Here is a 128451-nt window from a genome sequence, read left to right on the forward strand (position 1 = left end):
CTAGCATGTCCTACCTAAGGAAATGCAGGGAATACTTACTCCAAGTGATTAAACAGTGCTGCTCAAAGCCAAATGCATGGGCTAGATTTGATAAGCTCATGCAGAACAAAGGGGAACATCCTGCCACATACATTGATTGTCTGTCAGAAATGGCAGAATCAATATTAGATGTAGAGACAAATAGTGAAGAATCTTCAAGTCATGTAAGAAGGCAATTTTTGAGGGGTGGCACATCTCATTTAAAGAACTTCTTTAAGCACTATTTCCCTAAGTATGACAGGGTCAGTCTCATTGAACTTTGTGAAACAGCAAGTTACTTGCATGATAATCAGTCAGAACAAAACAAACAGATGCAAGACTTAAGAGACAAATTAGAAATAACAGAGAAAAATCTAAAAGAAAAGGAGATAGAAGAAATCAAGAAACTAAACACAATTAGGACTTATACAAAACCAGTTACCAGTTACACAAAATCTAGATACACAAAACCAAAACCAGTGCAGAGAGAAACTAGGGAATGCTTTTTCTGCCACAAGAGAGGTCACCTTATAAAAAACAGTTTTTTTAAGACGAAACATGAAATTAACAACAAGAACCCACAAAATTCACAAACTAGATACAAAAAGTCCACTTGCTGTTCTCATTGCACACTAAAGTTCATTAAGCAAGCAAATGATTTGCAAGAGATGCAAAAAGCCATTAACTCTGGAGCTAAACCTAAGTACTCAGACATGGTTAGGAAAGAATTATGAAGCCAGTCTTATAAGGTATATAGTGTGACACATGGAGAAAGAAGAGACAAGGAAAATGAGGCTGCTATTAATATTGGGAAAAAGAAGAGAAACAGTGAAAATTGAGTGTAAGAATGTGAATCTGTGAGTGATAGCTTTTGCAATAAATCAAGAGAAAGGCAGAGACTAGTAACAGAGACAGATATAGAAATTAAGAAAATTTCTAAAATAGCAACTGAGATGAGACTTTGAAAAAAGCTGTATAGTACCATCCAAGAAAAAAGTGCAAAGGAAATCAAATCTTTATTACAGATTTCTTATTATTACAGATTTCTATTATTACAAACCTTCAGTGTAGAGTAGACAATGGGAATGAATTTTGTACAAGTAAAAGAAAAGGACAAAGTCACAAAAAACTCAAGCAGGAGTTAGTGAGAGACACAGAGAAACATAATTTCAATTACCTAAAGGTTACTGTTGCTAAAGATGTAAATGCTTTGAAACCATTCAGAGTTGCATTACATCCTAGCAAACTCAGTTAATTCATCCAATAGCTAAATGGCAAAGGTACCCTTAGAAAAAAACATCTAATTTGAATCCAGAAGCTGAAACTTTCCATGAAATGAGTGATTTAGATAAGACAAAATTAACTGAAAATGGAGCTGAAATTACATTTGAAAACAATAATTCTATTCAAAGTAATGGAGGTGACATGACAGTTGAATTTGAAAAGAGGGATGGAATGGAAGTCTTAATAACTGACAGAACAACATCCAAGGATTCAAATGGCAGACTTGAAGCCAGCATTCTAAGTGGCAGAGGGGAATCTAGCCAAATAAACTTATGTGAGATAAACAACAGCTATGATTTAGAGTCATGTCCCAATGTAGTAGAGGATATTGTACATTCAAGCTCAAATGAAGACTTCATAGGGAATGAATTAAATCAAAAAGAATTAACTGAGCCACATATGCAGCTGGCAGAGGGTAGCAAAGAAATGAACAGTGATTTGGTGGCGATAAATACTTTAGCTACTCACAGGCCAGAACCATATGTATGGATTAAGGTGGGAAAGAAAAAATTACAAGGTTCTCTTAGATACTAGTGCTTTAAAATCTGTCCTAAAGACATGTCCAGGGGATACTGACATAGGTGGTAAGGTTTCTGTAGCTAGAGCAACGGGACAAATACAACAGGTCCCTGAGCTCAAAAGCACTATGGTCAAATTGGGTTCTCTCTCCATCGATCATATCTTCTTGCTAATTCCCTCATATCCAGATAACCTTTTAGGATGAGATTTTTTGTGTAAGATCCAAGCGACTTTACAATGTGAAAAGTCTGGGAAAATGTATTTGCATTTACCCAAGAATTCACTGAAACACTACCCATTATTATACTTGGAACAACTAGAAGAAGAACCTGAAAAAATTCAAGTTGTAACATCTATGTATGACATACCAACAGATATACCACAGGGGGTGTTTACAAAACATCAAAATGATGTGGGTAGGATCAAGTCGATTACTCCTGTCAGGATTGAGGTCAGGGAAGGCATACCACCCAAGATACTACAATACAAGTTGAGTAAAGAAGCAAGAAAAGGGATAACAGCCATCATAAATAGCTTGCTTGAGGAAGGCATATTGAGACCTATGGTATCTGAATATAATTAAAAAGAATAAGCTCCTGCCTGGAGATTTGTGATGGATTTGAGGGCTGTAAATAATTTTATAAGGAAAAGACACACTGTCACACCATCACCAAATGATATCATAACCCAAATACCTGTAGAAGCTAGGTGGTACACAGTGTTGGATTTGAGCAATGCTTACTATACCATACTGTTGCATCCTAATTCTCAAAATATTTTGCTTTCCAATGCGGACATACTCAGCTGTGCTATACTAGATTAATGCAAGGATGTTGTGAGTCCGCTTCAATATATTATCAACTTTTGCTGAACATGAATCTAATAACCATGGAAAAATATTCTAATTCATCTAATTAAATAAAATTTTTTTTAAAAGTGGAGCAAAGACTAAACCCCAGCTAGAGAGAAAAGTTCAATTTAAACATTGAATCTTTTACTAGGCTCTTTCCTAATAACTATTTCTGAGTTATAATACAAATATGATTACTTCCATTTAACAGGTGACAAAAACTGAGGCTCAGAGAATCAACTGCCTTGCTTAATTAGTGACATCCTTACTTAAAAGTGGCTGACACAGCCATTGTGTCAGAATTGGTATTCGAGCTCAAGGCTTTCCGTGACACCAGGATACTCCTTGCATTATATAGAAAGGCCTCAGTGACAGCTTGCCATGTTGTAGTAACTGTCTTCAGCGCTTGCAGAGATGCTAGAGAGCCTCAAAGTTCCTGTCTTCTCCTACCCTCCACTTTCATCCTCACGGCCAAGGTTCTTCCTCAGAAAGCATCCAGGGGAGAACTAATAAAGTGGAGCGCCTTGACTCTTCCACCCTATGAGAAACATTGGGAAGACATGGATTGGTTAGCATTGAGAAGAGTAGGAGCGGGACTTCCGGTTAAGATGGCGGCTTAGAGAAAGCTAAAGCTCAGATCTCCGGAAAACCCTTCCCAACCGATCTCAAACGATAAGCTCCTAAGGCGCCGAAATTCAAAACGATCAACAGCACAGACCCTGGGAACCCTCCTCCTGGACCTGGACCCGGATCAAAAGGTACGGCTCCCCTTAAAAGCCAGGACCCGAGATCCCTCGGACCTCAGGGGTAGGAGCGCAGAGTCCAAGGCTCCCGGAAGCCGCAGCCCGGCCGGGCTCAGAGAGCAGAACCCTCAGGGCCTTCTACAGTCCCGGTGAAAGTTACTGCCTGGGGCTTCTGCTGCAGAGAGCTGGTCGAAACAACAGCAACCCTCAGGGCGGGCAAGACAGCCTCACGGGCTGGATCCTGCTATCCAAGTCTCAGTGAAAGTCCTCGCCCTCAGAGCTTGGGCTAGCTGCAGCCCATCCCCCCGCAGGCCAACGAAACAGCCTCACGGCCAGCGATTCTGAAGGCAACTTCCGGAAAGCGAGCCGGGGGGAGAGTGTGGCCTCGTGGTCCGACCCTTCCATTCCAGTTCCAGTGAGGCATATTCAGTTTAACCCAGGGAAAGCTCATAGAACCATCTGCCCAGGACTAAAGCCTCTGAACACCAGACAGAGACAAGAAAAACTAATCCTCCACATTCAGAAATGGCAAACTCCACAGAACCACAGAAGCCCCAAAATACCAAGAAAAATAAGAAGAAAGGGGCGACTTTGGACACATTCTATGGAGCCAAAATACAAAATACAGAGCAGACAGAAGATAATATAAAAGAAAATGCTCCAAAACCTTCCAAAGGAAATGGAAACTCTCCACAAACCTATGAAGAATTTGAATCAGAAATCACCAAAAAGATGGAAGCCTTCTGGGAGGAAAAGTTGGAAATAATGCAAAAGAAATTCACGCATCTACAAAACCAGTTTGACCAAACTGTAAAAGAAAACCAGGCTTTAAAGGCCAGAATCAGGCAGCTGGAAGACAACGATCGTGTAAAAGAGCAAGAATTAATAAAGCAAAGCCAAAATACCAAGAAATTAGAAGAGAACATAAAATATCTCACCGACAAGGTGATAGATCTGGAAAATAGGGGGAGAAGGGATAATTTAAGAATAATTGGACTCCCAGAAAAGCCAGAAATAAACACCAAACTGGACATGGTGATACAAGATATAATCAAAGAAAATTGCCCAGAGATTCTAGAACAAGGGGGCAATACAGCCACTGACAGAGCTCACAGAACACCTTCTACACTAAACCCCCAAAAGACAACTCCCAGAAATGTAATTGCCAAATTCCAAAGCTATCAAACAAAAGAAAAAATCCTACAGGAAGCCAGAAAAAGACAATTTAGATATAACGGAATGCCAATCAGGGTCACCCAAGACCTTGCAAGTTCTACTCTGAATGATCGTAAGGCATGGAACATGATCTTCAGAAAGGCAAGAGAGCTGGGTCTCCAACCAAGAATCAGCTACCCAGCAAAACTGACTATATACTTCCAAGGGAAAGTATGGGCATTCAACAAAATAGAAGACTTCCAACTTTTTGCAAAGAAAAGACCAGAGCTCTGTGGAAAGTTTGATACCGAAAATCAAAGAGCAAGGAATACCTGAAAAGGTAAATATTAAGGAAAGGGGAAAATGTTATCTTCTTCTTTTACTCAAACTCTCTTCTATAAGGACTACATTTATATCAACCTATGTATACTAATATGTGGGGAAAATGTAATGTATAAATAGGGGGTAAAGAAAGACCAAATAGAATAATCATTCTCACACAAAGATTCACATGGGAAGGGGAGGGGAAGAAAACTCCTATAAGAAGGAGAGGAAGAGAGGGGGGGGGGGTTACTTAAACCTCAATCTCAGGGAAATCAGCTCTGAGAGGGAAAAACATCCAGATCCATTGGGATCTTGAATTCTATCTTACCCAACAAGGGTAAGGAGAAGGGAAAACCAAGGGGGGGAGGGGGAGAGGGAGAACAAAAAGGGAGGGAAAGAGAGGGGGTAGGGGGAGGGAACAAAAAGGGAGGGACTAAAAAGGGAAACATCAAGGGAGGGGACAAGGGGGACTGTTTCAAAGTAAATCACTGGACTAAAAGGTAGAGCCGAAGAAGAAAAGGTTAGAATTAGGGAAGGCAATCAAAATGCCAGGGAGTCCACAAATGACAATCATAACTTTGAACGTGAATGGGATGAACTCACCCATAAAACGTAGACGAATAGCAGAATGGATTAGAATCCAAAACCCTACCATATGTTGTCTTCAAGAAACACACATGAGGCGGGTTGACACCCACAAGGTCAGAATTAAAGGATGGAGTAAGACCTTCTGGGCTTCAACCGATAGAAAGAAGGCAGGAGTGGTAATCATGATATCTGATAAAGCCAATGCAAAAATAGACCTGATCAAAAGGGATAGGGAAGGTAATTATATTTTGTTAAAAGGGACTATAGACAATGAGGAAATATCATTAATCAATATGTATGCACCAAATAATATAGCACCCAAATTTCTAATGGAGAAACTAGGAGAATTGAAGGAAGAAATAGACAATAAAACCATACTAGTGGGAGACTTAAACCAACCATTATCAAATTTAGATAAATCAAATCAAAAAATAAATAAGAAAGAGGTAAAAGAAGTGAATGAAATCTTAGAAAAATTAGAATTAATAGACATATGGAGAAAAATAAATAGGGATAAAAAGGAATACACCTTCTTCTCAGCACCACATGGCACATTCACAAAAATTGACCATACATTAGGTCACAGAAACATAGCACACAAATGCAGAAAAGCAGAAATAATGAATGCAGCCTTCTCAGATCACAAGGCAATAAAAATAATGATTAGTAATGGTACATGGAAAACCAAATCTAAAACCAATTGGAAATTAAACAATATGATACTCCAAAACCGTTTAGTTAAAGAAGAAATCATAGAAACAATTAATAATTTCATCGAGGAAAATGACAATGGCGAAACATCCTTTCAAACCTTTTGGGATGCAGCCAAAGCAGTAATCAGAGGTAAATTCATATCCCTGAATGCTTATATTAACAAACAAGGGAGAGCAGAGATCAATCAATTGGAAATGCAAATGAAAAAACTGGAAAGCGATCAAATTAAAAACCCCCAGCAGAAAACCAAATTAGAAATCCTAAAAATTAAGGGAGAAATTAATAAAATCGAAAGTGATAGAACTATTGATTTAATAAATGAGACAAGAAGCTGGTACTTTGAAAAAACAAACAAAATAGACAAGGTACTGGTCAATCTAGTTAAAAAAAGGAAGGAAGAAAAGCAAATTCACAGCATTAAAGATGAAAAGGGGGACAGCACCTCCAATGAGGAGGAAATTAAGGCAATCATTAGAAATTACTTTGCCCAATTATATGGCAATAAATACACCAATTTAGGAGAAATGGATGAATATATACAAAAATACAAACTGCCTAGACTAACAGAAGAGGAAATAGAATTCCTAAATAATCCCATATCAGAAATTGAAATCCAACAAGCCATCAAAGAACTTCCTAAGAAAAAGTCCCCAGGGCCTGATGGATTCACCTGTGAATTCTATCAAACATTCAAAGAACAGTTAATCCCAATACTATACAAACTATTTGACATAATAAGCAAAGAGGGAGTTCTACCAAACTCCTTTTACGACACAAACATGGTACTGATTCCAAAACCAGGCAGGTCAAAAACAGAGAAAGAAAACTATAGGCCAATCTCCCTAATGAATATAGATGCAAAAATCTTAAATAGGATACTAGCAAAAAGACTCCAGCAAGTGATCAGAAGGATCATTCACCATGATCAAGTAGGATTCATACCAGGGATGCAGGGCTGGTTCAACATTAGGAAAACCATCCACATAATTGACCACATCAACAAGCAAACTAGCAAGAATCACATGATTATTTCAATAGATGCAGAAAAAGCCTTTGATAAAATACAACACCCATTCCTATTAAAAACACTAGAAAGCATAGGAATAGAAAGGTCATTCCTAAAAATAATAAACAGTATATATCTAAAACCAACAGCTAATATCATCTGCAATGGGGATAAACTAGATGCATTCCCAATAAGATCAGGAGTGAAACAAGGATGCCCATTATCACCTCTACTATTTTGACATTGTACTAGAAACACTAGCAGTAGCAATTAGAGAAGATAAAGGAATTGAAGGCATCAAAATAGGCAAGGAGGAGACCAAGTTATCACTCTTTGCGGATGACATGATGGTCTACTTAAAGAATCCTAGAGATTCAACCAAAAAGCTAATTGAAATAATCAACAACTTTAGCAAAGTTGCAGGATACAAAATAAACCCACATAAATCATCAGCTTTTCTATATATCTCCAACACAGCTCAGCAGCAAGAACTAGAAAGAGAAATCCCATTCAAAATCACCTTAGACAAAATAAAATACCTAGGAATCTACCTCCCAAGACAAACACAGGAACTATATGAACACAACTACAAAACACTCGCCACACAACTAAAACTAGACTTGAACAAATGGAAAAACATTAACTGCTCATGGATAGGACGAGCCAATATAATAAAAATGACCATCCTACCCAAACTTATTTATCTATTTAGTGCCATACCCATTGAACTACCAAAATACTTCTTCACTGATTTAGAAAAAACCATAACAAAGTTCATTTGGAAGAACAAAAGATCAAGGATATCCAGAGAAATAATGAAAAAAAAAACACATATGATGGGGGCCTTGCAGTCCCTGACCTAAAACTATATTACAAAGCAGCAGTCATCAAAACAATTTGGTACTGGCTAAGAAACAGAAAGGAAGATCAGTGGAATAGACTGGGGGAAAGCGACCTCAGCAAGACAGTATACAATAAACCCAAAGATCCCAGCTTTTGGGACAAAAATCCACTATTCGATAAAAACTGCTGGGAAAATTGGAAGACAGTGTGGGAGAGACTAGGAATAGATCAACACCTCACACCCTACACCAAGATAAATTCAAAATGGGTGAGTGACTTAAACATAAAGAAGGAAACCATAAGTAAATTGGGTAAACACAGAATAGTATACATGTCAGACCTTTGGGGGGGGAAAGGCTTTAAAACCAAGCAAGATATAGAAAGAATCACAAAATGTAAAATAAATAATTTTGACTACATCAAACTAAAAAGCTTTTGTACAAACAAAACCAATATAACTAAAATCAGAAGGGAAACAACAAATTGGGAAAAAATCTTCATAGAAACCTCTGACAAAGGTTTAATTACTCATATTTATAATGAGCTAAATCAATTGTACAAAAAATCAAGCCATTCTCCAATTGATAAATGGGCAAGGGAAATGGATAGGCAGTTCTCAGATAAAGAAATCAAAACTATTAACAAGCACATGAAGAAGTGTTCTACATCTCTTATAATCAGAGAGATGCAAATCAAAACAACTCTGAGGTATCACCTCACACCTAGCAGATTGGCTAACATAACAGCAAAGGAAAGTAATGAATGCTGGAGGGGATGTGGCAAAATAGGGACATTAATTCATTGCTGGTGGAGCTGTGAACTGATCCAACCATTCTGGAGGGCAATTTGGAACTATGCCCAAAGGGTGCTAAAAGAATATCTACCCTTTGACCCAGCCATAGCACTGCTGGGTCTGTACCCCAAAGAGATAATGGACACAAAGACTTGTACAAAAATATTCATAGCTGCACTCTTTGTGGTGGCCCAAAACTGGAAAATGAGGGGATGCCCATCAATTGGGGAATGGCTGAACAAACTGTGGTATATGTTGGTGATGGAATACTATTGTGCTCAAAGGAATAATAAAGTGGAGAAGTTCCATGGAGACTGGAACAACCTCCAGGAAGTGATGCAGAGCGAGAGGAGCAGAACCAGGAGAACATTGTACACAGAGACTAATACACTGTGGTATAATCGAACGTAATGGACTTCTCCATTAGTGGCGCTGTAATGTCCCTGAACAACTTACAGGGATCCAGGAGAAAAAAACACCATTCATAAGCAAAGGATAAACTATGGGAGTGGAAACACCGAGAAAAAGCAACTGCCTGAATACAGAGGTTGAGGGGACATGACAGAGGATAGACTCTAAATGAACACTCTAATGCAAATACTATCAACAAAGCAATGGGTTCAAATCAAGAAAACATCTAATGCCCAGTGGACTTACGCGTCGGCTATGGGTGGTGGGGGGGGGGAGGAAAAGAAAATGATCTATGTCTTTAACGAATAATGCTTGGAAATGATCAAATAAAATATACTTAAAAAAAAAAAAAGAAGAAGAGTAGGAGCGGGACATAGGTTCAAGAATCTGGAGGGGATGAATTGTTGGGCCCCGAGTTGGTCATATTCTCTTCCTCCCATCCCCTCCTGCCTTTGCCAGGAATTTGTTCCATCCATCAAGGTCTCTTTTGACCTACGTCTTCCCTAGCCATTTGCTCCTCTCCTCACCAAGTTATCTACTCCACATCGGGCACAATGTATATAGCTCAGAGCTTGAGGGTTTAAACAACATCGTCCTTTTTCTAAAATCATATTGCTTAGCTCCAGGTATTAGCAGTTCTCAAGGCAATTAAAATGTAGTTCAGGAAAATGAACAAATACAAAATCCTGATATGGGGGTTAAAAGCAATCAGAAGGAGGTTCCCAGGGGTCTCATGAGCTCCTTGCTAAAATCCTATAAACTACATTTATACCCTTCTTGCCCAGAGTCCACAGCTGGGTCCCAGATCAATACAGCTTGAGGCAACATTACACCGAACTGTCCCAGACAAGCAGGGCAGCTTCCTTGTTTACAAGTCCACCTGGGGCTGTGGGTGTCTGGGGGCACCAGGGACCCTTCCCGAGGTCCATATTCTGGTCCATAATACCACTCTACTTCCACACATGCTTAATTCTCTTCTATTTTAAAATCCTTCCCCTGACTCTTACCGACGTCGCTCCTTGACTCATCTGCTCTCTCTGTAGTCTACTTCGGTGAATTCACTCCCTCCCGCAATTTCAAGTGGTCCAGAAAATATCCAGAGGAACACCAATAAAATGGGGCACCTTGAATCCTCCGCATATGAGAAACAACAGAAGGAAATGGATATATTTAGCGTTGGGGGGAAAACCTGTGAGCGGGAGCGGGATATAGGCTCAGGTATCTCAAGGGTCAGGAGGAGCAATAAGTGATGTGATGGGCCCAGAGTCCATCGTCTTCCTGAGATCAAATCTGGCTTACTGGCCTTTGACCTGGGGTAAATCATTTAACCCTGTTTGCCTTGGTTTCCTCATCTATTAAATGAGCTGGAGAAGGAAATGGCAGACCACTTCAGTATCTTTGCCAAGAAAACTCCAAATGGGTCACAAAGTCAGACACGGCCAAAACAACTGAGCAATGATGGCGACAGCGCCCAGACCCCTGCTGGGATTGCTTGCCTCTTGCACCTCTAGTCTTGTGTCTCTCACCCGGGGTACAGTAGGAGTTCTCAAGTCCCCTGTCACAGTTCATGGTTTTGATGGTTTTGCAACATTAGACACACAACCCATTTCCAAACATCAAGTGTGCTTGGGATTGAACATTTTACAGAGATAATAAAAGTTAATGAGTACCCATGATCTATGATCTGACAAGACATCTGTTCTTTTCTTTCATAAATGATAAAATGCCCACCCTGACTTGTTGTGACACAGTGGGAGAGAACAGATATAATCCAATTAATCACTCTAAACTATAAGCTATATTCAGTTATAGTTTCTCTACAGGCTCATCTTACATGGATGTTAATACGCTGCAGGTGCTCTTCCAAAATTGTCATTTTCCTGTAATTAGGACATCCTGCCTCAACCACACGGTCACTTCCAAATCTTACCAAATTAATAAAATCATTAATAAGCCACATGAACACTTAGATTCCATCCTGCGGGGAATGCTCGCATTCACCGCCACCTATCTCAGTACCTAGATCAGGACTTCCTAATCTGAGGGCAGGGGATAGATTTCAGGGATGTCGACTTGGATGGGAAAAGATGATTTTCACTAACCTCTAACTCCAATGACGAATTTGAAAAAGAAAACAGAATTATGCCAAGAAGGGGTCCTTTGATTCAACCAGACTTCCAAAGTGCAGCCATAAAACCTAGGCTAGACTAGCTTTTCCTGGTTCCCCTCCAGGACCCCTCGGAGGGCCCCCCATCCCATCAGAGCTCCTGGCCTGCCTCACACAAGTCTCTGATCTCCGCCTTCTCTCCGTCAAGGGTTTGGGAGGGGGGGAATAGCCTCACTTGGGAGTTCACTCCATCAATAAAAATGCCCAGTCCGGCCTCTATCTTCTACTTTATATTTATTTATTTTTTCTTCAGGGAGGGACATCTGTGGGGAAAGTAGGATGGAAAAGGCCCCTGTGTGCAAGCAGACATCTCATGGGACAAGACAGCCGGGGGGGAGGGCAGGGCTAGTCTGGAGTGGCTGAGGTGCGGACGGCCAGCGGAGCGACCCCCACAAGGGGCAAGGGCTCCAGAAGAAGGTGTGAAGTGGCGAGATATGGGAAAAGCACTGCTCATGATGACTGAGGAGGGAACAGAGGGGTGTAAAGTGACTGGAGGGGGCTGGAGGAGGGAGCACAGGGAGAGGAGGAATGACAACAGATTGAGATCACAGAAAGGAATTTTGGAGTTTGTGAACATGGAAGAGAGGGATGGGAATGACTAAGTGAAGTGAGGATGCCAAGTGTCAGGGCGCAAGCCAAAGCCCCCTTGGACGAGGAGAGGAGTGAAGCAGGAGACAAACACTGTAAGCCAGAAACTGAGCTCCCAGAGGAAAGAAGAGGAGCTTCAGCGCACAAGCGGCAGGCAGGAATAGAATCAAAGGAGAGGTTCCTGAGGGTAGGCGGTGGAAGGCAAGCCTAGAGCAGTGAGCGAGTATGGGAAGAAGGCCAGGGCCTGTGTCAGGAGCTAAACATCAAAGTTAAGGATGTCAGATGACAGAAGACTGGGAGAGGTGACAGGACACAAAGCTGAGAGTGGAGAACATAGACAGGTAGGACAAAGTACAAATGAAAGTGTGAGACTTCACCCGAGGGGCCACTAGGTGGTGCAGTGCAGACTCCTCTTCCTGAGTAAATCTGATCTCAAGACACTAGCTGTGTGACCCTGGACAAGTCACTGTATTGATTGCCTCCATTTCCTCATCTGTAAAATGGCTATAGGAGGAAATAGCAAAGCATCCCAATATCTTTGCCAAAGAGTCGGGCACAACTGAAAAACAACTCAAAAAGACATCATCAGAACTTTATTTCCAGATTTTAAAGGTGCATAACTTAAAACCACACTTCTATATTTGAAGAGAACTGTGGTTCCATGGTGGGGAATGAGTATTCTATACACTAGAGAAGTATAATCTAGCTTCATCTCCACTTCCTGTCCACATCCTTCCATAAATCTTTTCTTTGAGGAAATACACAATAAACTGAATTCCTTCCTCTATCTCCTTTAATATCTCGTAAGTAATAGTGTAACACGGGCTTTCTCTTATCCCTTTCCCCAATTATTTTTATCCCAGTATTTTATCATTTTCCAGTCACATTTAAATAATACTGCAAAGGCAGCATCAACAAATATTTCATTTCTCCACAGGTGGCAAAATTTGCATATGAAACATTCCTCTAACATTTGAAGGTTATTTTAAATGTAAGCCATAGGACCTTATAAAGGATAACAAAGCCCTGAAATACAATTGTTACTAACTTCAGGAAGTAAAAAGATCTTAAGGACACTATACTATGTCTTTTATTAAGCCCTCCACAAGAAAGGTTCTGTAACAAGACTCTTTAAATTTTTTTTCTTGAAATGTATTAAATCTATTCATATGTGTTTTCTAAAAGCAACTAGCTAGATGTATTTTAAAATGTAAAGGTTTATCTTTTAATTTTGCAGCAAGTGGCAAAATAAACATACTGAGCATGTTAATTTAAAATGATACTTTATGCAAAAATAAAACACATTTTAAATGATATCTGCCAGGCTATTTCATTCCATAGGCATGTCCTCAGAATTCATAAATAAAACAAAACTGACTTTTGTTAAAAGAATAAAATATTATAGTTAAATTTTACCTCAAATACAATGGACAAATAATAACCAGGTACAAGGAAAGATTTAAGAACACATGTGTATATAAGTGCAAAAGAATGTATAAATGATATATGCAAGTGGCAAATTTGCCAATTAAGATGCAAATAATTAGTCCAATATAATGTAAACTTTAATATGTAAATCAGATGCCATTTCACCACCTATTTATCATTGACACTGGTCTTAACTTTACATTATATATTAAAATATTAAAAAGCTTAAAAAACATCATTGCAATATAGATACAATGTGAGAAAATACATATTTGTGGCTTTATACACAATCAAATTGAACTAATTTTATATATTTTTCCCTCAAAAAAATAAATGGCACTTTTACATGCAACAAAATATACAAAAGCATATGATACAAGAGCAAAAATGGAAAAAACAAACACACAAACAAAAGAAAACACACAACCCTTTAAAACTTAACAGTTAGATGGCAGAAGTGGAATGCAGAACAGGACTTAGACTTAACATATTTGGTGCAGATTAAGGCAACAAGAATAAGGAAAGGAGCTATTTTAAATACAAAACTATATGCATGTACGTTTGTATACATGTATATAGCATACCAATACAAAACTATATACATGTATGTGTAAATACATGTAAATATATATATTTACAAATGAAATCTATTGCAATTTAAATTTTCTGTAATTATATCATAAACTTCAACATACAATGAAAGAAAGGGGGAAAAAAGGATCCTTTAGGCATTCTAAACATCAGCTCTGCCTCCAGGCTGAATTTAGGTTGCTTCTCTGTGATAGTTTCCTAAATGACTTCTGCCACTCGGAATCGTGCATCAGTAGTCAGATGAGTTTTCTAGACTTCATTATGCCATCGTGTAACCGTAGCTTCCACAGTGTAATGCCACAAGCAGCCTGTCCTTAAGGATTTCCTTACTTGGATATTCAGGTAACTTGAGCATGTTGATGCTTAAAAAGAAAAGAAAAAAAAACACACCCACACCTCTATTAAATATGAAATTTCAGATTGCTTTTTTTTCTGGCACTGAAAACAGTACTAGATAATTAACATGAAACTGTCCTTTCAAATTTGCATTCAAATTGGAAAACCCTGAAGATGTGGTATTTATGAAGGAAACAAAGCATCACTGCTGCATTGCAGCACACTTTAGAATTCAGATGGATTTCAGGAGAATAAGTTCTTTTTGGTTTAAAATAAAAAGCAACAGAACTTAGTTTAAAGAATCTCTGCAAATTAACTGTCACATGGCCCTTAGTCAGGGAATCATTCATCCAACATTACTCCCACCACAATGACATTGAGATGCCCACATGTCAGAGATCAGAACTAAACTTGTGAATTCACTGTTAAAGGAAATTCCTTTTACCAATGTAAAGCAGCACCTTCTTTAAAACTTAAGGGTCTAAAGAGTTGCCTGGGGCTCTGAGAAGCAACATTTGGAGACAGGTCTCTCTCACTTGAAGGCTGGATCTCTATTCTATATTGCCCACTGCCTCTCAATGCTTTGAAAAAGCCTGAATAAAAAGTACATAATTCAGTGACTATATTTTCTTTTCAATGTATTATCACAAATCATACCTCTGATATTTTAAAGAATTAATTAAAAGAACTATGTAATGAAAGTTGTCCCTTTTAACAAACAAGACTATTAATTTCACTGGTAGAGGAAGAACTGTAGATGATGTGAAAAATTCCCTCACTGATGCAGAATTGCACATATCTGAAACTTATAGTAATTACCCAGGGCACTTTAGTGGTTCAGTGATTGGCCCAGGGTCACACAGTCAGCATCAGAGGTAGGTGCTACACCCAGGTCTTCCAATCTCCAAGGATGGCTCTCAGTCCAATATATCTCACAATGAAGTATTTACATAATGGTAATTATTCACATTTAAGGTGCTTTAAGTTTGCAAAGCACTCAGGCTGTAAAACATACCATGTGCTTGAGGTTGGGAGCAGATTTGGAGTGTAGGGTACAGCAGCTATTGTAAAATTTTGTAATCCACTTCCACCCATGATATTTGCAAAGCCTCCATGTGGGACCCTAGAACTAAAAAATAACATTATTAAGCAGAAATAGTATTAGAAACTTCAAATCTGCATTATACAATATTTTTCATTATCACCCTCTATCTTTGCTTCAGGAAAAAGTGAGGAAGGCCTCCCACATGTTGGGTGGACCAGACTCCTTGTGGTAGAATGATACAGAAAGGAATCACTAGCTAGGCAAGTTTGGCTAGGTTGTGATTTGCATCAACAAAGAACATTCAAATCAAATCAATGTTATAAAGATCCTAAATCCTTTCTCTTTTTTAAACCTTTACCTTTTGTCCTAGTATCAACTCTAGGATAGAAGGGCAAGGGCCAGGCAAACAGAATTAAGTGACTTGCCCAAGGTCACACAGTGAGGAAGTATCTTAAGGACAGATTTGAACCCATATCCTCCCTATTCCAGGCCTGATGCTCTATCCACTGTGCTACCTAGCTGACCCCCATCCCCAAATCCTTTTGAGTATATTCCAGGATATAGAGACCCCAAGACCTGAAGTTACTATATATTTAATCCACTGTTCTTACCTGGCCAGAGGGGTGTTTCTTCTTATAGGAGTTATTAGGTAAACTGAAGGTCTTATTGAATACTTCCTTCTAAGTGTTTCCTATTGTGGTTTTCTACTCTAAGAGTCAAGTAATCAGTACAATCTCTACCAAATAAAATGCTTTGCCTGTGGAAGAGGTATGGATGAATGTTTATCATATATACAATATAAACTCTGGAAGTTCAAACAATGGATTTGACTCCAACTAACCATTATCAGTTTTTTGTTTTTTTGAACTCACTAATATTTCCATTTTAAAAGTCCATATTCAACTGTGTAAAAATGTCCAAGGATATTATCAAAATTTACATGAATTAGCCTCCAAAAACAGGGAAGTTTGAAAGGCCAGAATCATTTTTTGAATGTTAGTAGTGTTGCCTCAAAAAACAAGTATGTGTAGAAGGGGAATAGCAAAGAGCATTTGGGACTATAAATAAAATGATCAACTAAGAGGAGTAACATAATGACTAAAGGAAAATTAAAAATTCACCATACAAATCGGAAAGATCAAAATTTCTCATAGTACTTAACTTTGATGAATATAATACTCCTGTTTTTACTCTATTATCCTACTTTAACTAAAAATAACAAAATATCACATTTTAAAAGCAACAATATCCCAATTCTTTAATCATGATTAATGAGGAATGTTTGTTTTATTGACTCCATTTAAATAATATTATGGTATGCAGTTGGAAATATTTAATTTTTAAAAGTTGTACTAGAGGCACACACTATCTAGAGTACAAAGATATTGACATTCAAATGCAAGAGATTTCTTTTGTATTTGCAAAAGGTAGCAAAGTTATGGGATCAACAGTGTGTCCAATCCAATGGAGAGCTAAGATAGAGTGAAGAGGTAAGTCACAGAAACTAAAAGTTGACAAACATTGATAGGGTATGTAAGAGAGCATGAAAATGTACAGAAGACCAAAAGAACAAAGGCAAGTGTCCAGTGGAGCAGGGAAGCCTATGAGTCTAACTGTAATAACTGCAACTGGCTGGTAGTGACATAAAGAAAAATCACTGAATGCTAGTTGCAAAGGGACAGTCTGGAAGTAGCAATGGGGATCAATGGATTCTCACATTGTTACTTTCCTATTTGTTTAGATATTATCAATTTTAATTTTTGTAATTTTGTTTGACACTCACCCTATCTATTGTATTCTAATAGACTTCTAAAAGAGACTATTCACGCTATATAGGTTTGTATTTGAAACACATTTTCAACTTGACAAAACCTATCAGAGACTATACTCTGCTAGTGCAGCCTTCACATCAGAATCCCCACCATAATAAACATGAGACATTACATTAGAGTAAGTTTTTGTGGAGCACAAAATATATATATAGTGTCTAAATGTATTAGACAAGCAGACAGTAGTTTCTTCTAAAATTCTTCATTAAAGGTTCTAGAAAGAACAGATGATGAAACAAACTTCCTAATGACAGAGAGATGAAGCACTACTAGGATAGAATGTCCTATGTATTGTAAGATGTCAATGTGCCTGATTTTTGTTCTTTGTCACAATGAAGGGTTCAATCTGTAAAGATATTGAGGACCATCCCTCTTCATTCCTTGAAATGACTGGGATATAAAGGCAACTATTTCATTGTTTTTTTAAATTAACAAAAATACTCTTTTCATTAAAAATTCTGAAAGGTGCACTATTTGGTCTGTATCCCAAAGAGATAAAAGGAAAAACAGAAAAGTTCCTATACATTCAAAAATATTCATAGTGGTTCTTTTCATGGTGGTAAAGAATTAGAAATTGAAGGGATCCCCATCAATTGGGAAATAGCAGAACAAGTTTCAATATATGATTGTGATGAAATACTATTGTGCTATAGAAATGATGAGGAGAATGGCTTCAGAGAAACTTGGAAGGCTTGTATGAACTGAGGAGTAAAGTAAGCAGAGCCAGGAGATAACTGTACACAGTAACAGCAATACTGTACATTGATCAACTGTGAATGACTTAGCCAATCTCAGTAACAGGATGATAGAAGACAATTCTAAAAGATTTATGATGGAAAATTTCTATCCAAATCCAGAGAAAGAATTGATGGAGTCTGAATGCAGATCCAGGCATACTTTTTTAAAACTTTATTTTTCTTGGAGTTTTTTAGGTTCTTTTTTGCAACATGGTTAATATGGAAATATGTTTTACATGAATTTACAAGTATAATGTATATCAAAGTGTTTCCCTTCTCAAGAAGTAGTGAGAAAAAAAGAGAAAACTAATCAGATGGAATGTTCAAATTGCCATAAAGAAAATTAGGTTAATAATATTAAAGATATATTTTTAAAATACTAATTTAAATTGTTAGAAAACAATAGTTATTAATTTTTAATATTTAACAACAATAAAATCAACCAACATTTATTAAGAACCTACATAGGATACAGGGAGAATAAATAGTCTAAGTCAGCTATAGTATTGACTATTTGAAAATACATAATATGAAATAAGGCTAGAAAAATATAGTGTTGGTCAAGCAAGGGAGTTTGAACTTGAATCCATTAAACAAAACCTAATATTTAGCTAGTCCCAAATACATAGATTTTTTTTAATTAGATGGCATCTAAAATAACTTTTGTTTATAATCCTTAATATGATTACAGGAAAGTTTGACAATCAATTAATAAACATTGATTAAACATCTACTCTGAGCACTAGATTGGTTGCTGGGAATATAAAGACAAAAATAAAACAGTAGTCATCAAAATACATAAAGAACTTCCACTGCAAATTGGATATATTTTCTGTTAACCCAAACCAACAACATAGCAATACTAAAAATATAAGTGAAACTTTAATTTTAAGATTATAAGTTTTCCCAATATAAAATATGCTTGCTGATAACCTTGTTCTGCACTGTTTATCTCTGTATATTACATTAAAATGATGGAGAACAGTCAAGTATATCAGAAATTTAGAGTACTGAATAACAACTAACATTTATGTGGAGCCTTCTATGTGCCAGGCATTGTGTCCTAAGTACTTAACAAATACTATATCATTTGATCTTCACAACAATCCTGAAAAGTAGGGGCTATTACTGTCCCAATTTGACAGATGAGGAAATTGAGGCACACAACTCCAGGTCACATAGCTAGTAAGTGACTTATCTGAACCAGTTCCTCCTAACTCTGAGCCTGAGCTCTATCCTTGGGGCATCATTGTTGCCCTACACAAACCAATTCTTCCTGAGTCATTCTTCCCTGAGTCATTCCAACTTCAATCAATATAAAATTCTTTCCAAATCAAATACATAATTATAAAAATATTTATTACCTGCCAGTAACAAACTGCAACAAAAGCACTCTTTCCTCTTGAGTTATGCTTTCCACAACTTCCCAGAACCACTAAGGGAAGAAAAGATATTTCATACATATTTCAAGTAATAGAAAGTATACATGAAAAAGCATTTTTATGTTATTCTAAGTTCTAATGCAGTATTTACATAAGAATTTGGGAAATATTTTATTATAATTAATCAGTGTAGGCTTTGATCTAATAGTACTGAAAATTTTATAAAATTAAAATACAAAATTCAGTTTCATTACAGTCACTTAAAGAGGTTTTACCTGAACAACTGGGTCATCTCTTTCATAACCACTTGTGTATTCCGTATTTTTTATCCAATCACTCACATCAATTTCTGGCATACCAGAAAGCAGTAACTCCTGGTGGGAGGGGAAAAAAATCTGATTAATCTTGAGGGGAGAAAAAGAATATTAATATTAAAATGAGAAATAAACTTTAAGAAACACATCCTATGTAAAATTGATTTTCTTTCCTTAATTGCTTATAGAAGATTAACAAACAATGCAACTCTTGAATTCGGACAAATTTATGCATGTCAAATATTTAGCAGGCTGCTTTATATTGTAACTACATTTCATGAAAATATAGAAACCATATGTATGTTCATGACATTTTGAGTAATATTTGGATACTGGACTATAATTTTGTTTCCTTCATATTTTCATTATAGATTACTTGGTAAAAAACTTAAGAAACCCCTGAAAGTAACAGAAAACTGTTCTAAAAACGAAGATGACAGAAAAACCTAAATAAGCTTTTGGTTGAGCCAATCTAAGGGGTCATCAGATCCCAACCCAGGGGATTGTGGGGGGTATCTAGTGAATATAAAGAAAAACTGAATTTCTCTGAATGCTTGGTAGTTCTTTTTTATTTACCAACATCTAAAGAAGCAAGAATCAAAGGATTATAGCTCTAAGATCAGAGATTTAGATAAAGAGATTTCAGAGGTCATCTTAAATACGATCATCTATCTCATTTTATAGATGAGGAGACCTGAGCTACAGGGGAATTAAAGTAACCTGACCAAGGTCACATAATCTATTTCATAATTTAAGTAGGGATTTCAAGCCAAATTCCAAGTCCAATTTGAGTATTCTTTCCAAAAACACTGAAAAATGTGCCTATATCTGTGTAATCAACATATGACCAGTTCAACACTGTTCCTCATATATGTATTTACAAGTCAGTTTGGACTTTTACAGAAAAATTAAATTTGTGATATTTGAAAATTTCACTAGGGATGTATTTTTTATTGACTCTTCTTAACTATTTCATTCCTCTGACTTGTTTTTACTTTTAATGCAAACTAAGTAGCAGGTTCTCCAGCCTAAATCAGTATTATCAAGTTCAGTGTTTTTACAGATTTGATTGCCCTAGAGTAATAGTATCTATTTCATAAAACATAGAGTCCTCTCACATATTCCAGAAGAGAGACCAAAACTGATTTCTCTTCTTTAGTGAAAATATATGAACAGCTTTAAGAAACTCAGGCCTTTTCCCTTAATATATCCAAATTCCAAAACTGAATTATCAAATGGAATCTTGGTTTTTATTTAAAACAGATTGTTGAAGGCAGCTGGATGCCTCAGTAGATTGAAAGTCAAGCCCAGAGACAGGAGGTTCTGGGTTCAAATCTGGCCTCAGATACTGCCTAGCTGTGTGACCCTGGGCAAGTCTCTTAACCCCCATTGCCTAGCCCTTACCGCTCTTCTACCTTAGAACCAATACACAACATTGATTCTAAGACAGAAGGTTATGGGTTGGGTTTTTTTTTTTTCCATAAAATAAAATAAAATAAAACTTATTGCCTATCTCATTTATTTATTTTGCTGGCTGTTGAACAAGTTCATCTGCTTCAATAGCTTGATGAGTCACATAGGATTTAAGAAGCTGAGGGAAAGAACTGATGCTATGGTGATTTTTTTGGTGTGATAAGAAAGCTACTGAATTTGAAGCTGTCACCAGAGACCAACAAGGGCATTATTAACTGTGTTGAAATTTCTCTTTTGGTTGCTGATGCTATATGTGGTTATGATGCCAGATGTGATTTAGAGCTGCTTTGACCTGTGGAAGTAGACTTCCCCACTTCTTATTTTAGAAATAGTAAGAAACCACTTGAAAATTACCTTAGTCTGAAAACAATAACCTAAACTAAAAGAGAAGAAAAATCTCATCTTTCTTTGACCATCAATTCCAAAATAATGTCCTGCTGATCAGTGCAGGAAGGAGTCCTCTCTTGAATTAATTTCAGAGGTGACTGGACAAGGGCAAGAGGCCTTACCTAAGAACAGCAACCTCTTTCTCCAGGCACTAAAGATTATGGTAATAACCCACCTTAAAGACAAATCTATTTCAGTGGTGTCAAACTCACCTATGACCCAGAAACAGAGGGATCTCTCTGGCCCCAAAATGACTTTTTTTTAAGTGTAATCCTATCTATGTTTTGTTTTGTTTTATATTTTATAAAATATTTCCTAATTATATTTCAACTTGGTACTGGTTGCACTCCTAAATGATGAGAGCAGCATCAAGGCAATGTGTTTTGACACCTTTGGTCTACTGGATTACTACAGTGAATGGAAGTTTGAGCAGTACCCACACCAAATGGAAAAGAGACTCCTTGAACAATGTTCAAAGAGGAATGAAATGGTTTTAGGAAATTGAATCCCAAAGATAAGCAGAAAGTTAAGTGACCATTTTTGTTTAATGAAGCAAACTGCTACTGAATTGTTACCTAAATTATAGACCCTTTACCTTGACTATTAAATGTATTTGTTAAACAATACTATTAAATTGGGACATTAAAATCACTTGAATTAGAGAGATGTCTGAAAGTATGAGGAAACTATAAGTTTGAACATTTTAAAAGTGAAAAAAAAAAAGCTTAGATTGAGAACAACCTAAATTAATGAAAATAATTTCTGGAAGGAATGAATGTACCTACATTACAGAGGATATGTTTCTTCAGACAGTATCTCATATTCTATAATATTACTATAAAATTAAGTTAATTCATTCTAAAAAAAATGATCTCTTAAAAACTTATTCTAAAAGCCTGACTGTATAAAAGAATGGTTTGTTTTATATATACACAATAGAATATATAAATTAATAAGGTGAAAAGAGAAAGTATACCTGTGGAAAGTTAACATTTGGGGAAATGGTACAATGGAGAATAACTGGGCATGGTACCTAAATTCACAAAGTTTATGATCTATATGCCTTAAAGGGAAAAAAAAATATTGAGGCAGAATCACATGGGACGAAGGAACCTCAGAGGCCAAAGATGTCTCAGCTGACAAGTGGGGCAGCCCATTACATTTTTGGACAGCTCTAAGGGCTATGAAGACTTTCTTTCCATCAAGGTCTAGTTCTGCCAAATTAAGCCAAGCAGAACCCAACTTCTCTAGATTAAATGTCTCCAGTTTCTTCAAATAATCTTCATACTATTAAGAGCTTTCATCACCCTAGCTCTGTGTTGGTGAATCTATGGAACTCATGCTGTAGCATGCTGGAGAGGGCTGCTCCCCTCCCCCTCTCCACATGTGCCTAAGGATATGCCTCACTTCCCCTACCCCTCTACCCAGCAGCCCAATGGAAGCACTTTCTCCTTCCTGTCTGGGATAAAGGGGCAGCTCACATGCAGCATGAGGGTTGCAGTTTGGGCACTCAAGTCTAAAAGTTCGCCATCACTGCTAGCTGTTCTCTAGATACCTCTTTAAAAAGCTTATTAACACTTTCCCTAAAATGTGGGACCCAAAATTAAACATAAAACTCTAGACAAGGCAGAGTGCAAGGTAACCTTCATCTCCCTAAGCTTGTATACACCATTTTATTTGATGCAACCTAATATTGAATTACCTTTCTTAGCTGCTCTGCCATTCTGTGGATTAATATTAACCTGCAAGTCACTAAAACACCTAGGCAAATCCTAAATTATCGTGTAACCAAAGTGCCTCTATCTTGTTATAAAGTTGAGTTTTTTTAATTTGGGGTGATTTTATGTTTATGTTTATTTAATTTCACCATTTCAATTTTATAATCTACCAATTATTAAAAGAAGGGATCATTACCAATTTCTAAACACATGACATATCCCAACCTCCTTGAACAATTAGGAGGGAGAAACTAAAACAACAACAAAAACCTCTTATAATTGCTTAATTCATTAATTAACTAAATGTTCATACTCCAATTTAACTTCTGCCATGCAAATAAAACATGTTAAAAATGCTGCTCCAAAAGTCAAAATCTAATTTCTGAATAATGACATTAAACCAGAAGTTAAGTCTTGTCAATAATTAAAAGCCTAAGTACTTCCACTTACCAGTTCATATTCATCAAAAAGTTGTATAAGGGAAGGTGGAATGAACATGTGGAAGCCCTGTAAGAAAGCATTGATCTGAGGCTGAATGGCTCTTGTCATTCGGAGCTCAGTAACAAGCTGGACATATTCTGCCTGTAATTTAAAATGTAACAAAGAAATTAAAGCCTTAATGTGGTTTAAAAAAAAAAGAATTAACAATATAGAACATATTTTCTTATTTCAAAAGGTAAAATTGGCCAACATTTGGTACAAATTCATATGAATTTATTACAGTTGTTATTATTCAACCACAATTTACAAAGTAAAGGACATAACAAAAGACCTTAGCTAAGCATAAGCTAATCTTCCTGTTACTCAAAAGAAGTCTTTTTAAAAAAATAATTCACTATAAAATGGAAACACATGGAAAAACAATATTTTGTGGTGATGCAACTGGTAACAATCAGTTGAATTCTGGCATCAGTAAGAAAAAAAATATATGAGAACTGCTCAAAAAATGTCATTTTATCTTATCAACTTTGTATTTTCTAAGCAAAAATTTGATTTACTAAATTTTGAATGTTTACAGTAATTATCTTTTGACTGAGAGAATGCATATTCCCTGGGCCCTGCCAAAAAGAAGGCACCTACTTATCCAAACTACATTTATTACTTTTTTGAAGGCATAGAACATTTAATGTAGAGAAATATTTCACATCCTAAGTCAGCAAGTTATATGTAGCTGCTTACTGGCTATGGCTTTTCTGAAACACTTTGAATTAAGGGTGTCTGAAAGTCATCAATACACTCCCAATATCATAAATGGGCTACGTATTCCCCCTGGTGCAGAAATGGAACCAGTCTGTCCCTTCACAGGAAAATATATCAGATGTCAGCTACACCTGTGCTACTCCCTCAATAACAAACTACATCTAAACATCAAAGTTTATTCAATCCAGTCTCTATCAGGGAGAATCATTTGCTACAAGTTATTTACTGATGCTTTCTGGGTAAAGAAGAAAAACTAAAATGAAAATAATCCCACTGAGACTGTCCTGAAAGTTTTATTCTTCAACCTGACTTGCCATAAAAAGAATTTCTCTCCATATAGTTCTATTTATATCTAAGATAAGTTGCAGCATTAGCACATCATGTCGTGATTGCTATCAATTCAAATTAATACCTTTGGGTTTTTTCACACATTCTGAAGTATTAAGTGTTTTTTAAAATTCTCCCCCCGCCAAGAACTCTGTGTGCTTAATTTCTGCCTATTTCTTAATATTCAATATTTATAATGCCTCACTCATTGAATCCACATATCTAATCAATCGCGAAACTTTTTCCTTTCTAGTTCCACAAAATCCCATACCTTTCCATTCACACAACACCCTAGTCCAAGTCCTGGATTTCCTATCTTACCTCTCACCTGGAACACTGTAATGGTTTCCTAATTGTATTCCCTGCTTCAAGTCTGTCCCTTCGCTAATCCGTTCTCCACACAGCTGCTAAAGTAATTTTCCTCGGGCTGCAGGTCTGATCACATAACTCCTCTTCCCACTCCAAATAAATTCTAGTGACTTCTGATTATCTCTATAATCAAATATAAACTATTTGGCATTTAAAGCTCTTCACAACCTGACCTATTCTATCTTTCTAGGCTTCTTACATATTCTCCTCTGTGGAATCCAGCAACACTGACACTCACAGGGTCACATATAACACATTCGATCTTTGTGCCTTTCAATTTGCTGTCTGTCGTCCCAATCCTGAATTATTATCCCTTCATCACGATATCTTGAATTTTCTGTTGTCTTTCGACTCTCCTTAAGTGTAAAATTGTATATGAAGTTTTTCCAGATCTCCCAACTACAAGCACTCCCTTCCATAACCATCCTGCATTCATTTTCATTCATTTTATTCACAATTATATATATTCAACCATAATCATATTTACTCAATTCATATTACATGAATAGTTCTGTGCATACATTTTTGTGTCTTCCATAAGAATGTAAGGTTCTTGAGGGGAAAGCTTGTATGTACAAACATTTCTCAAATATTTATTAAATGATTGTCAAAAAAAACTCTGCATGTAGGCATGGGCCTCCTACTGGGAAATGTGAGATTAGTGAATCCCTGCAGCTCCAGAGTTGGAAACTGTAGTAGGGCTAAAGCCAATTAAATGCCCACTGCTACGAGGATGCCTAAGGAAGGGCAACATGATACAGATTAGAAAAAATAGAATTAAAACTTCTGTGCTATTCAGTAATAGGGCTGAATCTGCTACTGCACTTCCAGCATAGGCTATATGGGAAAACCTAGTATAAAAAATAAAACAAAAAACCCTTAAGTGTCAAATAATAAAAAATACTAATATGTTTGGGATTTAGTATACTTTCAAAAAATGCACTCATGTGTTTGCTGCTAAAGTTATCTTCAAAAATGATAATAATATTTGGGGAATTACCAACTATTCTTTCTGCAGTGTGAACATCCTTTCATTTCTTCCATCCACCCAGTGACTATCTTGCTTTTGTCAAATAATTCTGTATTATGATACCAGGTTACTTTTAAAACTAAAATAAATGGTAAGAAGTGATTTTTTTTTATAATATTGTAAAACTTTGTCTTTCAGATAAAGGTTAAAGCAAAAAAAAAGTCTACAAGTAAAAAATGCTAAAAATTTATCAAAAACTCCATAAGCACAATCAGAATTACTTGCCAAAGATATACTTTTCAAATGATGGTAAAGTTTATCCTGACAGTCTCTTGTATTTACATTAATTATGAAAAACACTATAGCCCTCTATTTTTTGTAATATAGGGCACTTCTCTACATTTAGACATACAACCAAAGACCTTTACAATTCACTTATTTATGAGACCAACATTTATTAAGTGCCAACAATGTAAAGAAGCAGTGCCAGATACTTGAGAAGAAACAAAGATTATAAAAAATATAGTCTCATAGATTCATCAGTCTAGTTACAGTTTTGTAGAAAGTAAAATCATGTACACAAGGAGGAAGAACTGTACTCTAGCAGATATAATATTGAACAGATTTTGAAACTGAAAATAGTATAGGAGTCAGAAAACCCCAGTTTCATCCCCTGATCTGTCAATACCATTTTTTTAAAAAGATGTGTGACCTTCTTATTTTTTAAACCAAAGATTAGTTTATAGTCAACCAACTAATGAATCTACCAGTTCTAACAGCCTATGACTGTATATTAGAATGGATGACACGTTAAAACTTCCTGGTGACTTATTTTGACAAATAAGTTGAAATATGTGATTATCTATTTTGAGGGTATACATTAATGTTATACATACAAAGCTCAAGTATTCATTACTAATATGTATCAACTCAACTGAGATGCATAAAAACAATGGATGTAATTTCCTTAAACTATGTTAGGTTATGTAAACAATAGCATGGTAAGTCATAAGAAACACTGAGATTTCAGAAAATAAAAATGTCAGACACTAAAGGTACAGACCAACAATATATACTAAACTGCCTAATTATTTCAGGATTTGCAAACAAAAAAAGTATATCCCGAGATTGCTAAATATAAACCATGTATGGTTTTCCAAAAAGTAACTAGCTCTATTAAAAAAGGTTAGTTATAAATGCAATGCTCATATCATATAATATCCATTTATCATATATTATGGCTCAATATATAAACTTCCTTTCTTCATGATATTCCCATAGAGTAAGTGGGGGAGATCTCATCAAATTTCATTTTACAAATGAAGAAAACTAGAACTTGGAAAATTTAAGTCTTGCCTAGACTCACACAGCTTAAAAAGGTAAAGCATGGACTCAAAACCAGGTTGTCTGACTCCAAATCCAGGTTTCTTTATTACATCAATGCTCTAATTACTCATTCTAAATAAGTTACTAAGATCTTAAAACTATTTAATACTGTACTTCTTTCTACAACCTAAAGAAGTGAGACAAGATCTACCAACAAATATTACTTCTCTTGCCTGTACCAGTCTAATTTAAGAAACTTCCTAAGTGTAATAATTAAGATGGGTTTGACAAATATAAGAAGTTATAGTCACCGTTTATAAAAATTAACTCTTAAGTCATAAGACTATTAGTAATTTTATTATAGCAAAATAATGACAGTAAGAAAGGATAATTTAGGAAGGAGGCAGAAAATATTGCCTAGCTAATAATACCCTAAGTCAGGGTCCAAGTGCCTCCAGACTGTGAATGTGCATCTGAATGCAAATTTCACCAGCCTGTGAGTGACACTCCAGCCAGGCATTTCAACAATCAAAGACAGATGGGCTGAGTCTCAAAGGGCAGTCTCTTACCCCAAGGAGGCTCACCCAAGCAAGTGTCCCTCTTCAGCCCAAGTCTCCAATGTAGAAAGCCAAATCTTCACCAGAATCCAAAGTCCAAATCAGGAAGCTGAAATCCAAAGCCACAAAAGACGCCGAGCCATCCAAGAGTTTGATCCACCGAGGAGCCAAAAGACGGCAAAAAATCCCACCAGAGCTCACGTCCATGAAGCAAAAGACTGCAAAAGAACTCAGGGTCCCAGAGGCTCCCATTTATATGCAGTTTTCTCCACCCATCAGCTCTCCTCCTCATATCTCAAGAATCAATCACAGTCTTCCAATTTGCCTAGCACTGCTGGGGGGCTTGGGGGGACAGTGCTTGTGGTCTTTTAGGGTACAAACTTCCTTTTCTAGTAAAAGGTTCTTAGTGTTAATGTCTAACTAAGTGAGACAGGTGAGGCAGCACTCCAGGTTCTTGATTGAGTAACTTACAATAGACAATGAGAGTTTAAATTCTCTTTCACATATAAGTTATAATTATATTTCAAAAGCATTTTCATGATGTACTTGAAAAATTATTTAGCTAATTTGACTCACATTATGGGCTTAGTTTACTTCTAGAAAAATTATCACAAAAAAATATAAAGTAATTTTGAACCCTTTAATCCAAATTTTAGTTTTTACATGCATTCAATGTTATGTTTTATGGAAAAATGTATAGGATTCAAAGTATTTACATTGAGAGATTCTGAGATAAATTATATAATAAAGCTAAATTCTCATTTATAATTTCAGGTGTTAAAAGAAATGCTGGAAATTTTAAAAATAGAAAAATTCCCCCTTAAACTCTTTTCTAGACAGATGATAATGTAAACCAAAAACTCACTTCTAAGAGAGGTGGTATAGAATGTCAAATTAACTTAATCTACATTCCATTGGCAAGAACTCAAAGATTTTCTACAAAATCAGATAACAGTATAAAATTGGAGATCCTTTAGGATTATAAAATATTTTTGATTAGTATAGAACTTCCTTAAAGCCTTAACATAAAATCTCAGCGCAATGACAAGAGAAAGATGAGTTTCAATAAATTTTGCAAGCCTTAACCCTTAAGACTGGCAGCTGATGTGGGATAAATAAATAAAAAAAGTTTCAATATGGAAAATAAACACTAGAAGATTAAGGAGAAGTAACTGATAAATTTCCTACTAGTAGTAACTACATGTCTAGTTTCTATGACATTTTATGATGATGATCTTATCTAAATGTGTCAAAAAGCAAAGGATTATTCACAACTTCTTTTTTCTTACAAACCTTTAAAGGCCTTGGACAGAGGAAAGGGGGGTGGGGTGGGGTAGAGAAGTACAGATTGGAGTCAAAATGGTCAGAGTAGAAGGAAACAATGTAGTTGAGCTCCTATCTACAACTCTCCCAAAATGTACCAGATTGGATTTTTTTTTTTAATCCTTACCTTCCATCTCAGAAACAATACTAAGTATTAGTACCAAGACAGAAGACAGGTAAGGACTAGACAGTGGGGAGTAAGCGACTTGCCCAGGATCACACAGCTAGGAGTGGCTGAGGCCAGGGACTCTCATCTCTAGGCTCTCTATCCACTGAGCCACCTAGCTGTCCCATCAGACCAAATCTTGATAAAGATATCCAGAAAAAGTCATTTGCCCAGGCCAACACAGGGAATCAGACAGAGAGGTCTATAAATACAAGGGACAGTTATGACTAAATCCTAGATATGGGGCACTCCAATACCCATGGAGAGGTTGTCCACCAGCACAGAGAGGCGCCCAAGTCCCACAGAGGCACATGGTTCCAACTGGGAGTTTTGTCTCTCAATCTCCAATTCTTGTTGTGAAAGCAAGAAGAGAACCGGGGCAGGGCCCAGGTAGATTGGCATTAATTGCCAGGTAGGGAGGCCTTGGGCAGTATACCAAGAAAAAAAGTCAGTAGCAGCAATGGTGTGGCCCAGACTCTCCAAGCTCAGAGAAGGAAATCAAATCTATTGTCTAGCCCAGCCTGAAAATGAATAGTCAAGGCAGGAAACCCAGATCAAAGGATAGCCTACAATTCTGCCACTCTGAACCAAAAGAATTTAATATTATGTTGTTAGATTTTCCAGTTGACTCTTGGGGACAGAGACCAGCAGCAAGTTATTACTACTCACATCCAAACCTCGGTCAGGCACTTATAGAGCCCAGGGAAAGTGAGTAACAATCAAATTATACTTATTACAAATTTATATGTATATATAAAAACCCCAAGGTATTAAATCTAATCCACGTTCACTATTTGAAAAAATTACCCAAGTCCTTCAAGAAAATACAGAAACAAATGACTCCACTAAGCAATAAGTAACTAGCATAACAATCAGCTAATGACTAAGCAGAATTGCATTTATCAGAATATACTTAAGTTCAGTAAGTTTTACCCTACAATGCTGACTTCACACTTCTTAAAAGAACCTTTCTTTGATAGTTAAAGACAATTACTTAGGAAATACCCAGATACCATCCCACCCCCATTTTCTGTATAGGTACAGCAGTATAAATAAGAAATGTTATATAAACTGTTGAACTCCATTGGTTTTATTTGTTTATGCTGAATTGCTTAAAAAAAAAAAAACCTTTACCTTCTGTCAATTACATGGCAGAAAAGAAGTAACAGCTATGCAATTGGGGTTAAGCGACTTGCCCAGTCACATAGCTAAAAAGTGACTGAGACACTTCTGGTCCCATCTACAGGCCTGATTCTCTATCCAGTGGGCCATCTAGCTGCCCTTTGCCTCACTTTTTTTTCTTTTAAAAAAAAGGGATAGAACCAAATAAGAGATAGAGAGCATTACATGTTGTAAAATGAGTGATTTTGATTATAGTAAACTAAAATGGTTTTATACAAACAAAACTAGTCCAACCAAGATTAGAAGGGAAACAATAACCTGGGGGGAAAAATTTGTACCAAATTTCTCTGATAAAGGTCTCATTTTTCAAATATATAGAGAATTAAGTTACATTTATAAGAATACAAGTCATCCCCCAATTGATAAATGGTCAAAGGATATGAATAGACAGTTTTCAGATGAAGAAATCAAAGCTACAAATAATCATATGAAAAAATGTTCTAAATCACTCGTTTCAAGAAATGCAAATTAAAACAATTCTGAGGTACCACCTCCTCATACCTAGCAGATTGGCCAATATGAGAATAAAGGAAAATGATAAATGTTGGAGGGAATGTGGCAAAACTGAGACACTTAAGCATTGTTAGTAGAATTGTGAACTGATTCAACTATTCTAGAGGGTAATTTGGAATTATGCCCAAAGGGCCATAAAAAAAAAATACATACCCTTTGATCCACTAATATCACTACTAAGTCTATCCCAAAGAGATTTTTTTAAAAATGGGGAAGGACTTGCTTGTATAAAAATATGTATAGCTGCTCTTTTTGTGGTGGCAAAGAATTGGAAACTGAAGGGATGGCTGTCCCTGAATTAGAGAATGGTTGAACAAATTATCATATATGATGGTGATGGAATACTATTATGCTACAGGGAATGATGAACAGAAGGATTTCCTAAAGAGCTGGAAAGACCTACATGAACTGATGCATAATGAAATAAGTAGAACCAGGAGAACATTGTACACAGTAATAGCAAAATTACAGAATGATCAAATGTGAAAAATTTGGCTGCTAGCAGCAATACAATGATCCAGAACAATTGTGAGGGACTTATGTCAAAGAATGGTATACACCTCTAGAGAAAGAGTAGGGAGTAGGGATGGGAGTTGGGAGTAGGAATGTAGATGAAAACATATCATTTATCACCTATTTATTTGCATATGTTTTAGATTTAGTTTTATAAGATTATTCACTTACAAAAATGAATATGTAAAAGTTTTTAAAAGGGATGGATCACAGTGTAGAAAAGAGAAGAGAGGGATTTAATCAGGAATGCAAGTCAGTTGGACAAGATTTATTAAATGCCTACTATTTTCCAGGCCCTGACTAATCTCTAAAAAAGACAAGAGCCCTTGCTATCAAGGAGCTTACAGTCTAATGGGAGAGATAGGAAACAAACAAATATATACAAACAAAACAGGATAAATAGGAAATAATTAACAGAGTGAAGGAACTAGAATTAAAGTTCAGACCTTCTGTAGGAAGTGGGATTTTTAGTTGAAAGCCAAAAGGAAGAAATGAAGAAGATGATTATTTTGAACATGAAGTATAAGCAGAAAAATGCCCAGTCAAGAGATGGCATGTCTTGATGATGGCTACTGTCACTGGATCAAAGAGTACAAAGGAGGTTGTAATTCCAAGAAGACTAAGGGGGAGAGAGAGGACGGGAAGAGAACAGGGGAAGGAATTTGATTATGAAGGGGCAAAGGAAACCAAACAGAGGATTTTTTTATTTCATCCTAGAGTTGTGACAGGGAGCCAGTGTTTAATAAGAATAGAGACAGCATGGTCAGGACTCTGATTTAAAAGACATTTTGGTAGCTTAGACTGAAGGAAGAGGAGAGACTTAAGGCAGATGATAAAGGTACTATAAGAAAGGTATCAAAATAAAAAATGTCAATAACTTATAACAAAGATAACAAATATTATTTCTTTTGTGCATGTAACCCAAGGATATCTAAAAAATCAGCTTCCACTAATTTTGAAAACATTTTTAAAAGTCAATTCTTCTTTCCAAAAATTAAATTTTATAATTCAGAATTTCACTAAGCACTATTTAATCATAATTAAGCATAAAAGTATTACCCCCATTTTCTTACAATTAAAATGGAAATGCTTTACTGTATTTCCATTCTAATGCCTCACTATAGCATGGAAATGCAGAATCTACTAACTGGACCCGAGACACTGTTCCTGGTGAGGTTGTTCTAAAATCTCTTCCTTTCTACTGAAACATGGCAAGTGAAAAGCTGACTCTTTAACTGTTGGATTTTCTGAAAAAAACTAGCCTCAGGGGCAACTTCTCTCTTGAGAGAAACTTCTCCAGGTCCTCAGTTTTGCCGAGGCCAGCTAAGGACCAACTCTCCCTGCCTGGGTTAAGCCAGGGACTGGGAGTAAATTACTTAGTGCTTAGGCTAGATATCTTACCTTATCCTCTCTCTCTGCTTTTCTTACTTCACTCTTCTATATTTTGTAAATAAATTGCAAATAAATCTCTGGAATAAATTAAATTCCTAGTGATCACACTCTTAATAAATCAAGTCCAACCCTTTTAAAAATAACTCCTTTTCCCCCCTTACATTAGAAAGGCATCAAGTAAACATCATCCTCATTCAACATTCATATCATGTTTTTACTTTTGCAATATACTTCACTTTTATTATTTCACTTTATTCTTCAGGTCTTATCTCAATGAAGAATAGACTAGCTAAGTATGGAGATGCTTATCACCAACAGGCTACTTACTTGGTGATTGGTAAGAGTCTGTGTCTGGTATGGCATGTAAAATTGAAAATCTGTTACCCTACAAAAGAACTACATTTCCTGGGAGCCCACATACTTCCTGTAGACAGGGGATATTAGGCAGGGACTTCATGGTTGTGTATAATTGAAAATTCGTTACTATAAAAAAAAGAACTACATTTCCCAGGAGCCCACTGACTTCCTGTTGTTATGTACTTTCTGTAGACAGGGGATATTAGGCAAGGACAGGAAGGGTCCCAGTTCTTTACTTCCTGCTCAGAGCTTGGTGGGGGTAAGGCGTGTTTGAACTGGCTGATCAGTCATGGGCACATGGTCTTTATTTTGTATCTTCTTTATGCCTTGATTTATAACGATTGTTTAATAAATCTCTTAAAATATAATATTTTTATTATTGAGATTTAATTTTAACTTTAAATTTAAAGTTGCCCTAAATGTAAACATTAAAATAAATCTCAATAATAAAAATGTTATATTTAAGGGAATTTATTAAACAATCACTAAAAATCAAGGAATAAAGATACAAAATAAAGACCACGTGCCCATGGCTAATTAGCTCATTTAAAATCCCTGCTCTTACCACAATACCATGCTCGCTGCAAGCCAAAGAGGTAGAACCCTCCATGTCCCTGCCTAATATTCCCTGTCTACAGGAAGTACGAAATAACAGGAAGTCAGTGGGCTCCCAGGAAATGTAGTTCTTTTTTAGGGTAACAGATTTTCAATTATACAGACACCTTCTTCCTTTAGTAATAGAAGCTGAATGGAGGAAAGGCGACATAGTTTTTAAGCTATCTATAAATATTAGCTTAGCTATCATTTCTCTAAATATAAGATTCATGCCCAGTGGCCAACAAAAGAATACACTATTAGAATAAATGCAACATATTGAACATGACAGTTTTACTATAAATAAATAATAAAACAAAATGAAGTTTTAAGTAAGTGAAAAGGTGGCTCATAGGTTCTTTTTGTCAGGGCAAATAAGAAAGATGGCAATAGAGGTCTTAAAAGGTGTCCAAAGGTATCAAGCATCATCACTATATAAAATGCATTTGGCCATTTTATGTTGTAACTCTCAATGATGATCTTATCATGAAAAGTGCAGTTTACATATCAACATCTGCTGCAAAGGAAAAGCTAGAAAAATGCTATAAGAACTCAATAAGCCCATTCAAATTAAGTCAATATAAATCTCAGAAAGCACTGCATTCTCCATTACCATAATTCTTCAAGTAAAAGATGGATGGCTCACCACCAAATTTGTTGTAGAAGGTATGGTTTTACTAGATGGCCTCCACTTTCCCTTCTAACTCTGAGAACCTGTGACTCCCACTTCTAAATCTATAAATCTATATCCATTCAACATATAAGAAGAACTTATTTACATAAGGAGATACCCACAATGGCTAGCAGCCAAATGAACTCCCTTTTCCTTTCCAGTCTCCACAGGATACTGTCGATAGCTCCCTTCTACTTTTGTAAATTTAACAAATTTGTAAAGTTCAAACTCAAGGCACTCCAAAATCTCTAGTCATTCTGCTTTTCCAGATTTCTATCATTACTGCTCTTCCATTTTTCTACACTCTAAACAAAATGACCTACTCATTAACACACACAACCTGTGCTTCCCTACCACATCATAGATAAAATACTGACCTTGGAATTCAAAAGATCTTCATTTAAATTCCAGCTGTAGTGCTTACTAGGTGTGTGACCATGTAAAAGTTCCTTAACTTCTGAGCCTCGTTTTCCTTATATGTGACATGCAGATAGCAATACTTGTAGCATCTACCTTATAGGACTATTGTGGGGCTCAAATGAGAATGTATGTCAAATGTTTTGCAAACCTTAAAGCATAAAGTAAATGTCAAGTGATTCTTATTTTTTACTGGATTTGGAATTTCATTGATTTAAGGAACTACTAATGAAGAAACTTCAGCTTCCAAGACTATCATTAAATCTCTATCTCCTCTTGCCTCCCAGAATCCTACATACAATAGGTACTGAATAAATATATGCTGAATAAGTAAAGATCTCTTCCTTGCTACTGGACCTTGAGCTATATAATCACTCCCTACAGAGTGTTCTTTTGCTGCCATGGTTTAGAAGGTTTTGTGTAGGAAAAACAGGTAATCAAAGATCCCATGAAGCAGATCTCTAAACCCCAGGAGCCAAGCCAATCTCCTGGAGGACAGCTGATTTTTTTGGAAAGCAGAGGTCCTTAGCATTTTGATCTAGGATAATTCTTACCAACATATGGTCTAGCAAAAGAGATAAGTCTATAAAATGAAATGATCGCTAAAAGTTTTTATCTACCTCTAATAATGTATATGTATATTTTTAATTTCTTTAAGTATACTTTCCTTCCATAAACCAAAACTGTCCTGTACAAAATCTGGGACATTCTATTGCATTAATTATGGAACAGACTTTTTGTGGACTGACCTAAAAATCCAAACATTTGTAACATCTCTATGGGAAAATAAATATACACTGAGTTCTTTAACTTTTGAAACACAAAACTTTATTAATTTAGGGATAGTAGATTTTAGCATATAAAGCAATAGAAAAATGGTGGTATATTTTATATATCTATTTCATACTGAAATATGCTTTTGCCCTATAATTCTATTCACTGAAATGTTTAATTTTACCTATTGAAACTTTTAACATTATACTACACTTTTGTTAAAGCAAATTTGATCTTAAAGCTGTTAGTTCTAAACTCATTGTTCACATAGCTAAGTAACGATTTAGGGAAACATTAATAACATACACTAAAATGATATGGCTAAATTATGTTCCTGGCCAGTTCATCTTCCAAAAAAGAAAAACAATAAGATCCCTTATCAATATATGACTGTACAACATATGATGGCACAATACTGAAACCTGAAAGAATTTCAAAGCCCAGAAAATAGATTCTATAAAATTATTAAAGCGAGTAAAATTTTCTTGACTACTGACTGGCATAATTATCTAGCTAATAATGGTTAGGATGAAAATTAAAATACTCACTTTATTGTCTTGTGTTACAAGAATGCTTGCACCCCCAGGTTTCAAAGGCACTTCTTCCATTGCTCCAAACACATCTGTCTCAACAGAAAAGGTTAATTCTAAACCCAGATCACTAATATCATTATCCAGTATCCACTGCAAATTTTTAGCATATTCTGGATCAATAGATGCCACATCTTGATAATTTACAGGAATACCTGAAAAACACAGATATACACAATTCAGAGGCTAAAGTACTGCTTTTTTCTGTCTGTTTCATGGTAGAACATTGCCCTCTGCTGCTCTATGGTAAAACTGCAAAATAAAACTAAATTCACTGGATAACTTAAATGGATATTACTCCTGTAATTGGTAAAGAATCTAATGAAATATTAAGTTTATGTGCAATTGCTTTTCTGATTCTTTACCACAAAAGAAAGTATTAAGAGCCTAAAAGCTAACAGGATAGTCATTTCATTAGTATAGAGTACTCACAAGTAAGGAAACTCCCACTATCAATGTAGTCAAGAGCTCTGCAACTTAACCGTCTTGGAAGTTTTTCTAAGTGCACTTAAGTGGCTTGTCCCCTGTCGTATATAGCAGGTATATATTAAAGGTAGGATTTGTCTCTATATGTTCCTGGCTTTGAGGCCAGCTTTTGCTTCTCCTAATATTATAAAAATCTTTAACATCTGTAAAAGACCTTTAAAATGACTATTATATTATAATCACATTATATAGTATCTTGACATACATATTTAATGTAAAAAAAATCAATCATTTGATAGCATCTTTCTTCTTTCAGCTAAGATTGGTTTTTTTTTTCAACAAATTTGGTTAAAATTAAGTCAATCTGTCTTCAACATCATTTTAAATCTTCTTTTTATGAGTTGGGATCTACTTTCTTCAAAATTAATTTGCTACAAAACATCCACATGAGTTTCTGATAAGAATAACAAGTGAAAAATTACAAAGAACTGGAACACAAAGAATAAGGTTCTCTATCCCTGGCACTTGGAAAAATGTTCTTTCAATTTTCTAACAGGGCTTGGATTTTTTTTTAAGTTTCAATTTTAAAATAACAAATAAATAACTAACTGTTCCTAATATGGCAAATGGAATTTTTAAAATGCATTCAGTTTTTCCAGAGCTAGACACAAAGAAAACAAGCTAAATAACAAAAAACTTCCAAGTTACTTCCCAACTTATCTAGAAGAACATATCAGAAGTTTTACTTTTTTTCTTTAATTGTGGTCAGCAAATGAAGATAAAAAGAATTTTTTTTTGACATTCAAAATCTCGAGGTACCTAAAATATTGGATTCCAACATAATGTTTCATAGAGCTGTATAATCTTTTGTTGGCTGCTCATCCTCTTTGTATCTCATATATGTTGGGGTTTTCTAAAGTTCTATTTTCAGTCTTCAACCTCTTCAACTATAATCTCTATACAAATAACTCCCAAATCTGAAACTCTTGTCAAAACTACAGTAACAGATGTTCTAAAATTCAACATATTTAAAACTTCTTCCACATGGGTCTCTCTCTAACTTCTTTTGGATCTGGTCTCCCCAATGGGGAGACTAACATTATGGATCATCACCAGCCTCATAATCTTAAAGTTATCTTTAACTCTTCACTTCTAGTATCTCACATCCAATATATCTAATGGCCTGTCAAGTCCTATAAGCAGAATATTTCTAGCATCACACATCCCCTACTGAAAAAATTCTAGCTAATACAGCTCAGTGACACAATGGATTGCATATATTTTCATAAAATCCACAATTTAAAATTTTATTTGAGAAAAAAATTCAGGGAAAGAAGCTTGCTAACTCCTTGAATCCAGAAAATGAACTGTTTGTAGAGAGATGTCTACAGAAATCTACATTGCATCAGAATATCCATAATGAACTTTGGGGTACAATTGTTTGAACTGAAAGGAGTTGAACACAGTTTTTTTTTTTTTAATGTAAACTCTTATGTCAAAGGGGACTTCCCCCTAATTGGCTTTTTGTCAATGCATCTAGCAAACATTGGTTTTACTTTCTCTCTCTTCTATTTCCCTCTTATCTCTACCTATTGTAGTTTCTCTTAGAAGGTGAAATGTTGTATGCACTTATAGTTAGAAGATTTTTAGGGGTATAAGATGATTATGTCAAATGATTCATTGGGGAGACCAGTCTTCCAAAGGATCACAAGGAGGGGATTGTGAAGATGGGATTAACTCTCCCTCATCCACTTTTAGATTTAATCACCGGAAGCATATACACTCCATTTATCCTTAAGTATGCAGAGGTCTGTGAACCACATATGCTATAGTGGGTGACGAATCAAAAATGACTGACTTCCCCCTGGGCAGTCCTAAGCAAAGCTAAAGCTACATAAATTAGAAGGAATATACAGGAAGTGATACAAAGAAAAATCTTTAAAAGCAGTGGCAACTTGTTGGAGTTGGGAGGCTGGTGAAGGATCCGCTTTGTGGACCTGAGACTGAAATTTGGTGAGACTGTTCTTGAATCTCTCCCTTTGAACCACCATGTGGGTGAGTGAAAAGGCTGTCTCCTTTTCATGGTTTTTCTGGAGGTACTAGCCTCCTGAGAGGCCCATCTCTATGACCTGATTAGAAGTCTCTGTCTCTCTCTCTCTCTCTCTCTCTCTCTCTCTCTCTCTCATATTTCCTTACTCACCCTTTCCTTACACACCCACATTTTTATACATTCAGTACAAACTTTAATTCTTAACCCTTACAGGATAGTGTTGAGCCTAGGATTAGGAAGATCTGCATTCAAATCCACCTGTTAGCTGTGTGTCTGGGCAATTCACTGAGTCTTCCTCAGTTTCCTCAACTGTAAAATGGATATGATAATGGCTCCTACTTCCCAGAGTTGTTGTAAAGATTAAATGAGAAAACATTTATAAAACGTTGCACATTGCCTGGCACATAGTAGGCACTTAATAAATGTTTGATCCCTTTCCTTCTTTTTTTTTTTAAACCCTTACCTTCTGTCTTTGGCTCCAAGGCATTAGAATGGTAAGGGCTAGGCAATGGGGGTCAAGTGACTTGCCCAGGGTCACACAGCTGGGAAGTGTCGGAGGCCAGATTTGAACCTAGGACCTCCCATCTCTAGGCCTGGCTCTCAATCCACTGACATACCCAGCTGCCTCTCCCTTTCCTTCTTGATCCTTTATCCCGTTATAAAACATCTTTATTGACTTTGCCTCCAGCCAATTTCTAGTTCAATCTATCATTCTACCTCTATCTATGTCTTCCTATGAGCATTTATTAAGCACTTACTATGTTCCAGGTACTGTACTTGGTGTTGGGGATATAAAAGCCAAAATGAAACAGTCTCTGGCCTTGATAAGCCAGCATTCTGTTGAGGGAGACATGTGAATAGGCTGATTAGCCATGGGCCTGTAGTTTTTTTTTGTTTCCTTTTTATTCCTTTACTTCTAATGATCATTTAATAAATGTTTTTAATATAGAATTTTAATTATTGATGATTAATTTTCATTTTAACATGATGGTGACCACAAAGGGAGATATCACAGTCTCATACCAGAGGAGCTGAGAAGTTGTTCCTAGGGCATGGTTCCCCTGGATAGCTCCCAACAGGGAGCATTTCTCATTTGTAACTCTTCAGCTTACTCTGTCATTCAACCAGAATGATCTAGATTCTTGGTGACATTTTTAGACCCAACATCAACAGTACAGAGGTTTGTGTCTTTTCTAGACTCCTCTGCCACATTTCTAATGATAGCAGTAATAGAATTAAAATATATCTATGTATATTAGCCAAGGCTGAAAGATTGCTACACCTGAAAAACTTGTGATAAGTATCCATCAGTTCATAGGTTTTTTAAAATGTCATACAGCAACTCATGTAAAATATGATAGTGGGTTTGTTTGCTACTGTCATTAAATGGGCTATTACAAGTTTGGGGATTTTGATACTTCTTGAATGTGCATTTCATGTTGTGCTATTGTTCTTTATTAAAAAAACACTGTTACTTGGTTTAAAAAAATCATTTGCACTCACACCATGGATCATAGCCAAGTTAAAAAGGAAATGGATCTTATTTTTTGGTGAGAAACCTTTTCTTAGATGACAAAATATGTCAATGATTGTAAGGTATATATTTTTGATTATTAAAACTTTCTTCTTATTGTTTTTGCTTGCATGTGTAATATAGTATTTCAATTTTATTTTTTTCCTTAATCAAAGGACATCCACTCATTTTCCAATTTTTTTGCCACCACAAAGAGCGAGGTTATGAATATTTTTGTTCAAATAAGTCCATCCCCATTAAATTGTATTTTTAAGTGAGGAAAGAAGAATGATTTATGAGACTGGAGAGGTAGACCCAATTCAATTTAATACTCTACTGTGATGTCATTGTGCCACTCAAAAAACCTACAGTGGTTTCCTATTTCTTGCTGAATAAATCATCAATTCCTGATGTTCACCCTCAAAGTCTTCTACCATGTGGTTTCTACCTGTGCCTATCTCGCAATATTCCTTGTTTTGTATTCTGCATATTAAAATAATCAAACTGGGCTGTTTTATTCCTGGCCCTCATTCTGCCTTTTCCTGTGCTTGTGGTACCTTCCCTATACCCCACCACCCTCAATCTTTGTAGAATTTTTTTCCTTTAAGGTCTAAGTCAGAGTTCATCACCTCTGTATAGTCCCTAAGCAACTTTGCCAAAACCTGAATCATTCCATTAAAGTAAAAGTGATATCCCTCTCTTCAAATTTCTCAAAGCATATTGCCTGTACCTTGTCTGCAATTATGTTGGTATCTCTTGTATCAGTTATTAAGTTTAAGCTCCTTAGGCAAAGGGCTTGTTTCACATTTTAATAGATACTTAATGTTTGTTGAAATGGTGCACAAAGTTTAAAATTTTCAACTGGTATGACAACTTTAATTTTGAATAAGGCTCTCTCCACTAAAATAATGGGATCTCCAGCAAAAGAAAATTTTGCTCTTCAATAACTTCAAAATCTGCCTGATTTGTAACATTCCCATCACTTGACAACTTTGCATAGGTATAGGTGGTATTCATGACCATGACTAAGATAAAATTTTAAAGAAACGAGAAAAGACAAAGATTAGGTAAAGTTACCAATTATGTTTCACATCCAACCAACACAAAAATATTTATAAAAGATTTAGGAAAACAAAGTCTAAACAAGACATTAGCAGATTGATAGTAGAATCATACCAAGAATGTGCTTATAGAATGATCTTGTAAAGTAAATGTTGACCAGTTGCCTGTGGTTCAAAGCCAATCCCAAGATCTGTCCAGCAAACCGGAAATAGTTCAAGTGATCAGGATTAACATATGAGTTGCTATTAGGCTGAAAAGTTGTCCCTTTTGAAATTAAAAAAAAATTAAGTTTTATTCCTGGATTCCATTCAGAAGTGTGAAAATGAAAATAATAAACCCTCCCCTGATTGTGAAGATTAAATTGTAACCCCTACCTATTTTTAGATTTAATCACCAAAAGTGTCAACACACTTCTTAAAGTTCAGTGGGAAGATCTGCCCATTTTTAGATTTAATCACCAAAGGTGGAAACACCCCATTCACATTTGAGTGGGGGAGGTCTGTGACCCACATGTATGATAGTGGATGACGAATCAGAATCGACTGACTGCATCCTGAGCAGTCCTAAAGCAGCACTTCAACTATGACTGGTAGACGAAGAATTAGGGGAAAGCACAGGAAGAGATGCAAAAGAAAGTGTCTTTAAAAGGAGTGACAACTTCCTGAGTTCAGTTCTACTGACAGTTCTTCTTTCTTGGGAGTGGAAGCTGGTGGAGAATCTACTGACTGGACCCGAGACCCTGTTCCTGGTGAGGTTGTTCTAAAATCTCTTCCTTTCTCCTGAAACATGGTAAGTGAAAAGCTGACTCTTTAACTGTTGGATTTTCTGAAAAAAAAAAACTAGCCTCAGGGGCAACTTTTCTCTTGAGAGAAACTTCTCCAGGTCCTCAGTTTTGCCGAGGCCTAAGGACTAACTCTCCCTGCCCGGGTTGAGTCAGGGGCTGTGAGTAAATTACTTAGTGCTTAAGCTAGATATCTTACCCTAACCTTTCTCTGGTTTTCTTACTTCACTCTTTCTATATTTTGTAAATAAATTGTAAATAAATGTCTTTGGAATTAATATAAATTCCTGGTGACCCTATTTTAAATATAACTCAGTCCATCCTTTTTATAAAAATTAACCCTTTTTCCCTTACAGAAGGAAGGTTTTAAAATTAGTTCACTTTTTAAAGAAAGTTAGCATATGCTGTGAAAACACAATAGTTTTAATAATCAAAATAACTAGTTATTTATTCATTTAATTTAAATATCTCCAGATGCCTGAACAACAAAAGTTCTATAGAACATGACATCAAGATTATAAAATATAAGTAGCATATGCAAATAACTACATGGAAAATGGTTAAAGTGATAGATCCCTAGCCCAGAGTAGTTTACATTCTATAACAACATTATTTCACTGCTGACATAATAATCCATAGAGTCCTATAACACTATACCTTGGCCACAGTTGAATTAATAAATATTGATGTTGTGTATAAGCTTCAACAGTAATACTGCCTGTAGAATGTGTAATTTATTCAATGGAAAGGGGGATAGGAAAAAAAATCACTAATTCACCTCCATTTATCAAGGAAGGTATTTGTGCAAGAAAAAAACTTTCATGGAACTTTGAAGGAAAAAAAAATATCTGTAAGAGTAATAAGAGCCCACTCCACATATATAAGGATTGTAATTGAATGTAATTTAGATAAATGGAATGGTATGTAGGTCTTTCTAGATGGGCTAGATAGGAAAGAAATAAGGAGATATAAAAATATAGAATACAAGTAAATAGTTACTTCCAGGTACCAAAACTATCTCAAAATAATAAAAACCAATTCTCAAACTTTGTGCCTGGTGGTATATAAAATAATTATATATATGTTTTATATACCTACAATAATTAATCCCTTCCTGGTGTAAAGACTGAAAACATTCTGTCCAATGTGGAATATAAAGGCCAGTAGTTTCAAGTAAATGTCATTTATCTCAAGAAGAGTACTGTTCCTTAATCCTAATCCTTTGCAATCTAACTCTTAGTTGTATCACTTAATTGACACTGCTCTCCAAAATTACCAGTGACGTTTTTTTAAAAAATCCTTACCTTCTCTCTTATTATGAATTCTAAGCAGGGGCTAGGCAACTGAGGTTAGGTGACTTGTCCAGGGTCACATAACTAGAAAATGTCTGAGGCCAAATTTGAACCCAGGTCCTCCCAACTCCAGCCCAACCCACTATCCATTGGCTACCTAGCTGCCTCTCAGTGCTGTCTTACTTGGTAAATGCAAAAACCTTTTTCAATTCTCATCCTTTTTGACCTCCCTGAAGCATCTGACACTATCATTCACCCTCTTTCTGATGTTCTCTTCTCTCTAGGTTTCTGTGACATTGCTCTATCCTGATTCTCCTCCTATTTGATAGGTCTCAAACTCCTTTGCTAGATCTTCATCCAAATCATACCTACTATCCATGGGTATCTCCAAGAACCCTACTCTGGGCCTTCCTTTCTTCCCCCTAAATACTATTTCACTGATCTCATCCACTCCCACAGATTCAATTATCATACCTATACTAAAAATTCTAAAATCTGTTTATCTGGTCCTAAAGTCTCTGATGAGCTGCAGTCTCCAGCTGAAGATTTCAAATGAATTTTAGGCATTTTAAATGCATTACGTCCAAAACTGAACCATTATCTCCCTCAACCCTCAAAACCCTCCCTTCTTCCAAATGTTTTTACTATCCAGAGTACCACCATCCTGGGATTACCCAGGCTTACAGTCCAGGTTTCTTACCTGAACTACTGCAATAGCCTTTTGGTTGGTCTTCCTGTCTCATCTCTACTGACTCCATTTAATCTTACACTCAGCTATCCTTATGTACAAAACTGATTATATCACCTCCCTCCCTCAACCAAATATCTGATCAACTCTAGGACCTCCCTATCACATCCAGTATCAAATATAAAAGCCTATTTGGCTCTTTAAATTCTTTATAACCTACTCCCCCTCAACCTTTCCAGCCTTTTTGCATCTTACTCTCTTCCATTTATTACGCAAATCCAGTGACACTGGCCTCCTTCCTATTTTTTGTATAAAATATTCCACTACCCAGTTCCAAAGTATTTTCACTGTCTATCCCCCATACCTGTAACTCTCTCCCTGCTCATCTCTACCTCCTAGTTTTCTTTATATTCTAGCTAAAATCTAAAATATATCTAAAATTCTTAGTTACTTCTCATAACTTATCCTGTACATTTCTTATTTGCATATGGTTATTTGAATATTGTGCTATCATTCAATTATGAGCTACTTGACAGCAAAAACTGTTTTTTTCTTTCTTTGTATTACTAGCACATTACATATAATAAGCAGTTAGTAAAGACTAATTGATCAATTAAAAATAATTTAACTTCAAAGGGTTATATGATAAACTAGGTAATTCTGATTTTGAAATACTTTCAGTGAATCAAAAATCAAAAGTAAGAATTTATAAAATGAGATGATAAAAAAGTTTTTTTTTTTGGTTTAAAAAAGTGTAAGTTAGATCATAAGCAAGGAAAAGAGGAAGAAATATATTCATTTTATGAATGTATATATAATTAATCTAGTCCTGAATACACATGGTCAAATAAAAATAACACAAGATCTTGAGTCAAAAGACTTGAATTCTAATCTTTGCACTTTCTTCAGGCAAATCATGACACTATGCCTTATTAGTTTCCTTATCTAGAAAATACTGAAAATATCTGACCTGACAACTTTAGCAAGTTAAATCATGTAAACAGACACTATACTTTGAAAAGTTTAGTGCATACAAATAAAAGGTATTACTAATTAATATTAATATCCTCTGTAAAGATAAAAGAAACAATACACTTACCATCAGCTGACTGGGTGAACAGTGCATAATCAGGGTTAACTATCTCATTAGATAAAATATCAAACCATTCGCGTACAACACCTTGACCCTGGGTTTAAGAAAATAATAACCAATAGTATTTCATATGAGAAATGACAATAAATACATGTCTATGTACGTTTGCATATATTTTAAAATATGATGAAAACAAAAATTTTATGTCAAGTTCTATTTAACTATATTTTAGTCTCTTTTTTTTTTACACAGTGATGTGCAGTTCATTTATTTTTATACCCACCATGCCTTCTTCTCCATGGAAACGCACAGCAATCCCCTGTTTTAGCTTTGCACAATTTGCTTTAGACACAACTTCACAGCTACTCCTAAAAATAGAATCTAAATATGTAGCACTGATTAGTTTTATATCTTAAAACTCATAATAAAAACAAAAGTCTCAGTGAATCTCACATGCATTGGCTTGTTTTTCAGATTTACCTCTATGAACCAGCAGAATATCATTTTCATTCACTGGTCTGTGTACCATGTCTGAATCTGATTGCCCTGAATGCAAATGTTCATAGAACCACTCACAACGATCTTTAAAAGGCTACCAAAAAAATGAGATATGTTAAACATTACAATTATATAATTATCATCCTCGCTTTAAGTATTATGTAAAATAGCCTGATTATAAAGTACCATTCTGAGACTCTTATGAGTAATTAGTTGATAATGTTCAAACATTTCAGCAACTGTTCATAAAATAAAAGCAGAACCAGGAACATCCCACATATTTTCCAGAACTTGCTACCATTTTCAACAGGATACCCCTGATAATTTACAAATTTATGTCCAGCTATTTAATGCCAGATATGTAATTGAACAAATCTATAACAAATTAGTTTCTTTTCAAGCTCAACAAGGCTTATAAAAATTAGTTCTCATGCACAGGAAAATCACTGTACATGTTTCATTTCATTTTTAATTAAAATAGTCCCATACGTAGCCTTTATTTTTGCCCTTTGGAATGAGAGATGGCCTTGTGATTGGCAATTAAGAATTTGGTACCCTTTCCTCTCTCCAAAAGCTCTGAAGCTAATAAAAAACCTGAAGTCAGATACAGATATTTTGATTAGCTATTAAGTAAACAAAATGGTAATAATGAGTAATTTTGTAATCCATTAGCAAATATTTACTAAGCACTTATACTTGGCCAGTGCTGTGGGGATGAAAAAGAAGCACAGAGCAAAATCTCTGCACTCACACAGTCTATAATCCAGTTGAGGACATAAGCTTAATACATGAAACAATTAGGGAACAAAAGAAGAGGGTGCATGCAGATATTTAAGTGTTTAAAATATGTGGATGTAAACTATAGATTATAAAGGAGTTTAGAGCTGGAAAAAAAAAGTAGGTGGAGGCCAAAGCAGCTGACAAAGGCATCATGAAAAAGGATTTAACTTTCAAATATCCGTAGATTTTTAGGACAACAAGGAGATCTAGAAATCATCTGGTCCAATCAATTCATTTCTCAGATAAGAAAACTGAGAGAAAAGATCATAAAGATAGTGGCTGAGTTGAAGCCCAAACCCAAGTTGCTATCTGTTAGTCATTAAGCAAAGGCAGAGTTTATTTGATGGAAAGAAGGAAAGCAGGCATGCCAAGCTGAAAGAGTAATAGAAGACAATGCTAATCAAATTAACATGACAAAAGTAGTAAAGTATTAAAATTAGATGGAAATAAGCTTGGGCCAGCAGAAAGAGGGAATAGCTGTATTTTGTATAACAAGCAAAAAACCTTAGATTTGCTATACAAGAAGAAGCAATTTTGTTTTGGTTTGTTTTTTATCATGGAGGTGACGATTCTGGCAGAGCAAAATTTTCCAACATGCTCTTGTGATGGGTAACTTTCTCCTCCCAATATATTCTTCCCTCCATCTTTCCTTCTCCCATTTCAACTCCTTTTTGTGTTCTTGTAATAGATTATATTATATTGAGAGTAGAGATTGTCTTAGCTTTTATTTCTATTTGTCTCCCCATCACTTATCATAGTGGTTGGCACACAGTAGATGCTTAATAAATATTTATTTACTAGGCAACACGAGTTAATAAGGGCACTTGACTATGCAGTGACAATGGAGATAAAGAGATGAATATAAAACATTTGAAGAAAGAAACAATAAGCCATGATGACAAATTGGACCCAGGAGATAAAGAGGTGGGTAAAGTCAAATAAAATAAGAATCATTGGTTTATAAGAATAGAAAACAGTGTCTTTAACAGGAATAAGAAAATTTGGAGGAAGACAGAAAAGAGAAAAAAGGGATTAGTAAGATCTCAAATATGCAACTTTTAGAAGCAAAATTCAAGAAGAGTTACTGAAACATACTGGTCTCTGGCCAAAATGATCCTCTAGTTCAAATTCTTACTCATTTTAAAAGACTCAAATTGCATACCACCTCCTCCAGGACAGCCTCCTCTATCTAAATTCTTATCCTTGTATCATTCATCACATCAATTGCTTTCTATAAATGACAGCAGGGTTTTTTGTTGTTGCTGTAGTTTTTTGCCACCTAGGATACCACCTAATATAAAATCTAAACTACTTGAAGATTGTTGTGGTCTTTTTTTTAACAATACAGAATGAAATAAACAGATCCAGGAAAATAATGCACACAATAGTACAAATATGTAAATGGGAAAAAATGAAATGAAAAAAAAATGTTGCATAATTATAAAAGCCAAGCACAGCCACAGAAAAAGTTGATAAAAGGCATCCATTATGGCAGATGTAGATGACTTTGAATATAGCATATTGCATATACTGTCAGATAAGGTACAATGATGCCAGATAAAAAGTAGCAAAATGCTACCAGTAGTTCTGACCTTCCATACATGATTCAAATGGCAAGGTTCCAATTTTATCTCAATGCTAGAGCCATGAATGTTTCATTGATGCACTTTAAAATAAAAATATAATTTCCCTACAACTAACAATAAAACAATAATAGAGTTTTGACTTAAAGGCAGTTCTTATAGAGAAGCTTTTAAAAGAAATAATGGCTAAATAGAAATCAATATAGTTCTTGCTAATCATTAACTTATCTGCCACTATCTAATCTAATTGAGCCTTATTCCTAGAAATTGATTATAAAGTTTCATTCTAACTCACCCTGAGAGCTTAGCCTGGAGTCAAAAGTCCTTCCAAGTGATCTGTATCCAACTTTAAAGACTTCTAATTAGGTTCAAAATGCCTATGGGCTGCTCCTACAAAGTACCAGTGGCTTTTATGTGTTAGCCACAGATAATCTATTCACTCTATTTGGAACTATTTGAAGAGTAAGTCTTTCATTTACCTTTCCACTATTCTGAATAAAGTATTAGAATGTGAGGACCTTGATTATCTTATGTTACATTAATCTTCCTATCCCAGGAGCTTCACATAGTACCTTACACACAGAAGGTGATTAACAGATGTTTACTGAATATTTCCAACTAAATTTTAAGCCTTTAATGGATGTCAGGAACCAGACTCTATATTTCCCTTCTTCCCCACAATACAAATTCTCCAAAGTAATATAAATTCAATCAATATTTCCTGATGACAATAGAGGAACAAGCAAAAATGTCATTCCAATTCAAAAGTTTAAGGAATTGAAAGAAAAATATAAAACACCCATAGGACATATTATAACTTACTAATACAGTTCTATATTTCTATATTTTGGTGCTTACTACACTGTCCCCCCGAATATAAGTTTCTATCTCGTTCTTATGGTAAGCAAATGAGAAAAGCTTCTACATATTATTACATAGACAATTTAAACATATAGTTCAAGTCCTCTAAGGTCTAAGCAGAGACATAGTTGATTGATCTACCACTAGACAATCTGGTTGAAAATGTATTTAAATTTCAAAAATTAATATAGCTGGACTTTCATTTAAAAAAAAAACCCAAATGAGAGAAAGTCCTACCTGTGCTTTTATAATATGCATAAACCTTGACATCAGTTCAGGACACTCAAGGAGGAAGTGAAAGTGGTCAAAAATTATTTTGGGGTTTCTGGAAAAAGAAATTATTCAGTTAGCAGAAATGAACAGAATCTAGTAAGATGCAAATTCATGGCAAAATGTGCATTCAAAATTATAATTTAAAATCCATTCATCCTAAAGTTTCATTTAGTAGAAGGTATAAAAGATACAAGAAAATGTTTGTTTTATTTATTCTACCTTAAATTAAGCATTAGGAGATATCTAAAAGCCTTACCGATTGACAAAGCATTTAAGAACTTCATCATGTTTGCATACAAATTCTATGAAACGGGGTGAAGTCATTCTGTAGGAAAGGAAAACAAAATCAATCAAGCTCAGGATACATAAGAACTACAACTTAATGAAATAACATAATTCTATGACCATAAGACCAGAGATTAATTAGTCAATTAACATATATTTATTGAGCACCTATTATGTGCTGGGGACCATACTCAGCACCTGGCAAATAGCTACTTGAAAGGAATTTACATTCAAGTAAGGAAAACAAGTGCATAAATAAGTATGGACCAAATAAAGAGAATAAAAATAATGCAAAGTAGTTAAATATGAGTTAATTTAGAAAGATATGCCCTCTAAACTAAGAAGAATCAGGATAGGTTTCATGTAGAAGATGGTACTTGAGTGGTTTCTTAAAGAAGAGGGATTCTTTGGGAGAAAATGCACTCTAGTCAAGTGGAAAAATCAAAGCAAAAACAGAGACAGAAAGCTAAAGTATTGAGTGTGAAGAATAGAGAAAGCTAACTTATTTGGACAGAACAGCTGTAAGAGGGTAAGTAATATCCAGTGAGGCTAGAGAGGTAAGTTGGGGCCAGGATCTGAAAATTACTAAAAGATAAACAGAAAAGCTTATATTTGATTCTAAAAATAACAGGAAGCCACTGGAGTTGATAGAATGCACTGTCAGTCAGACTTAAGGAAAATCATTTAGGAAACAGTATAGACAATACAGTGGGGAAAAGACTTTTGACAGGATAACCAATTAGGACATTGTTTCAATAATCACAATGAGAAGTGATGAAGAGCAAAGCTAAATTGTGAGTGGAGAGAAGGATTAAATAAATCTGAGAGAAAATTAGTTTGATGTGCCCTTAAAAGTTTAGAAGTGAGAGAAGGGGGCAGAATAGAGTTAGGAATAAAAATAACTCAGTTTTGGACATTTTGAGTTTGAAATATCTCCAGGATATGCAGTGTGAAAATGTCCACTAACCAACTGATGATGCATTTCAGGGGGAAGCCTGGGACTGCATCTATAGATAGATTAGATATACAAAGAAATATATTTGAGTCATTTGTGTAGATGATAGTTGAACTCACCATAGTTAATGACTCTACTGAGAAGACCTACATTAGAGAGCTAATCTATTTCAATCAATGTTCTTGAGTTTTAGAAAAATAAGGAAAAGTATTGAAGAGAAATACATATGTTAAATTCTTAGAGAATAATTGTACCAAGTTACTTTTGAAAACTGAAAACATATGAATACTGAATTTTTGAAAACTAAAATAGTTCTAGATACTTCTCTCATCTTTATGCACTGTGTTGGTATTTAAATTTACTTTCTCTTCCCATATAATGTATTTCTTAAAATATTATTATGAAATAAATAGGGAGATTTCTTTAAATTGGGAACCAAAGCAATATGTTCTACAAAAAATATATGTTTAAGACTCCCCCCCAGAAAATTAATAAATGTAATATCTTATTACTAAAATCATAAAGATTCTGTAATTGTATTATTTAGTAGAGATGAGAGTAATAAGCAAAAAGCTTCTTACCCTGGAGGCATCTGACAAGAGCAGCACATATAAAAAGCTTGAATGACAGCACTTAGCCGGTTAGCTGTCATGGAGATAACATCCTGACAATCCACATTAGCTTCCTGCTTCCCTGCAATATCATCTGGTTTAGATTCCCCTGTGTCAATGGATAGATTTTCACTGCTCCCAGTTCCTGGACTGCCAAATGAAGGGATAGAAGTAGTATCTTGCTGATCTGGTCCTTTTTGCTTCAATAAAATAGATGTGATGTTGGTCGAGTCCTTTTTGTTTTTCATCAACTCTGTGGCTATTAACACTAACCATTCATCTAATGAGTGCCAGAGCAACTCCAAAGGCTATGAAAAAATGAAAAATTTAAGTGATTTTTAGTTTAGACAATAGAAAAATAGCTCATCAGTTCATTAACAAATAATTCTTTAAATAGATAGAATACATTTCCAAATAAATATTATAAAAAGTAAATCATGCCAGTTTATTTTTCAAAATAAGGTGATATTTATAGGAAACATAATATTAAGGTATCAGTTTTAAATGAAATGTTTGCAATAAAAGGAAAAACATGAATTTATAAACATGAGAAAACTTAAAGATGAAAAAATTAAAATTCAGTAATGATGGAAAAGTTACTCTAGTCCACATATAGTCACTTAAAAAAACCCAAACATTCAATATAGTGACACAAATGATGAAGCAGGAAGAATACTGTACTCAAAGTTAGAGGATCACAGCTCTTTTACACCTCAGCTTTGTTACCTGCCAGTTACATGTCCCTGATCAAGTCATTTACCTACTCTGATACTGGGTTCCCTTATTGACACAAATTAGACTAGATGAAATTTGAGACATTCTACCTTTAAAATCCTATAAATCATATGAAATTTATTCTTTCAAAGTATGTAACTGTTGCTAAAGTATCCCTAGGGTTGCTAAAGTATCCCTAGGGAGACTGTTACTGTATGGTATATCAATTTATTATCAACTAACTTCATGCTTCTCAAGCATTTAAAAATATAAAATTACATTTTAAAAGATTCATAAAAATAAACTCTCTTGAATGCAAAATTAGCTGTGTTCCTTACAGTGAACACTATAAGTTAAATACAAAAGTATGTGGATTACATAATAAAATAGACTACCCAAGAATCACAGCATTCTTAAAATAGCAATTAAAAAAAAATACTAAACAATTATAAAAAAAGACTTGCTGGAAAATTCATTCTTCAAACAGGAAAAAAAAAGAAAAAAGTCATTAATAATAGCTCTACTGATCACTTCAAGTAAAAGTGATCTTTCCCTGTCCCATTTTTCCTAGAACCTTTGGCTCTCTCCTCTATCCTATTATATTCTATACCTGGTATTAGCTACCTAGCAAAGAATAAGAATTAAAGTTGCCTTCTTCATATCCATAAGGGCCTACTACAGTGCCTTGAACCAAGTGTGAGCTTAATAAACATTTGTTGAATTGAATTATTGCTTCATTTCTATACTTTCATAAATATCACTATTGTAAGAGTCATTCCTCAGTTGAAAAATGGCCAAAGCTTATAAACAGGTAGTTCCCAAGGGAAGAAATCCAAACTATCTAGTCATATGAAAAAATGCCCCAAGTTACTAAAAATTAGAAAAATGTGAATTAAAGCAACTCTGCGGTTCTATCACCTACCTATCAGATTAGCAAAGTTGACAAAAAAAAGGGAAAATTACAGATTCGGTAAGTTCTGGGGAATGGAAGGAGAGGCACATTAATAAAAATGATGCAACTATAATTGGTACAGCCTTTCTGATAAGCATTTTGGAATCATCCCCCAAAATTTAAGAAACTATGCATATACTTTGCTCCATCAATACCACTATTAAGATCATGGCCCAAAGAAATCAGAAAAAGAAGAGAAATTCCTACATGTACAAAAATATTTATAGTAGTTCATTTTTTGGTGGTCAAGAACTAGAAACTAAGGGAACACCCATCAACTTTATTTTTAAAAAAAGATAAAAGAAGATGAATGAATAAATTATATGAATGCAATATATATGTATATGATGGGCAAGTCATTTAACCCCCACTGCCTTGCCCTTACCACTATTCTGCCTTGGAACCAATACACAGTATTGATTCTAAGGTGGAAAATAAGGGTTTAAAAAAATGGGAGAATGCCATTTCAGAGAAACATAAAAAGTTTCGTATTAACTGTAGCATAATAAAGTAAACAGAAGCTAACCAACTTCAAAAGACTTAAAGAATTCTGATCAATCATGATCCAGAGGACTGACACTGAAGAATGCCATCCTTCTGAAAGGTGACTGACTAAATATGGAGAGACACCTGTTTTTGGCATGGTCAGTATGGGAATTTGTATTTCTTGATGTTGCAGATTTGTTACAAAGGTTTTCTTTTTCTTTATGTGTGTGTGTGTGTATATATATATATATACACACACATATATATTTTTTTTTAACAGTGGTGGGGAAGGATATGGAAAAAGAAAACAAATACTTACAAATTAAAAAAACATTTTAGTTGTTGAGAAAATAATTTTAAGTGATGAAATATCACACTGTCAGTATAGAAAATTAAGATTATATATGGGAATTCTATATAATTATAAAATAACAAAATTAGACACTGAGGAGTCACCTAGGTGTATCTTCAAGTAGTGTCAGATTTTCAGAATCCTAGATAGAGAAAAACCTATTTTTTTTAATTTCCATAGAAAAAGGCTACATAACCACCCTCTATCACCCTGGAATTAATTTCATAGAATTATAAGATTTTGAATGAAAGGGACCTTAAAAATCACCTAACTCACAGTCTTCATTTTACAAATGAGGAAACAAAGGCCCAAGAGAAGAAAGCAACCTTCACTGCAAACTTAAATCAAGCTATGACTTAAGCACAATTCTTCCTTTTTGATAACCCTAATCTGTTCTCATAACAGTATGCCCAGCAAAAACATTTACTGAGCTCAACAAGCATATCACAATAGTAGTTCATTTACTCAATATTTATTTAAGTTCTAAATATATACCCAAAGCACTAGGTGAAGGAACTAAAAAGATATTAACATGTATATATTAAATATGCTATGTCTATTAACAAATGGTTTATACACATTAAGGAAGATGTATTTGTAACTACTTCCCCAATCATGATGCAGAGGTGACCTGGAGGTTAGGAGCTTTTACATGTCCTGCTAGATCACTTAAACATTGCCTAGTGTCTTAGGATACATTGGAATGGTGATGGTAGTTAATAGGATATAAGAAAGAATTTGAAGGTTAGACTTGTCAATGGAGTGTAGATCCTAGAAAGCTAGAAAATATGGATTCAAGGACCAACTAATTGATATCTAAGAAATAGTCTAGCCACTTTCAAAGAGGCATTATCAAGTTGGCCAGAAGTTAATGCATTCCTTGATCACAGTAATCATGGTTAACCTAGGAAACTTAGAGATTGTGATTGGGGAAGTTAATAGCCAGATCAATGACAGAAACTACAGATCCTTAAAGTATAAAAGTAGATAAGTAACTTTTCAAAATTATAAGCAAAATATAGTCATAGCCCCTTTAACGTTATAAATTTGTTCTACAAAAACATCTAGGGAAAAATTTTATTACAAAGAAGTCTCAAAAGAATGTTATAAATATCTGTAGTTTCACAACTTTACTGTACTGTGAAATTTGCTTCTAATATACAAGATCATTGTGAACTGGAATTGGCTAGTGCTACCTGAAAGAGAGGTTGCCTCTACCAAGCATAAATGGCAGTTTCATGACAACCTGACAATATATCAAGTGATTTAGCAGGACAGTAAAATTTCCTAATCTCTATTATCTAGTGTTATTAGTATAGTATTCTGAAGACCCACAGTAGCCCTGAATATTCTCAGGCAGATAATATTCAATATTACAAATCTGATGAAACCCATGGTGGGAAATGAATTTTAAATCGAATATTCATGAATTCCTTTGTTTCTAAGTAACAATATCATAACTTAGGAATAACCATTCCTAAAATATTTTAAAATATACAAAAAGGACACATCGCTACCTGAGAAGTCTAACCCTCCAATGCTTTCTTATATCCTATTAATTCCTATCATCATCCCAATGTATCCTAAGACACTAGGCAATGTTTAATGACATTTAAATTTAAACTTCAAAAAAAAAGTCATGGAAAACAAAAAAATACAGCACTTAGAAATTTCCCCAACTAAAAATATATGGTTTTTCAATACAATTTCAATGGGAACTCTACTCCACCCAGTAGCCATGATACCACAATCTCCTAGCCTCCTCTTGAACATCTAATTCCAACCCACATAAAAAATGTCAAATTTGCTGCCCTTCAAAGATCTGTTAAGATACAAGATTAAAAACATAGAGGGGCAATCAGTCCTTTAAAATACTTCACTATTTACCTTAGCAATTGTTCATATTAAAAATAAACAGAAGAGTGGTTTGAAAGATAGCTTTGTCAACAGGAAGGTCTAAAATTTAAGATAGAGAATATATTCAGAAGCAAGAACAATTATGCATAGTGCAAAAGCCAATAAAAAGACTAAAGTACAGTATACACAACTACAAATGGTATAAAATGAAAAGGACAGAGAAACAAGAGATACAAAAGCTAATCACAGCCCCTAAAAAGAGGGGGAAGCTAAAGGGATTGATGAACTTTTCTATCTTTGTTATCTTAAATTAAAAAACTAAATGACAATGCCAATACAAAGCCTGCCTAGTAAGTATGTAATCTTCTGATAAAAGTTTTAAGAATGTGATGCTTAGGTTTAAACAAATATCAAAAATATCTTATTAGCAAGGCAAAACTGAAGAATACTAAAATAAGTATTAGAACAAAATAAAATTGATAACCCACTTCTTTCTCAAGGGAGTTAAGAAAGGAATGGACAGTCAATCAATCAATAAGTATTTATTAAGCGTCCACTATATGCCAGGCACTGCGCTAAAAACTTTATCATATATGATCTTCTGTAATATCACAGAATTAAATGGGAATTTATTGTACTATATTCGTAACAAATAAATTTGAATAAAAATCTTTGGATCAGGAATCTGGTTTTCAACATGACAAGGAAATCAATTTGTTATTATTAACCAGTTAAATTTCTTTTTTAAAAAAGTAATAGAAAAAACAGAATTAAGAAATGTTTAACCATGTTCTTCCAGAAGAGGGCACTGTAAAGCCACAGTAAAATCAAAACAAGAAAAAGAAATGAGGGAAAAAAAAGCTATTATACCCATCCTAAGTATGAAAGGACCTAATTTCAGTAATATCAAATGTCAGTGTACTAGCTATTTTTAGTAAATGCCTAAATGTTCCCATAATAAGAAAAGAATTCTGTGAATAATATGGCAGGTTATTGTGTGAATAACAAAATTCTGTGCAACATAGCTAATTATTTTACTTAACATAATCTGAAACCTTACTATGAAAGAATTTAAGAATTAAACCCTTAAGCATTCATCAATTCATCAACCTAAAACAAAGAAATATGTATGCTCAAAAAAATTATTTAAACAAATTACTTTAAAAAATAAACATTTAATTTATATACATATTTGGCAAGAACATATATACATATGTGGTGATTTGAAATCAATCTTCTCCTTTAAATTCTTGCATACTTACAGAGGCAAAAAAATAAAAAAATTAAAAAGAGGCATTAACAAAGCCATTATTTCTTGTTACCTCATACGTTACAATTTAAGGTTAGCACTGAAGGGGTAATACTACCTTGGTTTTTATATAGACTCTTTCTGCCAAGGATTCCACCCATGCAAGTACCAGTATATGAGGAGAAGCTGAAGTAATACAAAACGTTTTAGGAAAACAACAATTTTTCACTGAAGTCAAGCTAGTAGGTAATACTAAATCAAAACCAAATTAGAGATGTAATCTTTCTGGATGCTTTTAATGCATAAAATGTTTACTAAATAACTGACTGGGGCACATTACAGGATATACACTTTAATGTAGAAAAAATTCAAATTAAAATAACTTTTCTTTCCTCTTCCTAATGAGAAGAAATGTAAAGCACAAAAGTGGGCAAAGAATATATAGTTCATTTTCTTTTTGATAATCTAAGTTTCAGTAAAAACAGATTTTAAATCCTAAATTACCTCTAAACCTGACAGTAAAACAAAACTGATATAAACAATTATACTATATATTATACATTAAAATATATTTAAATTTTTAATTCTTAAGAAAGGAGAAAAAGAAAGCTCACCAATTAAGTCTGAGCGATGATTAGTTAAAGGTGAAAGGGAAAAGGTGTACCTAACTTATAAACAGATATGGGTATGAACCAAACTTACGTCCTGTTCATGAGGGTTCTGATTATAGAATGCATGCTTTGTGAAATTCATCTCTTTAACGTCTATCTTCCTAACAACGTCATATACTTTTCTGACCTTGAACACCTGACTTCTTGGAGTTTTATTCCCATTGTAGCCCATATCAATTCCATTATTGGGAGAAGATGGGCCAATTCGAAAGACATGACAAAACATCCTCACAATCCTTAAGAGACTCTTCATTTGTGCTTCATAATTGCTAGACAGGCTGAAATGAAAAGTAATATGGAACACATTAGATGCATTAAAATAAATCTATAGCTCTAGATTTACTTATTTATTAATTTTTTTAAATCCTTAACTACTGCTTATAAATCCATACTAAGTATCAATTCCAAAGCAGAAAAGTGCTAAAAATGATTTTCACAGGGCCACAGAAGTTTCTGAGGCCAGATTTGATGCCAGGACCTCCTGTCTCCAGGCCTGGCATTCTATCCACTGGGTCACTTAAGCTGCCCTTCAAGATTTATTTTTTTTTTTAAGATTTTTATTTATCCCATGGCCTGATTACTTATGTCATCTAAACTAAACACAGGAAACTCTTCATTAGCTCTTGACATAATGAATAGATTATTCTTTTTTACATAAAATTATCCAATATATTATTATGCAAATTACCAATATTCAAAGAAACTTCTGAAAACAACAAATAATGAAAAAACATATGAACATTTGCTTTTTACAGAGTGGTTTAACTTGGTATATTATTATTATCTAAGAAGTTTGCTTTTCTGTGAGTCATTCACAAACAAATGAATATGGAAGCTAGGTTCTTAAGTCAATTCACAAGATCTTATTTAATCTGCAACAGACTTAGGACAATTCTGATAGCATTGCAGGATTTTCTGTGCCCTCACAATGATCACTGTGCATATTAATTATAAGTGTACTAGTAGTTACAAGATTCTATTCCATCTACATTGTCACATGGAGAAAAACCTTGGGTTTTTGTTTGTTTTGTTTTTTAATCTCTCATCTTCCCTTTTAGAATCAATACCAAGTATCAGTAACAAGGCCAAAGAGTGTTAAGGATGAAGCAATTGGGGTCACTTGACTTGTCCAGGGTCATACAGCTAGGAGGTGTCTGAGGTTACATTTGAACCCAGATCTTCTTGATTTGAGGCCTTGTTCTTTATCTATTGAGCTACCTAGCTGCACTGAAACCTCAGTTCTTTAAAACTATACCAGAGACAAACAAGCTCTCACAGGTCCTTCTAATATAGAAAGGCTTCAAGTAAGGTCCTAGTGACATCATTTTTAACTTTTGACTAAATTATCAGCCTAGCTAAGTTTGAAATGGTTCATTACCAGACAGTAAGCCAAAAGGTGGTTCATTTTTGAGGGCCAAAAAATTCAGGAATACTATCTGTTAAGTAGTGAAAGAAAGATGTTCTGCATAAATAAAAGGAACAAGTCAAGATCACTGAAGTACTACTACTATGTGTAACTGTAAAAAGTACAGGAAATGGATTCAATCTGAATAATTTCTGAGGACATACCCTAAAAGCAGTGTCATTGACAAATAAATCACTAATAACAAGTATCATATCTTGGTTCTTGCCTGAAGACAATGAAAAATTATGCCATCTTCTCCTAAGCATAAGTACTTCTCTCAAAATCTAATTATATCAGAAACTAAATCAGCCTATTCCCAATTTACTTTAGCCTCTTCAATAAAATCTATCTTTTTTTTACCATATTTCAATGTATTCTCATACTTCACTATAAGATTCCCACTGAGTTGGCATGTGTTCTGGTTTGCTGTGTGTCAGATAATAAAAAGTATTTGCTCTCCAAGTAATGTACCAGCATTTGTTCAAAACATACTTCAGTACATCAAGGATCTCATTTCAATCCCTTAATCCCCCTACCAACAAGGAATCCCTCTAAACTTTGAATAGGTGTATTTAATAACTTACCCTTAAGGAGCTTTCAATTTAGAGAATAAGCATGCAAAAAGCTAAATAAAACTTCTTAATGCATATTAAGCCATAGGAGAGATATTAAAATGGGAACATGAATCACAAAGACAGCAATTACAGCTATTCAGAAGAGGCGAGAACATTTCAGGATAGAAGCCATTCTTATCTAACTCAAGTTCTTAATGGTTTCTCTCATCTCCCTGGCCTAAGGAAATCTACAGGCAAAAATGAACAAAAATGAAAAGTGAAGATGGGCATAAAACAAGAGAACAAAACAAGAATTAAATGCATAGATATATGTTCTGCTATGTACAAGAAGGTTATCTAATGTGGAGAATCAGACAGAGACAAGTTAAACACTTAAAGAGTAAGCCAGGAACAACAGAATACTTAACTAATTATTATTAGAGACCACAGATAATGTATTTTTAAGGAGCTATGTGAAAGCAGGACTGGCAAACTAGGATTCAAATGGTACTCCAGCTAAAGTCTACAGCTTGAAAGGGAAGAAATGACTTGGCAAACAATGAACCAAATATCTCACATCACTCTATATGCCTTAAGTCACTTCACCTGCATTTCACACTAAGAGTTGGCCATCTTTTCTAGCTGAGGTAAAATCTTCTACATGTATAAATTACCTCATTCCACCCTATAGTCCCCACCAAATTCTACTCATCTCCAATCTGTCTACTTCCAACCTTAGAAAAACCTTACTTGATCCAGCCATTCCCACTAAGTACTACTGTCCTCTGTTGTTATTCTCCCTTCCATTTTCTGGCTAAAATCCATGATAAGTTCATCTACAGTAGGTGCCTTTACTTCCTTTCTTCTCTTAACTCTATATAGCAGTCATGGTGAACCTACGGCACAGGTGCCAAATATACCACACAGAGAGCTCTCTGGGCACTTGACCACACACCCCACCCCATCCCCATCCTCAAGTTCATTACTAGAAAGGCAGAGGAACTCAGGCAGAGCTGCTCCCCTCCCCATCTTCACTGTGCCTGACATTTTTTTCACATTCCCTGCCCTTCTGCACAGTAGCCCAATGGGAACACACAGGTGTATGGCTCCACAGGCGGTAGAACAGGAGGGGAGCGGAGCCTCTCTCTTCCCTCTCTCTACATTTGATGAGGGCATTCCTCACCTCACCTGCCCCTCCACCCAGCAGCCCAATGAGAGAGCTTTCTCCCTCTCCTATGTGGGGTAAGGGGAAAGGGAGGGCACACCATGGCCTGCAGTCATGGGGGTGGGGGGTGGCATGGCACTCAGTCTGGGGATGGGGTGGGGGCGGGGCCTGGCACTCTGACTCTAAAGCGTTTATTGTCACTACTATAGTCTAGCTTCCCACCTCATCATTAACTAAAACTGCCATCTCCAAAATTACTAATAATCTAACTGCCAAATCTAATGGCCTTTTATCACTCTTCATTCTTCTTGACCCCTGAAGTCTCTGACACTGTCAATTACCCTCTCTTCCTAGACACTCCCTTCTCTGCCATAAGTTTCCATGACACTGTTCACTCGTGGTTCTATCCTACCAATCTGACTTAGCTAACAATTCTTTCTCAGGTTCCTTTGTTGGAACTTCATCCAGAGTATATTTACTAAATACATATGTCCCCCTTTCCATCTCCTACTATACTTTTTACTTGGTAATTTCATGAGTTCTAGGAATTTAATTTTCCTTGCTATGTTGCTTATTCTCAATTCTACTTACCCTGCCCTAACCTCTCTAACATGTAGTCTGGAATCTCTAGCTGCCAAGTAGATATATCAAACTGAATGATGCATAGATATTATCAATTCTATATCTCAAAACTGAATTCATTTTCTTTCCTCTAAAACTATCCTCTTTCAAAACTTCTCTTACTTTCAAGGATACAATCAGACAGCTGGAGGTACAGTGGACTTGGAATCAGGAAGTCCCAAATTCAGCACAACCCTGGGCTAGTCACTAAATCTCTTGTCTACTTCAGTTTCTTTAACTACAAAATAGAAATGTAACAGCAACTACCTGATAGGACTACTCTGAGAATTAAAGGAGATAATATTTGTAAAACAGGCTTAGCACAGCGCCTGGCATTAAGCAGGCAACTATATAAATGCTTATTTCCTTCTCATCCTACCAGCCGCCCAGTCTTGCAACTGAGGTATCACCCTCATGCCTTCTTGCTCCCTATCATAGCCATGCCTTTCTTCTGTCTCTTTCTCTCCTCTAACACTACAGTCTTACTGTGCTGGTCTTTATCCCAGTGGTATATCCAATCCATCCTCTTCTCAGTTGTCAAAATGATTTTCCTAAAGCCCAGTTTTCCCTTTCAGTCAACCATCCACTGCCCTGAATAAACTCCAATGGCTCCCCATCACATCAAGATCAAATATAAAATCTTATTTAGCTTTTAGAACCCTTTAAAACCTGGGCCCCTTTGACCTCCCCAGCTTCTTATATCTTATATACTCTGCATTCCAGGGATTCTGGCCTCCATTGCTGGTCTCTACCCAAGACATCCCTCCTCCTGACTCCAGGCATTTTCAGTGATTGTCCCTCATGCTTAGAATTCTCTCCCTCCTTCCTTCCACCCACCTCATGGTTTCCCTGAATCCTACATTCTACAAGAAGCCTTTCTTAATCCCCCTTAATGCTAGTTCTCTCCTTGATTATCTCCAACTTATCCTCAATATATCTTTCTGTTTATACATAGTTGTTTCTATCCCTTGTTAAACTGTAGGTTCTTGAGGGCAGAAACTATCTTTTTGCTTTTTCAAAAAATTTCAATGATTGGCACATTGTCTGGTACACAATAGGTACTTAATAAAGGCTTATCGGTTATTGACAAAGAGGAGGAAATATCAGGATATTTAGAAAAGAAGAAAGTGATCTAGGGTGGTATAATAAAAAAAGCACTGAAGAAAATAAAAGACAGCAGTCCTGGTCTAAAAGTGTAATTAAAAGCTCTGGGAACAGGGTTTTAATTTCAATAAAAGGAAATGGTGGCAAAATTAGCAATGAAGGCAAGAGGAAAAAAGCTCTGAGAGGCAATGAACTCAGTAAGGCAGTCATAAAAATATAGGTAAGTGTTGAGTAGGAACTGCTTTTTCCAATGCTGGAGCTACAGGAAGGGAAGAGATAAAGATTTAAAGAATCACCATTAGCCCTTCATCTCTTCTTATTTAGACTATAGTGGCCTTCTAAATGGTCTTTCTGCTTCCTGTCCTAACTCTCACCAATTTGCCCACTGTCAAAATATTTTAAAATATAGTTCTGATTCTTCTATTCAAAAATCTTGAGTCCTGATGGTCTACAAAATTAAAAAAAAAAAGAATACTACTTATTTTGGCAATGGTAATTCTGACAATTTGGCTTCCATCTACTTTTTCTAGGCTCATTTTACATTTGTCTATTCATTTTTTGGTGAGGAGGGAGTTGTTAACCAAAAAGAAAGAAGAACTCAAAATCATGCCAAATTTGAATTAAATAACTGGAAACATTTTGCCTGGAGAAACATGGGGAGGATATGAATATCTTCAAGTATTTGAAGGCAATCTTAAAAACTTTTTTTTTGTTTTGATTCTAATGGCCAAAATTAGAAATAATGAGTCAAAGTGACAAAAGGGCAATTTTCAGGTCAACATAAGTCAAAGCTTCCTAATAATTAAAGCTCCCCCAAAGGTGACATGGATTGTCTCATGAGTTACTGAATTACCTATAATTGGAAGTATTCAAGCAGAAAGTAGATAACCATTTGTCAAATGTTATATGTTAGAGGTGTCAAACAGTACATGAGAGGCATGCAATCCATAATGTTCTCAGATGCAGCCCAACCAGATTTAAATGCAATTGGGAAATACTTAAAATAAGTCAAAATCCAATAAATATAGATAATATTACATTTTAAAACTAAGTCAATATGTGAATCAGAGATCCTTATGTACAATTTAGTGGCCCCTCCATTTCTATTTGAGTTTGAAATTCAAACAGTTTACTGTAGAGAATATTCATATATTTTAGATCATGTAAAAACTAAAGTCTCTTTTAATTCCAAAATTCTACAATTCTATATTATTCCTACATATTAAAAAAATCTATAGTGCATCCTTATTTACATGCCAAATAAACACCCTTTTAAATGACATGAGGTAAATAAAATTTTTTAAAAATGTAAATGACATGAGATTAATTTTAATGCTTAACTTTCCAGTCACCCCAGACTTTACTAGACACGGATATTTACTTGGCCAGCATATTATAATAACATCTTATTATTTACAGATGTCATCCAGAAGTATAAATATTTCTGAGAGAAAAGTCCCTAAAACCAATTAATGCAATAGACATTGTTTCCTACTGACTTGTTTATTACACTTTAAAATTCTTACCTAAGCAGTTTATGACCATTTGTTGTAGCAACTTCAGCAAGACTTGTCAGAATCTTTAAGTACTGGCTTTCACTCTGCTGGGACAAATGCTCCAAAACTTGTCGCAACTGAATATTTTAGAAATTTCAAAAATGTGATTAACGTTAGAGTAATATACACAATTTATCTGGTAATCGGTTAACTATTCTTTTTAAATCTATTTATGACTTGGTCAGAAGTCAGTTTTCTGAAATGAAATTTTTCACAGGTAATTTCTCTTTCACAGTTTTAGAAGCTCAAGAAGTAAGTTATTTATTCTTTGATAATTCCTCTATCTAGAGTCACACCATAAAGCTAATGCTAAATCTTTTTGCCTCGTGGTCTCACCATTCAGAATAGGAAGAATGCAACACCAGTCTGAGTACATCATAGAAAAATGCAGTAATTTTAAGAAATTACTTGAAATTTGAGTTTTAGTTTATCGACCATTAATAGAGGCAGAAATAATGAAGTCAGTGCACATTTCAAGTCTGCAACAGAAACAAACTTGAAAAGAGAATTTGTTATCAATTATGCAAATTATAGTTCTCTTACAAAAAGGCCAAAGACACAAAGGACATAGTCCTGAAACATTTTTATTTTACTGGCTAAAATCTAACTCATACTTAAAACTGACAGCCTAGCACAAGATACTGGATTCCTGAAATTCACAAAGTTTGGCTATGAAGGATGCTTACAAAATGTTTCATATAAATTTAATATAACACGTACATATACATATACTTTTAAAGAAATTCAGTTACCATATTTTCTCGAAGCTCCTCATTCTGTGTCATTTGAATAATTGTCTGGAAAAGTCTAGGGTGATATTGAATTAACACTTCACAAGTCTCTCCATAGCCACCCTACAAAACAATATTTAAAAATAAACTTTAAAAGTGAAATTCCTCCTAAAATATATGTGCTTTACCCAATAAAAATTTTTAATCCTGGCAAAGAATTGGAAATTGAGGAGATATCCATCAATTGGACAATAGCTGAACAAATTGTGGTATATGTTAGGGATAGAATGTTATTATGCTATATGGAATGATAAGCAAGATGATTTCAGAAAAAGTTGGAAAGATCTACATGAACTGATGCAGGGTGAAATAAGCAGAACTGGAAGAACATTATACACTGTAACAACAATACTACAGGATGATCAGCTATGAAAGACTAGTTACTCTCAGCAATATAACGATCTGGGACAATTCTGAAGGACTTATGACAAAGAATCCTATCCACTCCCAGAAAAAGGACTGTTGGAATCAGATACAGAACAAAGTATACTATCTTTCATATTAGTTTATGGTGAAATTTTGGGGTTTGGTTTTTATATCAGTATTCTCATACAACAATGGCCAAAATAAAAAATATTAAATTTTAGACCTGATTTTCTATGTAAATGAAAAAAGATGAGTAGCATTTACCTTACATTCTATTATGAAAGATAATAAAGAAAATCATACCTGTACACACAAATCCAGTGGGGTTACTCCATTTTTATCTGGCAGATATTTTGCTCCTCGTAAAAGAAGAATCTGTGCTGTGTCTCTTTGGCCATGACTGTATAAAATACAGAGCCAATACTTAAATTACTTTGTACTTAAAAGTTTTTACCGATTATGAATTATTGTTTGATACTCAAAACAACAACAACAACAACAACCGTCCAAGTCTATCTATTTCTTGTTCCTTAAAGCAATCTTCCAGACTTTCCCAACACTAAGAGCACCATCACTGTGTGGGGTAAGACATAGAAATAGGCAATTAACATAGAAAATTCAACATGATGAATTGATACTATAGATCATTCTCAGTCTCCTTTGCTGAGCCCTTATCCAGGACATGTCCTCTAACACTCCACATCCCCCAGGACTATGTCCTCAGCACTCTTCTCTTGTCTCCTTCCTCTCCCTGTCCCCACCAAATAAGCAACACTGGTTTCCTTGTGGTTTCATTAACAAGGCATTCCATCTCTTGGATCAGGGCATTTCCTGGCTATCCCTTAAGCCTAGAATGTTCTACCTCTTCTCCACTTCCTGGTTTCTCTGGCTTCCCTCAATCCGAGATAAAAATCCTACCTTTTTACAAGGCAGCTATTCTAATTTCTCTTAATTCTGTAGACATTGTACAAATCTGTTTGCTCACAGTCTCCCCCAGAAGACAGAGTTCTCTGAGGGCAAGGACTATCTTTTGCCTTTATTTGTATCTCTATTGTTTAGCACAGTGTCTGGGGAACAGTAGACTTACTGAGTTGCCTAGGGCAACTAAGAATACTTCTAGACTCTGGATTTGGAGATTTCCTACAATTTACTTTGGGAGCTTCTTCCTTCTTCACAGCCTTGTACTGACACTTTTTTCCCCAAACCAATAATTTTCAAATAAAGACTGGACAATCAATTCTTTAACATGTTGCAGAAGAAATTATTAAGGTATAAGTTGGTCTAACTGGCCTCTCAGATCCCTTCCAACTCTAATATGGCATACTTTGCACTTCCCATTCCCATTTTTTCCCTTTCCCAGGTGCCACTTACTGCTTTTACTGCTTCCTCCTCAGTTCTCATAAAGCACTTTGTTTTGTACCTAATGTATTTAACCTGTATTATTATTTACTTATATGCCATTTCCCCATTATACTCTACACAGGAGACTATTTAAATTTCATAGTTCTCCTTGTACAGTGGTAAGTATTAAATAGGAACGGTAAGTACTTTAAAAATATTTGTTGAATTTCATTGTATTCAAAACAAGCTTTCTCTCCATCAAACATACCTCCTAAAGAAGAATTTTTAAATTTTCTTCCATACCTCCTAAACCAAAAAATCTTAAATAAGTATAGTTTATTTTAATACTTAAAATAACAAGCATTTTAAAAGGATGCTGTTACTAATTGTTGGAAGTGCATATTTTGGGTTCATATCAATAACCATTTTCCAAGCTCAAACCCACAAACTTGTTCCTTCATACTCCCAGTATCCATGAGAAGTCTTGTCTCCTTGATTTTAACGATATGTGGTCTGCCAACACCTCCATTTACCTTTTAATTCTCACTACACCCAATATACTCAGCTTAGTATCCACTTCCATCTCTATCTTCCCTGCTAGCCACAGTACCTGGCTGAGTATAAGAAATGGATTCCTTTCACCATCTGCCTCACTTCCTCCCTTTTCCATTTCTATGTATAGAGTAGAAGAAAATGGAAAAGGGAACTTCACTCCAGGACATTTTTTTCCAATGGAATTAGAACTGGAATCAGAGGATCTCAGCTATGCCATCTGCTGAGATAGCAGTAGCTTGAAATGGCCAAGATCACCTTTCTGAGATCCTGAGGAATATTTATCCTTTATGCAAACTAGAAAAACATAAGAATGACATTAAAAATTAGTGATTTTAAGGGTCAATCTCCAGACCAGGAGTTCTTAATCTTTTTTTGTATCACAGAACTCTTTAGGAGTCTGGTAGAAACCGTCTGAGAACAATGTTTTCAAATGTATAAAATACATAGGATAACAAAGAAAACTGATTATATTTTTCTATTACTTGAAATAAAGAGAAAGTGGTGACAATGCTGTAAATTTTGAAGAACAAAGGAATGTGCTGAGGAGTGTACATCATATGGTCTCAATATTCTCAATGAAATAGGTTAATTTGTTATCACAGATGTTTTAGAAAATGAAAGAGAAAAACAAGGTGAAATAGAAAAGTTTTATAGAAGACACAAGAAGGTCAGTTATGGTTATATGCAACAAATTTTTGTAGGTGAAGTTAGTTCAATTTAATGATTTTTCTACAGAGATACTCAACAACTCTAGAGAAAGAACAGAAAAAATAGATAGGACAAATTTCCTAAGGATGATGAATTATAAGATGGAAACAATGCAAGGTAAAAAGGCAAGGCATTTGAAGATATTAGCTAGTGTAACAGTCAAAGTGGTTAACCATGGCACCAAGGCTACCATAGAAATGAGATAAGTTAAGAGTGGGGAAAATAAACTGACAGAATATATTAAGTCACAATAAAAGCAATGGGTATGTTTAATATTAAAGAGGTAGAATTTCAAAGATCTGGATTTTAGATGAATGCAAATCTGATAAATGGTAAATTCTAATCTGTCACCACGGCTGAAATGAGATAAAGAATGAGGATGTTTTTGTTGAGAAAAGAGAAAAATATAAAGATCATGTATTTTGGGTCTTTTTTTTCTTTTGTTTTATTAGGGGGGAAAATGAGGCATCAATGTAAATACTAAAATCCACAAAGATGATCACAAGGAATGGGGGTGGAGAAAATGACTATTAGCCAAGAATTAATTTAGGGTGAGATATGACTTGTAGATAAGTAGATGACAACAACAAGGATGGTGAACAGGGTTAGAATAATTTGGAAGTGGTAGATGGAAGTAAGAACCTTATAGAAAGGAGTAATATAGCTTTATTCACACTATGTATAAATCATCCTTTCCAAGTCAAGGTAACTTAAATCAGTCAGTTGAGTCACAGTACATGAAAATGAAAAGGTACCCCCTGTTCAATTAGAACAAGAAACAAGTAAAAACTTCTCATACTTCCTGCTTGGTCTCTTGAGCTCTTCAGTTTTGCAAAGACTGTTAGGCTACTAAGTTCCTTCTCTGTCTTAGAGGAGTTGCTTTGCACTAAAATAGGTATCTGACTAAGACAGTTATAAGCTAGTATTTGCTAATCAATGGAATGGTTCCAACTTCTGAGAACAGAACCTAAGAGTCAGTTAATCACTGAATATATAATATTAGGATAAAAAACATGCTGAATTCAAAAAGGATACAATGTGTTATGAGATGAAAAGTCATAGTAAACAAGTTGAAGTAGAAACAAAAAAAAAAACTACCACTCCACTTAATAGTGGCACTATTTAAAGAACTCAGAATTAAAAGCAAAGCAGTATGATGAAGGAAATGGCAAACTACTCCAGTATCTTTGCCAAGAAAACTTCATAAATAACTGCTTGATGGAGTCACACAGAGACAGACACAACTGAAAAATAATAGGAGAAAAGTTAAAGTCAAAAGGATAGCAAGCAATTCTGAAAAGAACAACATAGAATAGGATAAATGCAAATAGGATCCAAGATTCTGAGAATGAAGACAATAGAACAAGCAAGAAGAAGCAGCCTAGTGTAATGAAATGAGTATTAGATTTTAGAATCAGAGGTACAAGTGGGAGTTGTAGTTTTGCTACTCTATCTGGGCAACCCTAAACAAGTTTGTTCATCTCTCAGGGCCTCGAGCAACTTTAGTTCACAAATGAAAAGGTGAAATCTCTAAATCACTCAACAACATTATACCTGTGGATAGCTATAAGGGCATACCAATTAACAAAGTTATTATGGAGGCACTTAAGTTCCACATTATAGAAAATAAGCAGAATCTAAAGATTAAAAAAATGTTGTTAAATAGTAAGAGTTTAAACAGAAAGAAAAACATATAAGATTTTGTATATTTCAAGACACTTCCTAGGTTACAATGACTAATGAGTCTTTTAAAAGAAACCAATGACAATACATATACTAAAATTCTTGAATTCCTACCTCTCAAGAACTTATTCAGTCCACTTCTATCATTTTATACTATAATTTGTCTGCAAATTTAACTTTTTCTATTTTACACACACACTGCCCTGTCCCTTTTCAAAGAAAATATATGAGGGTTGGTGGGTATTCATCTTTTTAATACTGTCTCCACAAGTCCTTGTAACTTGGACACTGTTAAAAGGGCTGACAACAAATGAGACTGGTGTTCCATTTCTATCTCACTTCCAGAATGGTCAACTTATTCTTTAGGTATAATTTTAACCTCAAATATATTTCACCATCATTTCCCCAAAAGACTTAAAGTTCACTTGTGCTAAGCTCAAAAGGCAAGAATAAAAGTATAAGAAGGTAGTGAAAGGTTCTGTAACAGTTAACACTAAAATCATGGCTCCTTCGAATATAGATGAGCACTTGATGTGAAATAACAATGTTTTACTCCTAGATGGTTATAAAAGACCATATCATTGCATAAAGGTACCTTCCAGAAATCAAATGAACTACTTCTTATTATTAGATTTGAGTTTAGAGAAACAAGGTAAAAGATGATCCTGAACTGTGAAACACCCCCCAAAAAAGTGATTCTTAAGAATCAGGAAAAAAATTTAAAGTATATAAATTTCTAGAAAAGGAGATATGCCATGGTAGGTTCAGACAAGACTGTGGCACAGGAGATATAGATAGAGCTCTTCTATATCAGTTGCTTCAGGAAAAACTGAATCAAGCTAATAAAAGTTATTTTATAGAATTAGATTCTTATAAATTCTATGAAAAGAGAAAAGCTAGTCCCCATGTTAATAGGTATAATTTCAAGTCTGATGGTAGAGAAAAAAAAAATACAAACAGAATCTTTCTGGAACATGGGTATCTTGGGCTTCCCAATCATGATTAGTCATTTTTTCTAAGGTCAACAAAGAATTTCCCTGAAAGAACTGGATAAAAGCTAGAGAAGAATTAGACAAAATTAGACAAGGAGGTTAAGGGAAAAAAAGTACATTCAGGTAAGAGAGTAAGAGACTACATGTGATGAAAATGACATATGACTAACAATCTAAAAGGCAACAGAGATGAATAGTGGGTATTAATAGGCTACAATTCATTGCCAATAACTTGCTTGTGAGATGATATCAAAGACATTATTAAGAACATAGGGTCAAAAAAAGAAGAGGTGTATCAGTCAGGTAGTGAGAGTAAGGAATAAGAAATGGATAGCTAAAACAGTGTACTCATAATAGCAAAGTATTAACAAGATTCAGCAAAAGATCTCCAATGCATACTCTCTAAAGAATTTAAGAAAAAATATAGACAAGAATTAGACAGAATACATAAAAGGGACATAAATGGGTCTTGAAAAACTGTAATCTACAGAAAAGGAGGGAATATTCCCACCCAAGGGAAGAAAACCATCTTAATATGAATGATCGAACCACAAAGAAACATCCAAAATAACTAGGTCCAAAAAAGTTCTGAAGGGGATAAAAAGTAGTAGGGAATTAACAATAAACAAGACTGTTCCCTGAATTGGACTGCCTGACTACTGTCCAGACTGTTACTTCTACCAATCGCTTCTCACTTGCTATCTTTGTAACATATACAGCAAAAATAGAGAGAATATCTGGTCCAACTCCCCTTCACTTTACAAATGAAATTGGGAAATGATGCCTAAGGAAACAAACCCAAAAGGTCAAGTGACTTGCCCAAAGTCACATAAACTAGAGAAAAGCAAAGCTAGGGAATCAACTCAGATTTTCTGACTTCCATTTCAGTGCCATTTCCACTACTGCACATTTTTTACTTGTATACATGAATGCAAAGGACATTTAAAATTTTAACAAAGGGCATTAGAGAAATTGGGGAAGAGCCACAACAATTATTAGTATTTGTAATAAAAATGTTGTCTATAGAAGTAATCTCTGAGAAAAATCAAGTGTTTTCAGATTATTGCAAATAATTATTTAATTTACCATCAAAGAACGCTATGGGACAAAACAAAAAAAGAACTGAAGAGAAGAAAAAACTGATGCCCAAAAAATAAAGATGACATAATTGAGTTATTTTGTAGAGATAAAGAGAGTGAGAAAGGAATATACTCTCTAAATCAAGCATCCTAGTCACAGGACCATATTGTATCTTAAAAACTGTTTACTGCGAGACTTCCGGGTAAACATGGCTGCAATCTAGAAGCGACTCGCTTCCCCTCCCCAGCACAGTACAAAATAGACTACCTCAAAAGAGCATGAAAATCACCTTTGGAAGAACGGAGAGACTCTCCAGTACCCCACAGAAACGAAGGTACATGGGATTTGAACATTTCCACACCATAAGGAGAAGGAAAAGCTTGCACAAAAAATGTGAACTGAGCTGCCCCTCCCCCCCACCCCACCAAACCAGAGTAAGCTATCAGAGCACTCACTGGGACAGCGAGTGAGTGAGGAGCGTCTCTGTCTAGGGGGGCACACCGGGGTCCTTGGGATCTAAAGACTGCAAGGAAACGACCTCTCACGGCAGCTTCACGGGAGAATCCTGCACTGAGCACAGGGGGCTACGGAAATGAACTCCGGGGCGGTTGTGCTGAGCACCTGGGCAGGCTGCACTGATCACCTGGGCGGTTGGGCTGAACACAGGGGCATGTACTCTAAGAAACCTCGGAGGCTGGGAAGAACTAGTCTGAGGCAACCTAAATTCACAGAAAACCCACCCATATCACCCAGACCCCAGACCAAAAAAAGAAAGTGGAATAAAACCACCAAAGGGATGGATGACATGTCCCAAAATCAAGCCTCCAAGAAGAAAGGGGGGGGGGGGGGGAGTGACTATTGAAAACTTTTATGGAGGGAGAACCCAAGGAAAAGAAGAGAATGAGGATGAAATCCAAACAAAATCAGAGCATGCCTCCCAAAATGGAAACTACCCACAAGCTCTGGAAGATCTCAAACTGGAGCTTACCCAAAAGATGGAAACCTTTTGGAAAAAAAAATGGGAGAAAGAGATCAGCAGTCTGAAAGACAAGACTTCACAATTGGAGAAGGAGCTGGAAGCATCTAATAGAAGGGCAGACAAAGCTGAAAAGCAAAACCAGTCCCTAACGATCAGAATTAAGCAACTGGAAGACAGCGAGCATGCCCAAAAGATGGAAACCTTTTGGAAAGAAAAATGGGAGAAAGGGATCAGCAGTCTGATAGACAAGACTTCACAATTGGAGAAAGAGCTGGAAACATCTAATAGAAGGGCAGATAAAGCTGAAAAGCAAAACCAGTCCCTAACAACCAGAATTAAACAAATGGAAGACAGCGAGATTACAAAACAGCAAGAATCAATAAAGCAAAGCCAAAAAATTAATGAATTATAAAAAAACATGAAATATCTCACTGAAAAGGTCACAGATTTGGAAAACAGAGGAAGAAGAGACAACCTCAGAATTATTGGTCTCCCCGAAAAATCAGAGATAAACAAAAACCTCAATGCTATTTTACAGAAGATTATAGAAGAAAATTGCCCACATGTTCTGGAGCAAGGGGGCAAAATAGAAATAGAAAAGGTTCATAGAACACCCTCTATACTAAATTCCCAAAAGACAACCCCCAGGAATGTAATTGCCAAATTCAAGAGGTTCCAAGAAAAGGAGAAAATCCTACAAGAAGACAAGAAGAGGAGCTTCAGATATATAGGGGGGCTCCCATATGGAGCACACAGGACTTAGCGGCTAACACACTAAGAGACCGCAAAGCATGAAATACGATATTTAGAAAGGCAAGAGAGCTAGGTCTCCAACCAAGAATCAACTACCCAGCAAAACTGACTATATACTTCCAGGGGAAAGTATGGGCATTCAACAAAATAGAAGATTTCCAAGCATTTGCTAGGAAAAGACCAGAACTTAGTGGAAAATTTGACATCCAATCACAGAAAGCAAGAGAAACATGAATGAAAGGGAAAAGGAGATGAACCTTATCTTTTTCTTTATCTCAAACTCTCTTCTATAAGGACTACATTTATATCAAATTATATATATATTAATATGTGGGGAAAATGTATTGTGTAACTCTCAAAAATTGTATGCATCATAAGAGTAGTTAGAAGAATCATGCATAGGGAAAGATTGGGGCATCAAGAAGATTTGGTGAAAGGGGGGGCAAAGAAAGAAAAAGGGAGGGGGGGAATCGTCGATAATACTAACATTTACTTCAAGAAATAGTGGGGGGGCTAAATAGAATAATCTTTCCCATACAAAGATACACATGGGAAGGGGAGGGGAAGAACTCTCATATGAGAAGGAGAGGAAGAGAGCGTAAAGTAGAATTACTTAAACCTTACTCTCAGTGAAATCAAATCTGAGAGGGAAGAACATCTAGATCCAGTGGGATCCTGAATTCTATCTTATGCAACATGGTAAGAAAGAAAGGAAAATCAAGGAGTGGGAGGGGGAAGGGAGTATAAAAAGGGAAGGAAGGAGAGGGGGGAGGGGAAGGGAGCATAAAAAGGGAGGGGTTAGATAGAAAGAGAAGCATATCAAGGGAGGGGACTAGGGGGACGGACCTAAAGTAAATCACTGGTTCAAAAGGAGATAGCTAAAGAAGAAAGGTCAGAACTAGGGGAAGATATCAAAATGCCAGCGAATCCACAAGTGACAATCATAATTTTGAATGTGAATGGGATGAACTCACCCATAAAACGTAGACAAATAGCAGATTGGATTAGAACCTAAAACCCTACCATTTGTTGTCTTCAAGAAACACATATGAGGCGGGTTGATACTCACAAGGTTAGAATTAAAGGATGGAGTGAGATCTTTTGGGCCTCAACTGATAGAAAGAAGGCAGGAGTTGCAATCATGATATCTGACAAAGCCAAAGCAAAAATAGACCTGATCAAATGGGATAGGGAAGGTAAATATATTCTGCTAAAAGGGAGTATAGACAATGAGGAAATATAACTAATCAACATGTATGCACCAAATGGTATAGCATCCAAATTTTTAATGGAGAAAGTAGGAGAATTGAAGGAGGAATTAAGACAATAAAACCATATTAGTGGGAGACTTGAACCAACCACTATCAAATTTAGATAAATCAAACCAAAAAAATTAATAAGAAAGAGGTAAAAGAGGTGAATGAAATCTTCAGAAAAATTAGAGTTAATAGACATATGGAGAAAAATAAATAGGGACAAAAAGGAATACACCTTCTTTTTAGCACCACATGGCACATTCACAAAAATAGATGATACACTAGATCACAGAAACATGGCACTCAAATGCAGAAAAGCAGAAATAATAAATACAACCTTTTCAGATCATAAAGCAATAAAAATGATCAGAAAAGGTACATGGAGAGCCAAATCAAAAATTAATTGGAAATTAAATAATATGATACTCCAAAATCGGTTAGTTAGAGAAGAAATCATAGAAACAATTAACAATTTCATTGAGGAAAATGACCATGGTGAGACATCCTTTCAAACCTTATGGGATGCAGCTAAGACAGTACTTAGAGGAAAATTCATATCCCTGAGTGGATATATTAACAAATTAAAGAGGGCAGAGATCAATGAATTGGACATGCAAATCAAAAAACTTGAAAACGAAAAAATTAAAAAACCCCAGAAGAAAACCAAACTAGAGATCCTAAAAATTAAGGGAGAATTTAATAAAATCAAAAGAGATAGAACTATTGAGCTAATAAACAAGACTAGAAGCTGGTACTTTGAAAAAACAGACAAAATAGACAAAGTACTGGTCAATCTAATTTAAAAAAAAGCAAAGAAGAAAGGCAAATTAACAGCATCAAGGATGAAAAGGGGGACCTCACCTCCAATGAAGAGGAAATTAAGGCAATCATTAAAAACTACTTTGCCCAACTATATGGCAATAAATATACCAACCTAGGTGATATGGATGAATATCTACAAAAATATAAATTGCCTAGACTAACAGAAGAAGAAACAGAATTCTTAAATAATCCCATATCAGAAAATGAAATCCAACAGGCCATCAAAGAACTTCCTAAGAAAAAATCCCTAGGGCCTGATGGATTCACCAGTGAATTCTATCAAACATTCAAAGAACAACTAACCCCAATACTATACAAACTATTTGACATAATAAGCAAAGAGGGAGTTCTACCAAATTCCTTTTATGACACAAACATGGTACTAATTCCAAAGCCAGGCAGGCCAAAAAGAGAGAAAGAAAATTATAGACCAATCTCCCTGATGAATATAGATGCAAAAATCTTAAATAGGATACTAGCAAAAAGACTCCAGCAAGTGATCAGAAGGGTCATCCACCATGATCAGGTAGGATTTATACCAGGGATGCAGGGCTGATTCAATATTAGGAAAACCATCATCAACAAGCAAACCAACAAAAATCACATGATTATTTCAACAGAGGCAGAAAAAGCCTTTGATAAAATACAACACCCATTCCTATTAAAAACACTAGAAAGCATAGGAATAGAAGGGTTGTTCCTAAAAATAATAAACAGTATATATCAAAACCATCAACTAATATCATCTACAATGGGGATAAACTAGATGCATTCCCATTAAGATCAGGAGTGAAACAAGGATGCCCATTATCAACTCTATTCTTTGACATTGTACTAGAAACACTAGCAATAGCAATTAGAGAAGAAAAAGAAATTGAAGGCATTAAAATTGGCAATGAGGAGACCAAGTTATCACTCTTTGCGGATGACATGATGGTCTACTTAAAGAATCCTAGAGATTCAACCAAAAAGCTTATCGAAATAATCAACAACTTTAGCAAAGTTGCAGGATACAAAATAAACCCACATAAGTCATCAGCATTTCTATATATTTCCAACACAGCTCAGCAGCAAGAACTAGAAAGAGAAATCCCATTCAAAATTACCTTAGAAAAATAAAATACTTAGGAATCTATCTCCCAAGAAAAACACAAGAACTTTATGAACACAACTACAAAACACTCTCCACACAACTAAAACCTGACTTGAACAACTGGAAAAAACATTACCTGCTCATGGGTAGGACGAGCCAATATAATAAAAATTACTATCCTACCTAAACTCATCTATTTAGTGCCATACCCATGGAACTTCCAAAAATTTTTTTTGCTGATCTAGAAAAAACCATAACAAAGTTCATTTGGAAGAACAAAAGATCAAGGATATCCAGGGAAATAATGAAAAAAAAATACAAAGGAAGGGGGCCTTGCAGTCCCAAATCTCAGACTATATTATAAAGCAGTGGTCATCAAAACAATTTGGTACTGGCTAAGAGACAGAAAGGAGGATCAGTGGAAAAGACTCAGGGTAAGTGACCTCAGCAAGACAGTATATGAGAAACCCAAAAATCCCAGCTTTTGGGACAAAAATCACTATTTCATAAAAACTGCTGGGAAAATTGGAGGACAATGTGGGAAAGATTAGGTTTAGATCAACACCTCACACCCTACACCAAGATAAATTCAAAATGGGAGAATGACTTGAACATAAAGAAGGAAACTATAAGAAAATTAGGCGAACACGGAAGAGTATACATGTCAGACCTTTGGGAAGGGAGAGGTTTTAAAACCAAGCAAGACTTAGAAAGTGTCACAAAATGCAAAATAAATAATCTGGAAAACATTAAATTAAAAAGATTTTGTACAAACAAAACCAATGTAACTAAAATCAGAAGGGAAGCAACAAATTGGAAAACAATCTTCATAAAAACCTCTGACAAAGGTTTAATTACTCAAATTTACAAAGAGCTACAGCAATTGTACAAAAAAATCAAGCCATTCTCCAATTGATAAATGGGCAAGGGACATGAACAGGCAGTTCTCAGCCAAAGAAATCAAAACTATTAATAAGCACATGAAAAAATGTTCTACATCTCTTATAATCAGAGAGATGCAAATCAAAACAACCCTGAGGTATCACCTCACAATTAGCAGATTGGCTAACATGACAGCAAAGGAAAGTAATGAATGCTAGAAGGGATGTGGCAAAGTATGGACATTAATTCATTGCTGGTGGAGTTGTGAATTGATCCAACCATTCTGGAAGGCAATTTGGAACTGTGCCCAAAGGGTGCTAAAAGACTGTCTGCCCTTTGATCCAGCCATAGCACTGCTGGGTTTGTACCCCAAAGAGATAATAAGTAAAAAGACTTGTACAAGAATATTCATAGCTGCACTCTTTGTGGTGGCCAAAAATTAGAAAATGAGGGGATGCCCTTCAATTGGGGAATGGCTGAACAAATTGTGGTATATGTTGGTGATGGAATACTATTGTGCTAAAAGGAATAATAAAGTGGAGGAATTCCATGGAGACTAGAACGACCTCCAAGAAGTGATGCAGAGCGAAAGGAGCAGAACCAAGAAAACATTATACACAGAAACTGATACACTGTGGTACAATTGAAGGTAATGGACTTCTCCATTAGTGTCAATGCAATGTCCCTGAACAATCTGCAGGGATCTAAAAAACATTATCCACAAGCAGAGGATAAACTGTGAGAGTAAAAACACCGAGGAAAAGCAACTGCTTGACTACAGGAGGGAAGGGGATACAACTGAGGAGAGACTCTAAATGAACACTCTAATGCAAATACCAACAACATGGAAATGGGTTCGAACCAAGAACACATGTGATACCCAGTGGAATCGTGCGTCGGCTATGGGAGAGGTGGTGGGAAGGGGGGGCAGGGAAGAAAAGAAAATGATCTGTTTCCAATGAATAATGTTTGGAAATGACCAAATAAAATAATGTTTAAAGTGAAAAAAAAAACTGTTTACTGCACAGAAAATACGCAGTACTCAATATGAAACTAACCAAAAATATTATTTGATTTGATGTAAAATTTTAAGTCCCATGGTTTTTTTTTTCCTGTCATATATTGTTCTTGAAAATAAAAAATAAAAAACCATACCTGCAAGCAAAGTACAGTGGAGTGGCTCCAGACACATTTGGCCTATTAATATCAGCACCACTGTCTAGCAAGCACTGAACTGTCTGAAAGAAAAAAAAAAGAATCAAAACCAAGCTAAAGAGAAGAAAGCATACAAGTTTCAATTTACAGTATAATACATATAAAAGTAAGATTTCATTCACATTCAAAATATTCTTAAATTTTTATTTTTTTAAGAAGCTACCTTAAAATTTCTCATATTCAACAAAAATGTACCAAAGTTTCATTATAACAATTAACTCTACTAAGGATTCTGTATTAGATAAGTCAGTCTTAATCTATACTGTAGGAAGGGGCAAAAAGCATCTATATGACATGATCCCAACAGCATAGACACCCAAAAGCAACATAAAAATCCCAGGATTGGAAGGGGCCTCCAAGGTCATCTAGATTAACTCATATATTCACAGGAATTCCTTCTACAATATCTCCAACAAGTAATCATCCAGACTTTACCTGAAGTCTTCTAGTGAATGCAAACCTATTCCAAAGTATTTATAAAGCACTTACGATGAGTCAGACATGGTTCTGGTGAACTGAGCTGGGTGATCCACTTCACCTTTGTATAGTTCTGATTATTAGGAAGCCCTCCTTTATATCAAGTTTCACTCATTTTCTCCAAAGTGAACATTGCCAATCTGTAGCATAATGTTGAGAACCTTCATTTACCCCTCACTATCTTCTGGATCCTCTCCCGCCTATCACTGTCTTCCTGTTTTGTACTGAAGAGAACTGAATTCCCCTAATGTAGTCTGATCAAGACATAACAAAGCAGGTCTGTCAGGTTAGATATGAGGCTTTTCTTAAAGTAGCCTAAGGAGATCACATTGGATTTCCTGGTGCACTAATTAGTATTAATCAAACTGAGTTACTAAAATCCATTAAAACTCTCAGAACCTTTTCCAAAGAAATTGCTATTTTTCCACATTTCATTGAAATACTGATTTCTAACCTCTGTAACATGACTTTAAATATATGACTTCATACTTCTTCCCTGTGTATTTCCTCTTAGAATTAACATAGCCTTCTAACTTAGTCTGTCTTTTTAGATCCTGGCTCTTCATGCAGTATATTAGCTATAACAATAACAACAATAAGTTAGTATTTATATAGCACTTTAAAGTTTTCAAAGCATTTTACATATTAACCTACTTGATTCTCACTACTACTTTATGAACCATACACTCCACTTTGTGTCATTTGAAAATTTCCAAAGTACACAATTTATACCTTCATCCAAGCCACTGATAGGCAGATGATGCTCTTTAGCTGGGAAAAGGCTAAACAACTTGTGGTACATGAATAAAATATATTACTGTGGTGTATGAAATGATGACTATGATGAATGAAAAGAAACATAAGACTTGTAAGAACTGACAGAGTAAATTAAACAGAATCAAAAAGGCAATGACTATTACAAAGTAAATAGAAAAACAAAACAAAGTAATAAAACTTAATGTTGTATAATTAATGACCAAGTTAAGCCCTACAAAAAAGTTGGGGAAAAAATGTAACTACCCTCCGTTTATTTGCAGATGTGAATGTACTGTCAAACATCATCAATAGTAACTTTTGTGGAATTACTTTTTTCCTTTTAGATTTTTATTATAAGAGATGGCCTGCTGAGTAGGAAAATGGGTGGAAAGGATATTTTTGTAAATAGAAGTGATGTATAAGCAAAATCCATCATTAAAATAAGACTGAATTTTTAAACATATATATATTGAATAGCAAATAAGCACAGATGAATCCCTGGTGTACTTCATAAGACTGCCTGCTAAACTGATATAAAGAAAATTAGTTAACTGCCCTTGGGTACAGTCACCCAAACACTTTTGAATGCACCTAACCATACTGTTCTCTAGTTGTAGGTCTCTCTCTCATCCACAAAAATAGCAGAGACTATCACATGCTTTACTGGAATCCAGGGAAACTGTCCACAACAATAGTCCCTACCTATCCATCTAGTTAAAACATGTCAAAAAAGGAAATTCAGTTAGTCTGGCAAGAAAGTCCTATGATGAAACCAAATAAATGGGAAAAACTAATATCAAGATTGTAGATTAATGGATACATTAATATACTACTCATATAGCTGTGGAGTTTTACTAAAAAACATGAATAAACATCCATACATGCTCACTGACCCAGGCAATCTAATTCTAGGCCACCACTCCAAAAAGGTCAATGATAAAAAAAAAAGTCCTACATACATCAAAATATTTAGCAAAGAACCAGAAACAAAGTAAATGTCCATTGATTTGGGGAATAGTTAAACATTTATACTATCAATATAAGAAATGATAAATACAATATAGAGAAGCATGAGAAGACTATATATAGACTTATATGAGCCATAAAAAAGGTGAAATAAGCAGAATCAGCAAAATGATTATAACATAAGCAGGAAAAAAATCTAAACTGAATATTAGGGAATCATAATGTCTAAGTTTGGCTGGGGGGGGGCTCTAGATGTGGAACAATGGAAACATCAAACTTTTTTCAATGTGTTATTTAATTTTTTTAACTGTTTTGTGTTCTTTCCCCTTGTTTTCATTCTTCTAAAAGATAGCTCTAAGGGATATTGAGAAATATGATATAAAAATGAAAAATATTAATAACTTATTTTTTAGAAAAAGGCTACACCAACAGAAAGGAAGCTCTGGCATGCCCTTTTTTAATGGAAGTTTTAAGCATGACCCAAAGAGGGCATATTATGTCCACTATACAAAGGATAGTCTGGTTAAGTTTGCTGAGCATCATCACCAGAATAATAGCCAGTAGGTAGCTGACATCAATGAAATCAAGGAACTCTATAAAAACAAGTAATATTTTTAATAAAATGAGTCTCATTACATGGGCGATGGCTAAACAAATAGGGTTTCTCTGAATTTAAAGGATATTGCTGTGGTATAAGAAACAGCAAATATAAAGAATTTGGAATCATATATTAAGACATATGAATTGGATGAAAAAGGAAAACAATATACTCAAAAACTACAAGAGTCTGACAGTGGTAATGATCTAAATATGCAAAATGACACATTTTTGGACATAGCAAATACAGTAATGCGTTTTGCTTGACGATGCATTTTTGCTATTAGAGTTTTTGGTTTTTTTTGGACGGGGAGGAATAAGAATTGGCAAGAGAAAAAAATGCTTAACTAAGAAAATTTAAATAAAATTTAAAAAACAAAGAACAGATAAGCGGGAGAGAATAAACACTAACCAATATATGTCATGCATTGTGTTAGTAAGCATTTTAAAATAATTATGTTATTTGATCTTCACAACAACCTTGGAAGATAGGTGCAATGTTTCACATTTTACAGTTAAGGAAGAATATGTTTTAATTAACTTGCCCAAAATCACACAGTTATAACATAAGTTGCAGTGGCTTTTGGTGTATGTAAATTATTTCAAGAATACTTCAAGCCTACAATGAACCAGAATTAGTCACAATGAAGCACAAAGGTAACCAGAAACAATGCCCCCCACCAAAAACCCAATTTCCAGAACTGACAATGGACAAAAAAAAAGCCTAATTAGTCTTCATATGTCTTTGCTTACTGTCCCCTCCCCTTTAGAGGCACTCTTTCTTCATGGCTCATTTTCTCTCAACTAGCTTCACTCTGGCAAATTACAGTGTCTCCAGAGAGATGATGGCCACTACAACTCAAGCTCTCAGGATGCTAGAATCAATCCTTATGAATGACTTATTATTACCAAAACTGTGGCAGATGAGTCCCCACTAGTGTAATAGATTTCTTCTAGGAGGTTGGGCAATGTTCCAGGATTTGATGCAACTAGTACTATCATCATCCACAAAGGAAAGCTTAGAAGATCTTACCATCCCCAAAGGGACTCCATTCCCTCTTCAACCTGGACAATGAACTGGTTCTCCCCTCTAATAGTTACAAATATCTGTGGCAATGTTATGTGTTTCCTCATTTTATCACTCCCCTGATATTTATGATCTGAGGTTAACAAGATTATCTCTGATTTTTTTCAAAACTACTAAATAATTTTGATATGTGAATGGAAAATACCACTAAATCTTTTATTCTACTGTATCAAAGGATTTTTTTTTCTTTTTTAAAACAAAAATAAGCACAGGGTAATCTTGTATCCTGTACATCTTTCAATCAGTTGTATGTATTAAATGATGAGGTCTCTAGAACATTACTTGAGGAAAACTGTCCTTTCCTTATTCATATTCTCATAAACAATGTCTTCAATATATGTGCACAAATGATGTGTATAAAACTTCCATAGAGATGGGTAAAGCAGGCGCATATATATATATATATATATATATATATATATATATATATTCAAAGTCTTGAACCCATATTTTCGCGGTCACTATATACATATACATGGCAACCACTTATTTTTGATATAAATTCAAGACACTAAAATTATCTTTACAGTTTTGGCAATTCAAAGTCTTGAACCCATATTTTCACGGTCACTATATATATTATATATATATATATATAATATATATAATATTTATATCAAAAATAAGTGGTTGCCATGGGAAAAATTCCCAAATATGAAATACCCAAGTCAGCTGGGTTTTATGGAGATTTTAATTAATATAAATTAAGGAATTAAGTAAAGGGAAAGAGACAGAGTAAGAGGAAATAGTAGGAAAAGGTCTTTCTCTTTAAGAGAGAAACTAGGTCAGTCTTTAATCACTCACCACAAGATCTTTCCAAGCAAAACTCTAGTGTTCAGAGACCCAGCAGCCTCCTCTGACTCCTGACTTCCAATTCAGCTACCAAAGCTGAACTAAATCAAACTCCCTTGAACTGGTTCAGACAGTTCCTTTTAAAGAGAAATTTCTCCTGTGTTACCTCCCCTAAATGTTCACGTCTACCAATCACAGTAGACGCTTTTCCTAGGACAGCCCATTCTTAGTTTTTAGTTCTCACCTTCTCTGGGTAGATTTTATCTTCTGAGTACTTCACACCTCTTTGTTAAGCTTGCCTCTTGCAAGTTGCCTAACCTTTTAGTGATTAATTTGACCTTCATAGGTACTTAGCACCCTTTTGTATTAGATCTAAAAATAGACCTAGCTTAAGGGTTTTTGCCTCACTATAAGTATGGGTTAAGTACTTTTTCATTGTTCAGTAAGGAGTTTACAACTTTATCTTCCCCTAAAGTATGCCTAATTATGGGTGGAGTAATGTTAGAGTTCCCAATACATTCCTGACCAAGTTACCTCCATTGTTTAAATGGGGAATAACCTTAACCATAACCTTAAGATAATGTTCCAAGGTAGAGTCTGCTAAAATTTTAAGATTCACAGTGTGTGCGTATACCTCCCTCCCCCTCTCTCCGTCTCTCCCTCCCTCCCCCCCCCCTCTCTCTCTCTCTCCCTCTCTCTCTCTCTCTCTCTCTCTCTCTCTCTCTCTCTCTCTCTCTCTCTCTCTCTCTCTCTCTCTCTCTTTCCCCTTGAAAACTAAATTAATTGTTTGCTGTTTAACACACTTTTTAGGACATTGGTTTCCTCATTTTTGTAAATTATTTTATCGATATGAAATTGATATAGTCTGATTGTATGTGTCTATATCCTTTCTTCAATATATATATCATTTTTCATCAATAAAGTGTGAATTTCAAAACTACCATTCTTTAGAAGATCTGATTGAGCTATTTCCTGATCAATAACAATAGAGATACTTGGAATAACAGAATCGGGTCTTGGAAACTACATTTCTCCTTCCTTCTTAGTTTAACAAGATTAGGAAGGTCTGCATCAAACTCAAGATTTAATTATCTGAGAAAATGGCCTTCAACAGACATGTGCAAAAAAAGGACAGACCTCTGGGCTGTCCCAAGTCAAGCTGGAGCCACCACTGACACATGTGAGACGCAGGAAGAGAGGTAGAGAACAGCCTCTAGAGTTCTCATGACTTACTGTGAAGAGGGCTAGAGTTCAGCTTGATCCTGGAGCTCAAGCTTGGAGGAGCCCCACAGACAGCTTTCCCTCAGACCGGTCCACATGAGTGATAAGGACTGACCCCTTTCTCTGCCTTGGCTCTCCAGGGCTTTAAACTCCCGCTTTGGCTCAATCTGAGCCAGAGCAGTTTTTGAGTTAAACTTCTTTCCTTTTCTCCCTCTCTCTCTCTTCCTCTAATATTTTCTTCCTCCTTTTGTAATTAAATCACCATAAAATTTGGCAGCTGACTTGGGTATTTTATTATTTGGGATTTCCCTTGGTGATCACTTAAATTTAGATTTTTTCAGTCTCAATCATAATTTCACCCTTTTCAAAAGGAATAGGCTGAGATCATATTTCAATTGAATGCCTTATGTTTTTATCTTTTTCTTTCTTAAAGCTTTCTACTAATGTTTTGTTCTAACAAGTTGATGAACATACTACATATGCACAGCTAATTCAAGAATCAAAACAAGCATTTATTCTCTAAGCACCAAACAATATTTATAGGGAAAAAATAAAGTCTCTTCCCTCAAAAAATGTACAATATATGAATTAAATATAAAGTCATTGCTGAGAAAGGAAGGAAAGCATTAGAAGAGGCATCAAAAAATTCATGCAAGAAGTAACTCTTGAGAAGGGCTTCTGAGGAATCTTGGGTGAGGAATAGGTGCTCTCTAGGAATCAGACAGTCCACAATGAGACTAATTTTACAAAGTTTAACAAGACAAAAAACTTTCATTCTATAAGGGTTTTGTATATTGTATCTTTTTCCTGAAAATTATTGTTTTTTGTATTCTGCTTAACACACTGATAAATAGGTCCACAAATTATGTCTGTTTTATTAAAATATTCTTTTTATTCTTTTAGAGTTTTTGCTGGCTTCTCAAACTGATAGTCTTTCTACTCAAAGATCAAAAGCTTTAAAATGCATTTTTAACAAAAATTTAAGAACAAAAAGATCAATTATTTAGCTAATTAATTACCACCTAAAACATACTTTTGCATTTAATACATCAATCTCAATCTTATATGTAAACTGATATAATACATTTTATGTTTGAATATGAATAAAACTACATGGCTAATTGAGTTAAATATTATATAATATTTAATTTCCTTTATAAATTTTTTTTTCAATTTCCCCCACACTTTTGCCAGAAATTTTTAAACTTTACTTCAGGATTCTCCAAAGAGCAGGTAGGGTTTATCATGCTCAACAAATCTTCCTTCTTTGAACCTTAAAAAGTAGCTAAGTGGTAAAGAGGAATCTGGGAAAGAGAAAAGGAAGACAGTAGCCTATCTGGATTCCAGGGTTTGCCTTAGAAAACACAAAAAACTGTATGCCTTTTCAACACGCTTTTGTAAAATAGTAAGGATAACACATATGTTCTTGGGCCAAACTGAAGTAATTTAATTGAAGTCAATGGCAAGCCAAGAACCAAAACACTGATAAAAAGCGTACACACACGTCCAAAATCAAACAATGTCCAAATTCAAAGTGACAAAACTGAACAAAGTAAATGGCCAATATTAAAACAATAAAGGACTAAGTGTAAACTCCTTTTAGCAAATGATTACAAATAATCCAAAAAGCATTATTTCAATTCAACCAAGTTTTCTTTGTGTACCTACTACATTTAAGGCACTATTCTAGGCACTAAAGGATATAAAAAGTTAAATAAGATACAATTCCTGCCAACCCTGGAAATTAATGTCAAATCATTTCAGCAAAATATTATACATGCTTGACATACTCTCTAAAAGCAACCTGCTATACAATAACTTCAATTGGCTTACCATTATTTCTCTAGAAGACCAACTACCTAACACTTATATAGACTTCTTTAATTAACAAGCAATTGTCAAGAGTATTCACTTGTCCTGGTAAATAATAGTAATTAGAAAAACTGCTATCACTACAAATCAGTCAACACAGAACTCTAACATCAGAAAAATTAAACTTTCTCTAAACCTAAAAATAAATTCTGAAATATGTTAATCAAACAAACCTACCTTTACGCCTCAAAGCTGAATCCAAGCTTTTTTTTAGGGGGGAAAGCATTCAAATAAATGTACATGACTGCCCTGTAAGTTTCTGGATGAAAAGTTTGGAGGATGGTTATGGATACCAATATAGCTGACTGAATGCAGAATAACCTTATTGTTCCTTAATAAGCCTGCAATTTCAATAAGAAATGCAGTCAGTCATAATTCTCTTGAAAATAACAAACTATAATGCCACTGTCAAATTAACAATTTTTTTTTAGTTTTATGAGATTAAGTCTACCCTAACAAGATTTCAATTGCCTTTTCATATAAAATTTGTGAGGCTTAAAATGGAGATATAAAATCTAAAGATATAAAATTACTCAAGTGAAAGACATTTTCTTTAAATTTAATTTTGAATTAATTTCTAGCTAAATAACAACATTTAAGTTTAGGTTAGATTCACTTGCCAAAATGATGTTCTAAGTTTATGGCTCCAAACTGTCCCAAAAAGCTAAGAAAGCCCTCATTTGCAACAAATTTACTCATTTAAGACTTTCTAACAACTAATGACAGCAGGAATAAAAATTATAAAAGGTTAATCTCAAATCTGGCATCAGATAGCTGGATAAAATTCAATTCATTGACTAAATTGCTACAGTATGTCAAAATCCAATCATCACACATGGGGTCTGCAAGTTACTCTGTTCCTAGAAAAGTCACTTTCCATAGCAACAAGAACCATATTCTCAGATACATATATTGTACTTTTTTTCCCCGAGTTCAGAGCACTTTCATCTACTATGTCACTAGTATTCTGCACATAAGACTAAGTCTGGAATAGGCAAAGAAATGTTGTTATCCCAAGTATAACTATTTAGCCAATGAACGAACCACACCTGACCTCTGTGGTCCCCTCCATGTCAAGAGGATCCAAGATTTTCAGAGTTCTCTGGTTTATAAAATATACCCTTGATGATAAGTTCTAAAGTCACATTATAATTATGGTGACAGAGGGCAAACGTATAGGTCAAATAAGAGCTGCTAGTCAAAATCATCAATCAATGACAGAAGATCTAGAAGTTATGGTCACAATTTTCAATTTGTCTATTTTAAAATTTACCTTTTTTTTTTTTGCCTAGGTCTATAAAAGCACTGGTGAAGAGAACTCCTTCCACCTAGCAGCACAGCAACTATCACTTCTTCTAGGGATTGGCTTTCTGTCCACTGTCTTACACTGTCTTTCAAAAGGAACCTTCAAAATCCTAAAACACTATGTACATTAAGATAACAGCATAGACTCAGTAAACAAAATTTGAATGTCCACATTGCATAGCTTAGGATCAACAGCAACAAAAATGTTTTTCATGTTGATTATTTTTGGAGAAATAGATATATGTTCTTCAAACTAGATTTAAATTTAACCCTCCATGTAAATTCATAATAGATTATTAAATTAACTTAGTTAGCATCCTAATAATCTTTAAAGCATTTCTCATCATCAAAGCAACAATGTGATAGCAATAAGAAATGCTACAAAGCTGCCTGATAATTAGAAATAGTGTTTCCTCTCTTTCATGAACATCTACTCAACTTTCTTCTTAGGTATACCTAAAATTCAATCTACTCTGAGGTTAGGTTAAAAGTAAAATTTCACAGAAAACTTCTATCTTTTGCCTCTCCATATTAATTTGACAGAAGACTTTTTCTGGACCTTGAAGGTTTATTTCCCCCTGAAAAGTTTTAAATTTGATTTTTATAGAAGAATTCTAAAATGTCAAACCTTTTTAAAATTTTAAGGATAAAAATTCGAATTATGTAAAAATAATATGTGTTCTCACATACATAAGCTCTTTCTGTCATTTTTCAGTTGTTTCTGAATCTTCATGACCCCATTTGGGATTTTTTTGACAAAGATACTGGAGTGGTATGCCATTTCCTTCTCCAGTTCAAGAAAACTAAGGCAAATCAGGTTAAATAACTTACACAGGGTCACACAACTGTAAGAGTCTGAGGATGGATTTGAATTCATGAAGATGAATTTTCCTAACTTCAAGCCTGGCACTCTATCCACTGAATCACCTAGCTGAACTACCATTCCTTCATGGACATAATAATCAGGGTTTAGAGGGTTTAAAGGTGGTCATATACAATTCTAATAAACTGAAACAAAAGCCTATTCCAAATCCTCCTAAATCACTAAGATCTTTTTCAATAAAGTCTTTTAGAACAACTTTAGTAATTTAACTTTAGTAATTTAAGAAATGATTCATTATTACTGAAAAAAGAATAATAATTAACATCTCAAAAAGCTTTCAATCTCCAGAAGATAATTCAGTCCAACTCAATACAAGATTTCTGTCCAATGAGATTCTATTAGGTCATAGAAAATTACAATTCCAAGGAATATTAGAATTAGCACAACTCTGAGAGATTACTATAAGTATATTCTACCCACAAACAAGGATACTGAATGACTTTTCAAGGTCCCTTCAGAAATTCTGATCCTCTGATTAATGGCAATCACCAATGATTGAGTAACATCCCATCACTATATATTTCCTTCTGTACAATCTTCAAAAATCCATGTGGCATTTCAGTGACTAAGCTGGAGATTTAGCAGCAATCTTGTCTTGTACACAAACTGTAGGAACAAAAAAAAGTTCTAATACTCTTAGGAAGGTTACTATTTTTTCCTTTTCTGCTCTACTGTATCCGCAAAATCTCAACCAGACAGCACCATCATGGTAAAGTCCAATGATCTATAAATTTTCCTAGAAGACAATTTTTGAAAGACAGAATTTCTTAGCTGCAAAGTATTCTTTACCACACCTGCTTTATGTTGTAAAACATATGGAACATATTATAATTATATTATGTAATCTTCAATGACTCCAGAGTATAATTCACATTTTTTAGTGCATTCTATAAATCACATATGGTTTGGGCCAAAGCTTTCTGAATGGTCTACTATCTTTTATCCTAACTGAAAGCAGTTGATCTCAACTACTATAATACATTTCTCATCTAAACTTTATGGACAAAGAGAGGGTAAAGTTATTTAGCAATTGTTATAATTCTTATCATTATGTTTAACTATTTCATATTATAGAGCTAAAAGTTTTTAAATTTGAAAACTCAGGAGACTCTTCTTTAAGATATTGTCAACAGGGATCACATCCAAAACTGCAATAATTGTACAAAAGAATTCCTGAAAGTCAGCCATAATTATGATTTTCTAAAACACTGAAGAGTGAAATCAAATGTCAGAATATTGTTGGCAGAAGCTTAAAAAAGATAGTTTCATAAACTTAAAAAGGGTAACTTTTGAAGGAATAATAACTATTCCTTAAAATATGACTATTCCTTAAAGATAATGAACTAATTTAATTTCAAAGTAGACATCCCAAAAAAATCTTTTTTCCTGTTAGTAACATATTAGGATAGCAGAAACACAACTTCTGCCTCCCAAACTCAAGTCTTGATACTATGCCTCATATTCGAACACTATCAGTTTCTTAGAATGCCTCATCACAAACAACCTTAGATTCCTGAAGGCCAAGCCATCAAAGCACAAATTCTAGTATTTCCCATCAACCTAAACATGTTTCTAGTCTTCCTAGCTTACCTAGTGCTTAATTAACAGCTCTCATAGAAAAATGTCTCAAGGAATTGTAATCTGCATTAAGTTACTTAAGCACTAAAGTATTTAAAAAGCATGACTTTCTTTTACTTTACCAAAACAAATCAGCAATCTAGTCATTAATAGAAAATTCTTTAAAAGAAAGACATTTTAAGGCAAAGCTCACAAATATTCCTACTGAAAAACTTTTCACAAATTCAGAATTTTCAAAAATTTACAAAATATATAGAATTTCAACAAAATTTAACTTACTGTCTTATGACCATTTTGGCAAGCAACATGCAATGCTGTCTGTCCCATTGCATCTTCAACATCCACGTTACTAACATGCTGTACAAGATCATGAAGTAGTTCTGTTCTTCCATTTACAGCCAACCAATGGATCTGTAGAACAATTTGTGCCAGTTAATACTTTTATAAGAAATGTTTACATTTGAACATTAAAATAAACTAATTTTTAATTATGAATCTAGCATCCAAACTAGTAACCCTTTTAAGTTTATATATATTTTCCTTAAAATTTTATCTGATTAAAATTTGCAATAAAATTTGAGCAACCTCAAAGTTATGTTTCAGAATTAATCTTTCCATAATACAAAATGATAAAGCAAATACAAAATATATGCCTTCTTGAATGCCCTTGTGTTTTCAAAGTATGTACAAATGTTTTCCAAAACATAAGGTGCTAATTTTTTCCTAGGTCAATACCTGGGTACTGTGATCCCATCTTCACAATACTAAACATTCATCCTACCCTCATTGATCTTCATTCCCCAAACTTCCCTTCACCAGGAAAATAACAACTATAAAATAAACACACACACACACACACACACACACACACACACACACACACACACACACACACATATACACACACACACATACACACACACATAGATACACACAGAGGAAAGTAACAAAGAAATCGTGAAAATAAATATAAAAATAACTGCTTTTAAAACAAAAGTATTTCATAGTTAAAGATGCTATTCTCAACAGATATAAACAAAATCAGGAAAAAAATAGGAGTCACTAAGAACCCTAGAAAATGTTTAATATCAAAATATGCTTTTTCATATCCTTTCAAGTTGGAACCCTCCCATAGTGAAAACTTCTTATAGCACTCAAAATTTTCCCAGACTATGCTAAGAATACCCAATAATAACAGCAAAGAGAAGTTTACAGTCTTGATGCAAAGCTAGAGAAGAGAAGCAAGGATGGGGAAAAGTAGAGGCATCTCACTACTATAACAGAAACAGATAATTTAACCTTGCAAACCTCTTTCCTAGGTATTATTAAAGGAAAGAAAATTATGTAGAGCAAATGGATCTAAAATGGGGGGAGAATCATTTATTTCCTTCTCAAAATTAATTAGTGGGAAAAAATCATTAAATATCAAATTTATCTGCCTATATCAGATAATAGTTACCAAAAAAGATGAACCTATGTCTACGCTGCCTACAATAACAAGTATCCTATAATTTCATCTGTTTGGGTGTCCTCAGATTCCACAGGTGGCTGGCTACAGTGAAGATATGGTCTTAGGGCAGAATAGCAAAGCAAGTCAGTTCAATGGTCTAACTTAATATACCAGCAGAGGAGAGATAAATTTAAAGATTCCACTCCAGGCCAGAGCAGTTCAAATGTCCTGTTTCGGTAAACCAGCAGAGGGGCTAATTAACAGTCCACAGTGGGCTGTGTGACCCTGGGCAAGTCATTTAACCCCCATTGCCTCACCATTCTTCTGCCACACAGTATTAATTCCAAGACGGAAGGTAAGGGTTTAAAAAAACTAATAATCAACAGTCCAAAGGGGGTAAAAATGAGTAAACAACAAAAAGAAAACCAAGAGTAAACAGAAGAAAAAAAAAGGAGATAACAACTTAACACTTCAATGGAGATAAAGAACAAAGAACATAACCAATAGATGATGACAAGACACAAGGACCTTCAAGCAAAACCTAAAAAAATCCAGGAAATTGGACTTGGGCTCTTGAAGAGCTGAAAAAGAAATTCAAAAATCAAATAAGACAGGCTTAAGAAAAATGGGGAAAAAAATAATAGCTTAAAAAGCATAATAGGTCACTAGAATCAAAGGCACATGAATTAAAATAAGAAAATGGTGCCTTTAAAAGCCAGAACTGACCAGCTGGAAAATGAGGCCAAAAAGTCAAAGGAGAAAAAGAAATACCTGAAAAGAAGAATGGACCAAATGGAAAATGATGATCAAAAGGTCATGGAAGAAATTCAATCTTTAAAAGTTAGAATTGGGCAAATAGAAGCTAATGACTTCACAAGACATTAAGAAACAAACAAAAAAAACCCAAAAGAATAAAAAAAATTTTAATACTTCACTAAAAAAACAATTGACCTGGAAAATAGATCCAGGAGAAACAATTTAAGAATTATTGGACTACCTAAAAGTCATGAGGTTAAAAAAAAAAAAGGCCTAGACATCATACTACAGGAAATTATCCAATAAAACTGCCCTGATATTCCTGAACAAAAGGATAAAATAGAGCCTGAAAAAATTCACAGATCACTTCCTGCATAAATCCCCAAATGACAATTCCCAGGAATGATATAGACAAGTTCAAGAGTTCCCAGTCCAAGGAGAAAATACTACAAACAGCTAAGAAAGAAACAATTCAGATATCATGGAGCCCCAGTCAGGCTCACACAGGACCTAGCAGCCTCCACACTGAAGGACTGAAAGGCATGAAATATGATATTCTGAATGACAAAGGAACTGGGTTTACAACCAAGAATCAACTACCCTGCAACACTGACTATATTCTTTTAGAGGAAAGTATGGTCATTTAATAAAAAAGATTTCCAAGCATTCCTGAAGAAAAGACCAGACTTAAACAGAAAATTTGAGGCCCAAATACTAAATTCAAGAGAAGCATGAAAAGTTAATAAGAAAGAGAAAAAAATTAAGGGCTTCAATAATGTCAAATGACTTATATTCCTATATAGAAAGATGATATCTGTAATTGTTTAAAATTCTCATAATAGTTAGAAGCTTACATAGTAATATGTTATTTAGGATGATATGTCAAAAAATATAAAACTAGGTGTGAAAGAGAAGATAATATAAGAGAATTAGGAAAACAGAAGCAAAATGAAGTAAACTATATCACATAAAGAAGCGGGGGGAGGGGGGGGCCAATGACAAATACAATGGAGGGAGGAAGAGGTTGGTGGCAGGTAACACTTAAACTGTACTCTCATTGGAATTGGCTCAGAGAGAGAAAAACAGCCAGATTCCTTGGGGTATAGAATTGTAACTTACCTTATAGAGAAGTAGAAGGGAATAAGAAATGGGTGGGGTGGGGTGGAGAGAACTGTAAGACAATGGAGGGAGAGATTGGGGGGCCAATCAAAAGGCCATATAGTAAGAAGGGAATAAGAAGAGAAGTGGTGGGAAGGGAAATAATATCAGGGAGGGGCAGGGAGGAGAATGGCTAAAAACAAAACACTGGAGGGGAGAGAAAGAATGAAAAGAAAAAGGTCAAGATTAAAGGAAGCCTTTAAAATGGAGGATAATGCACAGAAGGTAATCATAACTATGAATGTGAATGGGATGAATTCACCCATAAAATGGAAATGGTGTGATAGAGGCTGACACTAGAGAAAAAGTGCCAGACTGAAGAGTATGTGAAATTGATCACCTGAACAGGGGAGGGGTCCCGGGAGTAAATTTCCGGAGGAGAGAAGACTCTGGCTGGAGAGCAGTTAGGGGTTCTCCATCTTGAGACATTGAAGAGAGATGGTGGATAAAGACTTTCTCCTGAGGGTTACCCATTTTTCCTGCTGGTGACTAGAAATCTTTCCCCCCAACACTTTCCAAATGAAGGGACTTTCTGAAGAGAAACCTGAGCAGACTTTTGTAAAAAATAGACTCGAATACAGGACTACAATCCCCACGAGCCTTTGCTCCACTTCCCCAGAATGCCTTGTAATCTCACCTGGGCCGAGATCGAGAAGGTATTTAAGCTGATTCAAAGGCTTTTGAGGGCTCTCTCTTGGCTCTTTTTGGACTTCTGTTTTGGAGCAGGCGTGTCTCTTGCGTGAGGTGAGGTTATTTTGTCTAGGCCTCTGGCCTAGGCACATGTTTCTTACTTGTATATTCTTTAATCTTTAACCTTTAATAAACCTCTAAAAAATATAATACTTCTTGAAGAGAGAAACTAATTTCTACCTGCCTCAGATGCCTCAGTCTCCCCGTCTCTCCTAAATTTTAATCTTTACACTTTACCTCAGCTCCTGTTGCCCAGGGGTGAGTCAACCTGACTGGTTTTAGCCATTCTCCTCCCTGCCCCTCCCTGATATTATTTCCCTTCCCACCACCTCTCTTCTTATTCCCTTCTTACTATATAGCCTTTGATTGGCCCCCAAATCTCTCCCTACATTGTCTTACAGTTCTCTCCACCCCACCCCACCCATTTCTTATTCCCTTCTACTTCTCTCAGGGGGCTCAGGCTGCCAAGGCCTGAGTCCCCCCCCAAACTCAAAGAGGAAGGATTAGGGTTTAGATAGAGACAGGGAACTCCTTTTTCCCACTTTCCTTTTCCCATTTTTCTCTGCCCGTTGTTCCTTTTCTATTATCTAATTGGGTTAACATTAAAGTTATCTGTTTCCCAAGCTGAGTGTGAGTGAACGGATCAAGGGGAGACCTTTTGGTCTCGAGTAGTGAAGGGGGGACAAGAGTGAGGAGAAAGAAGTGGGGAGAGCAGCTTTTGATAAGAAGGGAAGGCAGAAGGGGGAAAAATCTTCAAACCCCCTCTCCTCTCTCTGAGCCAAACCATTACATCTACTGTCTCCCCTGAAACCCACTTTGTGGAAAGGGGGAGGGTTCTCATCTCTTTCTCTCGCTCCATACCAATAGACCAAGCCTCTCTTTGGGGGGTACAATCCCTTCTTTCTTTTTTTATTTTTTTAAAAACAGCTAGTACCCCAGATTTAAAAGGACCCCATTTATTATATATATATGTGTGTGTGTGTGTGTGTGTGTGGTGTGTGTATATATAATAGACTCTATCACAGCGGATAGCAGAATGGATTAAAAACCAGAATCCCACCATATGTTGTTTACAAGAAACACACTTGAGGCTGATAGACACATACAGAGTAAAGGTAAGACGCTAGAACAGAATCTATTAGGCTACAACTGAGACAAAGAAGGCAGGCATAGCAAGCATGATCTCAAAGATAAAGTAAAAATACATTTGATTAAAAGTGATAAGGAAGAAAATTACATCTTAATAAAAGGCAATATAACTAACGAAGAAATAGCAGTACTCAACATATATGCACCAAATGGTATAGCTTCCAGATTGTTAAAGGAGAAACTAAAGGAGCTTAAGGAGAAATAGTAAAATCATACTAGTGGGGGACCTCAACCTTCCCCTATCAGAACTAGACAAATTGAACCAAAAAATAAATAAGAAAGAAGAGAAGTGAATGAAATGTCAGAAAAATTAGAGTTAATAGATATCTAGAGAAAATTGAATAGGGATAAAAAGAAACATGCATTATTTTCAGTAGCACATGGTACATATACAGAGACTGACCGTGTACTAGGGCATAAAAATACTAATGAATGCAGAAAAGCAGAAACAATAAATGCAATTTTTCTGATCATAATATGCAATTAAAATTATCATTAATAAGTTTGTGGAAAGGCAAAATTAAAATCAATTGGAAATTAAATAATCCAATTCTTGAAACCTGGTGGGTCAAAGAATAAATCAAAGAAAGAATTACTAATTTCACTGAAGAGAATAACTTAAAGACAACATATCAAAATCTATGAGATAGAGCCAAAGCAGTACTCAAGCAAAAATGTGTATCCCTCAGTGTCTATATCAAAAAATGAGGGGAAGGAGATCAATGAATTGGGCATGCAGCTAAAAAAACTATAAGAACCAATTTGTAAACTCCAGGTAAAAACTAAATTAGAAATCCTAAAAAAATCAAAGGAGAAATTAATAAAATTGAAAATAAAAGAACTTTTGAACTAATAAATAAGACTAGAAGCTGATTCTTTGAAAAAAAAAGTATTGGTTAAACTAACTTTAAAAAAAAAAGAAGATAATCAAATTAACAGTATCAAAAGTGAAAGGGGCAATCTCACCTCTAATGAAGAGGAAATTAAGGCAATTATTAAGAGCTATTTTGCCCAATTATATGACAATCTAGGTGAAATGAATGATTATTAAAAAATATATAAATTGCCTAGATTAACAAAAGAGGAAATAGAATACTTAAATAATCTCATATCAGAAAAAGAAATTGAACAAGCCATCAAAGAACTATTTAAAGAACAACTAATTCCAAAACTATATAAACTATTTGACAAAAATAAAGGCCCCATTTTTCTCTTATGACTAAACCACTGGCCCAGATCCCCAACAATATTCTCAACAAATAACCATACCTCTTACTTTGCTAAGGTTAAAGTCACTCAACACGATCTCTCTCAAAAATCTCTCTGTGCCTTCGCCCAATTTTTGCTGCTTCACTTCTGTTTCAAAAAGAAAAGATAGCTTTCCATTTGGTCAAGGTTTATTCTACTGATGCCCTTGATTTCAATCCCTCCTCCAGGACCCTGATCCATCAGTTATTAATTCACCAACCAGTATTTACTAAACATTTACTTTGTTCTAGGTACTTTGCTAATATTAGGATAATTGGATTTATTAGGAAATAAGGTTGGTTATAAGAAGGTCTCTTATAAAAAGGTCTCCAGCTAGAGAAGGAGGTATGTAAGAGGTTACCTTAAGACAAAACTGGAATTTTCATAGAGGTTCTTTAAGAGAATTCCCAATGATCCTTTGCTGGGAATGTTGGAAGTTAACTGCTCTCTTAGATTTGACCTCTCAAGAGAAAGGAGGTGAAGGATTTTATCTCTGTGTGTTTGCGGAGGACAGTTGATTTGAAACATTGTGTAAGTGGATAAAGATTTGAAGGAGAAAACTGACAGAGTAGGAGAAAACTCAGGTGTTTCCCTGGTCTGACCAGTGCAAACAGAAGAGAATAATAATCACAGTGAGACCTGGAGTGAACCTTCATCCTGTCAGTGAATTGAGCTTGGAAACTGAAGAGAGAGACTGAGAAGCTGAATTGATTTAAAGATAAATATAAAAATACTTATAACTAGATCAGATTATATAGTTTAGAAATTTATATTTAAAATACATTTAAGGAGATTAGTATAGGCTTGGGTTTCCTGGCAGAAGATACTTCTTGAGAAGTTTTAGTGGGGTATTTTGGGAATTGGTTAGAAGGTTTTCATATAGGAATAATATTTATAAAATATCTTTCTTTTTTCTTGTTCTTTCCCTGAACCTTGTAATTACAAATAAATAGAATTTTGTATATATCCAGTCTCTGATTGATTTCTCAAGTACCAAGCTCAGTCACCTTTTCAACTGTCAACTACAGGATCACCTCCACCCAAGAGCCTTTCTTTAACCACCCACCACTAGTGGCAAATTACAATATAATTCAACATCTAGGGTTAATATATCCCCAAAATTACACTAGGGCCTGGGTATATAAAGACAAAACTGAAATAGCCCTTGCCCTCAAGGAGTTGACAACATATATGACTGCATACAAAACAGACACAAGATAATTTAGAAAAGGAAGTACTAATAGCTGGGAGGATAAGGAAAGGATTCATGTAAAAGGTAAAACATTAGTTGTATTCTAAGAGGAGATGATAAGTAAGAAGTACATACTATACATAAGAGAAAGGCAGTGCAAAGGCACAGAGATGACATATCTTGTGTCAAGAACAATTTAGAATGTCAGTTTGGCTTGGCTATAGTAACAATCAAGGGAAGTATATAATGAGCTTGGAAAAGTAGGTTGAGTTAGTTTGTTAAGGGCTATAGATGCCAAGCAGAGAAGTTTATATTTGAATCTTGAGGTATCCTAGAGATCAAGTTACTAGAATAAAGGATGGAATGATATCCAAGAAGCAATTTAGGAGAGTCACTTTGGCAACTTTATAGCAGATAGACTAGAATGGATAAATATTTGAAGTAGGAGTCTAAGGCAACAGTTCAGGTCAAAGGTGATAAGGATGAACTAAGACAGTGGCTGTGTGAGTGCAAAGGAGACAAAAGAAACAGCAAAATTTATTTGGCAACTAGTTACATGGGATGAATAAGAAATGTGGAACAGAAGATGATACATGAGATTATAAATGTAGGTGAATGGTAGGAGAGTGATAGTCTTAGCAGAAATTAAAAAGTATGGAAAAAGGGTGGGTTTGGAAAGAGATATATTCAATTCTATTTTATACTGGTTCAGTTTGAAAAACTTAAGGGATAGTCAGTATAAAATGTCCAATAAACAACTGATGTTAGACTAGAGTTCCAGTTTAGGATTACGAATCTAGATCTGCAAGTCATCTTCACAGAGATAACTAACTGCCTATGGAAAGTAATATGGTCACCAAGTGAGAAAGTTCAAACAGAACTGGGCCCAGGAGACAGCCTTGAGGCACACTACACTTAAGGAACAGAATATGAATGATGAAGGAACCTGGAAAGGAATGCTCAGAAAGTTAAGGAAGAAGCAAGAAAATAGTCACAAAAATTCAGAATGGAAAAATTATCCAAGAAGAAAAGATGATCAACAGCATCAAATGCTACCAAGATCAAGGATAACATCCTCAGAAAAAGCCAGATTTAGCAATAAAAAGATCTCTTCTCTTTCTTCTATTTTCAGGCTCTTCTCCACCTTCACTTCTGCCTTATCAAATGTGTTCCTTATAAAAAAAAAAACTCTTCAATTCCACTATTCTAAATTATTGTTCCTTTTCCCTTTCACTATCAAACTTCTTGACTTTGTAATCTTGCACTCACTACTTCCATATGCCCCTGCCCTGCTCATTCACTTTTGTGAAAGGATTCTTCTAAATCTGGCTTCAATTCATAACATATTACTGAGACTGATTCCTCAAAAGTCACTATTAACCTAACTGCACAAAATCCAACAGTCATTCCACAGTTCTCATTCTTCTTGAACCTCTGAAAAATTTGAAAATATTAACTACCACCTCTCTAATACAGAAACCAAGGGCAGATAATAAAACATGGTTTTCTTTCTGCCTAATGGCCCCTTCTTTGTGTTCACTGGCACCTTCTTACTCCTCCCACAAGCTTAACATAGACACTTCTCCACACAGTTACTAACACTTTTTTTACTGACTACTCTTTTCCTATCTCTATGATCTATGCTTCTGGCTCTTCTTTGTAGATAATTCCCAAATTTACATCTCTCCAGACCCAACCTCTCTGGAGATGTTGATGCATATTTCCCACCATCTACTAAAGATATTCAATTGGATATCTCACAGGTACCTCAAGTTGAACATAGGACTGGACTCATCAGTTTTACTCTAAACACTGTCACTCCTGACTTCCCTATCTCTCTCTTTTTTTTAATCCTTACCTTCTGTCTTAAAAACAGCAGAAGAGCAGTAAGAGCAAGGCAATAGGGGTTAAGTGACTTGCTCAGAGTCCTATCACAAAGCAAGGAAGTGTTTGAGGTCAAATTTGAATGCAGGACCTCCTGTCCTTGGCTCCCAATCACTGAGCTGCCTAGCTACCTCCACTCCTATCTCTTTTAATAGTATCACCATTCTTTAACCACTTATTGCCAAAACCCAAAATTATCTCTGATTCTTTCCCCTTTATCTTATAAAGGCAGTTGCTAAATCTTACTGATTCAATCTTATTACAGCTCAAATCTATCCCCACCTTACTACTTTTCCTGTCACCAACAGAGTTTATATTATCATAGTAGCAGAGCATCACAGATTTATAGTTGAAAGGACCTCTGGGACCATTCAGTCCAAACCCCTCATTTTGCAAGTGAGAAAATAAAGGACCAGAAAGGTTCAGTGATTTATTTCCCCAGGGTCCCACAGGTAGCAAGTACCAAAGACAGGATTTATCCTTAAGACTCCAAAGTCATGTTCTTTTTACTTTACTCTGCTGCCTTCTAAAACAAAGTCTTGCTTGCCAAGAATATTAAGATAGCCCCTAAAAGGAGTTCTATCTTTTATTTTCCTTAGCCTTTTCAAATCCAACCTATACTACATCTCCTAAATTGGTTTCTAGAGTCATTAAAATAATGATGTTATTGTTCGGGTCAAAAACCTTCAATGACACCTCAAAGTCTACCAAATAAAAACCAACTCTTTACCTAACATGTGAGCACACCCTCACAATTTAGATTCATTCTTTTTTTTCACACTACAATGCATCATATGTTCTATACTCTAGTCAAGTTAGATTGCCTTTCATCTTCCAAACATACATTTGCTCTCATTACTTAGGTTCATATTATACCCTCTCTACCATTTCTACTTTTACTTATAGGTATTCTACATTGCAGAGATTAAATGTCACCTCCTCAGATGCCTTCTTTGATCTTCTTGTTCAAAATTGATACTTCCTTTATCTCATCTCATGGGACTTTTTTCTCTTGGGACATTTTATCTCTTCTTCTAGAAAACAAACCCTTGAAATTTGACTACTTTAGATTTATGAAATTATGATATATTCTAATTTAATATATTACAAATATATAAAAACTATCTCTTCCATACAGTTTACATATTTATTTCAAAGATCTTTTTTCACCAGAATTGAAACTCCCTGAAGCATGTTATGAATTCTTCAAACTTAGAAAATATGGACAAGTTCTTAATAAGACCTAGAAAATGCACCAGATCAAATCCTAATAGAGAAATCCAGAAAAAAATAACAGTGAGTCCTTTGTCCTTCCCAGCTCAAGACAAAGATACAGACAAGAAGTTCTGTGGATGTGAGAGAAGGGGTAGCCAGAGTTGGCCAGGGAACAACACTTGCACCCAGGAAAAGGCGGTATACCAAGACAAGAGTAGGTCCCACAGTCACACCAGGGCATCTCCAGAGCCCCACACCATAGCACTAAGAGGGACAGATAGCAATCCAGAAGAGTGAGAAGGGGACCTGTGTCTTTCCCAGTGGGAAACCCTAGTCATTGTATGGAGAAAGAAAGAAGTTCAGAAGCCATCAACAGTAGGCTCAGACTTCAGTTACATAGCAGGATCTCCAAAGCAGAGCCTACTGCTGTAAGTCAATAGATCTTTCAAACTGTTTGACAGGGTCTGAATCAGGCAGCTGTCTACTTTTGCACAGACCCAAAGTCAGGTCAGGAATTGCAGAGCTCAGACTGGGGAGTAGCCAAAAAAGAACTTGTCCTGAATCAGACCAATTTGGGAACACTGAAATCTTCTAAGTGCCCTTCCCATCCCTAAGATCCCAGGATAACAAAATCCTTAATATCCCCAAGAAATTAGCAAGAGGAATAATACAGGTCTCCCCTCCCAAAGTGTGACAGAGCCCAGACCTAACCTCAAGAGTGAAGTTGGGAAGTAGGCTTGAAGAACAGGCAAAAACAACAACAAAAAGAACCCCATAATAATCCCACCATAATAGGCAGGGCCACATACACACACCAAATGCAGAAGAGATACTCTAAAAAAGCACAAGGTATCAAAGAAGGACCTTGGTGGAGGGAAATGCTCACACAAAGAATATTACACTTACTTCATTTTGAAAGGGACAGGAAAAGGAGAAAGAAAAACATTCTAATCCTGAGCACAGTGAGGAACAAAGAAGAGGAAAAAACCACACCCATTGTCTAACCTCCCAAAATGCCTATAAAAAATGTACTGTTGAAAGATTTAGTGACTATCAGTGACAGAACCTAAGGAAAGAAAACTAGAGGATGTCAAAATAAAAACACTCAAAAAGAAACAAGCAAGCAAACAAAAAGATTAGTAGCCAAGTTTCTATGAAATAAATTCCTCAATAAATCTAAAAGGAAAAATAAGCCTTCAAATATCTATGATCCATTTAGTTATTGCAAACACACTTCTAAACATTTAAAAGCATAAAAAACAGTTGTTTCAAAACTTGTGTATCATGTTAAGTTTTATTTTTTCAAAAGTATCTAGTCATTTCAGCAAAATTTAAAACACTTACTGCAGTCAGTCCTTCGTTATTACAGATGTTGACATCCGCACTGTATTCTAATAATTTACTCATGCACTTCTTCTGACTAGAGAGAAGAAAAGAGACATTCACAAATGTCATAATCAGTAGCATTATAATACACTAATTATAGAATGAGAGGTATTTTGTGAAGAAATAAATTCAATTCAATAGCTGATACGGTTACATAATTATACAAGTACCCTACTTGAACAATAAACTCGGCCAACATCAGCTAAAATGAAATACAAAATGATAATGTTTCTAAAATCTGCACATATTAAAACATTATGTCTTCTTTACAGATAACTAGAGGGGGAAAAATGTGTAATCAGGTTTTTTGTCATTGTTGTTTGGGGGAATTTGTTTTGGAGTTTGTTTGAGACTAAGTCTCTCAACTAGGGTGGAAGTGGCCACTCATGGGTTCTAATCCAATACTGACTGGCACAGAAGTTTAAACTGTTCCATTTTTATTATATTTTCTCCCCCATTAAATTGGGGTTTTTGTGACTAGGGTTAAGTGACTTTGCACAGGGTCATACAGATAGGAAGGATCTGAGACTAGATTTGAACCCAGGATTTCACATCTCTAGGTCTTGCTCTCTAACCACTGAATCACCTATCTACTCCACCTGCTCCATTTTTCAAAGCTGGCTATGTTCACCCCTCCATAGTCAATTAAGTTGTCCTCCATTCCCAGGGACTCAACTCACTGGTGGTGAGTGGCGGCAATGAACTTAGTGGACACCCAACTGGCTTTAGAAATACTACACTATATATAGAATTCTCAAACTCAAATGACCTGCCAACTTTAACCTTGCTGACACAAGGAGAATACAGGTGTGTGCCAATATGCAAGACAATAATCAAGTTTTCATTTCATTCAGAAAGCAACAGTCAAATATTTCTTTAAATTAAAATAGTCAAATTTCAATCAGTTGAAATATTATGATAGTCTTATCAAATACCATGTTCTTAATTACAAAACATTTAAAATATAACTCTAAGATAAAACAAAAAGCAATTACCACAAAATAGTCAACACTAAAGCTTTCCTACATTCGGTCTACTAAAATACAAATCATTATAATTCAAACATTTATTAAGTGCTTGCTATAGACAAAATATTATAAGTGCTAAGAATTCAAAGAAGAAGAAAAAAGGATCCCCTGCCCTCTAGACCCTTCTCTTCTACCGAAGGATAGTACCACTATTACTAGTACATGGCATTCATATAGTGCTCAAGAATTTGCAAAGCACTTTCAATACATGATCTCTCAGTCGCACAACTCTAAGCAAAGAAATACTTGTAGTATTATTCTCCCCATTTTAAAGATAAATGAAATGAAGCTCAGAGTGGAAAGATTTTACTGTAGTCAAAATAGTAGGTAACATCAGGAGTGGGAGTCAGGTCTCCCTGAATCAAAGTCCAGTGCTCAATAACTATATGTCAATGCATTCTCAAATACACCTTGTGTTTACAAGGTAATCTAAGGAGGGAGAGAGACAGAAGGCAAGTTAGAAATGGGTTTCACTGAGGAAACTCAAGTTGAACTTAGAAAGTAGATAGAAGTTCTGAGAGGTAAGACAAAAATGGATGGATTAGTGGAAGCCATTATCAGGGAACACTAGCAGCCAGTGAGTCAAAATAGAGATTGCATGGAGGGAAAATAATTGTAAATACTGAGGATTTTAAAAGCTAAATTTAAGTATTCTATCCTAATGGTATAGGGAGCCATTGCTGGTTTTGCCACAGAGGACCATGGTATGGTCCCTAGGCCCTAACAAAATTGTTTTGGCAGCTAAGGGATTAGAAACTGAGAGACCAATTAGGAGTCTATTATAGTGATCTAGGCAACAGGTGATAAAAACCTAAACTAGAGTAATAACCGTAATAGTTGTCAGAAAAAGACAGATGTGAGAGAACATAAAATCACAACATGTCAAGCTGGAAGGGACTTCAGAGATCTAGTCCAAAACCCATTTCACAAATAAGAGAAGTAGATCCCAGAGAGGTTAGACAACTTATCATGGGTCATTCAACTCAGCTAGTAAATAGCAGAGTTAAAATCTAGAACTCTGCCATCTGACTAAATTTGACATACTTTCCACATTAAGTTGCCTCACTTTAGTAGTAGGAAACATCCCCAAGTAGCAAGGAGGCCTACCATAGCCTGCTGGTTGGTCTCCCTGCCACAAATCTCTCCCCATTCCAATCCATTCTCCATTCAGCTGACAAAGGGATCTTCCTAGACTAAAGATCTAACTATGTTATTCCACCTACTATAAACTCCAGGGGTTCCCTATAAGTCCCTGAATCAAATAAAAAGAATAAAAGCCTATCTGGCCTTTGAAATAATTCATAACCTGCCTCCTTTCCGCCTTTCCATTCTTACACCTATCATTTCCCCTTCTCCATCCTTTCCCCAATCGACATGCTCTGCAATCTAGTAACACTGGTATATACAACAAATACAAGAGAAAAGTAGAGCTATTAATAGATGGTATACCAGAAGTAGCCCTAATTTGCCTGGCTGTCCCTCACCTGACACATTATTTCTTTCTAAGCCCTTACCTTCCATCTTGGAATCAATACTAAGTATTGGTTTCAAAGCAGAAGAGTAGTAAGGGCTAGGCAATTTGGGTTAAGTGAATTGCTCAGGGTCACAAAGGTGGGAAATGGCAAAGGCCAGAATTGAACCAAAGACGTCCTGTTTCCAGGCCTGGCACTCTATCCATTGAGCAACCTAGCCAACCTGCACCTGGCACATCTGCTTAAAACAACTGACTTAGAACTATGTGATCTACTTCAATGATACTTGTTAACAAAGACCAAACTATGTACTAAAAAAATTCTTAACTATATATCCCAAAACATGGTCAAATTATATTATCTTAAATTTCACAATATTAGAAATTTTTATCATAAACTGCTATGCTCTATAAAAATCACAAACTATATATAGTAGCTTTTAAATTTTATCTACAGAGATTTTAAAAAGTTAAATACTTAAGACAAATACAACAAATTGGACTATTCCAATTTATTTTCTTCTACCAACTTGCTATGTAAATCACTATCTCTACCTTTTTTCCTCATCTTCAAAATTTATGGAATGAGGATCTCCTCCCACTGAGATGGTCTAATATTGACAGACCTAATAATTAAAATGATTCATCTTTATGTGTTAATTGTAAATCCTTTGTTTCTAAAGAATATTTAAAAGATTCTTTCTGGCAAACTAATGCAGAAACTATCCTGCCTTTCAATACTGGGATCTTGTCCATATCTTTCACACTGAGTCACCTGCTGGAATCTCCAGCTATAGTGACAAAAGAACTGAACTTGTTTTTATCCATGCTGTGAGGCAAACTGTTCTTCAGCTTCTAATTAGACTATGAAAATTTAGTGAAATAATTGTTCATATCTGCACATTTTCATAAGATAGCTATGCACTATATATTATTAACCCCATATAGCAATATAGTGCCAAATTTATTATTACAAAAAATTATTACTTGCCTACTATCTGCCATCTTTTAAATCTAAAACATGAAGATATATTAAAGCTAAAAGTTAAAAATTAAAGTTAAAAAAATACTTGCCTTAAGACAGGGAATGTGATTCTAGGTCCTAATTCACTTTCCCCTCTCTGACCTCAGTTTCTTTATCTATAATATGAGGCATTTGCACTAGATGATCTGTAAAGATCCTTCCAGCTCCAAAAGTCTATAAAATGACTAAATCTTCTGAGATCTAAAGTAAATGTAGCAATGGATAAACTTACTCTGACCTTGATACTCACCTTACAATGTCTACCATAGGTATTATAACAATCTTACAGATGACCTACTAAAAAATACTGGCCAATCACTTGGTTCAGGGACTATTATGAGAAAAGGGACAAGGACAGAGAGTAATTCAGTCCTCAAAATACTCAATACCTGAAATTCTATTACCACTTTATATAGTTTCCTCACTATGATCATTTTAATCAATCTTGTAACAAGCTCACTGCCAGTACAGAATAACTTAAGATGCACTACTACCACTTTCCTTTCTCCAAATATTACTTATCCAGCAACTTTAACTATCTAGAAAATGGCTGATAACTAAGAAATAAACAAAAAAGAATCACTGAACAAGCAAAAAAGTCACAAATCCTGCACTTATTTAGAATAAAATTCTCTGAGAACCTCAATTAGAGCCTATTTTAACCTTTCCTTAGACTTAATTTTCACATGCTTCATTATCTTGTTTGTTGGCCCATGGCATTAAAAAGTACAAATTAGAAGAGGTAAGGAATGTCAGTAAAAGCAAATACACTGGCAGCAAGTGATGGTTGATAAGCAGTTTCCAAAGAAAATTTTTTACAAATCAGTGCAAGAGGGCAGAAAGATGGCACAGCAAATAGAGTGCTTAGCCTGGAGTCAGGAAGACTCATCTTCTTGAGTTTAAATCTATCCTCAGATACTTACTAGTTGTGTGACTCTAGGCAAGTCACTTAAACCCATTTGCCTCAAAAAAAAAAGTTAATGCAAGAATTAAAAGAGCTCAGCAATGTGGAATTATTCAGTGAAGGGGAAAATAACATGTCTAAAACAGGATTAAAGAACAGAAATGTATTTTTGTTGTTATTGTTCAGTCATTTCAGTTGTATCCGATTCTTTATGACCCCATTTGAAGTTTTCTTGACAAAGATACTGGAGTGGTTTGTCATTTTCTTCTCCAGCTCATTTTATAGATAAGAAAACTGAGGTAAACAGGATTAAGTGACTTGTTTAGGGGTCACACAGCCAGTAAGTCTTTAGCCAGATTTAAAATTTAAAAAGATGAATTTTTCTGACTTCAGGGCAGGCACGCTATCCACTGTGCCACCTAGCTATCCAAAAAATTGTAATATGAAGAGTATAGTCATTGATATTCATAGTAATAAAGAAGCAATATGGCACTGATTGAGAATTGGCCCCAGAGCCAGAAAGATTGGATTTCAAGTCCCATTTCTACCATAAACCATTTCTGTGTGACCCTGGTCAAATAATTTAGCCTCTCTGTGCCCTAAACAATTAAAACTATAAATTGCAGAAGAAACAGTAACATGCATTAGTAAAGAGAGTTTCTTCAACAGAGAGTTCTCTATATGAATGAAATTAGAAGTCCAGGCCCTGTCTCACACTACTTATAACAATCCAGAGTCATTTCCTTAATATATTCTATATACTTTATTAAAAATGGCAAAAAAAATCCATTTTCAAAAAAATTTCAACCAAAAATGGCTATAATAAAACTTTTTGACATTTAAGGAGGCAAGCTTCAGTTATTTAAAAAATCTACTTAAAAAGAATGATTCATTCCTTTGAATTCTGGCTAAATAGAGTATTCTCTGAGGTCTAACCTTAACTAAATTACACAGGGGGGAAAAAAAAGTAAAGTTTAGAAAGTAAAAGACTCCAGAAAGGAGATAGGAATGCCATATTTCAAAAAGTGTGATGTCATTATAATGTAAGATGAAAGAAAAAATGTATAGGGACTGAACCTATGATCTCCCAGATGAGGAAGCTACTCCTATCAAAGTGAGGGAAGTCAACACCTCCTCTGACACTTAGGAGAAAGGATTCTTCACCTGGGCTCCCCGAACTTGTTTTTATAATATCATGATAATTGTAGGCCAATATACTTGGTTTCCTTTGTAATCAATGAGTGTTATTTTATGCAATTAAAAACATTATTCAGAGAAGGGATACATAGGTTTCACTAGACTGTCGAACGGATTCATCATACTAAAAAAAAAAAAAATCAAGAACCCCAATCTTAAGAGAATTACCTAAGAAATTAAGTAATTGCTCCTCTCACCTGGCTAATATGTGCACAAAGCAGGAGTTGAACCTAGGTTATTGCCTTCAAGACCAATTCTCTCTCCACTCACTATACTGCCTCTCTCACAAAAAGGAAAACTAAAGAAGTCCAATGATATTAGGTTCAACTATAACTACATCTAAAAAAACTGTAACCATATGAATTTAGTGATACTCATTTCACTTTTCATAATATTCTTTATTTCTTGAAGCAGCTACGTACCTGACTCATTGGATAAAGCACTAAGCCTGGAGTGAGCAAGACCCTGAGTTTAAGTCTGGCCTCAGACTTTCTGGGGATCAAATGAGATAAAATTTGTAAAGCATATATTAGCACAGTGCTTGATAAACACAATAAGCACCTGAAAAATGCTTTTTCCCCCACTTCTTAATATGAAAAATTCTAACCTATTTTATCTTTAATTAAAATTCTACATTAAAAATGATCATACTTATATGTTTATATGACTTTCACAAGGTAAATATCAAAAATCACCAAGTAAAGATAATTAAAAAGCTTTGAAACATATTATGAAAAACAAGTTATTTAGGAAGATCATTTTACCCATTTCTAGCCGCCAAATGAAGAGGTGTACACCCTGAAATATCTTGATAGTTAGGATTTGCTCCTTTTTTTAACAGCAGAACCAAGCATTCAACTGATCCACAACTGAAACAATATTAAGAGTTCAAATTCTTTTAGTAACTAAAGGAAATGTATTAATTCAATATCCAAATGTCAAAAACTAAAATATCTCTCTGGTCACCAACATCCAACACTTACCCCATGAAGATAATACATTCTACTTCTACTAAGATATCAATTAACTAGTAGCTTGTTTTAGCCACAGTTCACAAATCCAAAAAATACATAAATGTGTATTAATGCATATGTACATACACTGTTTTAATGACTGACTTATCATTACTTACAAATGTCATGAAAACACTTTCCAAAAGTCTAATTTTCTATTACTAATAAGCAATAGAATAATCTAACTAAATAGTATTCTCCATCTAACTTTAGCTATATATTAGCAATAAATGACAAAAGTCAATGACTTTAAATTACAGTTAGCATATTTTCAAATAAAAACTAAAGTTAATTTGAATTTTTTAATAATTTTAATAATTTCTCCAGTTCAAAAGAAAAAAAGTAAATTTGGTTGAAGGGTTATTGTTCAGTCTATCACAAAAGGAAGCTATATTTCACCCAGCCTATAATCTTGATCCAGATCCAACCCAAAGTCTACAGCAGTAGTTCATGGTTATATCAATGACGACATTCCAGAATAACCGCACAAAAAAGCATAACAAACAAAATGTTGACAATCAAGAAAACGTAAGCACACAAACCACATTTAGCTGCCCAAACCAAGTATGTCTTACTTTGCAGCAATATGAAGTAAGCTTCTTTTCACCCGTCCAAATGCATAATTGACATCAAACTTTGAATTGGATAATAATTCTGAAACAGACCTAAACAGAAAATCAGAAGATTAAAGCACAGTTCAAAGCTTCTCAACTCATCAAATCTTCAATATGAAGGAGAAATTCAAAGCCCCAAGGGAGAAATAAATCTCTGAAGTGGAAAAATTTACCCAAAGCAATATAACTACCAAAAAGTACATAATATAATCAATTAAGCTAGAGACCACACAGTTCCAATCATGACTATTAAGACACTGACATATTCCTTACTCTGAAGCCACCTACACTGGTTTCTGCTACCAATGAAAGCTTCTGTGCAAAGGGAGTTAGGTTAGAGAATGCATAACACGTGCTTGATATGTAATTTTTTAACTCATATCTAAATTTTGCCTGAATCACTTGTAATTTACTGCAAAATCTATAGCTGATTTTTTGTTTTTATATTTACCACCTTAAAGGTAAGTTCACAACTTCATCTATAGGTGAGCTATTTTATTCCAATTTTAAATGCCAATCATCTTAGGTCTAAGTACCTCTCTGCCTCTAGTCAACAGCTCTTCACAAATGGCAGAGTACCAAAAAAGTAATACATTTATGAAAATATGCTTTCCTACATTTCTATAATTTCTGGGTGATCAGGTCTGCACTTACTCACTTCCTTTTACCTCAATACATCTTAGAAGCCCATGATAACTTCCAAACATTAATTTTCATGGAATGGGTTATTACAAGGTTTCCCAAGTGTTACTTTTAAATGACTAAAGTGATTTAAACTTAAAGGAAAAAAAGCTGCACTAAAGAGTTTTGGGACACTTTGTATATAATTCATCATACTTTCAGAATGCTCCAGGAAAAAACATCAGAACCATATACATTTTTCCCCATGAAAGTTAAAATATTTTAATTACAAAATCTCTGAATCTGAAAGAACCCTAGTGATATCAAATACCCTCACTTTTTTCTGTGCACATGCTGGATTCCCACTCCCATTCTTCTAGCAAGACATAAGATCCTTAAGAGAAGGAATTGTTTTGTATTTGTAACTAATCTCACAATAGGCTTTTTTTTTTAACTGAATCCAGTACAATCTCATTTAGCACAATATAAAATGTTTACATTATTACTATTATCATCATCTGTACTATTAAGAAAACTGTCTTGTCTAAGATCATTCCACTAACTGGACTGCTCCAACAGCAAATTTATTTTTTTTAAAAGAAAAAAGTTTTAAAGGAGCATAATGAAGTAAATTTTAAACAAATGTTGGCTGATTTCACCTTGAGCAAGTCTAACCTACATTGCCTCCATTTCTCATATATATATATATATAAAACTTTGAATTAAAATTACCTCTAAGATCACTCATAGTTCTAAAATTCTAAGTTGTCTTTTTGTAATTATTTTGCTAATTCTAAAAATTATATTAGTCTTTCAAAATAGTACTCACCTATGCTGGTCAGCCATAACCATTGGCATTAACGTATAGACAGCAGTTTCATTATCTAGGCAGAAACCAATAAAAAAAATTTAGTTTATCACTACTGTACATGTGCAATAAAGAACTTCAGAGAGAGAACATGCAGTTGCAACTAAGGCATAATCTAGTTACAGTATAACTAGACTTCTAATAGTTCTAAAGTGCCTAGTTCTCTAAAGGGAAAGAATTAAGATTACTTTGGAATCATCTTAACTATTCAAGGTATTCTAGAGAAGGAATAGTATCAGAAGAGACAGCACGTTCAAACTTATTTTCAAGGGGGCAGCTAGGTGGCTCAGTGGACTAAGAGCCAGGCCTAGAGATAAGAGGTTCTAGGTTCAAATCAATAGTTCCTACCTGTGTGACCTAGGCAAGTCACTTAACTCCTATTTTCTTCTAGCCCTTAACACTCTTCTGCCTTGGAACCAATACACAGTATTTCAAAGACAAAAGGTAAGGGTTTTTAAAAAATCACTAGACTACCTGAAAAGCATGACAAAAAAGTGTCCGATTTCAATAAATCATAAAAGAAAACTACCCAGATTTCTCAAAATCAGATGGCAAAGTAAACATAGAATCCACCAATCATCTCCTAAAAGATATTCCAAAATTAAATTTCCCAGAATATTACAACCAAAATCCAGTTTCCTATATGCAACCAGAAAGGGTTTGTGTACACAGGGAGCCACAGGCAAGGTCACAAATTATTTAGAAGCCACCACTTTAAAAGAGTGGAGAGCTTGAAATACAATATTCCAAAAGGCAAAAGGGATAGGCTTGCAACCCAGAATAATTTAGTCAGAAAAAAAATGAATATAATTCTATAGAGGTAAAATGAAACTTTAAAAGAAATACAGGACTTCAAAGCAATCCTGATGAAAAGTTCAGAATTGTACAAAGTTCAAAATGCAGGAGTCAGAAGAAACATAAAAAGGTAAGCATGAATAAACAAGCATAAGGGACAAAACCAGGATATATAGTTTATGTTCCAATAAAGATAATATAAGAGTCCCCTCTGAGGTCTACATAACAAGGCAGAAATAGGAGAAGGGGAGCAGCTAACACTTGAACCTCACTACCTGTCATCCTACCTGGTCAAAGGAAGAAAGAACACACAGATATAGATTTTGGTACAGAAATTTCACTGAAGAGAGACACAGAAAGAAAAAGGAGAACAGATTAAGGGAAAGGTCAATCCTAAACAAACAAAAAACTCTTAAGGACTTAAAAAATGTTTGCTTTTTTTTTTTTTGAGGTGGCAAAGAACTGGAAACTGAGGAGGTGACAATCAACTGGAGAATGCTTGAACAAGTTATGGTATATAAATGTGATAAAACACTACTGTGCTATAGGAAATAATGAAGAGGATAAATTAATAGAAGGAAGTGAACAGAAACAGAACAATTTTTATGAATATGATATTGTAAAGGCAAATAACTTTGGAACTTAAGAACTCTAATCAGAGTAATGAGCAACCACAATCCAAAGGACTCAGAATGAAACAGGCTATCTACTTCCCAATAGACATAAAGGTCTCATAGATGATTGTTTTTTAACATGGCCAATGAAGAAATGTATATTGCTTGACTATACATGTTTGGAATAAGGATTTTACTTTTCTTTCTTCCTTAGCAAGTGGCCCTAGCACTATAATTTATAAAAACATTTTAACCCTTTTTATAGGGGAGGAGAGGGGGAAGAAAAAAGTGGTTTCTTTTTTGCTGATTAAAAATTGATTTTTAAAATACCATCAATTAAATTTTTGTAATAGTGTTTTATGCTCATGCTCGGCACCCTCGCAACTCCACTAAAAGAAAATATTCATTTTATATATATATATATATATATATATATATATATATATATAACACGAGGCTTACATATGGGCTATAAGCCTTAAGGTTCTCCTGTTTCTTTCTAAAGCCATTTTTCCAAATTTGTTTACTCTTCCCCCTTTAGGTGGGCATTTCATTACATTTAAATCATAAAATATTAAAGAAAAAGCTGATTTAATTTGGAGAGTCTTACTGAATTATTTAGAAAATTTCTCTACCTCCTCATCTTTTGCAATAGATGCTGGCACATAAGCTATAATTGTTTTCATGGAGATCTTTTTGTGAATGCATATATAACATTTAAAAAATAATAAAAGTCCTGTGGAAGGAGGTTTCTTGTTGCCTTTGGATATGTGATTAAATCAATTCTACCAACTCTTTTTATTTGCTTCTCCAAAGAAAACCTGAGTCAGCAATTTTTAAAATGAAGCTTCATTCTATCTTCTGATTTCAGTTATCCTAAGAAGGGCAAGATTTATATTGATTTAGTTTCTCTAGAAGCATATCCACAGTTCTAGAAACAGGTTTAAAACTAATCCACAGATCTAAAAACTGAATGGTGCATAGAGCCCACACTCTCTCCTTTTCCAACTACTCTACCATTGTCGAAGTAGTATGGTTCACAAAGGACGCAAGACAATTTTGTCTTTTTCTTTGTTATCATGAAACAAGGAGGCATTCTGATGCCAAAAGCTTAGGCTTTTTGACAGAAAGCAATGCTTCCACAAAGGTATTCCTAAATAAGCCTAAGCCTAAATAACTTGAACTAGGTTACATATAAGCATAAGACCACAAAAAAAGCAATACAATCTTGCAGTTAGTGAAGGCTTGACTCACAAGATATCTGAAAGAAGGGGTGATAATTATGCTTGGGGGAAATTATATACCTTATTACCCTCTAAAAATGGCCCAAATATATATAAACTACAGATCCAGATGCCTCTTTCCATTTCAAATAATACTAATGAGAATAATATGTAAGAAGTAAATTCTTAATGAAAGTTTGAGAAGGAAAAGAGGTGGCCTTTTACAAGCAATTCCCCATAGTAGACCTCATCTTCACACACAATTGGCTGAAAAATGTAGAAAATACACAAATCCAGTTTCTTAAGACTACAAAAAAAATTGAATTTTGTAGCATAAAACACTGCCTTGAAGAATCTCCTCCAAAAAAGTATCTCCCATGCAAATATCATGATTCCCTGAAAGTTATAATAACTTTGTTCTATGAAATTCTGATAATTATCAAGCAAGATATAAAACAGCGAGATACATACTTCCTACATACTTCTGTCATTTAAGATCCTCCATTCCAGAATGCAAATGAAGAGGGATGCCCATAAAATAGATGATCAAGATGCTAACTGTGAATGATAAAATGCTGACATATTGTATCTAATCTTAGAAAAGGGTAGTCTCCTAAATGAGGCAATAAATCAGGACTCAAGATAATTTGGCCTAACTATGCATACAAGAAAACTGAAGTGGATAAAAATTGTCTGATGTTCAGATTATACTAAGCAACTGGACAAAAATCCCATAGAGTTGGCCCACCAGCACACATATCTTGAATAGAAACTTTGAATGATCAATGAACTAGATCTGAGGAAAAATGATTGATTGATTCATGATCTATCCATAGTTTATAATTACCTATCCCTAGTTTTTTTTTCCAATCAGTATTAATGTTTTTTATTTATATTATTATAAATATATATTTATACTAATATTAACATAAAATTAGTACAGTTACTAAGTGACTGTTCAGTATGTCCATATTTATATGTAGTCCATCAAGTTTGATTATAAATAATAATCCACATTACACTCACAACAGGTTGAAGGGATTCTGTCTTTTAGCAAACTTTTTTGGCCACAAAAATCAGGCTTAACACTTTATACTAAGAGTCATGAGTACACATGCCTACCCACAAAATGTCTCAGCTAGAACACCGCCACCCATGTGGCCTGATAAGTAAATGTCAAATGAAGAAGGGGATTATCCAGACCTCCACAGTCTGATATTTCTCTTTCACCAAACTTGAGGAGATAAGCATTCCATTGCCCATCTTATGACCCCATAAGAGTCATTACGAAAGTCAGTAATAGGTGTATCCCTTATCCATCCTGTCTGAAGAAATGACCCTTATTTTGCAACTCCTGCGACCACTCATAGAAAGTCTCCAAGTCGTTTTAGGAATCCCTTGATCCTTTGTCATTTCCCTCAACTGCCCCACATTGGGTGGGATTCTGGCCTGCTGGATGATTGCCCAAATTCTGCCTGTTGGGCAGAGGGCTTCAGCAGAGATCTGCCCAACCCACTGCCTTGGGACCACCAATGTCACTGTAACCACCATAAGAATTTGTATTTTGTGGTGTACTGTAAGCTGGACTGTCTGGGGCCTAACATTTAGAAAACCTGTACTAGGGAAGGGGCATATCTCAGATAGAAGATTTGAGGTCCCATTCATAAAATGGGGCCAGGTCCCTTTAACAAATAGTTATTGGCCTGAAGTTATGCCTCAGTGATTTTTATTGAAGAATGGGCAGATTTTTTTTACCTGAAATAACTCAGAATAGAATATTAGAAGAAGGCCCTAGATTGCTTTTGGAAACATTGCAGTGCTATTTTTTTAAATGACATCTTTCCCCTGAAGCAAATGACCATCTTTTAAGATCATATTTTTCTGGTAAAGCAAGTCACAAAATACCAAAGTCACCAAAGAATTCACCTTTGTAGGTTACCTAAAAGGATATGAAAAAGGGAAGATGAGCATTAACAGGCCACAGCATGTTACCAAGAAGGCATTATACAAGAAATGGAATAAAGGGGATCATAAAAGGAATTAATAAAGGGAAATGGAAGCTGGTTAGTCTTGAGGTAAAGGCAAGGGCTATCTAATAGACAATCTATTGGTATCGACACAATGTTAAAAGATTTAATGGAAAGACCCTAGCATGTTGCAAGGATCCCTACTGAAGTATATATGAGAGGCCATGGAGAAGAGTTAAACAGAATGGGAAGTTAGGCACAATTATCTGCATAACTGGAGGAAGTATTATATAAATTAAATTACAAATGTATCAAATTATCAAGATCATACTCCAATTTAGCAAGTGTTATTGGCTTTAAATTTACATTTTCAAAAATTTCCTTACTAAATAATTAATTTTTGATTTTGCCATTTGGACTTTAATTTTTTTAAATACTCAATATTAACAAGAAATACTTCCAAATGCTTATAAAAGTAAAAAGGCATTAAAAATAAGACACGATATAGTCAGTATTTAGCAGCCTAAATCAAAATGGCATCATAAACATATGTATTTAAAAAATATTCTTCAATGCAAGATACTATGACAGTACTCTTTATCTTTCATGTGCACATTCTAAAATAAAATTTGAACACAAACTCTTATCAACTCAACTAGATCACATCATGGTAAACAATATCACCAGCCAGAAACATGCAAATATTGGCTTAAAAGTATTATAAATGGGATATTCTATCTATTGATTCTCCCTAACTAAAGTAGAAATGAATATCGTTTCCAGTGATAACATTTTTTATTCATGGCATCTGTGCTCCTTCAGACTAAATGTGTAAAGGAAAACTGCTATACTTAGATATTTTCAAAAAGTAATTTTAAAAAATTGAAAGTGATCTAGTCAGCATTTACTGAATACCTTTTTTGTTCAGAGAACAGCACAAATACTGTGGAAATCAGATTACAAGAGAAAAAGAAGACAGCAGAACTGGACTATTATAATTTCCATAGTCCTAATCAGTCTTTGTTAACTGAAGGTAGAGGCTATGGGGCTTAAGAAAATTATCTTCAAAATATTGGAGGGAAAATCAGCATGATGTGGTCACAAATTGTCTTCTCTCTATGATTAAAATTGATTCCTTAAGTCCTGATATCATAATATTATTTCTAAAAGTAACAGAGAAACTAGTAAGAAGAATGGATATGTAAAGAGGCAATTGTGTAATATACTTTAAAACCTTTTAGCACCACTAACAAAACTTTACATAAACTATACTATATATGGTTAGCTATGGTCACCTAAAACATTTCAGTAGACATCTAAAATTCTATTATCCCTTGAATTAACCAAGTCACAAGGCTATTTTCCTAAACAAATAAACAGAAAGAAGTACTTCTTTAAAAGTTGTCCAGTATTAAATATGATTAAGGTCATTTTCCCTTCCTCTTTCCCCATCTTTTTTAAAGGGCTGTTCTTAAGATATCTGTGCCAAGGAGGACTCAACAACCTGCTCTCTGAAACAATTGCCATGTCACTGCCAGATCAAATAAGAATGGATTCTTAAAAAACAATTCAAATATTTATACTTTCTCTTATTTAGCATAAATGCTGCTTCAAACTATTCAATCTCGGTAGTAACTTGAGATGGCTAAAGATTCATCAAAAACTGATTCCCCAATGAGGCCAAATAAGTCTGACAAATTCTTTATTTATGGATCTCAAAACCTCTTGAGCATGCAGCAATCAATCATAACAATCTTTACATTTATATTCAGATTATTTCAGAATATATCATTAGGGGGATACCAGCAAACTAGCTCAAGAAGTAGTTGTGAGTCCTGTGTAAATAAGAATTGAGAGCAGCAGCAGCAGCACCACTCCATCGGCGTTTTCAAAAAGACAAAGTAACTTAAATAAACAACCGCCTACTAGCAACTTAGAAATAAAATCAAACATTCTACATAAGGGAGAAATGTGCTTCTGCAATTTGGCCTTCAATGCAACAGGAAAGAAGGTAGATTTCAGAACAGTGAAATTAAAGAGGATTCCGAACCCCTTAAAAACCCAGGTCCTTTAATATTCCACCAAGCTTCTGATTCTGGGGTTCTTATCCTTTTTTTGTGTGTCACGTGACCACTTATGGACTCTGGAGAAGTCTATGAATCTCTTCTCAGAATAAGGGCTTAATTGCCTAAAATAAAATACATATGGTTACAATGGAAACCAAATTATAGCACATCCAAATAGTTATCAAAATACATTTTAAAAAGTAAATAAAATCTCGTGTCTAAGGTTAAAAGCTCGGGACAATCTAACTGAACATTAGAAGAAAATCGGTTCTGACCATCACCACTCCCACCACCCCATTACGCCCTCACCGCCTCACCCCGACAGTGAGGTCAAGGAGCAAGTCACAATGACCTGGCCCTCACCAAACTCCCAACTCCACACTGCTCACTAGGGATAAACGGGAAAAAGCTGCCGACGGGAAAAGTATAACTTTGGAGGTTCTTTTTCAATCCTCTGGAAGCTTTGAACTGGCCTCCTCCTTTCCCCCCAGCTCCGCTCGGCTCCCCTACCTTCTGGAAGCTCCACGGTGCGGGCGCGACGCAGCGAGCGGGTCAGGCGGTTGAGCTGCTCCATCGCTCTCTCCATCCTCGGGGCGCAGCGCCCCCTCCCTCCCCGCCGCCAGGGCCCGGTCTCGGAGCCTAGCTCCCTACATCCCCGGCGAAGCCCATGGCGGTCCAGAAAGGCTGAGAGCTCCCGAGAACATCGAGGCCGCAGCTACCGCCTTCTCTCCGCCAGCACCGGCTCCGGCTCGGGAGATCCGGGGGCGGCTGTAGTTAATGACAACGGAGGGGGGTACCCGGCTGGGCCAGCTGCTGGCGCCCGCCTCCCGCGCCGCTTCCTGCCTCTCTTCCTCCCGTGTTCGCAGGACCTTCTGGGAATTGTAGTTCTCTCGAGAGCTCCAGAGATGAGACCCCGCCCCTCACCTCTGTCGCCACACCCCCAAATTGGGGCGTCAGCTACTTAAAGTGCTCTAGCGCCTGCTCCAAAACCTAGGATGTTCGTTACCCCACCTCCTTCCCAAGTTTTTAAGGAGTATATTTTTTTCATTGATCGTTGCAGAGCCCAGACTAAGTGCATTCTGAGGTCTTGGCATGAGTATTGTGGTGTAGAGCCTGTATGGCCCCTACCCTCCCCCCCCAGACCATAATATCGCTGTGTGCTCTTCGTTACAAAATAAAAAGGCCTTGGGTTTTTAAAAAAATGATAATGATTACCATTAAAAATTAAACATATTGATAACGTGGAACACAAATATTTCATAAGTGTTTAGGAAATAATTTGCAAACAAGAAATAAACCAATCAAGTACAAAACATGCTCTTTTTTTTTCTTCTTTCGAGCCATTTTTATAACACTTTAAGGTTTACCAAGTTTTTTACATATCTACCATTGATAACTTCTGGGACACTCAGCCTTTACCCTTCTCCACAAAAAAGCCCCTCTACCTACCAGACCACTTTTTCTTAGTTTCCTTTGCCAGATCCTCAACCAAGTCATGCCCTCTAACTCTCCATGTCACATTGGACTCAGTTTGGTGCTTTCTTCTTCCATTCTGCTTCATTTGTTAATCTCATCAGCTCCTGTAGATTTGCCCTTGATTTGCTATATGCCCTGCCTGCCCTAACCTCTCTGATGACCTCCAATCTCAAATCTCCAGATATCTTTCAAGTCATCTCAAACAATATCTAGAAGATATCTTAAACCCAACAGATCCAAAAGTGAATTCATCACCCTTCCTCCAACCTTTTTGTTGTATGGTCTTGTCCTGACCCTATGAGCCATACTGTCCATAGGGTTTTCCTAGCAAGGATACTGGAGAGGTTTGCCATTTTCTTCTCCAGGGAATTAAGGGAGAGTTTAAGTGATTTCCTCGGTCACAGCTAGACTGGATTCAGTAATTTAATTTATAGCTACTCATATTCCCTTGGGAGGTTCAAATCTCATCGAAACATAAAGTAGTTTTGGGGCAGCTAGGTAACCTAGTAGATAGAAAGCCAGGCCTGGAGAGGGGAGGTCATAGGTTCAAATCTGACCTCAAACACTTCCTATCTGTGTGACACTAGGCAAGTCACTTCTGACTTGAATCCATTCTTGGTATTAATTCTAAGACAGAAGGGAAGGGTTTAAAACACACACACACACACACACACACACACACACACACATACACACACACAAAATAGTTTGCAGGACTGCTGAATAGGCATTTTCCATTTTTCCTCACCTCTGCACTGTCCAAACAATATGGTTATTTGGTAAAATGGCTCAGATTTGAGCCAATCATCTGGTTGGTATCTGTCTTTTCCAAGAGTCCTGGAAGAGTAGGAAGGACTCTCCTGCAAGCAAATCAATGACATCCAGGAATTTTCAATCTCTCAAACATTCTATGTTGCCTGAAAACTTTATCTATCCTACCCCTCCACCAAACCTTTGTGGAAAACTGCTGGAAACCACAGACTTGGTTTGTGGCTAGACAGGAAGAGACTTAAAAGTAGGACACTCCCTTTTAAATATCCACTGAGTCATCAGCTCTTCCAGTTCATCATCTCAAAGTACAAGTCCTTCAGGTCTGAATCACACATGGCTCCAGAGATGATCAGAGCCAGCAAGAACTTTGAGGGTGCTCCATGGCATACATTAGCTTATATGAAACCCTCATAGCAACCTTGTTAATAGTTTTTAAAGAGACTAGAATTCAGAGATGTAAAGATACTAGTGCCACAAAGAGTAAGGATAGGAGGCCCATTTCAATTTAGTTCCTTATTCAATTTCTACAGTTAACAATTAAAATTCTCTGGAGACTGATCTTATAATTGTTACTTATCGTATGGAGTGAGAAATTAGTGTGTTATTAAGAGTTATTAATATCTCCAAAAAGTTAGTAAAAATCACACCCTCCCTTCCCCTATCCATTTCTCTTCAGGCTCCCTTCAGGACAAGGTTATCCTGTCCCTTCCTTCAAGCAGGACAAATATGGGTTGAGTCTTTTGGAGTTTGTTTGGGAATTTGCCTGGAGCAGGAGTCTTATGGTGGATGGTCTTAGATCCTGAAGTTCTCATGATCAAATCTTAAGTGCCCTTCTCCAGTACCCTTTTGTCTCAGAAGTCTCTCTTATTGTATCTGAAACTTCTTCCAGTTGGTCAAGCCCTATGGCTGGGTTGATCCTCACATCAGTCCCTCCTAAATAAGCCAGTCCTGAACTCTTCTCTTTGTATCTGTCTCCAACTTCCTGATCATTTCTTTAAAAATATTAAAATGCTTAAATGTACCCACTATAACGCTATTCTCCAAATTCTTGAATATATTAATTAGTTTGAATGTAAATTGTAAAGCTATTCAACATTATGTCTCCAAACATTGTAAAAATGTTATAAATCCTTCAGGGATGCTTGACTGTATCAGAATTCTCCTATAAATAATGATATTTTTCTGTGATTTGGGGGGCATTTGTCAGGTCAATGGCTTGAGATAGCACCCTTCCCCCTCATTTCTCTCTCAATAAAGCATATATTTTAAGTGATGGTTTCCCCCAGTCATGTTTTTTATAGTGCTTAAAGAGGGTATACTTTGACATTTTCAAGATCCCTTCAATTTCCACTTCACACACAAAAATCAGGCCTGAGAGAGAAGCAGGCACCACATGTGGCCAGCTAGTTCTTTCAGCCACCTCCTCTTCCAACAGGCTCAGACAGCCCATATCCAGACCTCTTCCTCCTGAGTTCCTGGTTCCAGGAAAAAGGGATGACTTCCTGTATTCTCTATCAATTTATGCTCTCCTGCATTGTCCCTTTAATGAGCCCTCTGATTGGAGGACTCAGACCTCAGTCAGGTCAGGAGAAGGGTCTTCCAGACCCCAGGGGGTAACCACTTAGCATTTTTAGACTGGCAGCACAGTGCATTTACACTATTCTCCATGTGGTTCTGTTTAGCTTATTTAATTATTTGGCCATCCAAGAGACTTCTTGTTTATAGAGAAAGAAAGAATGTGTCTCCACCCTGCCTCAGCCTAGAGGGAGAAATTAGTTCATAGCTTTAGTCTATGATCAAACTAAGCTTTAAAATCAAAAGATTTATTTGGGGGGACAAAAAGGAGTAGAAATTAATATCCATTTATCCATTCTATCTTTGCTTCAAATGAAAACGTATTTTCCTAGGGAAAAATCTATAAATGGTATATAGTTTCCAAAGCTAACTCATAAATATTTAATCTTTTATATATTTGAAGGGTAGTACTAATAGTAGTAGCCCTTAATTATGGGACCTGGGAATAAATAGTTCATGAAGTATGGAACAGAGAGAAACATGAAAGTTTCCTCATCCTTCCTGAGTAGAGACAGCATTTGCCCTAGGTAGACTTTAGGTAGAGGTTATCTATCTTTGGCATTCTTCCACCTACCTTCTGACACACCTGATAATGACTCTGTGCCCAGGTCAATTCATGTTGTCAGAAATCATCTACTAGGCTAATAATTACAGCTTAAACTTGTACAAGCAAATACCATAACTCCCTTAATATAGCCAAGAAAAACTAGTTCAAGGTATTCTTTGGATCAGTATCTGCTCAAATATGCAGTTCATGAGGTCCTAGTCAATGTTCCTTTTTACCAGAACAAATGAGATCACAAATTTATACAAAGGAAAAAGTCTAAAAATGTATACACTAAGGAAGAACTCTCTCCATGTGCATAGGGACACAATTTCCTACAAATTCTAACAGTAATTACTATTTATCAGCTAAGTGCACAGTGGCTATAGTGCCAGACTTGGAATTGGGAAAAAGTTGAGTTCAAATCCTGCCTGAGACATATATTGGTTGTGTGACTTTAGGCAAGTCATCTGTTATCCCTATCCCCCTGGATTGTTATGAGAATCAAATAACAAAACATGCAAAGTCATTGCAAACCTGAAAGAACCAAAGAAATGCTAGCAATAATTATTAGTAGAGATTATTAGTACAGTACCTCACTGAGTCATGTAAAGGTCAAATGAGATAATGTATATAAAATGGCTTCAAAACTTAAAGTTCTATCATAATGAAAATGCTGATTATGATGATCATGATGCCAATGGGAGAGGGAATAAACTCGGGCCACTGAGGTTCACAGGATTTGAGTAGTCATGGATCAGGGGTCTGCCCTAGTACTTTTCTCTCAGACCTGTAAAAGCAACATGTGTTTACCTAAGGCAGGGCTATGTCCATCAAGCTATAACAGCTCCAACAACTAAAAAAATTCCCTGCACATTCAGGTCAAGACAAGTCAAATCTACCAATTCCAGGGACTTCCTTTTGACTCCAGGATCAAATCTTAAAGCCCTATACATCCTGGCCCCAACCTATGGTTCAAGATTCACTGAACATTACACCTCCTATGCTCTTTGAACCAGCCAAATTGGCCTTTTCTTTCTCTTCACACTCAACAAACACTAATCTCCAATAACTAAGATTTGCATTGGCTTTCCTCCATGACTGAAATGTACTCTCTTACTTCTTCCTATTAGAGTTCCCCTCCACCTTAGGATGCAAGTCAGGTACTATCTTCTTCTTACAGCCTTTTCTGATTCCCCACAACTGCTAATGTTCTTGCCAGGTGCCCTAATTTAACTATTATCTACTATCTAACTACTATTTGCAGTTATTTACTGTGTATTTATGCTAAGTATTTTTTAATACGTATTTCTCCCCTCCCTATTAGAATGTAAGTTCTGTGTGAGAAGGGATTGTTTCATTCTTTGCATTTGTATCCTCTATGCCCCAGCACACTGTGAGTCTATAATAAATACCTCTTGATTGATTGCTTGACCCTTTGCTAGTTTCCTTCACCAGCTTCAGCAGATTCTGAACTTGAGCTTTCTTCACACAATTTTTACAAGATTGTGCCATAGTCATGTTCATTTTCCATTACTTAGCCTTGATTCCATCTTCTGTATATTTCTTTCTCAAATCTAAGTTGATTGGTGAGTTCCCTATGATCCATATCATCCATTAGACATTCCTTTTTTTCTCCTTATTGGAATTGTTTTCTTTTGTGTCTTGAGATTTTCATTCTTGACTGTATCCTATATCTTCTGGGCTCATTTCCCCCAAAACATTTTTGTCCATGCAATCTTAACTATCTTTCATCTAAATGCTCTAAAATCTACTTTCTCAAGATCTAGTGAGAAAACAGCCCATGTATGCCTTGTTTTATTCTCTATATCCATTATTATTAACTTTAGAACAGAATGGTTACTGTCTCCCAAGTCTCTCTAATCAAGCTCCAGGTCCGTTAGTAACAATCAGATCCAGAATAGAAACTTTGTTGGTTCTTCCACCTTTTGAGGAATGAAATTGCCACTAAGCCAAGTGATATTCTGATTAGGGACAGATAAAGGGCTCTAGCATATGTCTGGATAATAAAGTCCCACATTACTATTATATCATGCCTCTATGCCAGGCTTGTGACCTATTTCCAACATTCCTTCTCACCTATTCTTTTTTTCTGTCCATATGGTATATAGTATACTCAAATGACAAAAATAACTTCTGTTTCTCCTTCTTTCCACCTTCATTCAAATACTCTGAGATATTCTACCCCCTACATTTCCTACATTTCCTCACATGAGTTTGCTTTCTAAATATACTATGCTATCCCAATATGTACTTATTTCACCCATATTATTTCTTTTGAATAAGATATACTTAACCCTGGTTTAATCAAAGATTTCATTCCACCAAATCTCAATGATATTTATGAAATTGAATTTATCCTTTTTTAATTCAGATCTCTAGTTCTTCTTTGTACAAATTATCAACATTTTCATATAGACCCTTGAAGCCATGGGTCTTACTTTTATCTTCTTTTGAGGGTTTCATTGCCTATAAATATTTTGGTTCGTCTCAGCTGTTATTTTATTCATTTATTTTTAACCCTTACCTTCTATCTTAGAATAGTAGTAGTAGTCTCTCGGTAATGGAGGATGACGATTGTCTTTGTGCGTTTTCATCTATGGTGTATAGATGAGTGTGCACAAAGACACTTGTGCGTGAAGGAGATTTAAGTGGAAAAGTCGATGCATAGAGACAGTCCCACTCTCTCGGCGTTGGAAGCCTGGGTCCAGTGGCACAAAAAGTTGTTACTGCATTGGATGGCCATGTTGTCTTTTGTGCTCCAACACGCCCTAAGCACTCCACAGTGCCTTGCTGCGTCGCCATCTCAGCCGTTGAACCTTCTTATTGGTTTCTTCCATCTGTTCAGCCGAAGCAGTCTTCACATGCTGGGTGAGCAAAGCCCTAGTTCACTAGGGGGTCGATGACCCGATGGCTACCCTCACAAAGTTTAGCGGGCCTGTGGAAGCCTTTGCCCGGGGTGTAGCCACTGCTGCATGCTAACAGCTACTAGGAGCCACAAGTGAGAACTGGGTGTCAGGTGAGGGTCAGAGGCTGGAGAGCTGCCCTAGGAGGGCAAGACAAGCCCTCCCTACCAGAGATACTACCCCTCCCTGCGCACCCCATACACCCCTGTGTTAGAATAGATACTAAGTATTGGATCCAAGACAGCAGAATGTTAAAAGTTAGGCAACTGGGGTTAAATAATTTGCCCAGGATCATATATCTAGGAAGTGTGTGAGGCCAAATTTGAACCCAGAACCTCCCATCTCCAGGCTTGGCACTTTGTCTACTGAGCCACCTAGCTGCTCCTTGCTGTTCTTCATTCTTTAAAGCTACTCTAACTCCTTCCCCCTTCCTTTTTTTTTTTAAGTCCTTTTGAGTGTATTTTCATGACACCTGGAAAATACATTTTTACAGCCTTTGTTAGATGTATTCTGTTTCTGGACAGGAAGGAGCATGTCAACCATATCTTGTAAGCAATGATCTTGATATTCAATTCCCATTGACCAATTGTTCACTTATACTTATAAAATTAATTATTCTCTCCAACATCCTTTACATTCAATGGCCAGGAAAACAAATATACCCTATTTTCTTCAGTTTCTTGTCTAAGAATTCATACATTAGCAACACTTTTTTAATGATTTGTTCCCGTATATATCACCAAAAGTTGGTAGCTGGAATTTATTGTGATAAGTCTTAGGATGTTCCCTGTTGTAGCTTGGTATATATCCCCTAGGAAAACAACAGAACTCTCCATAGTTCTTATCAAGTTGACAAAAATTCATCCAATACCCCTAAGCAGGAATCACCAATCACTGCTATTTTCTTCTTCCTCTGCCTGTCATGAATTTAATATCTCACCTGGTAACTTCTGGTATTCTATTATAATATTCTTGGTAGGAAAAGCAGCATCCAGTTCTCTCCTCTTCAGAAAAAGCCTCAACCTTGTTTTGAAGCTTTCATTACATATTCCTCCTCTCCTTTCCTTTCCTTTTCTTCTCTATTAACATTCTTCCAAGCTCCATCACCCTAACAAAAGTTCTCTTCACTCCTCTATCTCAGAATCCTTTATACTTCCTCATTAAAAACTTGTATTTGTTTTCTTTAGGAGATCATTCTTCTTAACAAACTGAAATAGAGAGAGAAATTCTTTAAATCCTTTCACTTTTACCTTTAAGAGAAAGATCAGCTACACTTGGGACACAGATAAGATAATAAAACTCTTGCAGAAATACAAACATCACATACTTAGTGCACATTCAAATAATTGTGGAGATTTACAACCTTGTTTCTAAAAACCCCTATGTAGATGTTTACCCTTAACCCTAAGCAGTTGGTTAAAACTCTTTTATAGCCAATTATCACTTCCTTAATAACTTGGCTACCTCAATTTAGTTCTTTCTCTTTTTTTAAAAATTCCACAGCCACAGCTATAACTACCTCCCCCTTTAGTCTTGATTTCATCTCCTATTTCACTAATTTGTCCATCTACCAATTTGCTTAACCTTTAATGTTACACTAACCCTTCCATGCTTGCTTTTCCTAGTTTTGTCTTATAAATTATCTTTTTCTGATCCTTCTTGAGTCTAGCTCTTCAGGTTCTCCTCCCTAATCCTCTATAATACCTCTTTAATCTTTGCAAATTCTTTTATGTACTCCTTCTTTGTCCTGGATTCTGCTTCTCTTAAAACTTGAAGTGGGGTCTAGACCAGAGTCTAGGTCTACAGATCTTTTTTCCCAAAATTTTTCCTCAATTTCTCCCAAATTTTGCAAAATTTCTCCTTGTCAAATTCAGTCTTTGACATACTTCATTTTCAAAATCACCTATATCATTTTCTTCCTCTTAGTCAAAGTCCTTCTATTTTTCATATAACCTCTCTCAAAAGAAGTTTCTGTTCTCTCATTTCCACATAGCTTCACTTTCTCTAGTTCAAATATCTTCTACAAGTCTTGTCAGAAGCAGGGTCCATCTTCTGGTCAAACTGGACCGACTTTTAAAGATCACACAGATGTGTAGCCTCTCATTCTCTGACAGCTTTTGTTTCCATTCTTATTTACTCAAAAAGTTGTCAAACTAACCTTTTTTCTGTGGTTAGGATTGTGAAAGAATTCCTTTTCTTTTTGAATGAAGACAAGGAGAACTGGAATACTTAGATGGTGTCTAAGGAAATGTGGAGCACACTTTTAAGATAGTGAAGTAAACCAGCTTTATTGAGGGAACATACTTATAAGATAAAGGACAAGTGGAGAAGATGGTGGAAACTAGTGAACTCTTCTAGGGCCCTACAGATAATGGGACATTCTTAACCAATAATGTCTGGTGGGGTTTTTTTAATGCAACCCCACCACCACCATTTTATTAACAGGAAGATACCAGTATCTGTCTCATTCTTAAAAAGAAAGTTCATTATTTCAAAATCAAGTTCCCTATTAGAACTGTCCTGTGTCAATTAACCTTTTGTATTTAGCCTTGTTGCTGGCTGGCTTGGATGAAGGACTTTGGGGGCTTTTCCCAGTTTTCTTGAATACTTTAGAGGCCTAAAATTTCTTTCCCTTGCATTTAGGTTCATCTTGACCATGTCCAACTCCCTAGACACCTTAGATCAAGATCACACCTTAGATGGAGATCGAGGGGTGGAAGGCTTGATGTCCACATCTAACTTGTCCTTGTTCTAAGTAGCTGTCTTTGTTTCATCCCTGACCTCCTTAGCTCCCCCAGCCCCTCTAGCATTGGATATGACAACTGCCTCTTTGAATTTTGCTTGGATGCTAGATGGTCTCTTTTGCTTTCTGACCTTTGGTGCCCCTAGCTTTGGCTCTCACCCCTTCCACATATTTTTTGACTCTAACACCTTTTGGTTTTGACTCCCTCTTGGCCATCTCCACTTTGGTAGTTTTCTGAGCCTCCTTTGGAACCTTCTTTGTTGAAACCTCTATAAGATTCTTCTTGGTTGTGGAAACATTCCTCTTGATCAATGCCTCCTCAGGCACTTTTTTGGTTGCAGAAATCATCCTTTTGGTTGGAACTTCTGTAGGAATCTTCCCCTTGTTTGGAGCTTCTGCAAGAACCTTCTTCTTGGTTAGAGTATCCTTCCTCTTGATTGCAGGAGCTTTCTTCTTGGTCAAAACCTCCTCAGGTATCTTCTTGGTGGCAGGAACCTTCCTCTTGATTGCAGCCTCCCCCCAGATTTGTTCTCTGGGATTAGCAGGGCCAGCAGTTAGGGGAAGGGAGGGAGGAGCCAGGACTGGGGAGTGGTGGTCATTCAAGCTGCATTTGCAGGGGGAAAAGGTGGAAGGTTCTCCTGGAGAATTTATAACTAGTTGATATTTAAACTTCCCTATGGCAGAAAAGGGGCTTTGGGTAGCTACTGATGGTCTTACTCTGACTGGATAACTTGGGTATTTTGAGCTTTCCCTGGGCTTCCTCATTTAATGGAAAGGAAAGGCTGTAGGAATCTTTGTTACTTACACAAATCAGGAATAGAATTTGGGACTGGACTTGAAATTTCGTTTAAAAAATACCAATGCAGATTGGCATCTTCTCTGCAACTTATAGTCTTAGAATTTTCCAAG

At 35.4% G+C, this 128451-nt stretch overlaps 1 protein-coding gene across 8 annotated transcripts; it reads right to left on the minus strand.

Moving 5' to 3' along the window:
* Positions 1–13269: 13269 nt before the first annotated feature.
* HACE1 (HECT domain and ankyrin repeat containing E3 ubiquitin protein ligase 1) lies at positions 13270–118149 on the minus strand. 8 transcript variants are annotated; one of them, XM_001368006.4, is made up of 24 exons: positions 118017–118149; positions 110803–110857; positions 109314–109403; positions 108490–108594; positions 102060–102135; positions 90253–90384; positions 78380–78462; positions 65384–65480; positions 64676–64777; positions 63894–64000; positions 57646–57796; positions 51208–51545; positions 49643–49711; positions 49351–49438; positions 45872–45983; positions 45675–45772; positions 45398–45485; positions 41652–41801; positions 36445–36641; positions 23694–23825; positions 19627–19725; positions 19334–19404; positions 15374–15487; positions 13270–14384 (listed from the first exon to the last, which is right to left on the minus strand). In XM_001368006.4, the coding sequence occupies exons 1-24, from the start codon at positions 118090–118092 to the stop codon at positions 14282–14284; spliced, it is 2733 nt and encodes a 910-aa protein (XP_001368043.1). In that variant the 5' UTR covers positions 118093–118149; the 3' UTR covers positions 13270–14281. The 8 variants fall into 8 exon arrangements, 7 of the variants coding, with proteins under 7 accessions (XP_001368043.1, XP_007484431.1, XP_056674602.1 ...); XM_007484369.3 differs by having other exon boundaries at positions 57550–57796; XM_056818624.1 differs by lacking the exon at positions 118017–118149 and adding an exon at positions 117491–117619 and having other exon boundaries at positions 57550–57796.
* Positions 118150–128451: the final 10302 nt, after the last annotated feature.

Source organism: Monodelphis domestica, chromosome 2 (assembly GCF_027887165.1).
Source record: "Monodelphis domestica isolate mMonDom1 chromosome 2, mMonDom1.pri, whole genome shotgun sequence".
NCBI classification, from domain to species: domain Eukaryota; kingdom Metazoa; phylum Chordata; class Mammalia; order Didelphimorphia; family Didelphidae; genus Monodelphis; species Monodelphis domestica.

Excerpts from the sequence above, each read along its gene's own strand:
- HACE1 (XM_007484369.3), bottom strand. The coding sequence starts at position 118,092 with ATGGAGAGAGCGATGGAGCAGCTCAACCGCCTGACCCGCTCGCTGCGT. Across the intron at positions 51,546-57,549 it reads AGAACCCTCATGAACAGGAC|CCTTTGGAGTTGCTCTGGCA; the intron begins GTAAGTTTGGTT and ends ATTTTTTCATAG. Across the intron at positions 19,405-19,626 it reads GAGATGACCCAGTTGTTCAG|TGGTTCTGGGAAGTTGTGGA; the intron begins GTAAAACCTCTT and ends TTCTTCCCTTAG.